Below are 144,179 nucleotides of genomic sequence, written 5' to 3'. Positions count from 1 at the left end.
ATGGACATAACAAGAGAAAATTCATAGTAGATGGATGCATCCCAAGAAGCCCAAGGGGCCATCTGTTTACTGAAGAAATTGACAAGGCTAAGAAGAAAAGGTTATATTTTACATGTTTAGGGAGAGGAAATGACAAAAAGGATTGTCCCAAGGGGAAATTTACTACCCAAGGTAAGTAGAAAGCGATGCACATGGTGCGACTGCTAACTCTTGAGTCCTCCTCTTGTTTCTCCAATGTGGAAGTAACACACACCAAAGCAGTGCGCACATGCTATATAACTGCCTCAATTTGGCAACCGATCTTTGGTCTACATGAGTTGGTGTGCATGCATGGGTTTACCCACGGTCACAAGGTGAGAATCTTGGTAAACAATGGTGCTTTGGAAAATTTCATTAATTATAAGTTAGTGAAATGGTCTAATTTGCCCTAGACTCCAAGTTTCCACCGTTATAAGGTAGCGATGATTAATAGCTGTGACACCAAGGTGTGGGATACTCAAAGCAAAAGATGTACCACTAGAGATTCAAGGGTATCACACGTCCTTGATTTTTGAAGTCATGAATATGGATGGGACATATGTGGTCCTTAGTCAGGCATGGTTATGTAGTTTAGGATCATCACTAAAACGCAACTATGGCACAATAGTTTGATGTTCAGATTCAATGGTGTGCATGTGCTGCTATTGGGTAAGAAGGATGTTCCTTCCTTGCCACTTAATGTATAGCCGGTATTATCAAGCTCTCTTCTCAAGATGAAATAGAGGAAATCTTATTGTGTTACCCAATGTGTCATTTTCTATCAAATGTTGATAATGTTTTGGATGATAATTCCTTAACGTCGCATGCTTCTCTCTCTTCTCTTCCAATTATGCTACTTGTCTCTTTTCAAAACAAGAAAATGTTGTTGATAAGTTAAAATATTTATTAATGGAATACAACGATAAATTCCTAGATGACTTTTCATCATGATTATTGCCGACACGTGCTGTGCAACATGGCATAGACATGGTTGTTGCAGGTAGTAAACCTGTAAGTAAACCACCCTACAAAATGAGTCATTCTAAGATTGTTGAGGTAGATCGTTAGCTCACTGACTATTTTAGTAAAGGGTTTATACAAACCAGGTCTTCACCATGGGCCTCTCCCATCTTATTGGTAAAGGAACAAAAAATGTAGTATGTGCAAGTGTGTAGATTATCATGGATTGAATGCAATTATTGTTAAGAAAATGTATCCGTTGTCTAGAGTGGATGATTTATTTGTTGTGATATGCTCACCCATGCTCGTATGTTTACAAAGATAAACTTATGATCAATATATCATCAATTAGGTACACCCAAAACTGCTTTTGAAACAAGGTTTGGACACTACGGGTTTTTGGTTATGGCCTCTGGGTTGACCAATGCGCCCGTAACTTTCATGAAACTTATGGATAGTGCCTTGAACCCATATTTAGGCAACTTTGTTATCATCTTTCTTGATGACATTGTAGTGTATAGTGCTTTTAAAGAAGAGCACTTACAACATCTAAAAAATGTGTTTGAATTGTTAAGGAAAAATAAATTATATGCCAAGAAATCAAAGTGTGATTTTCTCAAGGAGAAAATTCACTATTTAGGGCATGTAATTTCAGTTGACGGGCTACATATGGATAAATCCCAATTGGCTGCAATTAAGAGGTTGCCTTCTTCTAGAAATATGGAGGAGTTATAGATTTTCTTGGTATTTACAGGTTTTTATTGAAGGTTCATTAAAAACTATGCTCATTTTTCTATTCCAATGATAGACCAATTGAAAGCCAAGGGGAAAACCTTTCGGTAAGGTTCAAGCTCAACAACAAATTTTTGATGATCTCAAGGATGCATTAGCTACAACTCCTGTTTTAGCTATTGTGCATCCTTTGAAATTGTTCATCTTAGAAATGAATGCTAGTACCCATGCTATTGGAGGAGTCCTTCTACATGAGGAAAGACCAATTGCAATTGAAAGCAAGAAACATGCGTAAGAGAACTTTATGAAATAGTGTTTATTTTAAAAATGTGGCAACATTATTTGTATGGAGCTCAATTTGAGATTGTGTTTGACCATGAAAGCATAAAATGGTTTATGCAACAAACAAATTTGAAGGGTAAAAAGGACAAGTGGGCTGACATTCTTCTGAAGTATGATGCAACGCTCCAATATCATAAAGCATGATACAATGTGGTAGTTGATGCTCTTAGTCGTATGCCAGAGAGCAACTCTCTTCTTCTCATGGCCGAATTCAAAAGCGGACTTGTCTTCTCAAAGGCGGCCACACATGGGCAGATTGGAGGGTCCGATTTGGACTTATCTACACAAGGGCGGCTACACATGGTTGCCTCTCATGAGAGAGGGTAGCCCTTTTGGCCTATAAAAGGAGGCCATTTCTACACACATTTCATAGTGTGAAGTTGGTGCAACAAGGCAGGTGTGAGGTGGTGAGAGTGAAGCAAGGCGGGAGCTCTATTAAGGGTATAATCCCTTTGTAAACTACTTCTTGTTTTGAAGTACTAAAGCCATTGAGTGGTTGCTTTCCCGTGGACGTAGCCCACATTGGGTGAACCACGTATATCGTGTGTACTCTCTCTCTCTCTCTACTATATAATCTCTTGTGTGTGAAATTTATCTCTCTCCATTAAGTAATCTACTCAATTATCTACTTAGCTACGTCCTATTTCCTAACGAGAGAGAGAGAGAGAGAGAGAGAGAGAGAGAGAGAGAGAGAGAGAGAGAGAGAGAGAGAGAGAGAGAGAGAGAGAAGGGGGGGAGGAGGTAGCAACACAAACATTACACCTAGTTAGCCTGGCATGAACAATACTTGTAAAAGAGAGAGAAATTGAGAAATTGACAACAGTTGAGGACTGAATTTATTTGGAGCAGTCCCCCCTCCAAAAGGCTTTTGTATTATATGTTCTTACATAAAGAAAAACTTGGTACCATAGAATCTTTGTGTTCCTTAAGACCTTTTCGATGCCATGAAGATAGAAAGCTTCATGCACCAATCTTATGCCCAAAACAACAATTAACTTACTTGCAATAGACAAGAGCTTGTCCTAGCCTCAATCCCAAGACCTCGAACACCTTCAAAGGTGGAGAGAGCTAGGAAGAAGTGAGGGAAGTGAAGAGGAAGAAGATGTAGCATACAAGAAATAAGTATTCTCCTCACATATCATCACTCTTAGAGCATAACTTGGAATAGTAATGAAGATGGAGAAGATGATAAGCATGCTTGAAGCTTGGCTCTTGCTTGGATTGCATTCCATAGCCAAGAGTTGCTGGTGTAGGCTCTCCACTTCTCAAGCTTGGAGAAGGAGATTACTTGCAAAGCATTCATGTGTGTAAGAATGGGGGCTCGTGAGCTACAAGTGTGTGAGAGAGAAATCGACCTAGCTTGAATACACTAGCTTGAAGCTTATCGGTCCAAGCATGGGCCTAGCCAATGAAAGGCTTAGTTCATCTCAAGCAAGGGGTGTAGCATTGTGACAAGTGTCCTTCTTTCCCCATTTGAGAGATAGAATAATTCATTAGTTAAATGAAGCTAAATTCTTATTGGCTCTCATGGTCAGGCGGCCAATAGGTATTAAGCTTGCACATGGTCTGTTCAATTCTCATTGGACCCCTTGGTACACTGTCCAATAGGAATAAAAGAGGTCCTAAATTTTATTGGTTCATTTAATGGACCATCCAATAAGGTTTAAGCTTGTTTTTATAAAGCTTAATTCTCATTGGTTCTCACTTTGGCCATCCAATAGGATTTAGGCTTCATTGGGGGCAACGTGTCTAGGGGCTTGACATGTGTCCTATATGCCTTATGTGCAAGGGGTGATTCTAGAGAGAGATTTTGTGTGTGTGTGTGTGTGTGTGTGTGTGTATGTTCTCTTTCATCCCCCTAGAAGGAGGTCTTGGCCCTTGCAAGTTGCAACCCACTTGTGTACTTGCAAACCACTTGCAACCTTAGACTTTGTATTTGAAGGGTCCAAAATACCTAATGTTGGTAAAAGTCTTACCCATTGGTCCTAGGCCTAAGGACTTTATCACTATTCTTTGGAAACTTTAATGAAGCTTACCCTAAAGTCATTTCAAGATTAGGTGTACGTTGCTCTTCTCTCTCCATTTGGACCCCTATTGAGATAAGCTTATCTCTCCTCTTGGTCCCCTATTGAGAATATAGATCTAACATCACATATCAATATTATAACTCTTGTTCCCTTTTATTTTCTCGTATTAAATGATCAGTTTAGTTTGAGAAAATCATTTGGGATAGGTAATTATTAGATTTTATGAGACAATATACAAGGAGCTTTGGCCTCAAAGACACACACACTTAAGCAAACCAATAAGTAAAAAATTGAAAGCATTGACAATCACAAAATACGAGGATTTAATCAAGATATTACTGCATGGTGATTGGGCTGAATTTAGTGCAATCAAAAGGTTGTGAAAACCTCTATTCACACACATACACATTCCAATTTTCCATTAATGCTTTCAAGTAAAGTAAAGGGGCTTGAAAAAACATGAAGACACAAAACCTAGAGCTCGATCCCAATTACCTCTAATCACTTGGCTAGATCCAAAGAGAGAGATAATTAGGCAAGAGCTTACTTAGCCTACTCCTAGAGAGTTATGAATCAATTTAGTGCACACACACACACACACACACACACACACACACACACACACACACACACACACACACACACACACACACACACACACAGAGAGAGAGAGAGAGAGAGAGAGAGAGAGAGAGAGAGAGAGAGAGAGACCTGAATCTAGCATAGAGATGTAATCAGTGCAATTAGGAAATGCTAATTGCACGTTAGCTCTGATACTACATGTACTACCTATGGGGGATAGACCAACAAGACATTCATCATAATAATAGATTCATAACAATCAAGAATGAGTAGATTAGAGAGAATGCACTCAATGTAAAAAGAAATGAACTTGCTTGATTGATTAGAATTGGAGAGTATTACAAGCTTTGGATAGTGGCCATTTATAGGCTCAATGTGGAGAAGTGTAATCAATGATTGAATGGATATGTGCCACAAATGGAAATGGAAAGGGTCATGTGAGGTACTGTAAGTAGCATGTGGCTATCGAGTGTGTAGCATGTGTTTAGGGAATGAGTAGCATATGTGAAGCTTATAGGTTCCATAGGAAAAATGTGACTATGCACATAAATGGTGTATGCTTGGCTTAAAGATTTGTTCACACCATGAGTGTAAGCTACATGCTTACGTCAATAGATTCATGGTACTATTACATTGTACAACACTAGCTGCTTTTGCTTCAGTAGCCCATCTTGTACACACTTCTAGTGTTAATTTGTGGTTAATAGTCTAGTTCGTTTTCATATTGCTACATTTTGTGTATTGTGCCATTAATCATCATGTAATTAGCATTACAAATGCTACACTTATCAACCCACTCTAATCCTTACAATTAGTATCAGAGCCATGAGAAGTAGTTAAATTCTTATGCTTGTAGCATTCTAATTGTACTGGAATTGGCCTAATAACTTGAGAGTAGCGGAAATTAATGTACTTTTGAGAAATTACTTTGTGAGCATAGCGGGTGAACATAATTGAAGATAGCAACATAATCATAGCAATTAGTTAACTTGGCATGAACAATACTTTTGCAAGAGAGAGAATTTAGAGAATATGAAAATAGTTGAGGACCAAATTTATGTGGAGCCGGTCCTCCCTCCAATAAGCATTTGTATTATGATTTCTCCCATTAAGAGAGACTTGTTACAATATAATCTTTGTGTTTCTTGTGACCTAGGTGATGCAATGAAGATGGAAAGATTCATGCATCACAAGCATAACATAAACTTTGTGGAAAGCTTTAACTATCCCAAGCCTCAGTCCCAAGACCTCAAACACCTTTGAAGGTGGAGAGAGCTAGCAGGGAATGAGGGTAGGGAAGAGGAAGAAGAAACATTGCATAGGAGAAAGAATTAGTTTCTCACTTATTGTCACTCTTCTTGCTAGCATACATAATAGCATACTAATGAAGATGGAGAAGATGGCAAGGTTAAGCATTGAAGCATGGCTCTTGGTTGGATTTGCACTCCATAGCCAAGAATGTTGGTGTAGGCTCTCAACCTCTACTTGCTTGGAGAAGGAGAGGGAGCTCTTGCACTTTGCACAATGCACAATGAGAGTGTGTGTGAGTGTGTGTGGGAGAGTACACCCCCCAAGCAACCCCCTAGCTTGCTTTGGTTGACCCCCCCCTTGTAGCGCATGCTTGAAGCTCATTGGACCCCTCCAGGCCTAGCCAAATCACAAGTAGGAGGCATTACAAGCAACAAGGGTAGCCTTGGTACAAGTGTCCCCCTTTCTCCTTTGAGAGAGAGGAATTTATAAATGCAAACATGATTAATTAAATCTCCTAAATTATCATTGGACCCCTTGGGTGGCCAACCAATAGGCTTCAGGCACACCATGAGGGCAACATGAGGAGGAACTTGACAAGTGTCCCTTCTGCTTTCTTTGTACCATGCATGCCTTGTGTGTGTGTGTGTGTGTGTGTGTGTGTGTGTGTGTGTGTGTGTGTGTGTGTGTGTGTGTGTTTTCTCTCACCCCCCCTCATGTAGGGCTCGCCCCACTCCTTGTAGGGATTGAATCTTTCCTTTTTGACACCTCAAGCCCCTTAAGCTTAGGCCCAGTTCCCACCACAATCTTGGACTGAGTTCTCACCTCAAGTACAACCCTAGCATCTCAAGTATGACAAGCATCTCAATCTCAAGCATCTACAGCACCTTAGTCATCAAGCACCTCAAGCTCAACCCTAGCTTACCTAAGGTCAAAGGAATTTTACACTAACTATTGGAGGTCTTCAATGAAGCTAGCCCTAAGGTCTTATGCTCCATTGGTTAGCCTTGCTCTTTGATAGACCATCTCTCATTTGGGCCCTTTACCATTGGCCCCGTGTTGAGATAGATCTATAATCACATGTCTATATCTTAACCCCTGTTCCCGTTTATTCTCCCACATTAAATGATCAGTTTAATATGAGATAATCATTTGGGTTGTTTAGATATTAGATTTTATATATTTTTACCTCTCTCTTGAAATTATAGTCGTCCTCGACTATGAGGTATAAGAGATAAAGCCTTAGTCATTAGTTAATCTTAATTAATGGGTAGAGGATCCCTTTTACCCTACGACATCTTTCCAAGATGGATGACTAATCCAGTTGGTGCTTGGGAGACACAGCTGCCGCAAGCATGGTTGCTCTTTAGTCCATTTTATTCTTCCAAAGTAGAGTGACAAATTCTACTTGGTGTTTGAGAGACATTGTCATCACAAACATGAATCTAAGCATGCATATGATTTAAATTTGGGCACAAGTTTTTAAAAAAAAGAACTAGTCTGATAAGACAAAAACATGGGTCATTTAAAAGAAATTTGTACATTTGCTTACTCTAATGTAGCATTGTAAGCATTGACATGGTTCATATTATCCTTAAGCTGTATTCCTTGCATCCATCTAGCATCTTCAAAAGGATAATTTTTGAATGTGATAAGATACCATCGGATAATCTTAACATGTTGTAATACCTTGTCTTCATACGGAAGGATAGCTTCGGGTTGTAGCACCTCTTCTTGGTCTTCAACTTCGGGAGGGTCTTCAATAATTGGTTCACTTGGTGGCTCTGCTTTGTAGAGCTTGAGTAGGCTCACATGGAAAGAATTATGTATGAGGCAATGGTTGGGCAACTTGAGTTGGTAGGCCGTCTCATTGATAGGCTTCAAGATTTGGAAAGGACCATAGTATCTTTTTGCTAGCTTAGCATAATACTTTTGATGGCCCGTAGGATTTTATCCCGTTGTTTTTCTTAATTGAGCCTTAGGAAACTTAAGCAAGACCCAATCATTTTCTTTGAATGTCAAGGCCCTTCTGTGCTTGTCAGCAACAACTTTTTTCCTTTGTTGAGATATGGATATAGCCTCCTTAATCTTTTGAAAAAATTCTTGTAGGTCACGGCTATACTCATCGGCAACGAAGATCTTTCCATGTACTTTGAGTAGCAAGAGACTTTTAGGTCTTCCCTCAATGATCTCAAAAGGTGCTATTCCCATAGAAGTATGTACAATATTATTGTAGGCATACTCTACAAGAGGTAAGTACTTTTCCCATTGTGAGCGTTGATCTACTTCTGTAACATAATTCTATAGTAGATTGAGTATCATAAGATTGGCTATCTCCTTTTTGCCATCCATTTGTGGGTGATAGGCCGAAGAGAAATTCAATCTTGTTCCAAGATTTTCAAAGAGACCTTTCCAAAAATTACTGGTCATTCTAGGATCTTTATCTGACACAATGGATGTGGGTAATCCATGGTGTTTGAAAATCTGAGATATGAAGAGAGTTGCCATTTGGTGTGCCTTAATAGTCTTTTTGACAGGAATAAAGTGTACTTGCTTGCTAAACTTGTCGACTATTGTCCATATTCCCATATTTCCATATATAGACTTGGGCAATCCAAAGATGAAATCCATGGATATACTCTCCCATGGTGAATTTGGGATAGGCAATGGCTGGAGTAATCCAAGTTGCTTCCCTCTATCCTACTTGGTCTTTTGGTATACTACGCATTTTGAAACATACTCTTGTATGTCCACTTTCGTGGTAGGCCAATAGAATTATGTCTCTACTTCTCAAAGAGTAGGTTGAATACCTCTATGCCCCGCATAGGGAGGAGCATGGGATTCATACATAACATTCTCACGAAGGCAATGGGTAACACATAGCCTATTTTTGTGGAGAAGATAACCATCCTGCAAGGTGAATGGTTCCTCTTTCTTTCCCAAAGCAAGGGCTAACATTATGTCTCTAAAGTCAGGGTTAGTAGTATACTCATCTATCATAGAGGATAGATAATTGTGAGTAGCTATAGACACCGCATTAACTTTTGGTCGTCGTGAAAGTGCATCGGCCACTTGATTGTGCTTACTAGCAAAGTGAGCAATATGGAAATTAAATTGCAAAAGAAAATTTGCCACCTCATTTGTTTGTCAGAAAGCTTGGTTTGCGTCATGACATACTTGAGACTTTGGTGGTCGGTTTGTAGGATAAATGGAGTCCCCAATAAATAGTGCTTCCATGTGTCTAGGGCATGTAGAACAGCTAAAAGCTCTTTCTCATAAATGCCCATGACTCGTTCATCAGTATTGAGCCTTCGGATCTCATATGCTATAACATGCTCTTCTTGAAGCAAACCTGCTCCAAGGCAATCACCACAAGCATCACATTGGACCTCAAATGGCTTTGAGAGATTTGAAAGCATGAGGACTGGTTGGGAGGTAAGCTTCTCCTTGAGCTTATCAAAAGAATTTTTCTCCTTAGCAGTCCATACATACTTAACGTTCTTCTTAGTCAAGTCATGTAGTGGTCATGCTATTTGAGAGAATTTTGCTATGAAGCGTCTATAGTATGCGCACATACTAATAAATCTTCTTAGCTCATGTAGATTCCTTGGATTAGGCCATGCTTTTATTACCTCTAACTTTGATGGATCCATACGGATACCATCTTGAGAGATAATATGACCTAGGTATTGAATCTCTTGTAGGAAAAATTCACTTTTCTTTTGGTTGAGAAAAAGCTTGTTCTCCCTCAATGCTTGAAAAATCACTTGGAGATGTTGCTTGTGTTCCTCCATGGACTTGGAGTAGATGATGATATCATCAAAGAACACTCCAGTGAGCTTGCGGTAGGGTCTAAATATTTGAATGTGGCTGGTGCATTGGTTAATCCAAAGGCCATGACTAGATATTCATAAAAACCAAACGTTGTACAAAATGCAGTCTTTAGGATATCTTCATCCACTATCCTTATTTGATGATAGCAGCTTTTAAGGTCAATCGTACTGAAGCAGGTAGAGCCTTTTAGCTTATCAAATAGATCTTCTACTCGAGGCACGGGAAATTTGTTTTTGATAGTGATATGGTTTAGTGCTTGATAGTCCACACACATACGGTATGTACCATCTTTCTTTTGCACTAAAAGGACTGGAGAACAAAAGGGAGAGGAACTAGGCCTCACCATCCCTTTGTCTACAAATTCATGTACTTGCCTCATGATGTCCTCTTGTTGATCTTGAGAGACTCGATAAGGAGGATTGTTAGGCGGTGAGCTCCCTGGAAGGAGCTCAATGTGATGGTCAACATTCCCTCGTTTTGGAGGTAAGTCCATAGGGATATCATCAATGAAGACATTTGGAATCCTTTTAGAAAATTAGACAAGTCTAACTCTTCTTGATTCCCACCATTTACATTTGATAAAATATTAGGATCTTTTAGAGATTCTTTGACAAAAATCATGTACGTAGAAACAGAGCTCTTCGTTGATTTATGAAAAGTAGGAGGATTTACAAGTGGAATAGTGCGACCATGCTCACTAGAATCTACATACATGTTCTTTCCTGTAGGTGAAGTAGATTCTCCTTTCAGGGAACTTCATATTGGCAGCCATGCAATCAAACCATGGTGCCCCTTTAAGATAGTGTCCTTATGTTGGAGAGGAGAGATGGAAAAGTCCTCTTTGTCGACATAGCTTTGGACATGAAGCCTCAACTTCCCAATCAAGGGAGTAACGGAGGCTTGCTATCCCTTGAAAGCTGTGTCAGCCATTACCATATCTCGCATCTCAAAAGCTTGAATGCCCAAGTTGGTGGCCAATTCTGTTGATATGAAGTTGTGAGTAGAGCCAGGGTCAAACAAGATGAAGGCATCATGCTCTCTTACCTTTTCCCAAGCATAGGAAAGTGATGATCCTTTGCAATGAACATCCTCTTTTGGAGCTTCGATGGTGGAAGCCCTAGGAGTCTCATTGCGAGCATTCTTCTTGGGGCAAGAATGATAGCCATGTCCTTGCTTCCCACACTTGAAACACTTATGGTCCTTCCAAAAAGCTTTAAGCTCTTCAGGAGAGAGTTTGTTTTTGCCTTTGTAAACTCCCTTCTCCTTGGACTGATTGTTGTTGTTGTTGTTGGAAGTGCCTTGAAAAGAATTTTGAGCATTGATTTTCTCCTTTGCATCATTTTTGTCTTTGTTTTCCATTGGCTTGACATTCCATCTAGCCCCTTGATGGAATTGATGTGTGAAGCAACCATGGTGTGATGGAGTACTTCGGTGATAGAACCAACCTATTGAGAGTTGATGTATTCGGCCATCTCTTCAGGTAATCTCGCACAGAGTTGTTGCTTTTGCTCGACAAAGTCTATCTTTTGAAAGACAGTAGCCTTGAGATGTAAATCCCCAAACTTGTCTACATACTTGTGGATAGACTCATGTGAGAGAAGCTCCAAGCTGCGCCATTCGGTAAGAACTTTGTCCTTTGCATTGCTTGCAAGGAATTGCTTCATGATGGAAACTCGTAGATTTTTTTATTTCTTTAGGGCTTCACCGTTGCCCCACAAAGGCTAGCCACCATTGACGAGCTGGTTTTTTGAATTGCATAGCTACATGTGTAGCTTGGAGGACTCTGTGAAGCCCTCATCTCCAAAGACCGCATCAAATTGTTGGATGAAGGCCAACACTTTGTCGGTAGCACCAAAGGTGCCATCATAGGTGAGAAAAGAGATGCTCTTTCCTCCCTCTTTGAACTTCTTTAGCTTTCGTGATCTTTGCCATGCAGGGTATGATTTGCAATGTCCTCCCCTCTTGTATTCTCTAGGAGAATAGCCATAGCTTTCGTTGGAAGAGGAGGAAGGTGAAGAAGAAGGAGAAGAGGGTGACCTCTTTCTAGCCCTTTTCTTCCCTTGTTTCATCTCTTCCTTTTCGGAATGATGAGGAGAAGGACTACATGTTGATCTTTTCCTCTTGGGAGGAGTGGGCGATCGTCTAGACCGCCATCTTCGTGGAGCCACATCTTCGGGGGAACTCAAAGTTTCATTGCTTTCTTGATCTTTGGATTCCTCCTCTCATATAGGAGAGAGTCTTCTTTTGGGGGTCTCTTCAAGAGGCCTCCTAAGCTCTCTCTCCTCTTCGAGAGGAAGGAAAATCCCATAAATGCAAAGTTGTTGTGTAACTTCGGCTTGCAAGGTAGGGTTGCCCATAGCTTGCTACAACCTAGTAACAAGATAATTGACAAAGACGGGGTCATCATCATTAGCACCTTCATGTCAAAATCAAAGCTATCAATGTTCATTCTACTCTCTTGGTTATTGTCAGCCATGTTAACAAAATTTGTGTGTGTACTTAATGTATGCTTTGGCAATTCAAAACCTTAGTTGCCACTCCTCATAGCCTTTGAAAATTGGTTCTTAAGTATCTACACCCACGACTCGAAGTGGTTAATTGTAGAGCGTAGTGGAGTAGGTCTAACATAGCAGAGTTGCCGAGGGCTAGCTCCTTTCGGACTTGTTATGGCTCAATAATGGTAAAGCCATAGGCAAGTCTAAAAAGACTCCATTATTAATTCCAAAGCTCCTCAGGTGTGCACCATATCCCACATAGTGGGCTCAACAAAACCGATAATAGATCCCAGTTCCACTTACCCAAATATAATCAACAACATCAATAATTTATAGACTACTTAAGGACCTCTCTTCTTAAGCAAGAAAAGATAACCAAATGCTTTGATACAACGTAATGGAATTGGCCTAATAACTTGAGAGTAGAAAAAATTAATGAGAGTACTTTTGAGAAATTACTTTGTGAGCATAGCGGGTGAACATAATTGAAGATAGCAACATAATCATAGCAATTAGTTAGCTTGGCATGAACAATAATTTTGCAAGAGAGAGAATTTAGAAAACATGACAACAGTTGAGGACCGAATTTATGTGGAGCCAATCATGTGTGGGTATGCCCTCAAAAGAACTAAATGATCCACTACCCTCCTTAGCTCTCTCTTTCTCTATTCCTCTCCCACAGTCTCCCCTTGGGCGAGGGGCAGCCCTGAGGGGGGCCCGTTAAGGTTAATCTTTTCTTTGCTCTACTTGAGCTCTCATCCCAGTATTCTGTGGCTCTAGCGACTGCTACTATCTTGTGCTCTTCTTGCGTGCTCATGCCAGCTCCATTGAGCCGTGGCGACTCCTAGCTATGCCCTGCTCCAGTCTTGGGCAAAATTGCAGATTCAGCTACAGCCGACTAGTCTCAACCAGGTTCAACAGCCAACAAACTGTGTCCGCCACCTCAGTTGACCTCGAGCCCGCTGCCTTGGACTCCAACCGCTCGACTTCTTTGTTTTTGGGCTAGGTCATTTAACCTGCAGGCGCCAATTCTCATGCACTCTTGCGACGATGACTAATCCTAGCACATCGACTTCAGGTGTGCGCAAAAGTTTTCTTGTTGTGGTAGCTACCCCCAAGAAGGACTCCTTCACCCGCCAAGAAGCTAGAATCTTGGCTCTTGAGACCCAAATCCAAGAGCTCATTAGGAAAAATGTAGCCCTCAAGAAACGCTTACACAAGCTCGAGGTCACAAAGGAAGAAGAGAGCCAGACTCTCCTTACAAAAGCACAAGAGGTTGAAGCCCCCATTGCGAAGTGTATCACGAAGATCCAAAAGGAAGTCCGAGAAGTCACAGATGGCATCACACAGAAGATCGGCACCGAGTTAAAGGCCTCCCTCCAAGAACACTACCTACGAGAATCCCTCGGTCTTAAAGTGAGGATGGGAGGGCTCCCATACCGTGGTGTACCACGAAGGACACTCTCAAAGAAGCAATCATCAAGCTTAATGACATCCTGCAACCAATCACTATTGAGCCCAACACAGTCTCTTGGCTCAACGACACAAACATATGCTTGCCACCTGGGCAATGCACACTTACCTTCAAGGACAAAGAGGAGCGGTTGAGGCTTTTACGCCAATCCCGCTTCCTCAAGGGAACAAATTTTTGGATCACCGAGGAGTTAACTATGAACCAGCCCAAACCCAAATCAAGAGAGCTCAAGAAAATGCATGGCGCTCGTAAACAAGGAAAGTGGATAGTCTATCAAGATGGGCGAGCTCTCATTCAGGATTTCTGAACTCCTAAGAAGACCCCGTTGCTACCGGCAATAATAACCACTTAGGTATTTTCCCCTTGTTTTGTCATTTTGTCCCCCTCCTTCCCATTTTAGGATACACGGCTCATCTGCCCGTTTGTATCGCCCCCTTAAAAGCTAGCACTCCCACATCGAGTCTTTACACCAACCAATTGAGTTGTACTATTCATATGAAGGAGCTACCTTTGTAATGTGTGTATTTGGTCCCATAGGTCATATTTGACCTTCGAGGATGATAATCAGTCTATCTATCTATCTATCTATCTATCTCTCTCTCTCTCTCTCTCTCTCTCTCTCTCTCTCTCTCTCTCTCTCTCTCTCTCTCTCTCTCTCTCTTTCTATTTGTCTACCACTCAAAGTTCAAATTTCTTGCGTCCAAGCACACACACTTAGAAATGTATGTACTCATTTTCAATTATGGGGATGACATAGTGCTTGTGCTATTGTAAAGAGGTAGACATTGGCTTTGAAACACCTCCAAGCATTATGACCTCTCTAATCACACAATGGGTTAAAAGGGTGTTGACAAGTTCAATGGGGATGGGTTCCACACGTGGCAAACACAATTGCAAGGTATCTTATGAAGAAAAAACTATGGTCCATTGTCAAGCCTAGGCCATCTAATGAATCATCCACGAGGACACTCAAACTAGATCAATAAGTGCACAAGCTCAAGCCAAGGACATTCAAGCTTTGGAAATAATTATCACTAGATTTTATGATAATAATGTGCATTTCATTAATACTTGCAATGTAATGGGAATGGCCTATGAACTTTGAGAATAGCGGAATTTAAGAAAATTAAAGTGAGCATTTTTGTGAGATCACTTTGAGAACATAGAGGGTGACCTTAATTGATGGTAGCAACATGAACATAGTACTTAATTAACTTGGCATGAAAAATACTTTTGCAAGAGAGAGAGTATTAGAGAACATGATAATATTTGAGGCCGGATTTACTACTTGGAGCCGGTCCCCCCTCCAGAAGGAGTTCGTATTATAGATTCTCCCATCAAGAGAACCTTGGTACAATACAGTCTTTGTATTCCTTGTGACCTTCGTGATGCTATGAAGATGGAAAGCTTCATACATCACGAGAATAACATAAACTTTGCAAAAAGCATTAACTATCCCAAGCCTCAATCCCAAGGCCTCAAACACCTTCGAAGGTGGAGAGAGCTAGCGGGGAATGAGGGTAGGGAAGAGGAAGAAGAATCATTCATAGGAGAAAGCAATAGTTCCTTGCTTATCATCACTCTTCTTGCTTATCATACCATAATAGCATAGTAATGAAGATGAAGAAAGTGGCAAGCTTAAGCATTCAAGCACGACTCTTGGTTGGATTTGCATTCCATAGCCAAGATTGTTGGTGTAGGCTCTCAACTTCTCAACAAGCTTGGAGAAGGAGATGGAGCTCTTGCACTTTGCACTCCACACAATGAGAGAATATGTGTGTGTGTGTGTGGGAGAGTAGTTCACCTACCTCTCTCTCTCTCTCTCTCTCTCTCTCTCTCTTATATTATTTAATTTTATCATTTGGACATGCGTCCTCTTTTCCCTCTTTGAGAGAAAGAACTTAATTATTTATTTTTATGCATCTAAACTCTTATTGGACCTCTTTAAAACCTATCCAATAGGATTCAAGTACATCATGAGGGCCATATGTGGAGGATTTTGATGTGTGTCTCTTATGCTTCTTAAGTCATTTGGTTTGAATTGAACACTTCATGCACTTAGTCAATTAAGCATGGAAACCGTTTATGCCTCTTGAGAGTTTATCTTTGAATTGAACACTTCAAGAACCTTAGTCATTTAGGCATAAGAATCACCTCAAGCTTTGGAAAGGTTCCCATAACCACTTTAAGCACTTTAATTAGCAAGTTGACAACACCTCATGCTTGGGTAGGATTCCCACCTCAAGGTCAGCCCTAGCTTGCCTAAGGTCAAAGGACTTTTTAATACTAACTTTTGGAGGTCTTTAATGAAGCTAACCCTAAGGTCTTTTAAGCTCCATTAGATACACATTTCTCTTTGATAGACTAACTCCTTTTGGACCCCTATTGATATGTAACCATCTCTCCTCTTGGTCCCTTGTTGAGGTAAATCTAGAAGCACTTATTTCACATTGCTCTTTGGTTCCTTTTGGACCCCTATTGAGATGCAACCATTTCTCCTTTTGGTCCCCTATTGAGATAGGTCTAGAAGCACATACTATATCTAATTCTTGTTCCCTTTTATCTTCCCATATTAAATGATTAGTTTAATATGAGAAAATCATTTGGTAAAGTTAGATATTATATTTTATGACATTACCTCTCTCTTGAAACCATAGACGTTCTCGACTATGAGGTAGAGAAGATAAAGCCTAGTCATTAGTTCATGTTTCTTAGCGGGTAGAGGATCCCTTTTTACCCTATGACTTCATTTCAGAATGGATGACTAATCCATTTGGTCCTCGAGAGACTTAGCTGCCGCAAGCATGTCTGCTCTTTAGTCCATATCATACTTCCAAAGTAGAATGACAAGTTATACTTGGTATTTGGGAGACGTCGTCACCACAAACATGATCCTAAGCATGCATACTTCTTAAATTTTGTCCACAATAAAAGAAAGAGAATGAGTCTGATAAGACAAAAACATTGTTCATTTGCATTTTCATTTGCTTACTCTAGTGTAGCATTGTAAGCATTGACAAGGTTCATATTATCCTTAAGGTAGGTTCCGTGCATCCATCAAGCATCTTCAAATGGATAATTCTTAAACTTAACAAGATATCATTGGATAATGTTACTGTTTCTTAGTACCTTGTCTTTGTGTCAAAGAATTGATTCGGGTTGCAACACCTCTTCTTGATCTTCGATCTTTGGCAGGTCCTCCATTATTTTCTTTTGGTGGCTCTCCTTTGTAAGGCTTGAGTAGGCTCACATGGTTCTTTGCATCCATCAAGCATCTTTAAAAGGATAATTCTTAAACTTAACAAGATATCATTGGATAATGTTACCGTTTCTTACTACCTTGTCTTCGTGTCGAAGAATCAATTCGGGTTGCAACACCTCTTCTTGATCTTCGATCTTTGGCAGGTCCTCCATTATTGGTTCTTTTGGTGGCTCTCATTTGTAAGGCTTGAGTAGGCTCACATGGTTAGCATTGTGAATGAGCCAATGGTTGGGTAACTTTAACTAATAATCCATCTCATTGATTGGCTTAAGAATTTCAAAAGGAAGGACCAGAGTATCTTTTTGCTAGTTTAGCATAATGCTCTTGGTGGCTCATAGGATTCTTGCCCGTAGTATGCCTTAGACGAGCCTTGAGAAACTTAAGCAAGAACCAATCATTTTCCTTAAAGGCTAAGGCTCTTTTGTGCTTATTCGCAACAGCCCTTTTTGCCTTTGCTTTGAGATGGATATAGCCTCTTTAATCTTTGGAAAAGATTCTTGTGAGTCTCGGCTATATTCACCAGTAGTAGCGAAGATCTTCCCATGTACTTTAAGTAGTAAGGGACTTTTGGATCTTTCCTTGTTTAACCCTGAAAGGTGCTCTCCACATAGAAGTATGTACAATGTCATTGTGCGCATACTCTATAAGAGGTAGGTACTTCTCTCATTGAGAACGTTGATCTAATTCCATGACATAGGCTTTTAGTAGATTCAAGAATGGTTAGATTAGTTATTTCACTTTGGTCATCCGTTTGTGGATGATAGGCCAAAAAAGAAATTTAATCTACTTCCTAGATTCTCAAAGATACCCTTATAGAAATTACTCGTCATTCTAGGATTTTTGTCCGACACTATGAATGTTGGCAAGCCATGATAGTTGAAAATTTGAGATCTAAAGAGGGTTGCCTTTTGATGTGCCTTAATAGTATTTTTTACAGGCATAGAGTGTGTTTTCTTACTAAGCCTGTCAACTGAAACAATCCAAGTTGCTTCCCTCGATCAAATTTCAATTTTTGGTACACCACGCATTTTGAAACATACTCTTGTACGTTTACTTTTCATGGTAGAACAACATAAATACATTTCTACTCCTCAAAGAGTAGATTATGGAATCCCTCTTTGCCCCGCACAAGGAGAAGCATGGGATTCATACATGACTTTCTGATTGTATGGATGAGTAACACATAGTCTATTGTCGTTTGAAAGATAACCATCCTTCAAGGTGAATGGTTCTTTTTTTCTTCTCTAATGCAAGGTTGTAATTACCTACTTAAAGTCTTGGTCAGTAGCATCCTCGTCTATCATAAAAGATAGATAATTTTGAGTTGCTATAGACTCCACATTTACCCTTGGCCGTTGTGAAAGTGCATCAACCACTTGATTGTGCTTAGCAGCAATGTGAGCAATATGAAATTTAAATTGCGAAAGAAAATTTTCCCACCACATTTATTTGTCGGAAATTGGTTTGCATCATGAAGTTCTTGAGGCTTTGTGATCCATTCGTAGGATGAATGGAGCCCCCAATAAATAGTCATTCTTTGTGTCTACGGCATGTAGAACAGCTAAAAGCTCTTTCTCATAAATGTCATTCATATGTATTGAGCCTTCGGCTCTCATATGCTATGGCATGCCCTTCTTGAAGCAAGACTGCTCCAAGGCAATCACCACAACATCACATTGGACCTCAAATGGCTTTGATAAATCCGGAAGCATGAGGATTGGTTGAGAGGTAAGCTTCTCTTTAAGCTTGTCAAAAGAATTTTGTTCTTTAGCAGTCCACGAGTACTTAGCGTTCTTCTTTGTTAAGTCATGCAATGATCCTGCTATTTGAGAGAATTTTGCTATGAAGCGTCTATAGTATGCACACATACCAATATTTCTTCTTAGCTCATGTAGATTCCTTGGATTGGGCCATGCTTTTATTACCTCCAACTTTAATGGATTCATACGGATACCATCTTGAGAGATAATGTGACCCGAATATTGAATCTCTTGTAGAAAAAAATCACTTTTCTTTTGATTAATGAAAAGCTTATTCACTCTCACAACTTGAAAGATTACTGCAGGTGTCACTTGTACTCCTCAAGAGAATTTGAGTGGCCTGAAAATTTTTCTCCATCGTCAGTTTGAATGCGGCTAGAGCATTTGTCATGCCAAAACTTGTAACTTATCAAATAGATCTTCTACCCGCGGCATAGGTTTTTTTTTTTATAGTGATCCTGTTTAGTGCTCTATAGTCGACACACATGTGATATGTGCCATCTTTCTTTTGTACTAAAAGTAATGGTGAATAGAATGGAGAGGAGCTAGTCCTCACCATCCCTTTTTCCACCAATTTATACACTTGCCTCATGATCTCCTCTTATTCAGCTTGTGAAAGTCAATAAGGAGGTTTATTAGGCGGTGAGCTTCCTAGTAGAAGCTCTATTGCATGGTCATCATCCCCTCGTTTTGGAGGTAGCTCACTAGGGATGTCATCAATGAAAACATCTTGGAATCCATTTAGGAAATTAGACAACTCTAATTCCTCTTGATTCCCTTTATTGCTACTTGTGAAAACATTAGAATCATTTACAGAAATCATATTCGCAAAAATAGAGCTTTTCATTGACTTATCAAAAGCAAGCGTATTTACCAGGGATATGGTGTTCCTCGACTCATTAGCATCTATGTACATGCCCTTTTCCCTGTAGGCGAAGTAGATTCTCCTTTCAGGGAACTTTATGTTGGCAACCATGCGGTTGAACCATGGTGCCCCTAGGATAGCATCCTCATGTTGGAGAGGAGAGATTAAAAAGTCTTCTTTGTCGATGTAGATTTGGACATGAAGCCTCAACTTCCCAATCAAGGGATTAATAGAGGCTTGTTGGCCCTTGAAAGCTTTATCGACAGTTACAGTATCTCCCATCTCGAAATATTGAATGCCCAACTTAGTGGCCAACTTCGTTGATATGAAGTTGTGAGTAGAGTCAGGGTCAAAGAGAATAAGGGCATCATGCTCCCTTACTTTCCCCCAAGCATAGGAGAGGTATGAGCCTTTGCAATGAGTATCCTCTTTTGGAGCTTCAACCATGGAAGCTCTAGGAGTTTCATTGCGTACATTTCTTTTGGGGCAAGAACGATAACCATGTCCTTACTCCCCACACTCAAAGCATTTATGGTCTTTACGGAATGTTAGGAAATAAGACGTAGCTAAATAGATATTTGAGTAGATTACTTAATGGAGAGAGATAGATTTCACACACAACAGATTATAGAGTAGAGAGAGAGAGATAGAGAGTACACACGATATACATGGTTCACCCAATGTGGGCTACGTCCACGAAAAAACAACCACTCAATGGCTTTAGTACTTCAAAAACAAAAAGTAGTTTACAAAGGGATTATACCCTTAATAGAGCTCCCGCCTTGCTTCACTCTCACCACCTCACACTCACCTTGTTGCATCAACTTCACACTATATAATGTGTGTAGAAATGGCCTCCTTTTATAGGCCAAAAGCGCTGCCCTCTCTCATGAGAGGCAGACATGTGTAGCCGCCCTTATGTAGATAAGTCCAAATCGGACCCTCCAATCCGCCCATGTGTGGCCGCCCTTCAGAATACAAGTCCGCTTTTGAATTTGGCCACCGGCCATTGACTATCGGCCACCGGCCAACCGACCGGTTGTTTTTCGACCACTTTTCGGCCGCCGTCCCACCATAATATTCCGACAAAAAGAAATATTCTGGTGAAGGAAAAAACGTTGCCCTTGAATTTTGGCTGTGAAAATTTTGGTTTTCGGCGAGTGATTTTCCTTCACGCACGATGGCTTCTCCTCATAATGGGGGCCTTACAAATGTGCATTTTTACCATAGAAAATTACAAGGGGTAAATTAGGCTCCATACTTAACAATCTCCCACTTGGAGACTGATCTCCAAACTAAACCTGTGACTGCTTTCCATCCTGGCTTCTTATCCTTGAATGCCGATTGAAGATGAGGAAAAGCTCAACTTCTCCTTGTTGAACACCTTTGGGAACATGTCTGCAGGATTTTCACTTGTATGCACCTTTCCTAGCTTTAGCTGTCTCTCTTCCAAAAGAGTGCGTATGAAGTGATATCTCGCCTCAATGTGCTTTGTCCTTGAATAAAAGGCTGAGTTCTTTGCAAGATGGATAGCGCTTTGGCTATCGTTGTACAAGACACAATTGTCTTGTTTGAATCCAAGCTCTTCTAAGAATCTGTGAAGCCACATAATTTCTTTGGTTGCCTCCTTCATTGCTACATGCTCTGCTTCCGTGGTAGAAAGTAAGACCACTTTCTACATCTTTGAAGCCTAGCTTACTGATGTGTCTCCAACCGTGAAGACATAGCCAGTAGTGCTTCTTCGAGTATCTTTGTCACCTGGCATATCTGCATCAACATACCCTTCTAGAAAAATATCAGTTCCTCCAAAATACAGAGCATTTGTTGTTGTCCCTTTTAGATACCTAAGTATCCACTTCACAGCTTGCCAGTGTTCTTTACCTAGGTTGTCCATGAACCTACTCACAACTCCCACTGCATGTGCAATGTCTGGCCTTGTCCAGACCATAGCATACATTAGAGAACCTACCGCTGCAGCATATGGAACTTTAGACATATAGACTATCTCCTTTTGTGTCGTTGGACACATATCCTTGGTTAGTTTGAAGTGACCAGCCAAAGGTGTAGAAACTAGTATTTCATTTTGCATTGTAAACCTTTCTAGTACCTTCTTGATGTAATCTTCTTGAGATAGCTTTATTGTCTTCTTCGTCCAGTCCCTTGATATTTTCATACCAAGTATCCTCTTTGCAGCACCTAAATCTTTCATTGAAAAAGATTTAGACAACTCCTCTTTTAGGTCTTTGATGTCCTGCATGCTAGCACTTGCAATCAACATGTCATCAACATACAACATTAGGATGATGAACTTCCCATCTCCCAAATTCTTCGTGTAGACGCAGTGATCCGAGTTGCATCTTGTGAATCCATGATCCAACATCCATCGATCAAACTTCAAGTACCATTTTCTTGATGCTTGCTTTAAACCATACAAGCTCTTCTTTAATCTGCAAACCATTTTCTCATTACCTTTTACTTCATACCCCTTTGGTTAAAGCATGTAGATTTCCTCCTCTAAGTCACCGTGAGGGAATGGCGTATTTACATCCATTTGCTCGAGAATTAAATCATGAGCGGCCACAAGGCTTAAGACAAGCTTAATTGAGTTCATTTTTACAACAGGAGAAAATATTTCATTGAAGTCAATACCTTTCTTTTGAGAAAACCCTTTTACCACAAGCTTAGACTTGTACCTTTTCTTCCCACCTTCTTCTTCCTTCAGCTTGTACACCCATTTGTTTTGAAGTACCCTTTAGGCAACTCAACCAACTCCCATGTTTGGTTGCGATGTAGTGAGTTCATCTCCACTTGCATGCTCTTCGTACATTATTCTTTGGATTCGTGTTGCATAGCTTCTTCGTATGATTGCGGCTCTCCAAAATCTGAGATCAAGAGATGGTTCCAGGAAGGAACAAACCTTTCTGGAGGTCTACTTACTCTTGTAGATCTTAGTGGAATAGGTTGAGGATCCTCATTTGGTTGACGTCGTTGCACATTGTCACCGTTTGCAATCCTTGAGTCTTCACCGTCCTCAAGCTCCATGTACTCATCACCTGTTTCTTTTGTTTGTTTTCTTTCCAAGTAATCTTTGTACATATTTTTTTCATTAAAAATTACATCCCTATTCCTTAAGATTTTACCATCTTCAGGATTCCATAGGCGATACCCAAAGTCACCTTCTCCATAGCCAATGAAGAAACACTTTTTGGACTTTGCATCTAGCTTTGATCTTAAGCTTCTATCTATGTGCATGAAAGCCTCACACCCAAACACTTTGAGAAATGCATAATTCACCGGTTTACCTGTCCATGCCTCTTCTGGAACTCCCCCATCCAATGTCGTTGAGGGTGACTGGTTGACTAAGTACACAGACGTACTTACAGCTTCCATCCAAAGCTCAAGCGGTAGGTCTGCATGTAGCTACATGCTTCGTGCTCGCTCCATGATTGTCATGTTCATCCTTTCCGAAATCCAATTTTGTTGAGGTGTCCTTGGGGTTGTCCTTTGCCGCCGAATGCCATTGCTAGCACAAAAACTTTCAAAAGCTTGGCTGCAATATTCACCTCCATTGTCGGATCTGAGGCATTTAACCTTGGTACCTGTTTCATTCTCCACAAAGGCTTTCCACCTTTGAAATATAGAAAATACATCGGACTTATTATTCATGACATAAACCCATGTTTTTCTATTCGCATCGTCTATGAATGTTACATAGTACAATGATCCACCAAGTGATGGTGTACTTGCAGGACCCCAAACATCAGAATGAACCAACTCAAGTTTTTTTTTTTTTCATTTCTTGATTTTTGAAATTTTACCCTCTTTTGTTTACCATTAACACAATCTTCACAGAACTCTAAGTCCACTTCTTTCAAACCTGGTAGAAGCTTCTTTGTTTGAAGGATTTGCATTCCTTTGGCACTCATATGTCCAAGCCGGTAGTGCCACACCGCACTGTCAACTTCTGTAGTTGCTGCACAAGCTAAAGGTTGCGTGCTAATAGTACACAAGTAAAGTGTACCGACCTTTTCTCCCTTGGCAACCACCAAAGATCCCTTTGAGGTATTCCACCGTTTGTTTCCGAATGCAATGTTGTGACCTTTATCGTCCAATTGTCCTGTAGAGATCAACTTTTTGCGAAGAGAAGGAACATGCCTAACATCTTTAAGCTTTCATTCATTTCCGTAAGCAGTTTTTACAGAAACTGTACCTTTGCCGACAATCTCACAAGCTTCATCATCTCCCAAGTATACATACCCAAAATTACCTTTGGTGTAATCTTGGAAATGTTGCTTATGTGGTGTCGTATGGAATGAAGCCCCAGAATATACTATCCAAGAATTAGACACATTGTCTGATGAGAGAATTAGAGCATCTTTCTCTACTGTACCTGCCACATTGGCCTCCGATGTTGGCTTGTTGTTTTGAGACTCAGTTTCCTTCTTCTTCTCTGACCAACAATCCTTCTTGACGTGGCCCTTCTTGCCGTAGTTCCAACATTCAAGAACTAACTTTGTGCGTGACTTGCTCCGTCTTGAGCGATCACGACCCTTTTGGTTTTTGAACCTCTCCTTAGGCCTTCCTCTTGTTTCCACTGATAGTGCAGCACTTGATGATTCTCCTCTGCTTCTCCTTTGCATTTCCTCACTTAGGAGAACACCCACAACATCATCAAACGTAAGAGTATTTGTGCCAGAGATAGAATTACTTACAGCCATCACAAAGCTGTCCCAACTATCCGGTAGAGATTATAGTATAAGGAGAGCTCGCACTTCATCATCAAAATTGATTTTCACCGATTGAAGTTGACTTATGTTTGTGTTAAAGTCATTTAGGTGTTCTGCAACTGGACCATTCTCTGCCATATTTAGATTGAACGAGTGCTTCATAAGAAATACCTTATTGGATGCCAATGGTTTCTCGTAGAAGTCGTCAAGTGACTTCATCAAGTCCTCCGTGGGCTTCATCTCCGAAACATTGAAGGCCACCGTTGATGCCAAGATTAACCGGATTGTTCCTAGTGCCTTTCAATCAAGGACAATCCATGCTTCATCTTCCATTGTTGCGGGCTTCTTCGCAAGACCACCTAGTGGCAAATAGAGGTCCTTCTGGTAGAGACAGTTTTCAATCTGCATCTTCCAATGTTGGTAGTTTTTGCCGTTGAACTTCTCAATCTTGAGCTTCCCTTCCTCCGCCATAACTCCCACTCAATTCAAGGAATCTTTTCCTTGAGATAACTTAGCTACGAGTAAACCTTGCTCTGATACCAGTTGTTAGGAAATAAGACGTAGCTAAATAGATATTTGAGTAGATTACTTAATGGAGAGAGATAGATATCACACACAAGAGATTATAGAGTAGAGAGAGAGAGAGAGAGAGAGAGAGAGAGAGAGAGAGAGAGAGAGAGAGAGAGAGATTACACACGATATACGTGGTTCACCCAATGTGGGCTGCGTCCACGGGAAAGCATCCACTCAATGGCTTTAGTACTTCAAAAACAAGAAGTATTTTACAAAGGGATTATACCCTTAATAGAGCTCCTGCCTTGCTTCACTCTCACCACCTCACACTCACTGTTATAGGCACAGACATTTAGAACAGACAAACACAGGAATCAGAATGGAACTGGAACTGGAATAGGAACAGAACACAGAAACTGAAAACAGACTAATTCTGCCATAATTTCGATCTTCACATTCCCAAAAATACACTGATCGACAGTTACATAATTCGAGAATACTAATGGGAAACGCCCTTTCCCAAGAACACCCCTTGGAATCCCAAAAGTACAAAAGTTGATATTCCAAATTCCACTAAGGTAAAACATCCAAAATTGTCTCAGCTTAACACCTGGCACAGCCCGGTGGCTAGAGCCATAGGCTGACCTGGACCTACAATCCCTTGATCAAGTATCCTGCTCCCAAGTAGCACCTTCTGCATCTGTCTCCAAAGCCTTTTCTACCGCAAAATCCGGATCCTCTTGCTTTTCCACCTCTGCTTCCGCCTGCTTTTCCACTTTCGATTCCACTCCTCCTGCTAAATTCCGATCTGGTTCCAAAACGCCACTGCTCAGCTCCACCATCCACTTACTCAGACCCCCTACACTTACTTCAATTCCCTTGCTTTTATTCTTCAACTCCTCCATCTCTGCAACCAGCCTCTCATTCTCCATCTTTAATGCCTCATTCTCCCTTCTAATGCTTTCCTTTCCAGCTAGCTGAAACCAATTCTTGAAGCGGTCCGTTGACACTTCCATATGCTCCCTCCAAAGCCTAATTGCTTTATTCCACATCTCCTGCGCATATTCCAGCACTTCCTGCTTCAAGACATCCTCATCCGAATCAGCTACCAAGATGCCTGTCATTCCCTGGTTCTGCAATGCCGCCTTCTCCATATCCAGCAATGGAGTTAGTCTATTAATCAGAAAAACATTTTTAGTGGTCAAATCAGCCACCTTGTCCCCCATCTTTAAATTGCTCATCCACTGCAGTCTTCAGTCCATCTGCCCACCGAGTAAAATCCTCAGCTACACTCAAAACTTCAATATTCCTTGCCATAGCCTCAGTTGTAATCCTCTTAACCTCCTCCTGTAATCTTTCCTTATCCGACCTCTCTTGAAATAACTGCATCCTGACTTTCTGCATTCCCCATTTTGGAATAGCACTACACTTATGTTCCATCTTCTCAGCTTCCATCACCCTAAGCGCTGCATCCTGATTCTGCAGGAACTCATTCAAATGAGTCAAACAGTTAGTTGCTTCCTCCACAGAGAAAATCCCCCTGTCCTCATAACTGTCACTGCTACCTGCCTTAACTTTCAATCTCTCTGGAACACTCTTCTCCACAGCTCCACCCATTCCTTTCATAAACAATGTAACCTTCTTACCTTTGGACTCCGACTTCTTAGACTCCGACTCCATGGTGAAACTGTTCAACTTTGATTCAGACTCCTCCAAACCCTTCCAAGAAACTTTAAAAGGTGATTTGCTTTTTTCAACTATTGGAGACCCCAACAACAACTTCCTCCGCTTCATTCCACATAATGTTCCCTCTTCCTTCACCACATCTGCAACCGGTGTCTCCAAGCCTGTTGCTACTGACAAAACCTTCAGAACATGCTCAAAAATTGCAGCCAAATAATGTGCCACTCGGCCCACTGTTGGTGTCCAACGCAGATCTCTCTTTCCAATAAGCTGCATCCGATCATATAACAATGATGCCCAATCAACCTTAATGCATCTCTCAGCCTGAAACAATGGTGCAAAAGCCTCCTTAGACATGTAAGCGGTCTTCTACAGAATTCACACCTTTTCCAAATACCAAAACAAATTTGAGGCTCTGATTCCACCCGCAGTCTTCACCATATAGTATGCCTTCGTCCCAACCGGATTTCCAAATTCCCCCTTCATCTGGGAGTCAGTCACCTTCCTCCCCTTAGCCAGCACAGGTAAATATGAAACTTTGAAAACCTTGGACACCAACCTTGGTGTCAAGCGCACATCCCCTGTAATCACTCCATCACTCTCCTTAATCATGTTCCACTGCTGCTCAGCGAACTCATTCTCTGCCCATGCGTCCCAAGGTAGACATGCAAACTCATAAAGACCTATGTGCTTGAGCCATACCTGGGTTTCCACCTCATTTGGGTCAAACACTGCCACCGCCGTCTCCACACTCCCTTGATCACTCAGAGACTCTGCTTCATCACTCTCCACCTCGATGTGCTCTTCCTGCTACCTCGCCTTGAACAGCTCCTCCATCGCCATCTTCATCGACCTGGTGTTCGGCATTGATTCTGACGCATCGTCCTGCATACCCGCCATCAGCTTTCCCTTAATATTTTCAGAAAACATTTCGCCCTTCTTCTCCAACTTAACAGTCAATGAATTGCGACGTTCACACACTTGGATGTGATCTCCAACTCTTCTCACCACCTTAATCTTATAATGATGAATTTTTTCCTCGATTCGGGCACGCCATGCAAGATTCGCCCAAAAAATATTCGTCCTTAAGTGAGTCACATCAGCACTAAGCGAGTTTTTAGCGTTAAAATGAGTACCCCCACTAATGAGTACCCCTTGAACCTTTTGCCCAATTCCATTCCTTCGACTTTCGTCTTTCTGGACTTCCAACTTCCAGTACGCAATCCGAATTCCGAATTCCAGATCCCTTTACATGTTTTGAATTGCAACAACAAGTTGCCAATGCTACCTCTGAAAATTCCACTTCAACCCGCAAAACACCAACTGTTAACAATTTACTGCCAATATCCTCAGCCTTATTGACCATCCACTTGGGAACCTCAGGAACCTTTTCATAAAATTTCTTCAGCCTAAACCCATTCACAGGTTTCAAAATCTTGGTTCCGAAGACATCTTTCAACAAAAATGTTCCTTGGCCCTGTTCTAATTCAATCTGATAAGGTCCCAAATATCTCAGCGTCAACTTACCCGGATGTGGTCCCAACTTAGAATTATATAACATTACCCAATCTCCCTCCTGAAAAATTTTGAATTTCACCTGTCTGGACATCCATGCTTGTCTCCTCTTCTGCCCAACTTCCACCAAGTAGGCACTCTGAATTCTATCCTCTTCCAATTTGAGCAGTTCCTTCTGTCTATGGGAAATTGATTCCTCCATACTTAACTTATGTTGAACTGACAACCTCAAGCTTGGAATTACATATTCCATTTGCACCACAGCTTCAATTCCAAACACCAATTTGAAAGGTGTCATCCCAATCGCCACCTTAAAAGCCGTCCGAAAAGCCCATGGTGCTGAATCCAGCTTGTCATCCCAATCTGATTTGTTTTTCAACACAATCTTCTTCAAAATTCTCACCAGCACTTTATTGGAGCTTTCCGCCTGCCCATTTTCTTGCGGATGATATGGAGTAGATTTCTTATGCAAAATCATATGTCTGGATGTCAACTCCTGAATCACGGAGTTCAAAAAATGTGTTCCTTGATGTGACACCAACTCGACATCCAAATCTTGTCATAATGTTTTTATATAGAAACCGTGCCACACTTGCTGCTTTATTATCTCTCAAAGCCACCGCTTCCACCCATTTGGTAGCATAATCTGTTGCAACAAGAATATATCTGGAACCTGTCCTCTTTGCCCGTGGTTTTATTGGGCCTACAAAATCCATTCCCCACTTCTGAAATGGTTCCAATGGCAAGATAGGATGATCCTGCATCCTATCCCCTTGTGTAGGGTGCCCCATCTTCTGACATTGAACACATTCCTTGGCAAAACTATGTGCATCTTTCAATAACATAGGCCACCAAAGTCCAACTTGTAAAATTTTCCGATTTGTAATTTCCTCTGAGAAATTTCCTCCAGCTGATCCCCAATGTGCCTCCTGCAACACTGTTTTTTGCTCTTCATTCGGAACACATATGCGTATAATCTGATCTGCTCCTCTTTTATATAATGCTCCAGCTATAATCAGAAATGGTCTGCTCCTCAATGCAAACTTCTTCCTCTAATCCAGAGACATTGTCGAAGGTAAAACTCCATCCACCAGAAACTGAACCATCTGATCATACCAATTATCAAAAACCTGTCCTTCCACACGGAACAAATCCGCATCAGGTAATTTATCCGATACTCCTTGTAATTCCTCCTTATGTTCCAATCTGCTGAGGTAATCCGCCACTACATGCTGAGTTCTTGGAGTATGGACAACTATATAATCAAATTCTTGCAACATGAGCATCCACCTTACTAATCTGCCTTCCAATTTTGGTTTCTTTACTAGAAACAATAAATCCTGATGATCCACATGGAAAACCACTTTATTCCCCAATAGATAATGTTGGAATTTTTCCAAAGCAAAAATCATTCCAAGAGCTTCCCTTTCCGTAACTATGTAATTCTTCTCCGGTGCTCTCAACATTCTACTAGCATAATAAACTGGTCTAAACCATCCCTTAAACTTCTCCTGCATTAAAACAACTCCTATTGCCATGTCGGAAACATCTACATACACATGAAATGGCAATTCCCAATTTGGTGGTTGAAGTATTGGTGAAACCACCAACATCTTTTTGATAATCTGAAACGCCTTTTCTTGCGCTTCTCCCAAACAAATTCCACATACTTCTTGGTCAAATGACTAAGTGGTGCGCTTACATCTGCCAAATACCGTAAATATCTACCATGCTACTTGATTTGTCCAACAAACCGCATCACTGCCTTCAAATTGTCTGGAGCTACAACTTTCTGAATTGCACTTATCTTGTCCCCATCAATCGACATTCCTTCCTGAGAGATGATATGTCCCAACAACTTTCCCTTTTGCACTGCTATTGCACACTTCTGAGGATTAAGTGACATCCGAAACATCCTACATCTTTCAAAACACTTCCGCAAATATTCTAGATGTCTGACTTTTTTCCCAAAAACCAAAAAATCATCCATAAATATCCTCATAAATCTGTTAAATGTGGCTCAAAGGTTTTAAATGCTGCCTTTGAGAACGATGGTGGTCCATTCTTCAAACCAAAGCTCATCAATGTATATGCAAAAGCTCCCCATTCTGTGATAAAAGAAGTTTTTTCAATATCCTCCTCAACCATTAGTATTTGATTGTACCCTGAAAATCCATCAAGGAAAGTGTACATCTCATGTCCCGCTACATCATCCAAAACTAAATCAATAAAAGGTAATGGAAATGGATCTGAAACTGTTGCTGCATTCAGTTTTCTGTAATCCACACAAACCCACAACTTCTCAGACTTCTTAGGTACCACCACAATTGGTGACAACCATTCCGCCTGATCCACTGGCACAATGAATCCTGCATTCAACAATTTGTCCAATTCCTCTTTCACTTGCTTGGTGTAATTTGGATTCATCCTATATCTTTGCTGAATCACTGGAACAGCATCCATTCTCAAATTTATATGATGCTTGTAAACTTGAGGATCCATGCCTTTCAAATCAGAATAATCCCATGCAAAGACATCAATATACTCCAGTAGTAATTCCTTCAAGTCCTTCTTGAAACCATCCTCCAGATGAACACTACCCTTTACCATCTTCGGATGATCCTCTGTCCCCAGATTCAGATCCTGTAAATCATCCTCCTTAACTCGAGAAACTTTCTTTATCATCTTATCATACAGAGCCTCCGCTCTCTGAATTGCCTCCTTTGGCTCCAGCTCCGAATCCTCCATCACAGTTTCTTCTTGGATTTTCCTCTCTTCTGAATTTTCCTGTTCCACACCATCTGTATTTCTCTCCAACTGATCAATTCCCAAATTGTTCTCTTTCACTACATATTTGTCAATGATCCGCTCCACATCAACCTCAAATACCGGAACAATTGTTGGATTTGCTGCTAGGAAATATGCCTCTTCATCATCCTCCAATCCTTCAGACATGTTAATTGCTTGTGCCAACATCGGCTTCGTTGATTCTGACAATTCCTTCTTCGGCCCCATTGGTAATGTAACTTCTCTCCTTCCCTTCTTAACCGTCACTTCATTTTTTCCCCAGTCTTGTTTTAGCTTAACCGTGCAAAACCATGGCCTCCCCAACAACATAGAATAAGTATTTTTTGAATCCTTCATCCTGATGACTACAAAGTTTACCATAAACTGCAATCCATGAATGATAATACCTTGCCTCCTTAACATCCCCACTGGTTGAACTTTGCTCTGATCAGCCATACGCACTTGAAATGGATATGGTTCCAACCTGACATCTTGCATCATTAGAAATTTCGATTTCGAAAGTATGTTGACACCTGATCCACCATCCAATAGAACATCAAAAAATTTGCGGTTATTATATTCCAACGACAATGTCGGTACTGAAAAGTCCACATCCTCCAGGCTAATCTGGCAACTCTGAACTGTCTGATGCACCTCATTCATACTCGAAGCAGTCTTTGACCTCCGCATCACTGTATATAATTTATCCCTGAAAATTGGAACTAATGACAACAACTGATCCAAGGTAAAATGTATAGAGGAATTAGTTAACTCTTCAAACAGGGCATCTGTCCTTTCTCTTTCCTTCTTCTCCTTTTTTACCCCTTTCTCCTTCGATTTCAGCTTGATCTGTTGTTGCTCCTTTTCCATCAAATCTTCAGCTACCTCATCCCGAATCTCCTTCTGCTCCTTCCAGTCCAGTGGAGGTTTCAACCTTGCTTTTGACCTTATTGTGACTAATACATCTACTTCCTCTTGCAAGCATTTAGAACAATCACATTTCGGCTGACAATCCATAGCCACTTCATTCACCCCCTGATCCTGAAACGATTCTACTACTATCAAACTACTTCCCGGTTCTTTGTTTGCTTCGGTTGATTGTGTTGGTGATGCTGGCAACTGCGGAACTTGCCCCCTTGGCTGTTGCTGATTCCCCCTTGATAACTCTAAACCGGCTGATTCCATCCTTGTGGTTGTGGCTGCCAATTCTGCCAACGCTGTTGCTGATCCCAATTTCCCCCCCATGGGGGTCTTGAATTCTGTCATCCTCCATATCTCGGTCCTCCTCCAGAATTGAAATTTCATGTGGAATGATGGTCCCCCTTGATTAAATTGTGGTCTCCATCCAGAATACGGTTGTTACCTTTGCCAACCTTGATTGTTGAACATCCTCTGCCTTTCTAATGTCTTTGGAAACACCCCATGAGTTTGAGGTCCTTGTTGCTGAATCTTCTGCTGAATCCTTTTTGGTACAACACCCATGAAATTCGGATTAAACCAACATTTCTTTGTCCAATGCCCATCCTTAACACAAATTTCACAATGAGGGGATTTGGGTTCCACAACTTCCTACACTCCCAACTTCTTCAATTTATTCTCCACTAATTTATTCACTCTATCATCTTTCCCTTTATCCTTAGACTTTTTCTTCAACTTCTTCTTGCTTTTCTTCTTCTTATCCCCATCTTCTTCTGAATCCGAATCATCACTGGAATCCTCTTCACTATCAAAATCTGTTTTCGTATCTGAATCAACATCAGTTTCCGAATCCGAATCAGTGTCCGAATCCGAATCATCTGACCTCTTCTTTTTCTTCGGCCTGCTTTTCTTCTTTTCTTTAGATGACCTCTTGGCCGCTTTCCCATGAGAGACCCCAAACCTTTTCTCTACTCTTTGAGCTGTTTCCACTAATGCTTGTAATCCACCCGCAACATCAACTCCAGCAACAGCATTCTTCAATTCCTTCCTTAATCAGTTCAAAAAATACCCAGCAAGCATTTCATCAGTTGGCCTTTCTTGAGCAGTTAGTCTTCTCACTTATTGGTTAAACTTTTGTGCATAATCCTCAACAAAAATTTTCCTTTGTTTCACTTCCCTAAGCTTGGTCAACACATCATGTGGAGTCTTTTCCCTTCTGAACCTATTCAAAAATGCTTCTTTCAAACCATCATAATTAGCAAAATGATCTGCTATAAAATTACTAAACCACTGCATAGCCTTCCCATCCAATGTAGCCTCAAACTGGCGCATCTTAGCCTGGGCATCGTACACTCCGGCAAATCCTCTGGCCTGCCATCTTGTCTCGTATTGAGATATGTGGCAATCGGGGTCTTCCTTTGACTTTCCCGAAAAGGTCCGGAATTTGATGCGCATATCCTGCCTAGCCGCCGCCATATTTGTAAGTCCACCTGGTTGTACAAGATTTCCTGCATTGGTACTTTCCAACGGATCAAAAATCAATCTCCTTCTTGCCACTAATGCATGCTGAAAAACTGCAACCGCCAATAGCCGTGGAAATATATCCTGTTCTTCATTCTCTACTTCTTCTTCCCACATATCACTCAAATAATCCTTTGCGCCATCCAAATCTTCCATAGTATCATCTGAATTTTCCCCTATAGAAACTCGGTGCACCCCACTATAATCCAAACTTCCCTGCAATTCTGAACTCTGACCATCTCGCCCATAAAACTGCCGGAACCGCATAGCAGCTGACCTTGTCCAATACGGGAATGTATCCTCTTCTGCTTCCTCCAGAGTGCAGCCAACCACCCATACCAACTTGCACTATTCTGAACATCTTTCCTCCATTCAACTAAACCTTTTAACACTTCAGCACTCGCTCCTACAAGAGAAACTTGAATTCGTCCATGCTACATCACACCTACACCGTGATCGCCAAGTGTTATAGGCACAGACATTCAGAACAGACAAACACAGGAATCAGAATGAAACTGGAACTGGAACAGAACACAGAAACTAAAAACATACTAATTCCACCATAACTTCCGCCTTCACATTCCCAAAAAGACACTGATCTATAATTACATAATTCGAGAATACTAATGGGCAATGCCCTTTCCCAAGAACACCCCTTGGAATCCCAAAAGTACAAAAGTTGATATTCCAAATTCCACTAAGGTAAAACATCCAAAATTCTTTCAGCTTAACACTCACCTTGCTGCATCAACTTCACACTATATAGTATGTGTAGAAATGGCCTCCTTTTATAGGCCAAAAGGAGTCCAAATCGGGCCCTCCAATCCACCCATGTGTGGCCGCCCTTGAGAAGACAAGTCCGCTTTTGAATTCGGCCACCGACCAACGGACCGGTCGTTTTCCGACCACTTTCCGGCCGCCGTCCCACCATAGTATTCCTGCGAAAAGGAATATTCCGGTGAAGGAAAAAAAAGTCTCAGGGGCTTTCACCTCCGAGGCCCCTAAAGTTGCCCCTGAATTTTGGCCGTGAAAATTTTTATTTTCGGCGAGTGATTTTTCTTCACGCACGATGGCTTCTCCTCATAATGGGGGCCTTACAAATGTGCGTTTTTACCATAGAAAATTACAAGGGGTAAATCAGGCTCCATACTTAACACGAAAGGCCTCTAATTCTCCGGGAGAGAGCTTATTTTTACCTTTGTAAGATCCTTTCTCCTTGGCCTTGTTGTTGTTGGTGTTGCCTTGGGAAGAGTTTTGAGCATCACTCTTCCCTTTAGCTTCATTTCGATCCTTGTTTTCTGTGGGCTTGAAATTTCCTCTCGCCCCTTGTTGAAAATTGATCCTTGAAGAACCCATACTGTGGTGGATGACTTCGGTGATAGTACTAGGCCATTGTGAGTTGACATACTCGGCCATTTCTTCAGGTAATCTTGCACAAAATTGTTGCTTTTGTTTGGAGAAGTCTATCCTTTGAAAGACTGTAGCGTTGATGTAAATCCCAAAACTTGTTTACATAGTTGTGGATAGACTCGTTGAAGAACAGCTTCAAGCTCTGCCATTTGGTAAGCACTTTGTCCTTTGCATCGCTTGCAAGGAATTGCTTCATGATGGAAACTTGTAGAGTTTTCCATGTCTTTGGGGCCTCAACATTTCCACGAAGGTTAGCCCACCATTGACGAGCAGATTTCTAGAAGTGCATAGCTACATGGTGTAGCTTGGAGGACTCTGTGAAGCCCTCGTCTCCAAAGGCCGCATCAAATTGTTGGATGAAGGCCAATACTTTGTTGGTGGCACCAAAGGTGCCATCATAGGTGAGAAAAGAGATACTCTTTCCTCCCTCATTGAACTTCTTGAGATTTTGTGATCTTCGCCATGCAAGGTATAATTTGGATGTCCTTGCCTCTTGTATTCTCTAGGAGAATAGCCATAGCTTTTGTCAAAAGAGGAGGAAGGTGAAGAAGAAGGAGAGGAGGGTGACCTCTTTCTTGCCTTTTTCTTCCTTTGTTTACTCTCTTCCCTTTTGGAATAACGAGGAGAAGGACTATGGGTGTGGGCTTCTGCCGCATGTATTGAAGCAAGGGACTTGCCTAACACTGTGTGCTAGCCATAGATGGCTCCAAGCACGCAACTAGCCTAAACTAGTAAGCTCAAAGATGACAATGCTGTGTCACTCACCGCTCTACGCTTGCTGTCGTGGAGGATTCCTCATCGCAAAGAAGAGGGAGCCGATGCTGCGTTGCACTCAACCGCCTCGCCACTGTCGTGCCGCCGCAATGCTCTCTCTCTCTCTCTCTCTCTCTCTCTCTCTCTCTCTCTCTCTCTCTCTCTCTCTCTCTCTCTCTCTCTCTCTCTCAAGCATACACACACTAGTACACAAAAGAGACGGAGAAGGAGATGGAGCAAGAGCACTCTTCTTGCATTGCACAAATGAGAGAATCCGTGATTTTTAGGTTTAAGTGATTTTTATATGAGCTCGCCCATTCACACTTGGGCGTCCATGCTTAGCCAACTAACCCTTGAATGTTCCAGTTGGAGTGCGCCTCTCATCAATGATCACTCTTACCCTTTTCCTATTGGATCAACAAGCCCGATCCCTGACTCAAAACAATGTAGTGCCTGTGGATGTTTACTGGGTTGTTGCCTATTTGCCAAGTTCAGTACCAAGCAATAGATGGCGTTGGGCAGTCCCCAAGCCTCATATTTGCCTGGTGTTGACTTCATTGTTGCCTATCATGTCTTTGTTACCAAGGTCAACACCAAGCGATAGGAAGGTAAGTATTAAGCGATAGGTGGTGTTGGGCAGTCCCCAAGCCTCATATTTGCCCGGTGTTGACTTCACTGTCGCCTGTCATGTGTTCATCACCAAGGTCAACACCAAGAGATAGGTGGCATTGGGTAGTCCCCAAGCTTCCTATTCGCCCAGTATTGACTCCTCTGCATGAATTATAATCACCTCACCAAAAAGGTCTCCATCATCTGTCACACCAAGGTCAACACCAAGTGATAGGGAGCATTGGGCAGTCGCCAAGCCTCCTATTCGCATAGTATTGACTCTACTGTCTCTTGTAATGTCTTTAATCCCAAGGTCAATACCAAGCAATAGGGAGCGTTGGGCAGTCTCCAAGCCTCCTATTCGCCTAGTCCTGACTCACTGTCTGACTTGTTGGTTAATATGCCCCCCTTCCTGATGTAGATTTTGTCCTTGGAATCTATTGTGTTGAAGCTCGATTGTCAAGGTGGAAGAGCATTTGAGATGAATGTCCTTAGCCGTCTTCAGTCACTGCAAAATCAAACAAAAGTGGCACAATAAGTGCATCCTTATATACAATTAAAAAGCATATGCAGTTGTAGGTAGATAAATTGATGGGTAACAGAATTTTCAACCATTTGTCAGCAATCAACACTAAATTGTCATATAATCAAACGCATAAACAATTGTAAGGGTCAAAAACTAAACAAGTCTATGGTCGCTATTTTAACGGTCGAAAGGCACTAGAGGTCAACTATTAATACCATGGGCAAGCTTCTAAATTTTCTCTGGTCAATTAAGCTGTTTAATTGCGATAGCCAAGTATTTCATGTCCAAGGGAGGTTGACTAGAGGCTATAGCTAGAAGACACATGAAGAGCAAGAAGCTTCATTTGACTTCCCTGTTCCTGAGCTAGGTGGAACAAATCGTTCTTTCTTTGGTACCCAAACTAGCTCTGGAGCGGGTATGTAGCATTCCGTGATTTTTTCCTTTCCATGATCGCCAATCTGTTTTGGAGCTACGGGATTGGGCTCACGTGGGCCATGTGCCAGGTAAGAGCAAAATTCATGTTTTGGCACCCAGATTTGATCATTTCCTTCATAGTAGCCTTGGGCTTCCAAAAGTTTTTTAGGAATCCAACACAACGTTTCTTTGCATTTCTTGGGGCGAGTGCAACGTCTCTTACCAGGATCCTATCTTTGAGCACTAGCTATGGTCGCTAAAGAAGCTTTAGGGACCCACTTTTATGTTTTCTTTGTTATATTAGGATGGGTCTTGTGTGTCTCAAGCTTTATTTCAACTACAGCAGTTGAATCTCTAGAGAGTTGGGCTGTGGGGACATATGGTTCAACCTCCTGGAAATGCAATGTTTTGGGTTTTATTTCCTTAAGAGGCAATATCTCAAGGACTATGGCTTGAGTGGAAAGGCTAAGAGTTTCTGCATCCTGATACTCCCAGTCTCCCAATCGGTATTACATTTGACTGCAGACATCCATTTGCACCCTCGGTTTACATTACCCTCCATAGTACCAATAGGCATGACCAAAAATCTTTGAACCACGGTTTCATTGTCATAAATAACAGGAGTGTATAGAATACCAAAAACAATGGTCTTCTTCTTATTGACACCCTTGACATGGATGGTGCTTGTGGATAGGGGTGGTTTTCCTAGTTGACACCAAACTCCATAGGATAACAAATTATGTTGAGCTCATGTATCCAATAATGTGTTACATAGTACTCTCCCATAGAGGCTATTTAGTTCAATTGGATATCATAACGGTGTGTCAGAGTCTAATGAATCATCATCAATGTCTTCAAAAAATGCTTCTGTGATTCCCAGATTAGCCTCTCGTTGGTGTTTAAGATGTTGTTGTCTTTCTCGAGCCTCAACTCTTGCTTGGGTCTTTTACGCTCTACCTGTTCTTTGGCTACTTTCTTTTCATTTATTCTAGCATGCACATTTGCTTGATATCGTTGCCTCTTATATCTCTTACTCTTCTTGTCTAATTTTTGATTACGGCCGATCTCTAGTGAAGAGTTACTAGATGAATCGCTACTTGTGTCTTCTGCTCCCTTGGATAGATTGTCATCTAGGGTACCACTAGGCCCTGAATGGTTTGTACCCACATTTTCACTAAGATTTAACTCAGATTCTTTGTCCTCGGAGTCAATTTCAATTGATGATCTTGGCCCCAAATCGTGTGGGCTATAGTCTTGTGAGACGCTACTGGTTCCAATGCCAGTCAGACCTTCATCTTGTAGGTCATCAGAAGCTATATGTATTACTTCTAGCATATTTAAGGGTACGAGTGGTGGCATTTCATCCCCCTCAGGTGTTACCCAAGTCGTCCCCCTGTTTCCCCAAGTGTCTATGGTTGCTGCTAGGTGGACCCAATCCACATTGTCTGACTCAGTCATCCCAGGTAGTACATCCATATAAGGAGAATCTTTCCCAACGTCAGTGTCCGCTTTACACATGTAACAATACTGCAATGGGGCCGAGTGAACTGTGCTGTCAGATCTATGATCAATTATAAACCTGTTTCCTAGAAGATGTGCTCGACTAGTTACCTGATCCACTCGAATGACAAAATATTGGAACTGCAAGTAGACGTGGTTTTTGGACCAGTCATGCACCATTTTTGCTTCCCTCATGAAAGGACGTCCTAAGATCATCTCAGATGCCATAGTGTGCTTGGAGAAATCCATAACAATAAAGGTAATTCTTATTTTATGTCCAAAGACCTTGACCTTGAGATCTTCTAGCATCCCAATAGGTTTCACAATAAACCCATTGGCCATCTTTACTACTATGGTTGTGGTCCCAAGGTGAGGTTTTTCCATAGTTTCCCATCAATTTTTAGTCACAATGCTAACCCCAGTGCCACCATCAAGGATTCCCTTCACAGTTAATCCCTTAGTAGTGATTGGTATAGTCGCATTAGATTCATCACCCTCAAAGTATTGTCCCAACTTGTTAACAGGTATTTCTATAACAAGGTTCTCATCTAGGTTGGGTTGTGGATCTAAGTGTTCCTCCTCTATTGGCATCTCCCTAGCTCAATCCATCTGTGCAAATTGTGGTAGCCCAACCTTCAGTTCTCCATTGAGGAAAGCTCGAAGATCTAAGACTATCTCAGGGTCTCCATATAGTTTGGACATGATGGTGGTTCTAACTTCTGAAGACATGAAATCCATCAATTTGGAAATGTTTAATAGCACCTTTTGGGCTTTAGTCCCTTGATGTGGGAAAGATGGGATCTCCATTTCTTTGATAGGGTCAGGTAGTCCCTCTGTGAACATTCTTTCCATCGGGAAGTGAGTACGCCCACTTTCCCATGACTTTAAGTCACTTTCTTCTTGGATGACACTAGGTATGGCTAAGGGTCTATGGATTTGGTGAGGTTGTTGTTGTGTAGGGAACACTGCGTCTATAATCTGGACCTGCCTAGGTGCTAGTCATCCCTTTGGGTATCTTCTACCAAACTCCTTAATTGCTTGACTTGCTCGATCTCCTTTGTAGGTTTTGGATAAGTTCCTATCTTATTCTTGGATCCTGTCCATTGTGGCTCATGGCAATCTTCCTTGTTGGTTTGTTTCCTAGTGGTCGTTTTGGGCTCCATGGTTTCACCTGAATCATAATCCTCTTCAGCGTTGTTCATATATACGGGGTTGTCACCAGTCCCTGTGTTGGTATTTGAACTAGGGTCTGACTTCACTGCTTTTTGCGGTCTCTTCCTTCGTATTTTCTTCTTCTTTTAAGATTGGGCAATTGATGCCGTGTCTCTTTCTTCAAGAATATAATTTTATTTTTGGAGCATTGATCGTATAAGTACATTTACTGGTACCACATGTGTACTTTGTGATGGCTCCTTCGTGACCTCAATCAAGTTTAATGGCGTGATCTTTGGTGCATTTGGATTATTCGGACATTGGACAATCAAATAATCTATGCCACATCAATTACACATGAGTATCGGCATTGTAGCCGTGCTCGCTTGATTGGTTTGCATTAGTGTGGCGTTCTCTTGTAGCCTAATAGGACACTTGGCCACACGATGTGGGCCTCCACAGTCATAGCATTGAAGAGGTGGTCTCTTAGCAGTGTAATTGATATTTTAGCCTCTTGCAGCAAGAGCAGCTACTTGAGAAACATGTTTGACTTGTCCCCAATAGTCCTCCATGTAGTATTGTGGACTTTCTTCAAGCGCATCCATCCCATAGGCAATATTAGGGTCTATATCTTCCTCATCGCCTTCCAAACGAGCCATAGATGACTCAAAACCCACTTGATTCATAGAATTGATTCTCGGATGTGGTGGTTGCAGTCCCAGCACTCGAGGTGGTAAGGGTGTTGTTTGAACAACATTTTAGGCCCTAAGGACCATGTGTTGTGATTTTTGTTCAAGAGGTGGAGCCAACAACAATGCAGGCACTCGAGGTGTGTCTATCCATGCTAATGTTGGTCTATTGGCCATCGCGTGCTTAAATACTATGCAATCCTTAGCTTGATGACCATACCTCCCACAGGCATTGAAAATCCCATTGAATTTCACTCTAAAAGTATGGCATTCACTGGTACTATACGGACTATAGCATACTGAGCACCATTGTTGCTCCCTCCTTGGATACATATGATTGTTTTGCAGAGCACGATTGTCTCTAAGACTCTCTTGAATGGCCTTGGTGAGACCTGATAAAGCCATCTCATATATCTTTGGCTCCTTAGCAATAGGCTTTAGGGTCATTGGTTGATGCCCCAATGCTTGCGAGCTAATAGATTTAGGCTCAACAAACACTCTTTCTCCTTGAATCATTAAATTATCCTCCAATTGGATCGCATTGGTGGTGACCGCTTCCGAAGTGGTGATACCTCTAATGACTAGGCCATTGTGGATATCCTTATGTCGTAATTCCCTAATGAATCTATCAAGAAATTGATTATTATTGAAGCGCTCATTTGGATTACAACAAGAATTCAAATTCTTCAAGTGACTAATAAAGTCTCTCACCAACTCTTCTTCCTCTCGTTGGGCTTTCTGGAGCTGAGAGGCTACACCCCAAATCATTCCCTCTCGTATGTATTCTTTTAAGAACAGTCTCCTAAAACTAGGGTAAATCATTTTTTCTTCCACCCTTAGGGTTCTATACCAATCCCCAGCCTTCCCACTTAAGGTTAGGCTTAAAGAATTACTCTTATGCAGGGCATTGTGTTCTCCTAGAGAATCGCATATTTGTTCAAACACTTCGATATGCTTTCTCACATCCCCGTATCCACTAAATTTTTGTGTGGGCTTGGCTATTTGTATTGCCTTACTTCAGGTTCTCTATCAGGCGTGTTACGCATATTCTCTACAATAGATCGACCGATAGCTTGAGCAAATGTTGCCAAGTCACCTAAGTGAGCAGGCACCATGGGTGAAGGCGCTTCAGAGACTACATGTGGAGTAGGTATTGGCATTGGGTGTGGCGCATAATAAGCCCTTGGGTTCCACGTTTGGTATGATGTTGTGCCATGTGGCGGGCCCAAAGTTCATATGTGTGGCCCTAGGCATAGCAGACGTTGGATGTGACATGCTAATGCTAGTCGGTATGGTCCCATGGAAATAAGAGCTTGGATGTTGTGGTTGTGGAGCATGAGTTGTTGAAACCATGGGAGAGGTAGAAACTACATGAGTACAAGGACCCATCGGTGCATAGAATTGATACACACTTGTAGGGGTTGTTGTCGGCTTTGAGCTACCATGTAGTGGTGCTTTACTAACAAATGAGGTCCATGGTGTGTTTCTTGGCTTGCCCATCATTGGGGTAGGCATGGTAGCCGTGGTGTCATCAAGGGAAAGATGAGCTAAAGTTGAAAAAGTAAAGTTATCACTTGTGAGCTCAAATTGCACTGAGACCCCTGACGAAACAACATATGGAGGATCCATCGGACTTACCGAGGGAGTCTCCATTTGGGATAAGGTTGGTTGTTTAGCATTCCCTGTATCCAAGAATCTCATGAGACCCATTGAAGGCATGAGGATCCCCTTGTTCTATCTCTCTAGCTCAATAAACCTATGGATGACATTACAAACTCTTTGTTGTTGATCCTCCACAGAAGTAGCACCCATTGTGGATTGTAGGACATCTAACCAACCCATGTGATAGGTGTGACCTATGTATAGGTCGATTAGAGTTTTCGTTTGTAGTTCATACTCCCAGTTCCCATTAAGGCACGATCCATCTAGGATTGAGGTGCTAGGGGTGTCCTTTGGACTAGATGCAATGTGACTCTCTATGGATTGAACCTTAATGGTTTCTAATTCAAGAGCACTTGATTGCTCTCCTAGCAATGATATTGACATAGGGGATTTTGCTTTTAACTCTCTTCGTTGCTCCACCTTGCGTAAGCTCTTGATTTCCTTTCCCTAGCCACAATGATATATCACTCAAACTCTTGCACCACCCTCTCTGTGCTCTTTCAATGGTGTTGCAAGGGCCTTATCGACCAAGACATCAATCATACATTGCTTCCATATCATGAAGTTTGTGCCATCAAACTTATTGATATAATATTCTTCTTTCTCAAAAGATCTAGCCATAATTGACGAAAGCAAATGTAAGAGCGTGAGACCAAGGATTTATGGTGAAATTTTTTCTCTGTCTCTCTCTCTCTCTCTCTCTCTCTCTCTCTCTCTCTCTCTCTCTCTCTACACAACTCGAATACACAATCTGTCCTAAGAAAATAGCCTCTGTGTTTTTTATTTTAGACATAACTACATTCCAAATTAGCTGACAAGCTCTTCTACAAAGTCGTGGAACTCAAAGAGAGTTTTGCTTTGATAAAAAAAGGTTTTGAATTTGAGTTTTTTAAGTGAATTCATGAGCAAAATAGTGATATGTTGTCAATCTGTCCTAAACTAAGTGACCTACTTCTCTCTCTCTTTGAGCTCATAGAAAGCTCAATCTTTCTCCCCTCATGGCTTGTGTAGTTTAGCTCCTTGCCACCTTGATAAGCGAGCTTTATGTACCGAGCTCACAATGCCTCCACAACCATGGAATCTTTGAGCTTTGACTGTTGCCGATGTGAAGCTCACCAGAAAGAGGGAAACATCGAGAAAGGAGTAGCACCAAAATCTTCGGCTCTGATACAACTTGAAGAGTGCATGTGCACAAACACGTGAGTGCAGTGCTATATGGATGTGAGCATGGAGTGGGTGATGCACATAGATCAAATTATCCTCTCTTGCTCCTTATCTATATTCTTTCTCACATGTAGAAGGCAAAAGGATGTTAGCATTAACAAATGGTTCTAAGAGACTTGTAAGGTGTAAGTCGTTTATCTTGAATTCCACCAACAGAGCTGAATCATACTCCTCACCCTTGCTCTCTGTGCAATTGGTTTGCATTCTTTTTGTATTTACTTTATGATCCCATTCTTTATTTGTCATCAGACTTGGTGATCTAAGGACTCAACCAAATTGCACCACCACTATTGACGTTAATAGAAAATAATTTTGGGTCTTTAGCTATTGAATTTCTTTTTTTGGCTTTTGGAATGTGTATAGAGAGAACTAAATTTTCCTTCTTGGATTCTTGGGTGTGTAGGTTCTTGTCTTACCACGCCTTGTGCTATTTTTTCTTTATAAGAATTCCATGCATGGCTTTAATTGTAGTTCATTAAGTTTCTCAAGCTCCTTTAGTTGGTTTGTTAGAGCATGCCAATTCCACTCATATGGAAAGAATTGCATGAAGGCTGTATAGTAATTAAAAAGGTGTTGTCCCTACGCTTGCACTGAGGATGTCCTTTAGGCCCATAATACTAGGTAGAATCTACTCCCAAGTATCTATTGTCATAATAACTAATATCTAATTCTCCTAAATGATTTTCTCATGTTAAACTAATCATTTAATATGGGAAAGTACCAAGGGAGAAAAAGCTAGAATATTGATTAGGCTAGCAGACTGGTCACAGTAGGGATCCAAAGAGGGGGCCATCTGAAAAAGAGAAATGTGCATCAATGGGCTTCAAAGACCCTAAGGTTTATCCCATTAAGACTTCCAAAATGCTAAGGTTCCAAAATTCAAAAGTTATGTCCAATGGTCAAGCTGAAGGTAAATTGGATGCTTGTGGGAAGACTCAAAAGTCTTCCCACATCCCTATCCTTGAGGGGGCGAGCCCTTTTAGTAGTGGATGAGAGATAACACACACACACACACACACACACACACACTCTTGCAATTTCCCTTTACACAAAGGGCATAGTGGACACATGCCAACTCCCTAGCCCAATTGCCTCCAAGGTGCATTCAAATTCTATTGGATGGCCATAGAGGTGGACCAATGAGAATTAGGCTAGAGAAAATTTAGTTTAATTCATTTGAAAACACTTGATAAAAGAACCATAAGAAATTAAGCTCTCTAGAAGACTATTGGACAGTCTCCCAAGGGGTCCAATGAGCATTCAGTAGCCCAATGGCTTGCTTGATTCCAATTGGCCAAAAGACTAAGGGGTCCAATAAGAGTTTAATTGCATTATTTAAATACCTAAATCTCTCACAAAAGGGAAAAGGGGGACACATGTCACAAGGCTATCACTTATGCTTCTTATTGTCATTGGCTAAGCTTTGCAAGGGCCAATAGAATGCCAGCATGTGCAAATAGCAAGAGGGATCGACCAAGAGAGAGAGAGAGGGGGCTGATTTTTGCTAGGCATTATCACACACACACTCACACAAAATCTCATGTGTGAAGTAAACAAGACTATATCCTTCTCAAGCTTTAATGGAAAGCTCTACACCTACTCCAAGCTTGTGAGAAGGGAGGCCTACATAAACAACTCTTGGCTTTGTGATGCAAATCCAACCAAGAGCCAAAAGCTCCAATGCATGCTCATCTCCTCTACCATGCTAATTACTAAGCCATGCTAAGCTACTATGAGTGATTATGTGAGGAGACATACTTCTTTCGCATAATAATACTCCCTCTTCCTCTTGATCTACTCTCGTACCCCGCTAGCTCTCACCATCTTTGAAGGTGTGTGCGGTCTTGGGTTTGAGACCGTGAGGTAATTGATGTTGTTTTTTACCACTGTGAGCTTGATGCTTAAAGATTCCATCTTCATTGCACCAACAAGATACTGAAGGAACACAAAGTATTGTATTGTAAAATCTCTCCCTTGATGGGGGAAACCTATATAATACAAAGCCTTTTGGAGGGGAGACCGGCTCTATGTAAATCCGGTCCTCAACTATTGTCAATAGCTTAATTTCTCTCTTTTTTGTTCATGCCTATCTAACTAGGTGTTATTTTTTTGTTTCTCTCTCCATATTAGCACTCTTGCTATGCTCATTAGGAATCTATTATAATGAAATGCTCACTATGTCTATGTTATTTTCCGCTACACACAAGTTACTAGACCATTAAATGTTACATTGGTATCGGAGCACAAGGTTTCTCTTTTCTTGCTCAAGAAGAGAGGTCCTCAAGCTAGCTATAAATGGTTGGTATTATTAATTACAATTGAGTAAGTAGAATAGGGATTTTCCAGCCTTGCAGTGTGTCTGCTTCGTGTAGATAACAAGGCATTACCGTCGAGAGCTATGGTCTTAATAGTGGAGTCCTACGGGGCTTTTAACCACTATTGAGCTATTAGAAGCTTGACAGGAGCCGGTACTATTTTAATGTTGAAAGACCCTCTCTTCTATTCCTTGAAATTAATGATATTCGAGTCACGGGTGGAGGAGCTTGAGTGCTTTTCTAAAGGGGTTAAGAGGAGTAGCAACTAGGGCTTGAAGTGCCAAAGTCCACCTAAAAATTTTCCGCCTAAAATTTGTTAGAATGGCTGACAATAGTAAAGAGAGTGAAATTAGTGTTGATAACTTTGATTTTGCTATTGAAAATGCTACTAATCATGTCCCTATGCTTGTTAATTACCTTGTTTCTAGGCTTCAACAAGCCATGGGCAATCCAACCCTCCAAAATGAAGTGCAACCGCAGCTACATGCTCATAGGATTCTCCAAACTTCCCACCAAGAAGAGAGAGTACCTAGGAAGCCTCCTTGTGAGACTTCCAAAAGAGGCCTCTCTCCGATAAGGGAAGAAGAAGAGGATAAGTAGGAAGGGCTCAAAAATCTACTACTTGACAACACATCCCCTTCCCAAAGGAGAACTCAAGTTTCAATGGTAGAGCCCCCACCAAAAGAGCGACAAAGAAGTGAGTCTCTTGCCACCTTGGCGGAGATGGCTCCACGAAGATGGCGGGCAAAACGCTCTCCAACACCCCCTAAACGGAGAAGACCATCACACACTTCTCCACACCATAATTCAAAGAGGGATGACAAAAAACAAGAGAAAAAAAAGGTGAGAAAGAGGTCACCCTCTTCTCCATCTTCTTCATCATCTTCCTCTTATGAAGAAAGTGATGGTGCAGACACGGAGGAACAAGGGAAGAAAAAGGCGAGGAAGAGGTCACCCTCTTCTCCATCCTCCTCAAATTACTCCTTTGAAGAAAGTGATGGTGCAACTTTCGAACCACCAAAACGAAGAGGCCATAGGAAATCCTATGCCGCATGGAAGAGGTCGTCCAAGCTCAAAAAAGTTCAAAGAGGGAGGAAAGAACATCTCTTCCCTTACCTACAATGGCACCTTTTGTGCTATGAACAAAGTCTTGGCCTTCATCCAACAATTCAATGCGTCGTTTGGAAATGACGGCTTTACGGAGTCCTCTAAGCTATGCCATGTAGCTATGCATTTTCAAAAGTCCGCCAGACAATGGTGGTCTAGCCTACGGGCAAACGGTGAAGCTCCCCAAACATGGAAAGCTTTAAGAGATTCCGTCATGAAGAAATTTTTGGCTACCGATGCCAAAGAAAAAGTATTCAAAGTACTCACCAAATGGCGAAGCTTGAACCTCTCTCCCTACGAATATATCCACAAGTATGTAGACAAGTTTTGGGACTTACATCTCAAACCCACTGTCTTCAAAAAGATGGATTTTGGAGAGCATAAACAACAATTTTGTGCGGGTCTAATTGAAGATATGGTGGAGTATGTCAACTCTCAAAGGCCACACATATCTGTGGTCATACACCATACCATGGTGGCTTCAAAAATCAATTTCCAACAAGGAGCTAAGAGAAATATTAAGCCCACGGAGAACAAGGACCGTAATAATGAGCCTAACGCGAAGGAGATTGTCCAAAAGTATCCTAAAGGCAATGCCAACAACAACAAAGTTAAGGAGAAGGGAGTTTATAAAGGCAAAAATAAACTCTCTCCTTAAGATCTTGAGCGTTATTGTAAAGATAACCGCTGTTTCAAGTGCGGGGGGCAAGGGCATGCCTATCGTGCTTGTCCCAATAAGAATACACAAAATGAGCCTCCTAGAGCTACCTTGGTCGAAATCCAAGAAGAGGATGCTCATCACAAAGGATCTCCTCTATGCCATGCTTGGGGAAAGGTAAGAGAACATGATGCTTTTATTCTCTTTGACCGTGGTTCTACTCACAATTTCATATCCACAGAGTTGGCCACCAAGCTAGGCATCCAAGCCTATGAGATGGGAGATGTCCTACCCGCCGATGGTGCTTTCAAGGGGCAAGAAGCTTCAGTCACTCCCTTAATTGGGAAATTGAGGCTCCATGTCCAAAGCTATGTGGACAAGGAGGACATCTTTATCTCTCCTCTCAAGCATGAGGATGTAATCCTGGGGGCACCATGGTTTGATCGCATGGGTGCCAATGTTAAATTCCTTGAAAGGCAAATCTCCTTTAGGTTCAAGAAAAAAGATATGCACATAAATGATAAGGATTTGAGTAACACCATACCCATTGTACATATGCAAGCTTTCAACAAGTCAATAAAGAGCTCTATTTATGTGTACATGATTCTTGTTAAAGATTCTCAAAATGAACCTAATGCCTTAGCAAAAGAAAATATAAACAATCAGAGGGAATTAGAGTTATCCAATTTTCTCAAGGGATTTCAAGATGTTTTTATTGACGACATCCCTTGTGAGCTACCTCCTAACGAGGCAATGATGACCATGCAATTGAATTTCTTCCAGGAAGTCCACCGCCTAATAAACCTCCTTATAGAGTTTCTCAAGCTCAACAAGAGGAGATTATGCGGCAAGTGCATGAGTTAGTTGAGAAGGGCATGGTTAGGCCTAGCTCATCTCCATTTTGTTCACCTGTGTTATTAGTGCAAAAGAAAGACGGCACATATCATATGTGTGTTGACTATAGAGAACTAAATAGGATCACTATCAAGAATAGGTTTCCCGTTCCATGGGTAGAAGACCTATTTGATAAGCTACAAGGGTTTAACTACTTCAATGGGATTGACCTAAAAAGTGGCTACCGTCAAATAAGGATAGTTGATCAAGACATTGTAAAGACCACATTTCACACTACGTTTGGTCTTTATGAATACATTGTCATGCCTTTTGGATTGACCAATGCACCAGCCACATTCAACCGCTTGATGAGAAGCTATTCAGGCCTCACCGAACCTTTATTGGAGTGTTCTTTGATGATATAATTATCTACTCTAATTCACTAGACGAACACCAACAACACCTCCATGTAATATTTCAAGTCTTACGAGAGAATAAACTCTATATAATCGAAAGAAAACTGAGTTTTTCTTACAAGAGATTCAGTATTTAGGTCACATTGTCTCTCAAGATGGCATCCAAATGGATCCATCAAAGCTAGAGGTAATAAAAGGATGGCCTAATCCAAGGAATCTACATGAACTAAGAAGCTTTATAGGTATGTGTGCATACTATAGACGCTTCATAGAAAAGTTCTCACAAATCGCATGACCATTACATGACCTAACAAAGAAAAACATTAGGTATACATGGTCTGCAAAGGAGAATAATGCTTTCAAAAATCTTAAAGAAAAGCTTATCTCTCAACCTGTGCTTACACTGATGGATCTTTCAAAGACATTTGAGATCCAAGGTGATGCTTGTGGTGATTGCGTTGGAGCTGTTTTGCTCCAAGAAGGGCACTCACAATGATCTATCTTCTATGATAGATGAGTACGCTATTGACCCGATTTTAGAGATGTGATTTCAACCCTTGCACTAGAGAAGAAAGAGGAACCATTTACCTTACAAGATGGTTATGTTCTCTATGGCAATAGACTAGGCATTACTAACTCACTACGTCAGAAAGTAATGTATGAATCTCATGCTCCTCCTTATGCGGGGCATAGAGGATTTAGCCTATCCTAAAATGGATAGAAATATATTTCTATTGGCATGCCATGAAAGCAAACATACAAGAGTATGTTTCTAAATGTGTGGTATGCCAAAAGACGAAGTTTGATAGAGGGAAGAAACCTGGATTGCTTCAACCTTTGCCAATCCCTAATTCATCGTAGGAGAGCATATCCATGGATTTTATCTTTGGATTGCCTAAGTCTTTCCATGGCATTACGGGAATATGGACGATAGTAGACAGGTTCAGCAAACAAGCTCATTTTCTACCTGTCAAAAAGACTATCAAAGCCCATCAAATGGCAACCCTCTTCATATCACAAATCTTCAAGTACCATGGCTTGCCAATGTCCATAGTGTCAGATAGAGATCCTAGAATCACCAATAATTTTTGGAAGGGTCTCTTTGAGAATTTAGGGACAAGGCTAAACTTCACTTCAGCCTATCACCCGCAAACGCATGGCCAAAGTGAAATAGCTAACCTAACAATTATTGATCTACTAAAAGCCTACGTAACGGAAGTAGATCAAATGTCCCAATGGAAGAAGTACTTACCTTTAGTGGAGTATGCCTACAATAATATTGTACATACCTCCACGGGAAAAGCACCTTTCGAGGTAATTGAGGAAAGATCCTAAAGTCCCCTGCTACTTAAGGTACACAGGAAGATCTTCGCTACAGATGAGTATAGCCGAGACCCACAAGAACCTTTCCAAAGGATTAAGGATGATGTCTCTATCTCACAGCAAAGGCAAAAGGCTGTTGATAAGCACAGAAGAGCCCAAGCCTTTAAAGAAAATGATTGGGTCTTGCTTAAATTTCCCAAGGCTCGATTAAGGCATACGACGGGCATGAATCCTACGGGACACCAAAAGTACTATGCTAAGTTAGAAAAAAGACACTATGGTCCCTTCCAGATTCTTAGACCAATTAATGAGCTGGACTACCAACTCAAGTTGCCCAGTCATTGGCTCATACACAATGATTTCCATGTGAGCCTACTAAAGCCTTACAAAGAAGAGCCACCTCAAGAACCAACTATTGAAGATCCACCAGAGATTGAGGACCAAGAAGAGGTGTTGTAGACCAAGTCCATTCTCCGACATGGAGACAAGGTATTGAGAGGCGGTAAGATTATCTGACAGTATCTTATTAAGTTTAAGAACTATCCTTTTGAAGATGCTAGATGGATGCAAGGCATACAATTAAAGGATAACCGAAACCTTGTCAATGCTTACAACACTTCCCTAGAGTAAGCAAATGTAAAAATGTTTAAAATGAACAAACTTTTTGTCTTATAAGACTCTCCTTTTCTTTATTGTGCACAAATGTTGAGAAGTATGCATGCTTAGGATCAAGTTTGCGAAGACGACATCTTCCAAACACCAAGTAGAGCTTGTCACTCTACTATGGAAGATTGATAGGACTAATGCGCAGACGTGCTGGCGGAAGCTTAGGCTCTCAAGTGCCAAATGGATTAGTCATCCATTCTGGAATGATGTCGTAGGGTAAAATAGGGATTCTCTACCCGCTAGAAAAAGGACTAATGACTAGGCTTTATCTTCTATACCCCATAGTCAAGGACCACTATGATTTCAAGAGAGAGGTAATGTCATAATAACTAATATCTAATTCTCCTAAATGATTTTCTCATGTTAAACTGATCATTTAATATGGGAAAGTCCTAGGGGAGAAAAAGCTAGAATATTGGTTAGACTGGCAGACCGGTCAGTAGGGATCCAAAGGAGAAAAAATAGGGATCCAAAGGGGGGGGGGCATCTACAAAAGATCAATGTGCATCAATGGGCTTCAAAGACCCTAAGGTTTAGCCCATTAAGACTTCCAAAATTCTAAGGTTCCAAAATTCTAAGGTTATGTCCAATGGTCAAGCTTAGGGTAAATTGGATGCTTGTGGGAAGACTCAAAAGTCTTCCCACATCCCTATCCTTGAGGGGGCAATCCCTTTTAGTAGGGGATGAGAGAGGAACACACACACTCTCTTGCAAGATCCCTTTACACAAAGGGCATAGTGGACACATGTCAGCTCCCTAGCCCAGTTGCCCCCAGGTGCATTCAAATCCTATTGGATGGCCATAGAGGTGGACCAATGAGAATTAGACTAGAGTAAATTTAGTTTAATTCATTTAAAAACACTTGATAAAATAACCAATAGAAACTAAGCTCTCTAGAAGATTATTGGACAATGCAAACCAAATGATATCCCCATGAGCGGGGATCTTGCATACGTTGGCGTATTAGGCATACACAGCTAATTAAATGCATAAAGGAGGGATAAACAATTTGAGGCTTGGGAAGGGCGTGTTCAGGCCAAAAATTCCAACATTCAACTCTAAGTGAAAGATTGATTTTTGATAGATTTCATATAGTTTGGTGGTGTCACTTGGATGTTCTTTCAATTGATACACCCTCTCAAGGAAAAAAAGAACCTAAAATGGGTAGATTTATGTTAAAGTCCCTCATCTAATTGAGATTCTCTTAAGAGAATAGGCTCAAGCTTTGCTTGTTGTGGCTCAATCAAAAAAAATTAAGACATTAATTGCTGCAATTGACATATGGGATGCACCTTGGTTTAGGAAAAATTTTCTCTCTTGAAGATATGTTGATTTGATGAGATTGGGTAGTGTATACCCTAGAGTGTAAGGTTACCACTTTTGTATGTGAGGAGAGAATCTAGCAAATAAATATGGCAACAAGATTACGAGCTAATGAGGCATGAAAATTTATTGGGAAATTAACGGGGCCAAGAATAACTAAGGGAGAGGGTAAGGGTTGATTTTGGAGAATGTCCAAGAGCACAAAAACAATAGAACATGGATATATTACCATTCATTAGAGCTATGGAGGATATGGGAAGGTGCTATTTGTAGTGTAGGGTATGCACCAAATAGAATCAATGAACCAAAATAAATAGCTCACTTCACACATGAGATGCCATGCCCAATAGATTGTGGCTATGTATGGTAATTCCTCCAAAGGTAAAAATGGAGTTGACTACTTTGAATGGTAGGTTGACCCGTCTTTGTAAAATTGGAGTTGACTAAAGGTAATTTGGAGTTTACTTTGAATTGCAGGTTGATCCCTCTTTGTAGGAGTCTGATAAGTTTTGGGTTGTTTTACCATCGGCCATGTGGAGAAACCATTCCAATATACATTGATAGGAGTATTACCATAGGTCTCTCAAAAGTCACTTCTAATTGAATTTTTTGACTAATAGACCTAATTATTAGAGATCCATCCACATCTATATAAGTAGCTTATCATTATAGGCTCTCTATCTCTATTTTGAATATATTGAGCCTAGGATAGCTAGTCATAGCTAGCTTTATCTCTATCATCATTAATCATTTGTGTCACTTTTCATCATGGCGTAATCGTCTATTTTCATCTTGTGTTGTCTCTTGTTTACCTAATATCATCACTCACTCCTCCTACAACCACCCAAAGCTCTCATCCCCCTCAAGATCTTCTCTCGTGCCCTTTCACCAAACACCAATTCCGTCCTCTATGGATTTTATGCTTTTGGAACTATTTTCTTTGGATTTTGTGCCTAGCGCTCACACAACATAGGCTTGGAGTGCCCCACGAGCTACCATCACCATTTTTAGCTCTTTGTACAAAGTTGATTATATATAACAATGCATTTAAAGCACTTTTTTAAGCTGAAAAAAGGTTACTAAGTGCTTAGGCACACCATGGCCTCATCAATAACAGGTGAAAGCTTGACAACTAGGTCATCAACCAAATGAGGGAAAGAGATTGAAACCCCAACAAGGTCAAGGCTCAAGCAAAATGAAACTTTGCATGAAGGAGCAAGAACACTAGTCAATGTCATCAATACCTTGTGTTGACGGCCCACTACCAAGCCTCACCATATTGATGCTGGCAAAGCAAGAACCACAAATATAACATGTCAATCTGTGGGACGTAGCTGACCCAACTACTGCATGGAGGCTACAAGAGATAGCTAATCTCTCGAAAAACCCCAAGTCCAATGTGCCCTTGCCTAAATCGGTCTCAGATACGTGTCAAACATCAAAAGCTACTTTTCTTACTGCAAGCTTCACCCGATGATATTGTATAGCTACGATGCTCAGTATGCAATGAAACTTAATACCTAGAATGTGTAGAGTATCCTCAGCTTCCCCATATGCTCAAAAGTCATTTCTGGCACCTATACAAAATTATCCCTAAGATAAACAGCCTATTTTGGGTAGATCAGTTTCGGCCTTTGAAGCACTCTATAGCTTCCTTAGGAAGTGCTCCATCTATTCCTATGATCAAAAATCAGTTTAGATAAGTGTATTGTGTGTAGGGAGTGAAAATAGCTTGTAGACAAGCACACCTAAAAACACAATTTCATCATGAGAAACTTACGTAGAAAGAGAGAGCTTTCACCATTTGCTCGGATTCACAATGGAACACCGCACCAGGGAGACACGAGGAATCAAAAGAAATAAAGAACTCACAGTACTCACCTGTAGCGTATGCTCACTTTCATTATCCAAAAATTTAGATAAAAGTTGCAAAAATTGGCTTTTATACCTTAGCCAAGGTTTGAAAATGGATTCCTAGCTAATTGGGCTCAATGATAAGGCTCAAAAATTGCACATAATTATAAATTTGGAAGCCCTCGGCCTCTTTACACTCTTTGATAGTCAATTATTAATACCATGGGCAAGCTTCTCAATTTTCTCTAGTCAATTAAGCTGTTTAATCGCAAGAGCCAAGTATTTCATGTTCGAGGCCTGACTAGAGGCTATACCTAGAAGACCTTGTAGTTAATCTATGATAAAAGAAATTGCTTATGAAATCATCGCGTGACTTATTTTCTTTTCTTTGTTCCCCCAAAGTCTTTTCACATTGATTCCATTTTGATGTATGCGCTTATTTTGTATGCCTTGGGTTTTTTGCTTTTCAAGGAAAAGCGCCCATACTGGGAACCTCTAGGGCTCTAGTATCATAGGCGATACATGTGAGTGAAGTACCAAATCAAACTTCCAGCTTAAGATTTTACATTGTGGCACTTTTGATTTTTTTGTTTGTTCGTTTCAACATTTTAATTTTGTAACTTTAGGGGGTCATATAACAATGTTACCCTCCCCAGTCTCATCACACTAGTAAACTCTCTTTATAATACTTAAGCTAAAGGTCAATAGGGATTAAGCCCACTAGAAACCCCTAGTACATCGCACACAATGCTGCCTGAATCAAATTAAGAACTTAAAGTAACCATTGATTATTAGGAAGGCATTCCCCATGGTATTAAGAGAAGATCTCTAACTCCTAACTTGGTCAAACTAGCTTAGTCAGACTGCTCGATTCTGAAACCTAGACAAGGGATTATGACAGAAAAATATATAGAATCTAATGTTTCATCTAAGCAAATGTGTGGAATATTGTGCTACCAATCACATTTAAGGCAAACAAACATGGATGCAAAAACAAACACAAGGGGCAATGATAATGGTCAAGAAACACTTGTTTGTGTTGATGATCGTGCTTGATTTGAAGAGTGAACGAGAGAAAGATTCCATGAAGGTCCAAATCCTAACAACAATAACACGTTCTTGTACATCCTAGAAAACATAAAGAATAGCTCTAGGAGGCACATTAGTGGGAAGAGGCACCAACCCTTATTGAACACAATCAAACAAAATAAGGAACCCTAACCTAATTATTTGCACCTCCCCGCAATTTATCATCGATTCTAGTAGGGGCTTCACCATTGGGTGTGCGAGACAAATGATCTGCCATGACATGTCTTTTACCACGTCTCACCACAATAGTAAAATCAAACTCAAGAAGAATCAACAACCATCATGTAATTCTTCCAGTGGAACAAGGTTTATTTACTAGATACAACAAGGCTTGATAATCCACATAGAAAAGAAACTTGTTGGCAAGAATGTAGTAGCAAAATTTCTTCACTGCGTAAATCATAGCTTAACCTTTCCGCTCTGTAGTGGTGTAGTTTCTCTCAGCATCATTCAATTGATGACTCGCAAAGCTAATGGGGTAGTCTAATTTATGTTCTCCTGGTTGAGCTAGAACACACCCAATAGCAAAGATCGATGCATCAACATGCACATGGAAAATAAAATTCCAATCGGGTACTCATAGAATGGGAGCACTTTTCAAGGTCTTTTTCAATGACTCATAAGCATGGTCACACTCCGCGGTCCAGTGGAACTCAATAAGAAGCTTGTACAAAGGACGATCTATCTCGACAAAGTTTAAAATAAATCGCCGGTAATAACCAACATGGCCTATGAACCTTTGAACTCCTTTATAGTTTGTAGGTGGTGGCAATTAAGCAATGGCTTTAATTTTTCTCTCATACGTGGAAATCGCATTTCTGGACACTATATGCCCTAAAATGACTCCATGTTTAACCCAAAATAGGCATTTGAAAGGGTTTAAGGAGATACGATACAATTTGTACTTCTCAAACACTTTTCATAAACATGATAGATGTTCTTTCTAAGAAGAATAAACACAAAGTTCATCTAAGAAAGCTTCGCAAAACTCTCTCAAATATTCTCTAAAAGCGGTGTAAGTTATAAGCTTCCTTCCCTGCAACTCTTTCAAGCACTTGTTCTGAATATAGCAAGGGGTAATGGTCCCTCCTAGTGGCAGCATTGACCTCCCATTCTTTTTCGGCACAATCACTATTGGAGACACCCATTCTGAGTGCTCAATAGGATATATGAATCCGCATTTGACAAGCTTTTCAATCTCTTCTTGAACAATCTTTGCATACTTAGGATTCATTGGGTAGGGTTGTTGCTGGACTGGTTTAGCCAGCTATTCATGAGGATTGTGTGTTGCACCATGGAAGGTGAAACACCTTTCATATCATGATATGTCCAAGCAAATATATCCTTGAATTCCTTGAGAAGTTCTTTTAAGTACATACTCCTCAGTCTCTGCTAGATCTTGGGCAATGGAAAACAGGTTTGGACTCTTCTCCTAGGTCTGTTGACTCTATTTACTTAACTATCACTGGACTGTCATAGACTCCATTGCTTCCATCAATAGTTTTTCTTTGAACCTTTGTATACACAACCTTACGCTCCTCCATGGTATAGGATTTGAAATGATCGGGTGTAGGGTGTAAGTCTATGGGGTCTTATTGTTCTGTGGACTGTGATTTCACTTCCGCTTCTTTTTGTTGTTGAGCTAACTCTCGATTTGTCGTCTCCTTATGGTATGGCTCAACTTTGGCTTCTCTGTAGCCTCTAGTTGTGAGATGTCAATGGGTTGTGGACTACACCACATAATGCTTTGAAGGTATTCACCCCAGTTATCTACCAACTTTTGATGAGCATCATGCCCCTATACAATTAAGCCATTCTGCAGTAGATTTCTTTTCATTTATTCTAGCATGTACATTTACTCTTATATCTCTTACTCCTCTTGTCTAATTTTTTATTACCGCTGATCTCTAGTGAAGAGTCACTAGATGAATTGCTACTTGTGTCTTCTGCTCTCCTGGATAGATTGTCATCTAGGGTACCACTGGGCCCTGAATGGTTTGTCCCCACATTTGCATTAAGATTTAACTCAGATTCTTCGTCCTTAGAGTCAATTTCAATTGATGATTCTGACTCTGAATCATGTGGACTATAGTCTTGTGAGACGCTACTGGTTCCAATGCCAGTCAAGCCTTCATCTTGTAGGTCATCATAAGCTATATACATTTCTTCTAAAATATTTAAGGGTAGAAGTTGTGGCATTTCATCCCCCTCAGGTGTTACCCAGGTCGTCCCCCTATTTCCCCAAGTGTCTATGGTTGCTGCTAGGTGGACCCAATCCACATTATCAAGCTCAGTCATCCCAGGTAGAACATCCATATAAAGAGAATCTTCCCCAACATCAGTGTCCACTTTACGCGTGTAAAAAAATTGCAATGGGACTGAGTGAACTGTGGTGTCAGATCTATGATCAATTATAAATTTGTTTCCCTAGAGGATGTGCTCGACCAGTTACAAGATCCACTCGAATGAAAGAATCTTGGAACTGCAAGTAGACATGGTTTTTAGACCAGTCATGCACCATTTTTGCTTCCCTCATGAAAGGACATCCTAAGATCATCTCAAATGACATAGTGTGCTTGGAGAAATTCATAAGAATGAAGGTATTTCAAATTTTGTGTCCAAAGACCTTGATCTTGAGATCTTCTAGCATCCCAATAGGTTTAACAATAGACCCATTGGCCATCTTTACTACTATGGTTGTGGTCCCAAGGTGAGGTCTTCCCATAGTTTCCCAGCAAATTTTAGTCACAATGCTAACCCCAGCGCCACCATCAAGGATTCCCTTCACAATTAATCCCTTGGTAGTGATTGGTATGGTCTCATTGGATTCATCGCCCTCAAATTATTGTCCCAACTTGTTAACATGTATTTCTACAACAGAGTTCTCATCTAAGTTGGGTTGTGGATCTAAGTGTTCCTCCTCTATTGGCATCTCCCTAGCTCCATCTATCTATGCAAATTGGGGTAGCCCGACATTCAGTTCTCCATTGAGGAAAGCTCGAAGAGCTAAGAATAGCTCGGGGTCTCCATAAAGTTTGGACATGATGGTGGTTCTAACTTCTGAAGCCATGAAATCCATCAATTTGGAAATATTTAATGGCACCTTTTGGGCTTCAGTCCCTTGACATGGGAAAGATGGGATCTCCATTTCTTCGATAGGGTCAGGTAGTCCCTTTGTAAACATTCTTTCCAACAAAAAGTGAGTACGTCCACTTTCACATGACTTTAAGTCCCTTTCTTCTTGGATGACACTCGGTATGGCTAGGGGTCTATGGACTTTGTGAGGTTGTTGTTGCATAGGGAACACCATATCTATAATCTAGATCTTCCTAGGTGCTAATTCTAGATCCTTTTGGGTATTTTCTATCGAACTCCTTAATTGCTTGACTTGCTCGATCTCCTCTGTAGGGTTTGGGTAAGTTCCTATCTTCTTCTTGGGTCCTGGCCATTGTGGCTCATGATGATCTTCCTTGTTGGCTTCTTTCCTAGTGGTCGTTTTGGTCTCCATGGTCTCACCTGAATTAGAATCCTCTTGAGCATTGTTCATATATACAGGCTCGTCACTAGTCCCTATGTTGGTCTTTGAATCGGGGTCTGACTTCGTTGCTTTTTTCAATCTCTTCCTTCATGTTTTCTTTCTGAGATTGGACAATTGATGCCGTGTCTCTTTCTTCAAGAATATAATTCTGTTTTATGAGCATCGATCGTGTGAGTACATTTATTGGTACCACAGGTGTACTTTGTAATGGCTCCTCAAAAACCTCAATCAAGTTTGATGGCGTGATCTTTGGTGCATTATGAGTATTCGAACATTGGGAAATCAGATGATCTATGCCACATCGATAAAACATGAGTATCAGCATTATAGACGTGCTCGCTTGATTAGTTTGCATTAGTGTAGCATTTGTTTGTAGCCTAATAGGACACTCGGCTACACGATGTGAACCTCCATACCCATAGCATTGAAGAGGTGGTCTCTTCGCAGTGTAATTGATATTTTGGCCTCTTGCAGCAAGAGCAGCTACTTGATAGACAGGTTTGACTTGTCCCTAATAGTCCTCCATGTAGTATTGTGGACTTTCTTCAAGTGCATCAATCCCATATGCAATATTAGGGTCTATATCTTCCTCACAACCTTCCAAACCAACAATAGATGACACACGACCCACTTGATTCACATAAGTGATTCTCGAATGTGGTGGTTGCAGTCCTAGAATTGGAGGTGGTAAGGGTGTTGTTTGAACAAAATTTTGGGCCCTAGGGACCATGTGTTGTGCTGTTTGTTCAAGAAGTGGGGCCGACATTAATGCAGGCACTCGAGGTGTGTGTGTCCATGCTAAGGTTGGTCTATTGCCCATCATGAGCTTAAATACTATGCAATTCTTAGCTTGATGACCATACCTCCCACATGCATTGCAATTCCCATTAAATTTTACTGTAAAAGTAGGGCATTTACTGGTATTATGCGGACCATAGCAAACTGAGTACCATTGTTGCTCCCTCCTTGGATACATATGGTTGTTTTGTGGAGCACGATTGTCTCTAAGACTCTCTTGAATGGCCTTAAAGTCATCTTAGATATCTATGGCTCCTTAACAATAGGCTTTGTTGGAATTAGGGTTGCAGAGAAACACACACAGCTTGGAGAAGACGAAGGAATCTCAAGGCACACAATAGAGAGTGTGTTACTTAGTGTGAAATGGAAAGATAGATAGCCCTAGAGTGATGGGCGTATATACAATGCACGGGGGAAAAAAACCTCCTAAAGAGGGAAAAAATGCCCCGGCGGTCCTAGTGTGTTTACACACATCACTACCACATGTATATGGTAACAAATCCCCCTTGGAGTGATGCGGTGAACGAGAGCTGGCACATGAGTAAAGGGAAGTGCCATGCCCTGAGGACAGGATCAGTCCACAAAGGGGAGTAAGCCCAAAGCTTTGCGGAAAGCTTCAAGCTTCTCACGAGACAATGCCTTTGTGAAAAGATCTGCAAGGTTGTCCTCTGTTGGCACATAAGCCAAGCTGATCTCTCCTGTTGAGAGCCTCTCCCTGACATAGTGGTAATGCACCTCAATGTGCTTTGTGCGAGCATGAAAAACTGGGTTCCTCGCAACTGCCAATGCGCTCTGACTGTCAGTGTAGATAGTGTTGGCAGTGTCCTGTCCAACACCCAAATCAGCCATAAGGCGTCTGAGCCATACACACTCAACCATAGCTGTGAAGACTGCCCTATACTCAGCCTCACAACTCGAAGTGGCCACAGTAGGTTGCTTCTTGCTCAACCATGATATACATGAACTGCCAAGCATGAAACAAAAACCACTTGTGGACACTCTCGTGTCAAAACAACCAGCCCAATCTGAGTCCGAAAAAGCATGTAAGTCTGGCGGCAATGATCCCCCCTTGGGATAAAACAAGCCAAGATGTAAAGTGCCACTAAGGTAGCGGAAAATCCTCTTGACAGCCTGCCAATGCTTAGACCCTGGGCTATACATAAATCTGCTGACCTGTGAGACTGCAAACTGAATATCCGGCCTCATGTTGCATACATAAATGAGGCAGCCAACAGCAGTTTGGTAAAGAGTGACATCAGTAGGATCGCTAGCATCATGTAGACTCAACTTCAAACCTGTTTCCATGGGAGTGGCAATAGGTTTGCAATCCTCAAGTCCAAACTTACATAGCAATGTCTCTATGTAACTTTTCTGACACAAGGCAATACCACCATCACACTTCTTAAACTGTATACCCAAGTAATGATGCAACAACCCCAAATCTTTCATCTTGAAAGTAGCATTCAAATCAGCCTTAAGTTCAGCAATATGTCTCTCATTTGGTCCAGTGATCAGCAAATCATCAACATAAAGAACCACGATGAGAAATACATCACCCTCACGCTTTACATACAATGTGCTTTCTGTTGGACTGTTATGAAAGCCTTGTTTGACCAAATCAGTGTCAGCTTTCTCATACCAAACACGAGGAGATTGCTTCAACCCATACAAAGCCTTGTTACATTTGCACACTTTGTCCTCTTGTCCTTTTATGACAAAATCGCGAGGCTGCATTACATAAACTTCCTCAAATATGTCACCATTCAAGAAAGCAACAACAATGTCTGATTGATGTACATCCCAACCAAAATGAGCTGCCAATGCACATAGGAAACGCACAGTAGTCATACGACAAGTGGGAGCAAAAGTCTCTTCATAATCTATGCCTTTTTGCTGTGCATAACCCTTTGCAGCAAGTCGAGCCTTATGGCGATCGATCTCACCATCCGGCTTGCGTTTCAACTTGTAAACCCACTTCGTACCAATGGCCTTTTTGCCAGGAGGCAAATCACATAAAGTCCATGTGTCATTTTCTATAAGTGCATCATATTCTGATTGCATGGCAGCCATCCAATTTTCTGAATTCTGTGCTTCATCAAAAGACAGAGGCTCCTCAACATCATGTAAACTAGACACAGCCAAAGCATAACAATCTGATGCATAAGATGCATGGCGAGAGCCTGAACGAGTACGACTAGACAAAGGTGCATCCAATTTACTGTCACGCAAAGTGTGCACCAGCCATTTTGGCATACCTCTAGCCTGCTCATTTTCAGCCCTTTCCTCATCAAGTACATCATGTACATCTGCATCAGTAATAGGCTGATCTAAAACATTTTCAGAAACCCCCATAGGCTGTACATTTGCCTCATTGGAACTTACATTCGTATTTCCACCACTGAAAAGAGGCAACAAAGTGTCATAAATGTCCTGTGAGTTTACATTACTGTCTCTAGTACATGACAGCAAGGGCTGAACAGAATCTTCCACAAACACTACATCCCGAGAAACCAGAATACGTTTTGTTTGCGGATGATACAACATGTAACCTTTGCTTTCAGCACTATAACCAACAAAAATACATTTGACAACCTTATCATCCAATTTTCTGCGCTGCACTTGTGGCACCAAAGCATATGCCAAACAGCCAAAAACACGCATGTGCTCAATAGAAGGCTTTCTATCATGCCATGCTTCATATGGAGTAATAGACTGCAAAGCTTTCGTAGGACACCTGTTAAGTACATAAGTGGCACACATGATGGCCTCAAGCCAAAAAGAATGCGGCAAAGCTTGACTTTTGACCATACATCGTGCCATTTCCGTCAGTGACCTGTTTTTCCTCCCAGCAACACCATCTTGCTGAGGTGTATAAAGCACTGTACATTGGTGTTTTATCCCACGACTAGCCAGAAATGCATTAAATTCAGAGACATATACTCCCCCCCTCGATCAGAACGGAGGGTGCCCATAGTACATTTCGAGACATTTTCAGCCATAGCCAGAAATTGTTTGAAGCACATAAAAACTTCGGACTTCGCTTTAAGCGGAAATACCCATGCATGCCACGAGTAATCATCAATGAAATTCACGAAGTACAGGTAATTGCCCAAGGACGGAGTTTGCATGGGCCCACAAACATCACTATGCACAAGCTGCAACCTGCATGTGGCCTGAACTGAACCATCCTTTGGAAACTTAGAACGCTGCATCTTACCCAAAATACAGCCTTCACAAACATGTTTGCCAGGTGCTTCAAGAGGCGGCAAAGAAGCAACCATATTAGATTTCTGCAAACGCAGCAAACTGGTAAAATTCAGATGACCAAAACGTGCATGCCAAAGTTTTGCATCTGAAATAACCCTTGAATCTGCAACAGCATTTGCAAAAAATTTTCCACACTTGTCATACAAAGTGAGCTTATACAGCCCACGGCACAAAAGCCCAGATGCAACAATTTCATCACCAAAACTGAGATCATGAACTGTACATCTGTCATCCACAAATTTGACTACAAGTCCAAGTCTAGTAAGTGCGGATACAGACAAGAGATTCTTCTTGATCCCAGGTACATAAAGTGCATCAACAAGTGTGAAAGAACAGCCATTAGCAGCAGTAAGCACAATCTTTCCAACTCCCTGAACTGGATAAGAGGCATTGTTGGCACAAGTGAGTGAATTCCCATGAGGGACAGACTCGAGAGAGGTAAACAATTCACGATGTGAGGTAATGTGCTTTGTAGCACCACTGTCGAAATACCACACATGTGAATCTGCAGCAACTGACAAGCATGCATCATGGACAGCAGGATTGTAAGTGAACTCTGCGCTAAAAGCCCATTCTGCATCAACATCAGCAACACAGTCTCCTTTCACAGAAGACTCAACAATGGCTGCATTTGTAGTGGAACCAGCATTTGCAGTGGAACCACCCTCTTTCTTCTTAGCCTCTTTGGCCTTCAACTTAGGACACGACTTGATCAAGTGATAATTGGCTTTACAATAATGGCAACGCATCTTCTTTTTGCCCTTATCACCAGAATTGCCAGACGAAGTACTGCCAGCAGAAGCATTAGGAACATAATTTTTGCCACTCGCAGTAGAACCATAAGAAGTGGCTGCATTACTGTTACCACCCTTTCTTTGAGAAGCAATAAAGGCCTGTTCAACTGCACGCTGCCTAGTCCTATTTTTTCTAGAAAGTGACTCTTGCAACAGCAATGTGCATAATGCATCAAACTTGACAACTTCAGGATTTCCTTGGGTCATCAGTCTCCAAGTACTAGCAAATGTCTGGTAGGAATCTGGTAAGGCATCAAGAACCGTCTGCACAAGGGAACTGTCTGAAATGACTTCACCTGCAGAAATAAGCTGCTCATTGATATCCTTGACACTAGCAAGGAAAGTGTCCATATCATCTTCCTCATGCATAATCTTCGACTCCAGCTCTTTACGCAGCAAAGCAATTTTAGCCTCATTGCGGCTTGCATAAAGACCTGCTAGAATATCCCAAGCCTGCTTTGCAGATTTTGCAGAACGGATGTGAGGAACAATGGTGCGCTCCACAGAAAATGCAATCAATGCATGAGCCTGCGCATCCTTAACATCCCAACGAGCTTGTTCTGTCGTAGGCAAAACAACTCTAACAGCTGCAATCCTTGTAGCAAGACCTGCAACATCCTCAACATCGCCTACATCCTCAGAACCAGGACATACATCAGTGCCCTGCACAATGTTCCAGACACCCTTTGACACAAGAACATGTTGCATCATATAAGCCCACATAGGGTAGTGTCCCCATCCAACCTGTCCTCAGCAGCAAACATCTTGAACACATCTGTGTTGTTGTTGTCAGCCATGATAAATGCTGCACCTGATGTGAAAACTGCCCGAAAATAGGAGAAACGGAGCGGGAATAACTTGTGCTATATAGCACAAACCGTAGAAGACTGTAAGGCACCTATTTTGCACAAAACGGCACTGACAAATTCTACACAAAATGACAAAATAGCCTGTGCAGTACTGCCTGTAGTGGAAACGGAGGCCAAAATGAGCCCAAATCAAAATTCTGAGCTCTCCCAAAAATTTTGTCGACCTGCGAACGCTCGCCAAAGCTTACTGAAATCGGAGTAAGTGAGCAGGCGTGTGCTGGAGCAGCTGGCGACTAAGCCCGGGAGGACGTGACCTGCTCTGATGCCAATTGTTGGAATTAGGGTTGCAGAGAAACACACACAGCTTGGAGAAGACGAAGGAAGCTCAAGGCACACAATAGAGAGTGTGTTACTTAGTGTGCAATGGAAAGATAGATAGCCCTAGAGTGATGGGCGTATATACAATGCATGGGGGAAAAAAACCTCCTAAAGAGGGAAAAAATACCCCGGCGGTCCTAGTGTGTTCACACACATCACTACCACATGTATATGGTAACAGGCTTTAGGGTCATTATCTGATGCCCCGATGCTTGTGAGCTAGTAGATTTAGGCTCAACAGACACTCTTTCTCCTTCAATCCTTAAATTATCCTCCAATTGGATCGCATTGGTGGTGACTGCTTCACAAGTGGTGATACCTCTAATGACTAGGCCATTGTAGATATCCTCATGTCTTAATCCCCTAATGAATCTATCAAGCAATTGGTTATTATTGAAGCGCTCATTTGGATTACAACGAGAATTCAAATGCTTCAAGCGACTAATAAAGTCTCTCACCGACTCTCCTTTCTCTCGTTGGGCTTTCTAGAGCTTAGATGCTACACCCCAAAGCACTCCTTCTCGTATGTATTCTTTCAAGAACAGTCTCCTAAGAGTAGGGTAAGTCATTTTTTCTTCCACCCTTAGGGTTCTATACCAATCCCCAGTCTTCCCACTTAAAGTTAGGCTTAAAGAATTACTCTTATGCAGAGCATTGTGTTCTCCTAGAGAATCGCATATTTGTTCAAACACTTCGATATGCTTTCTCACATCCCTGTGTCCACTAAATTTTTATGCGAGCTTGGCTATTTGTACTGCCTTACTTCTAGGCTCTCTATCAGGCGTGTTACCCATATATTCAGCAATAGATCGACCGATAGCTTGAGCAAATGTTGCCAAGTCACCTAAGTGAGCAGGCACCGTGGGTGAAGCCGCTCTAAAGACTACATGTGGTGTAGGTATTGGCATTGGGCTTGGCGCATATGAAGCCCTTGGGTTCCAAGTTTGGTACGATGTTGTGCTGCCATGTGGTGGTCCAAAGTTCATATGTGTGGCCCTAGGCATAGCAGACGTCAGATGTGACATGCTAATGCTAAATGATATGGTCCCATTGAAATAAGATCTTGGGTGTTGTGGTTGTGGAGCATAGGTTGTTGAAACAATGGGAGGGGTAGGAGCAAATACCAGCCATCTCACGGGCCATCGATGAAGAAGTGGAAGAGGTAGATCATATTTTTATTCAAGTTGTTTAAATTAACATTGCATACGCTAGTTAGGAATGCTCATATCCCCAAACATGTTGGAGAAATCCGACGGAAACCTCGGCATTGAAATCATTGTACATTAAGTTCTAAAGTAGGAAGGTAATGTCTGATGGGTATGCTGTTTGCAAGAGGAAAGAATGTTTGCTAGGAAAAATTTAGCTCGACATGTTCATTTTATTTCCAATGTTGAATCAGTCCTGACCCCCCTACTGATCACAGGGGGCAGAGTTCCTCGTTAGGACTCTTGAATCCACGACATGCTTTCTATGCGGTGGATACCCACGACTTGCTTTCTATGCGGTGGGAACCCACGTCTTGCTTTCTATGCGGTGGGAGTGTCCATGACGTGCTTTCTATGCGGTGGACATACCTAGTTGTATGGGCAGCTAGGCGACAACGGGAGGAGTGAACTCTCGCTGGAGGGGGGATGTTGTACCTCCAGAACATTGGAATTTTTATGAATAAGTTTGAGTAGAATTTTTACTAGAATTCTGTCTTGGTGTTGTTTGCAATACTGGTTGAAGGGTTGTTTTAACGAACCATGTGATTCGGAATTAAACAAGGAATATTTATGTTGAACAACCTTTGTGGTAGTAATTAGGTCACACGAGTAAGTGTGAGTGTGGGGGTGGAAAGTGGGGGCTTGGCTCAGGTTGCCAATGCCTACGAGATGGGTGGTCCCGATTGGTCGGGAACTCTCTGTCCCCATAGTGCTTACTCGATATTAGTAACGCTCATTGCCCCTAGAGCGGGGAATTCTCGAGAGTACGTGCCTCTGAAACATGGGGAAAAAGGCACTCGAGGCTTCTCTCCTCTTGGAAGGTGGGTCATAGGATCGCTAGATAGTTTAAGTACGCTTCCCCTGCGAGGTGGAGCTAGATCTCCTTGCTAGTAGGCTCGAACTCGACTCACTTTGTGATGAGAGATCGTTCGCTAGTCGAACCCTGAACCATTTTGTTTGCTTCCGCTATAGATCTAGTGGCCACCAGGTTTACCATCAGATTCGTTGTTTGATACGACGGGGTGGGGACCTCACACCCATCATTGGGGTAGGCATGGTAGCCGTGGTGTCATCAAGGGAAAGATGAGCTAGACTTGGAAAGGTAAAGCTATCACTTGTGGGCTCAGATTGCACTAAGACCCCTGGCGAAACAACATATGGAGGATCCATCGGACTTACTGAGAGAGTCTCCATTTGCGATAAGGTTGGTTGTTTAGCCTTCCCTATATCCAAGAATCTCATGAGACCCGTTGAAGGCATGTGGATTCCCTTGTTCTGTCTCTCTAGCTCAATAACCCTATGGATGACCTCACAAACACTTTGTTGTTGATCCTCTACACTCATAGAACCCGTTGTGGATTGTAGGACATCTAACCAACCCACGTGATAGGTGTGACATATGCATAAGTCGGTTAGAGTTTTCGTTATATTCCCCAATTCAGTTACGTACAACCCTTGGAATCCTAAAACTAGTCTTTTCCTAGGTGGGGAGAGGGCTAGAATTAGTAAGTCTAAAGGGTGAGTGTGAAGGGGATGGTGGAGGACTTGAGAAACATGTCCCATATGCACTCCCTTCGCTTGAGGTCCTAGTCTTTATATATAAAGTGGTGTGTATCCTTCCTTTTAGGATAAGATTTTTTTAAAATTTAATTTCCAAATTTGTTTTTGATCTCAATATTCTCGAGCGTTTTTTTATTTTTTTCCAAAAAAACTTTTTGTGAGGATAATATGGCCGCGTGGACGTCGTGCTCCCACGCACACACATCAGCTCCTGGGAGCTCTGTCTAGCCTCTTTTCAACTAACACAACTAATTACACCTAATTAACGCTAACTACCTCTACTAGCACACTGTCAAACACAATACTCTACACACTCACAGACAGTCAACTCTACTGCTCATTGTTTACTCTATTTCTCCCTGTCTACATTCACTAACAAATCTACTAATACTTGCTCATTACAGATCTTGTAAAACTAGTAAAAACAGAACAGTGCAGCTTTAATAGTGCTTACAGCCACTTAACAGAAATTGACAAAAACCTGCTAATCTGCCGTTTACAATCACTTAACAGTAGCTAACAAAACACTACAAAAAACAGAAAATAGATGGAAGAAAGGCTTCCAAAGGTCGCACCGAGTGCTCCTTAAGCTTAATGCAAGGCTTTCCCCGACAACGACGCCAAAAATGTATGCTTTGTCGTACATGTCAAAGCTGGGAACTTACCTGTGCATTGTGTGCGAGCTTCAAAAGGCTGCAAACACACAACTAGAAGAGCCTAGCAAGTTCAAAGGGGCAAGGGTGTGCCACTCACCGCTCAATGTTTCCGTCGTGAAGGATCCTGCGCTGCAAAGAAGAAGGAACCGCTGTCGATGCCGCGCTCAACCGCCTCGCCGCCGCAATGCTCTCTCTCTCTCTCTCTCTCTCTCTCTCTCTCTCTCTCTCTCTCTCTCTCTCTCTCTCTCTCTCTCTCTCTCTCTCTCTCTCTCTCTCTCTCTCTCTCTTAAGCGCGTGCGTGCGCGCGCGCACACACACACACACACACACACACACACCTATAAGCACACGAAGGAGAGGAGACAGAGATGGAGCAAGAGCACTTCTTAGCTTACACCTCAGAGAATGAGGATTTTTAGGTCAAATGGACCTTTTATAAGAGTTTGGCCCATTCACACATCGGTGCCCACAGTGGCCGGTCGTTGCAAAACTACTGTAAAAATAAGATAAGTGGTGCGCCTCTCATTGGCGATTACCTACACACTTATTGGACCGACAAGCCCGGTATCAAATAAATAATATGCGCCAGTCGAAGGTGATAGGGTGTCCGTGAGGGTTAACAAACTCCATTTTGATTAGGTGTGTAAGATGTAGTAAGTTGCCTCTTAATACCTCTCTTGTTACAAAATTCTCAAAATCCTTAGAGATGTATTCTCCACCATTATCAGTCCGCAAGTTTTTTATCTTCCTGCCAAATTGATTCTCTACCAATGCTAAGAACTTTTGGGAAGTAGAGAAGACTTGATCCTTATGTCCCAAAGGATAAACCCATACCTTCTTAGTGGAATAATCTATAAAAGTCACAAAATAGCTAGCTCCTCTTAGAAATTTGGTCGGCATAGAACCACAAACGTTGCTATGGACAAGCTCTAATGGTTGCAAACTCTTCATATTCAATGGCGATGAGGTGTTTCTAGTTTGTTTGCCATAGATGCAATGCTCACACATAGAAAAATTGCAATGACTAAACCGTACAAACAAGTAATCAAAACGAGCTAGTGTTTTCATTTCCTTTCAGCTCATATGGCCTAGTTGGCTATGCCACAACTCAATAGATGACATCACGAATATGGATATGCATTCCTCTTTTACATGCGAGACAAATACAGAGTAAAGTGTTCCATGCTTCTAGCCTCTGAGAATCACAAGATTTCACTTTGTGATTGACCGTGAACCATTCACAAAGGTGGTCGTATAACCCAAGTCGTCAAGCTGACCATTATATATCAAACTCTTTGCTTACTTGGAAACTTTATGTTATTCTTGACTATGAATTCCATGTCATTATGCATAACTAGCTTGATGTCTCCAACATTATGTATCTCAAGCTCATAGGCATCACCGAGTTTCACTTTACCCCATGAGTATGTGTATACGTAGAGAAAGATTTTCTATGAGGTATCACATGGAAAATCTATGACCCAGTTCTGATTATAGCTAGAATCTTGTGCAATGTGAGCATTTGGACTAAGATCACCTAGAACATTTGAGAAAGTTTGGACCGTATGGTTTGATAACTTGGTGAAATTTTCCCACTTAAAAAATTACTCACTGTGAGTATCGTGGATCTGTAGGTGTGTGTCGATGATAGACTCACAATGCCGAGACTGCTGCCGAGTTCATGTGATACCGAAAATGATATGAGTCAATGCCGTCTTCTACTATTGGACAAAGGTGCAGAGCCTTGATGCCAATGTCAGGCTCATCGGTGCTCAAAATCATCGAGATGCAGAGTCAAGCTTACCAATGCTCAATGAAGCAAAGCCGCAATCCAAAGCCAAAAATCGTAGAATCTGCTCTCAAACTCTCAGGTCCGACTCTCCGAGGGAGAGTATGATGGTGGTCGCCGATGTCCGAGCTCCTGTGAATTTGTGTGTGTGTGTATGTTACACACTCTTTGCGGGGTGTACATGCGTGCATGTGTGCACGCGTGCGCGTGTGTTTTATACACTCCCTTCCCAAAAATCACCAATCCAAAAGCTCCGATGGGAGGTCATCAATGTCCAGGCTCACACACAAGCTCCTCGATTTAGTGTATGCGCGCGTGCACGTGCGTGTGTGCGCACGCGCACTCTCCCCAAAAGAAGCTTCAAAGCTATGATTTCTATTTTCGTACATATCCAAGAAGCTTCATCTTTTTGTTTTTGAATTTGTCAAAGTTGAAACCCTTTTCAACCTTTTCCAAGCCCAAAGCCTACAAGACTTTTTCTTAAGTTGATTTCTCCCAAACGCTTCAAGAAAAAGAACATTTTGATGTTCAGCACAACACAGAATAGAACAGAACAGAGAATCTGAAGTTCCAAGTTTCACATTTCTTTCCAAAGCTTCACTTTTGCTTATTCTCAAAGCAGCTTACCTTAGCTTTAAGCATTCCGCCTTTTCCAAAATGTTCAAGAAACATTTCTATTTCATGCACAAAGATTCTGTTTTTGTGAGCTTCTTCATTTCCTCCAAAGCTACGATCCTCGCATGCACAAGGGGAGGGGAAGGGAGGGCATCGGGAAGCCAAGGTCGTGTCGCTGCTGTGCTCTGATGCCATTGTGAGGGAGGCGGTGTGCCCATGCAAATGCGTATGGAAAGGCGAAGAAGAAGAGAAGAGTAATTGGGGGAGGTTTTGGGGTAGCCCATGTACACAAATAGTACTGGGATGGCTGACCTTTTGGGAAGAAACTCCCTCCATGACATATCATAGGAAAGTTCCAAGAAGCTCACAAAATGGTGCGAGTAATCCTTCAGGATGGGACACCAATGATGCAGGGTGGAGTGGTTGTGCAACCACAAGGTGCACGAGAACTTACATGGTCTTTACGACTATGCAAAGCAGAACGAATGCTACTTTTTTTTGCTAGACCTGTATTATCAATGGCATCTATGAAGTGAAATTTACTTCAATTATCCTCTATTTTGTGGTGAAGGTCCTCGATGGGGCGACCTTGAATGGGCGTGTTATGCAGCGAAAGAGCTTGTTGAAGAGGCAGCTGCCAGGTCGCGAGGGTGGGAGTGCAAGTAGCTTGAGTATGTAAAGATCCGCAGAAAATTCAGCTTGACACGCTCCTTGTGCTTGCCTCGGGTTTAGCAGATTTGCATGCAGCTTCGTTGAAGTCGCCAATGCATGGAGTGGGCTTGCCATTCTGAAGGAATGAGCGCTTGCACAGAACTAGCAAAAATCACCACCTTATCATTTTTTATTTTGGGAGTTCAAAATGGCTTCTTCAATTGATGAAGATCATGGGGCTCTAGTCGGGATTCCACCAACCTAGTCAAGAAGTGGCTATGACCCAAAAACAAACAGTATTATTCTAGAAGAAACTAACTGCAATTTCATCAAGCTAAATGTGAACGCAAAGAGTGATGAGAGAAAAAGTCATTTGATCTAGCATAGGGAGTTAATGAGTGCCTAGGAAATTCAAGTAGCCATTGTTAGGCTTTGATACCACATGATGAGGTTAGGGTAAGGGTGGATATGTATTAGTAGCATTCATGGGTGTTAACCATAATTCAATGCTAAGCACAACTTAATCAATAAGGAGACAATATGTGCAAATGAAGTAGAAATGCATTAAAGAATGAACTTGATACAAGGTGCTTATATCGCAAAGCTCACACGATGAGGTAAGCAGTGAACGCTACAAGTGGGAGGAGACATCTTGCTTGGAGATGCATGTGTGAGTGGCTTGTTAGAGAAGGCTCCAAGTGGAGATACATCATAGGTTCATTAAATGGGGTTCATGTACCTTCTATGCCTCATGGATGGCATGTATGCCTCATGAGAGAAGAGGGGGGCAACCCCATGGCTAGTGCTTATCCTATCTTTATAGCACGTTGCTATGATCCAACGAGTATATTAGATGCATATGCTATGCATCTCTATTCAATAGATGTGTCAATAATTGTAGTCGGACAATAGAAGGAATGTTTAATTAAGAAGAACACGTTATCATATCACAAAGATTATTAACCCTAGTCATGTGGAAAATTCCAATCTCTTAAATATTTAAGGATCAGATGGCTTTGCCAAAGTTAATAATCTCTAATAGAGACCCTCTTATGATGACATGCCTCTTTTGGAGAAAGTTATTTTGAAATTTTATGTACTGAACTGAAGTTTTCTTTGCTTATTACTCCCATATAGATGGGCAAAGTGAAAATATGAACTCCATTTCGTTAAAAAATAATGTCCTTGAGCTTGGCAAGATAAATCAGAGAGAAAAATAGTGCCATTGAGCTTGACCAAATAGACCAGAGAGACAAGTATACACCATTGTAAGGCTACACATGCAATAGCATGGTGCATATGCCACTTTAGATTGGTGAAAGGATATTTTAGGTTCCTCTCGTATTGAGAACATAGGATAGTCTTCATTGCTAACGAGTATGTACATGATCTATAGATCGCCTCTCAAAATATAAAAAATGCCATAAGCTACTCTCAACACATACGAAAGCTAGCTATTGATAAGCGCCATTGTACTTTAACCTTTATGGATGATGATTGGGTTTTGCTCTATATCACAATGGGAATTAGCTAATAACTCACCCTGCCATCAAAAGTAGTTTCCACGGGGCACCAATCTTTTGGGCCATTCCAAATTCAAGCAAAAACTAAATAATACAACATACAAGGTAACATTACTATAGCTTCCATCTCATTGGAAAACATAATGCCTTCCATGTAAGCTTATTGAAACCATTCAAGGGCTCTCCTCCTATACTAACGCCTCCTGTATTTTATAAGGTAGATGAGATATTCCAACCAGACATCATTTTGGGATAAGAGGAAATAATATTTAGTAAATACAAAAACTACTCTTTGGAGGTTGCCAAGTGTATGATATAACCTCTCAATGAGTCCATTTCTTCACGTGTAGCCTGTTACTAAACATAGGTTTGGATACTAAGCATGAAATTGTGATCAACCCGTATCTTGGGTTGTTTTATTTGAAGGTAGGTTCATTGGTGCTGCTTCTTTGGACTTGGTCCACCCACTTGCTATGACTTATGAGTGTCCACAAGTAGCTTTTGTTCATGCGTTTCGGCATTTTCAAGCCCATCCCATTGAGCAAGGAGCAATCTAATGTAGTCTGACTAACTATGAAGCTAAGTGAAGTAGCTTATTACATTTACAATGAATTGCAATTGGCTAATTTGGACATTAGTTCCCACCCTAAACCCTAAACCCTTGACAATCCTAAATATACACGCTCAATACCATAATTTGGTAACAAATGTGTCCTAGGATTGATGTCATGAACAAGTGTTGACGCTCACATAGGGAAGTGCTAGCTCCTATGGGCTTACTCGAGGAAGGGAGTAAGCCCAAGAGCTTGCACTTGGAACTTATCATGATGCACAGCTCTTGTGAAACAAGCAACCAAGTTGTTTTGTGTCGGTATGTAGTCAAATTGATCACAAAGCTTCTCCTTGTCTCAGTTGCACATCTCTCCAACCCTTCCATTAGAAGGCTGTGGTAGGAAAATTCAGCGATTGTAGTGAGATCAAAATGCTGGGGCTTCAGAGGGTCATTGAGGGTAAACAATGTGGAGAATGTCTGCTGCACATTTTCCAAGACTAATGTTTTGTATATGGTTCATCACCGATCTCTTTTCCAGCCTACAGAAGAGAGGATACATGTTGAATTGCTTTTTCCTTCTCTTCGCACTAAATAGTCATTGCTTGCTTCTTTGCGGCATAAACAATGTGATAGGTTAACTACAAACAAGTGAAATCCTTTACAAATTGATAATGCTCACAAGATTACCAGTTCCATTGTCTTGTTCAATATTTGAACTTGGACACAGCATAGACCAAGCTTTGAGGCTGAAACTGTCGCGTTGAGGGGAAATCTAACATCTTGCATTTTGAGCTTGCTTGTTCATCAAAGAAAAATTCCTTTGTAAAAGGGCATTTTCTTCTGCCGTGATTTTGAAGTATGTCTTTGTGCTTCCCGCTATAGCTGACTCTTCGCATCCACTTTTAAGTCCATGACATGAAAATTGCAAGCATACTCCTCATTGATACAATAGAGCATTAAAAAGAATGCGCCCTATCAACAATCAAGGCATCTTGAAGACAGAAGTATGAAACTCTATGATACCGATACAGAATAATTTTCTGCAAATTAATCACGACTAGTATAGATCCACATTGTGATGTACATGACCCACAGTGTAACTCTCTTCAAACTTCCAATGTTGATATTATATTGCTAATGAAAAAGACCACAGAAACTGATCATGTGATGGGGACACTCACTTCTCTACATGGCATACCTCAGAATTATAAGCTATTCTTTTAAGCATCTCCAAGTACAGAACCATTTAATGTGAATGTCATGATCCTCACCAGCATTTCACTGTAAGGTCACAAAAATTAATCACATCTACAATACGCATGGAAGAGCTTCATACGGCCTGAGCCTCCTTCAAAAGAGGAATAAGTTTCCCTTCGCGCTGCTTTGCCATGGTGCCTGAGTACACAAAAAGTTTTGGCCACAATCATAAAACAGAATTTTAAAATTTCATGCCATTCACACGTAAAACGAGTGTCTTATCAACAACAGAGGGGGAAAAAAACTGACTGTCACAGCCACCAATGTGTTTGCCCCCAATGAATACATTTGGTACAGTCCTCTGCCCTGTCCACTCTGACAGAGCAGACTGAACTGCTTGACCGTCGCCTGCACAACAAAATGTACATAAGATGTAATGCTCAGTAAATGGTCATGTTGACGACCAATAAACCACCATGACTAAGAAACAACAACTTGAGACCAATACAAAGAGCCATGCTTAGGATTGTCCCTCTCTCTTTTTCAATCAAATTGACCAAAAACGAAAAACAGTCTTTGGTTGAACAAAAGAGAGAGAGTTTCAAACAGGGAAAAAGTTTCCAATAATGTAGTGAACCCGAGAAAGTTTCCAATAATGTAGTGAACCCAGACATTAGTTACAAAAAGTTACAAGCGATTTCGATCAGTTGGTTTCTGAAGGTACAAGCCAAGGGTGGATCAACAAGGTCAGAATTATTACAAAAGAGTAGTCGTTGTGACGGGTTTTAGGGTTAGGGTTTTTGCATGGAGGTCATAGACGCATCTGATCATTGCATTTGTGTGGCCAGTCATCGGTCCAAGTCTGTTACAGTGGTATTAGAGCATGGCCAATTTCTCTTCTAGGGGAAATCCGATCCCTTTTTTTTTTTCTGCGGCACTTATGGCTTCAGGCAAAGATCAGTCGACTCCCTCTGCATCCGGAGATGCGGGAAGGGATCACAACGAAGATTCAGGCAAGGAGTCCACCTCGGCCTACTCCGGCGGAGCGTCGAGAGATGGAGCATCAACGATTGATCAGCGCCGCAACAAAGATGGTGCTCAATTTTGCGAAGGATCCAAAATTTGCAAAATATATGAGCGAGACCTCTTTCGATGAGGTGCACACGCAGTGGCAGAAGACCACAAAACCACCCCCCAAACCCGCTCTCAAGAAACCTCCTACCCCCAGGAAGTATACAGAGAAAGAATTAGAAGAGGTGGTTGATGCACAAATTGCTCAGCTTTTTGACGCGCAGAAGAAAGGCACTGACTTTCCAGGTTATTTGGGTTGTCAGTCTACTTTTGAAAAGGCAAAGAAACAGAAGAAGCGTGTTCGATTTGAAGGAGTACCCACTTCTTCTTCTTCTTCTTCATCTTCTTCTCGCAGTTCCTCTAGCTCATCTGACTCGAGCGAAGAAGACAGAAAAAGCAAAAAGCAACGCTTTGGAAAGGGCAAGAAAAAGGCAAAGAAGTCTAAATCTCGCCCCGTGAGTGACAGCTCTACGAAGGACTCGTTTTCAGACAGATCGGACTCTGACAACAGCAACTTTTATGCAAAGAAAAAGAATTTTTATGAAGCCAACAGTAAGACAAAAGCAAGAAAGTCCGAGAGTTTAAGGAAGGTGGACAGTCAATTAAATTTGACACGTTTTCTGGTTATAGAGATGCTTCGAAGGCTTTGTCTTTTGTACAATAGTTTGACATCGCTTTCGCAAGAGGGCGTTACTCAAAGCACTCTAAGATTCGAAGAGCTGCCTCTTACTTTAAGGGGAATGCTTGAACTTGGTGATCCACGCTTCTATTAAATAAGACTGCGCCAGTTTTATGGCTGAAATTCAAGAGGCTTTTTATTTCTTCTTGGCTAACTCGAGAGTATGAACGCGATAAACAAATTGCTTGGAACCATCTTCGGATGACCAAGAAAGAGTGGACGCTTATTGCGAGAGATTCTGGAGCTCTTTTCTACCCGCCTCTTCATTTAAGAAGATCTCATTCAAGGAACACATTGAGCGGTTTACCTTGGGTCTACCTACAGAGATCCGAGATCACTGCTTGGAACAAAAGTCAGCTTCCATTCAAGAGTTGATGAGTCATGCGAAACGGCGTTTTGCCATTCACTCAGGCAGTTTGACCTACCCCACAAATGAGATCATGACGCAAAAGGTTGAACAGACTTCGAGAAATGAAAATAGAAAGAGGAAGAGCAACCCAGAAAAGAAAGATGCACGACCCAAACTCACTCCTCAGGAGAGAGCTCGCTACATCAGGGAAGGGAAGTGCTTTGTATGCGGGGGAACTGGACATATCTCCGTGAAGTGCCCTAAACAGACACAGAACGACAAGGACGACGAGAGGCCTGAGAGTTCGAGAGCAGCTGAGGAACGTGGAAGAAAAGGCAGAGGAACGTGGAAGAAAAGGCAAGATGAAAACAGGACTGGTTCCAGATTGCATGGGTACCGATCCCAGCACGTTGGACGAGAGTACAAAACTTTGCCGCGCTTGGGGCAAAGTGAAAGACCAAGAAGCCCTGATCTTCTTTGATGGAGGAGCCAAGGCCAACTTCATTTCATCGAAACTGGCGGCGCGGCTCGAGATCACTCCTGATCGGATGGGACCACTTGGGGAGGCAGTTCTAGCACCCGGCAGGGATGTAGCCATTACACCTGTCATTGGCAAACGGTTGCATCAGCCCCTTCTCTAAAAGTTCGTTGACCTGACTCATAATCTCTTTCCGTTAGGCTGCACTAACCCTGTATGGTGGTCTATTCTGTGGACTAGAACCTGGCACAAGATCTATGGTATGATCCTCAGGCCTCTTAGGAGGTAACTCCCCTGGCAAAGAGTCCGAAAAACAATCACTGAAACCACTCAGAAAATGACCTATCTTTATCTAAGGTAGACAAATTAGATACAACTGTAGGTATTTCTTTTTCAAAGATCAAGTGCGCAGAGAGATGATTCTTTATTACAGATGAAATAGCAGAAGAAAAAACAACTGGAACAGACTAGCTTTTAAGCTTTACATCAAGGACATGAGTCTTTCCTCTAGGGTAATTTTTTTGTTGTAAGTATCCACCGTAGCATGCAACCTGTAGCACCATGGGATACCCAATAAATTATAACACATCACAACCCTCAAGTGGCCCTCAAGTGGCATAATATGAAATTCTTCCGCATCAACATAACTCTGAATGTGCAGACAAAGTTCCCTCAAAATGGGAGTACCAAGCTTTGAATGACCTGGGCATGCCAAACCTGCTTCACCTGGCATATCCATCTCCTCTACATGAATGCCCTACTTTGATGCCAATTCTGGTGATATGAAATTTGCACGGGCTCCCGGATCAAAGAAAACCAGCACTGTTTGGTCTAAAACTTTACACAAAGCTCTACAGAATTCCATGGCATCTATGTTTGGCTGGTCACCAACCGAATATGGGACAAGTCCTGCACTGGGTTTGGCTTCTTCCCTTCATGCTTTGACTTGCCATCCTTATCTTGTGACTTCTTTTGTGGGCATTCATTCCCAAAATGTCCCTCCTCTTCACAAATGTAGCATTCCTTGGCCTCTCTCAAAGCTTTCCTTTATTCAAAAGTTTTGCCAGAAAAATGCCTTTTTAATCCTTGTCCTCGCCCAAAAGAAGATTTAGGCTGCTTCTTGGACGCGTCAGTTTCATCAATGGAGGGTTTCTTTGTGGGAGGCACATAAGTTGCAGCATTACCCTTGGCTAAAAATTGTTTGCCATGGGACACTCTCTTGTTGCTATTAAATCGCCACTCTCGCATTCTCAATCAACTGCGCCATATTCATGACAATAGTCTTTGTGCAATAGTCCTTGATTTTCTTGGGCAATGTAATCCACAACAGTACTTCTCAATCTGTTCTAACAATGGCACAAACCTATAAGAGGTTACTGGCAACAGTGCAGCCCAGACCTCTTATTGTACTCTTCAAGATTCGCACACTGTTTAACATTCAACTCATGCCATTCTATCATCAAATCCACTTCAAAAGTGTTTGTAAGCCATGCACGTGCAAAAAGCTCTTTGAATTGGACCCACATTGCAGGGGCTTGACCTTGATTCAACAATGTGGTCCACCATTGAAGCGCATTCCCTTTCAAGAAAGTGGCAGCCTTGCGTATCCTCGAAGACTCTGTGAAGTTTCCTCCAGCATAAGCTACATCAAACTCCTGTATGAAGGTTAAAGCCTTCAATTGATCCTCACTTCCCTTGAAAGTTTCAAACTTTGTTGCCTGCCCACCTTCCTTGTAATTTTTAGGTTGACTCACAAAAGTCAAATTGTCATAAACAGGTGCCCGCAAAAGTGGTGCTCCAAGATTATTCATTCCAGCACTCGCATCACCTGTCTTACCTATCATATTTGCATTTTGGGCATATGGCTGCGAAAAACCAGCCATACCAAATTGTGTTCCAGGCATTCAAAATTGACCATAGGCACCTTGAAAACCTGGTTGGACATCCATGTTCCCATACGTAGGGTTACCCATGCCTATTTGCATTGTCCAAAACACATTCCTTGGCATATTGTCACATGACACATCCAACCCTATGTGTCCGTGGACAAGCTACAGCACGACAAGGGTTCAGTCAGTCCAGTCAATCTAGATTTAGAAGTGATCTGCCACTTTTGTGAGTCTGTTCGTAGACCGTGCATGTCCAGACACTTAGTGTAGATGCATATCCTCTGGTTGCACACAGCATGATCATAAGCATTCTAATCAGAATCCATCAGAATTTTTCAGAGGAATTTTCTAGTGCATTTAGCCTATTTTTGACATTTTTCACTTATTATTTTCAAGTGACTTCTGTTGGAAAGTAGGTAGGGCAAATTGAGTAAGTTTGTATATAAGCAAACCTAAACTAGCACTAATTGGCAGAAGAGGCAGCAGGAGCACCATTGCTCAACAGGCAACTTCTCAGCAAGACCCTTGGTTGCGTTTTCTCCTCCAAGCAAAGACCCCTAGCGTTTTCATCATCAAGCATTAGCATCGACAGAAGACATCAGCCTTGGCGTTTCAGCAAGCAGTCCTCGCCATAGCCTCCCTTGTTGCTAGCGTTTTTCATCAAGGCTTCACCGCAAGAAGACCCTCAAGCCTAGCGTTTTTCATAGACCCAAATAGCAACAACAGATTTCAGCCTTGACCACCATACAGACCCGCAGATTTCAGCCCGCAAGAAGCAACCCACAACAGCGTTTTCTCTTACGTTTTCAGCCGCAACAGAATTCAGCCTATCAGCGTTTTTGGACAGCAAATAAAGAGTAGCAAATTTCAGCCATAACGTCGGTCTCGTCATCCCCGTCGTCGACATCCACCTAGCCTAGGCTTGCATCAGTCACATGCATTCAGTTTGTACCCGTTTGTGCAATCAATAGTAGACCACTCTAGATGACGATAGTGGGGCCTTCGGAGGAGGGTTTTACAACGTCTCTGGTGTCGTATTTCTCTTCTCTCTCAATCTCTCAGTCTCATACACTTTCTCGCACAGTGTCCATTCACTTTGTTTGTGTCCATTGCACTCTCTCATTAAGAACAGAAGGCTCTCCCTTCCATAAGAACAAAAGGAACCTTGAGCACAGTTCGAAGCACTCATTTTGAGCAAAGTTCAAACATTCATTCTGCTGCACCTTACACATATAACCTGTGGAAGGTCCATCCATAGCTTGAAACACTGAACCACCTCCCAGATATGTAGTAGGTAATGGAAGGGTCTAACGCATAGCCTGCTTATTACTCCCTTGACCATTCAAGAACGCTTCTGTCCAGGTAAAGCAAATTGCTTGGGATTAATGGACATCGTTAGTTGCTCAATCACATGGTCTTTCCCTCAAGCATCACGAGTACTCTGTGCATTGGAGCAACGGCTCATTCATGCCTTGTGTCAAAGCCTGCAAACCTTGTGTCGGAGCCTGAAATTCCTGTGTAGGAGCCTATAAGAACTCTTGCATCCTTGGGTTGTTAGCCAATTGTTGAAACATTTCCATGCAGCTACGCAATTGAGCTCTGGACAACCTATCCTCTTCTTGAAGAATTAAAGGAACTTTCTCTATGCCATTTGAGGAAGATCCCTCTTCAGGTACTTGGTCTCTCTTCTCTGCCATAACGACAAGCTCTGTGTTTGTCACCAAGAGGTGTATTTTTCCTGTTGCCTTCAATAAATAAGTACTAGATATTTTTATTTATTTTTATTTTTACTTGTTTCCCCGGGACCCTTGAAAAGGTGCAAATGGACATTGCATGGCCAGTGTGAAACGGCTGCGGCTGAATAGGTTTCTCACATCGGGAGTCTGGGTCGGTCGGTCTGGGACTGGTCGGGCCAGTTAGCACTGAATTCTGATGAGTATGGAAGCCTATGCCCGCCAAACGAAATCTGAGCCACTCATTGCAGCAGGCCATTGTGGGCAGAGGGATTATTGTGCCAGGCAAGGCTCAGTGGATTACTATGCAGGTTCAGGGTGGCCTTGTGGGCTTCCTGAACATCTATGCGCCCAATGTGGCGAGTGCTCGTGCAGAGTTTTGGTCACAGATTGTTGAGTCTTTGCCGCAAGCCGATCATTGGTGTATAGGAGGGGACTTCAACATGTTGGAGGACCCTTCCGACAGAATTGGTGGCAGCCATGCTACTGTGCATGGAGTCGAGTTGGCGGCTTGGGAGAGGTTGTGTATGACTTTTGAGGGTCTCGGATACATGGCAGCACTCTGGTTTTGTGAGGCCCCCAGACAGTCTTGCCTTCTCTAGATCGGACCGCAGAGTGGGAGGACTGAATCTATCGCGGATAGATCGCTTCTACTCTAGTGTCCACTTCAGTGACTTGGGGGGATCAGTGGGCATCCTGGCAGGGACATCCTTCTCGGACCATGCACCAGTGATCCTCACAGTGGCAGACAGGCAGAGGAGTGGGAGCACGGTGCTTCGCATCCCAGAGAGGGTCTTGTTGGACTCAGCACTCAGAGAGAGGGTAGAGGCTCTCTAGACAGAGGGCATGGATAGCCAGGTTTCACCTGCAGACAGAGTGGCCTCAAGCCTAGCTCAGCTTAGCCACTTTTTTCTTTAGGAGTCTCTGGCTCGCCAGGCTGTAGCGAGAGAGGCGGAGCAGCGTCTCAAACGAGGCATTGCTTCACTACAAAGGATGCAGGAGCAGCATCCAAACAGTCCATGGTTGGAGGAGCAGTTACAGCAGGCTCAACAGGAGCTTGCTAGCACAGAGGAGAGGATTCAGCCACTTTTAGAGAGCCTTATACATGAGACTCAGATAGGTTTTGTCAAGGAACACAATATCCTTGACAACATCTTTACTTTCTGGGAGGCTTTTGCCCTGGCACGGCTCCGTGGTGAGGACCTTGTGATTCTTCTTCTCTATTTTGAGAAGGCATACGACAAAGTTGACTAGGACTTTCTAGAGGGCACTCTACGTAGGATGGGCTTCTCAGATGCTTAGATCAAAGGGGTGTCAGCTTTGTACAGACAGGCTCACAGTCAGGTGCTTTTGGCAGGAGGGAGAGGTGAGCGCTTCATGCTCACACGCACGGTCAGACAGGGTTGTCCTCTTGTCCCCTTTCTCTTTCTGTTCTATGCGGAAGCGATGAGCAGATTTTTGGTGTCTCAGCAGGTTGGTTTACGGGGCTTAGCACTCCCTATTCGGGGAGATGAGCTACTGGACGCTGAGTTTGCCGATGACTCAGCCTGGTACTTAGATGGCCAGGAGGCCAATCTTCACAGATGTGAGCAGGCTTTGGAGACCTTCTGTTGTGCATCGGGCGCACTGATCAACAGGAGAAAGACAGTGGCTTTCTCGGTTGGTAGTGCTCCTGTGCTAGATTGGATGCCAGGAGAGGGTTTCAGGTGGATTCCCCCAGGGACTGCAGTTCGGTACTTGGGTTGTCAGGTTGGTTTGGACTTGTCTCCCGAGCAGCAGATTGCTCCTCTTCTCCTGTCCATCAGGAGAAAGCTCTTACATTGGAGCTCAACACGACTTTCGCTGGCTGGTAGAGTAGTAGTTGCCAACCAGGTGCTGTTGGCGACTATGTGGTACATCACTTCCTGCTAGATCTTCTCGAGTTCTTGTATCAGCCTGGTAGAGAGGCTGATCAAGAGCTTCCTTTGTTCAGGACGTGACACTCAGATAGCCCGAGCCAAGGTGGCTTGGTCGGTCATCACGCTTCCTTATTCTCAGGGAGGGCTTGGGATCACTGATCCAGCACAACAGAGCAGAGCCCTTCTTGGGAAGTTCATAGTCAGAGGACTTCTTCCAGGTGAGGAGCCCTGGAAGGAGTTCTTGCTGCAGAGGCTTCGTGCCAGGGTGCCTCAGTCAGGAGGCCCTTGGCAACCTTCGACCAGATGGATCTTTACAGAGATGCGCCGAGTTGGTTTGAGCAGGAGACTAGAGGACCGCTTCGCTGTGAGTTTGCTTCGATCTTGGGAGCTCTTAGGGCGTGGCCTGGAGCAGAGACAGCCGACATGCACGGAGGAGCGCCTACGGCAGCCCCTCGTCTGGAACCCCATGGTTAGCACTCAAAGAGGCCACTTGGTTGGTAGTCGGCCTCATGTTTCCTAGGGTCCCATGGCAGCAGGTCCAGCGCGCTCTCTAGGTGACTAGCTAGAGTTCACAGGTTTGTTAAAGGAGGTGCAAGGTTTCCAGCTACAGGGCATGAGAGGGGTGCAGAGCATGTGTCAGGACATCTCAGAGTCAGTTCCAGATGAGTGGCTCACGCCTCTCGAGCCAGTAGCACCCCGGTGGATGGGAGCCTTCACACGACTGGAGGTTCTCATTTCAGTCAGGGCCTGCTCAGAGACTGTCCCAGCCCTGTTCTTCGAGCTTCAGGGTGGGGGACAATTACAGCGAGTTGCAGTAGAGGCCCCGCAGGTAGCAGAGTGTTGTTTCCAGAGGATCCGAGTTGTGGGCATTTGTGGGAGGACTTGCGTCATAGACCCTGACCCAGCAGCTCTTGAGACTAGACACTGGAGGCTATGGGCTTGGGAGTGTTGTCCACTGGCACGAGTGCAGTGGGATCCTGGTGAGTGGCTATGGAGGGACCCCTTCTCTTCTGCAGACCACCCAAGAGTCCCCTTCTTTCAGTACACTGTTCGGCTTGGACGTCATATACTTGCAGCACAGAGAGAGGCCCGCCCAACTGCAGCACGTCATTGGCAAGAGGAGGGCCTCATAGTCGAGTTCTTGGCAGCCTTTTGGCAGAGGCCATGGGACTAGACAATCGAGGCGCGTCACTTTGTTTCAGTGGCTAGTTGCACACAGAGCTACAGCAGTAGGGAGTTGGCTTGTGCATAGTGGTCTCTCAGTCGCATGTGCAGCCTGTGACCAGTTGGTGGAGAGTCAGCGTCATTGTCTTTGGGACTGTCCCTCGGCCCAGCAGGTGTGGCTACGAATACTTCGGCTAATGCCTACTCTCTCCACGGCTAGACAGTACACTTGGGGGGCAACGGCTTGGTCCACTCTCACAGGCCCGGCACTTCAGTTTGAGCTATCTTCCACCAGCAGGATGATAGTGATACAGGGGGGGCGACCTACACTCCAACCTGCTACAGAGCTTACTCCACAGGAGTGGTGCAGTGAGAGAGAGGAGTGTTGGGAGCCTGACACTTTGGTTCATCTGGCGGGCCCGCTGTTTCCGCATTTTTGAGGCTCGCTCTATGCCACCAGCAGAGACTGTTCGTGACTTTTGGCTAGAGCTGATCCATACTCTCAGAGGACAGCTAGAGGGGCTACAGGGCAGCTCCCACCGCATGCGAGAGCGCCGCGAGGCTTTCCTTCGACTTTGGAGCCCTGGGCCTTTCTTCACCAGTGTCCAGGGTGTGCTCAGATGGCACTACCGACCACCTGTGTGGCTCTTCCCTCCTCCTATCTCTTGATTTAGCCTCATTGTATATATGTTGTTCTTTCATTGGGAGAGTCTCCCCATCATGTTTGTTGTAGCCCTCTCTTGCAGAGGTGGTTATAGCCCTACGGGCAGTTTTCATTAACTAATAGAAGGATCTTTTTCTCGGAAAAAAAAAAATCTGGGTCACTCGAAAAGTCACAACTTTATTAGTCAGTGGGAACTAGTGTCACAAAGTGATGACGTGGCGGACAGCAGAAACCCTAAAATTCCTGCAAACCCTAATTTTTGCCAAAAACCCTAATTTCCGGAAATCGCGGAGGCGGATTATTATTATAAAAAATTAAAAAAAAGGAAAATGATGAGCGACGCAAATTTCGCTTTTTCTCTACTTAAATGAGAAAGAGAGAGAGAGAGAATGCTTTTGCTTTCATGTTTTGACTCTCTGTGAGAGAGAAAGAGCAATTGCTTTTGATTTGAAGCTTTTGGGGCTCTGCTTTTGGGCATCCCTTGTAACCTTTAAATTAGTGGTGAGGGCCTCACTTCTCAGGGCATCTGGACGTAGAGTCTGAGAGTGAAACCCTAACCGCTCTCTTGAACTTTGATGATTGATTAATATAAAAAGAAATACCGAAAGGGGCGCCAATCTTTTGGGGCCAATATCTCTAGGCACAGAACTCCGCCGGGCCAGTGCAAATCTATTGTGATATGTGAATTGTTTGGAAGTGGTTATTTGGTGCTGTCGCGGTTGATTCTTGACTTGGAGTGTCCAAGTCTGTTACAGTGGTATCAGAGCACGGTCGATTTCTCTTCTATGGGAAATCCGATCCCCGAAAATTTTTTTCCGCGGCACCTATGGCTTCAGGCAATGATCAGTCGACTCCTTCTGCATCTGGAGATGCGGGCTAGGATCACAACGAAGATTCAGACAGAGAGTATGGCCCGCCTCGGCCTACTCAGGCGGAGCAAAGAGAGATGGAGCGTCGTCAATTGATTGGCGATGCAACAAAGATGATGCTCAATTTTGCCAAGGATCCGAAGATGGCAAAATATATGAACCAGACCTCTTTGGAAGAGATACAGATGGAGTGGCAGAGAACCACAACACCACTCCCGAAACCCGCTCTCAAGAAACCTTCTGCCTCCAAGAAAATATACGGAGCAGGAACTGGAGAACGTGGTTGATGCACGGATTGCTCAGCTTTTCGACGTGCAAAAGAAAGACAAAAAGCACGGCAAAAAGCAAAAGAAAGGCACTGACTTCCCGGGATATTTGGGTCGTCGGTTGACATTTGACAAGGCAAAGAAACGGAAGAAGCGTGTTCGATTTGAAGGAGTACCCAGTTCTTCTTCTTCTTCTTCTGACAGTTCTTCTAGCTCCTCGGATTAGAGCGAAGAAGACAAAAAAAGCAAAAAGCGAAGCAAGACACAAAGCTTCGGAAAGGGCAAGAAAAAGGCAAAGAAGGCTACATCTCGCCCAGAGACTGACAGCTCTACTGAGGACTCGTCTACAGACAGCTCAGATTCCGATGACAGAAAGTTTTATGCGAACAAGAAGAATTTTTACAAAGCCAACCAGTATGACTTTCTCGAAGATAAAAGCAAGAAAGTCCGAGAGTTTAAGGAAGGTGGCCACTCGATCAAGTTTGATACTTTTTCAGGATACTCGGATGCTTCGAAGGCTGTCTTTTTTCAGCACTTTGACATCGCTTTCGCGGGAGGACGCTATTCAGAGCACTCCAAGATTTAGAGAGCTGCCTCTTACTTTAAGAGGAATGCTCGTACTTGGTGGTCCACGCTTCTTTTAAACAAGACTGCGCCAGTTAAATGGCTGAAATTTAAGAAGCTTTTTATTTCTTCTTGGTTGACGCAAGAATATGAACGAGATGTACGAGCTGCTTGGAACCATCTTCGGATGACCAAGAAAGATACAATCAATGCTTATTGTGAAAGATTCTGGAACTCTTTTCTACCCGCCTCTTCATTCAAGAAGATCTCGTTCAGAGAACAGATTGAGCGGTTTACCTTGGGTCTACCTACAGAGATCCGAGATCACTGCTTGGAACAGAAGTCAGCTTCTATTCAGGAGTTGATGAGTCATGCGAAGCGGGGCTTTGCCATTCACTCTGGCAGTCTGACCTACCCCACAGATGAGGCCATGACACAATGAGCCGAACAGACTTCTGGGAATGAAAGAAGAATGAAAAAGAGCAACCCAGAGAAAAAAAAGGATGCACGACCGAAGCTTACTCCTGAGGAGAGAGCTCGCTTCATCAGAGAGGGGAAGTGCTTTGGATGCGGGGAACATGGACATATTTCCGCGAAGTGCCCTGATAAGGCACAGAAAGAACACAATGATAAAGACGACGACAGGTTTGAGAGTTCGAGAGCAGCTGAGGAATGTGGCAGAAAAGGCAGATAGAAAAGCAGAACTGGTACCACATGGCGTGGGACCTGCACCGAATCTAATGAATGAAAGTACAAACTTTGCCGCTTTCGGGGCAAAGTGAAGGATCAGGAAGCTCTTTTGAAGGAGCCAAGGCCAACTTCTTTTCACTTGGAATTGGCGGCTCGATTTGGAACTACGCCCGACAGACTGACGCCACAGGCGGAGGTAGTTCGACTCGCACCCGGATGGGATGTTGCCATTACACCGAGCATTGGCAAACTTTGTTTGCAATGACAGGGGTGTTCAGGGCACGCGAGTGACGTTTTACTCGGGATCCCTTGGTACCACAAGAACTACGCCGTGGTTGACTACCGGGCCGAGAAAGCGACTTTGATAAATGAAGGGCTTAGAGATTGTACTTGATGAACTTCAGTTTTCTTACTCATTCTTTTGGGAGAACTGAACGATGGATAAAGGTTGAATATGTTTTGACCTGAAGAAAAGAACGCCAAGATTTTTTTCTCCACGCTCATGCCGATTGCTTTTGAGAGGGCCTGAAGATCATACCATTGATCTGATATCTGGAAGCACGCCACCGAATCGGCCACCTTATCGTGTGAGCCGAGTACAGAATGAAAAGATTATGAACTCAGTGAAAGACCTCTTGGAAAAGGGTCTTGTCCAGCCTAGTACTTCACCGTATTGCTCTCCAGTGTTGTTGGTTTTGAAGAAAGACGGATCTTGGAGAATGTGCATCGATTATAGCACTCTCAACGAAATCACCATCAAGAACAGATTTCCGATTCCTAGGATCGATGATATACTCGACAGGTTACAGGGATCCTCGTGCTTTAGCAGGATTGACTTGAAGAGTGGATATCATCAGATCAGGATAGCGCCAGGAGATGTCTACAAGACAGCTTTTCGGACGACTTTTGGGTTATTTGAGTTTTTGGTGATGCCTTTTGGCTTAACCAATGCTCCTGCGACATTTAACCGGATGATGGACAGGATTTTTCGAGAGTACATGCTATTTGTTGGCACTTTCTTTGACGACATCATTGTTTTCTCCAAGAATGAGGCAGAACACAGAGATCATCTGCTTCAAGTCTTTCAGGCATTACGAGATCACACATTAGTGATTAATGCTAAGAAAAGTGAATTTTTCCTACCAGAGATACATTTTTTGGGACACATTGTGTCAACAGCAGGAGTGCAAATGAACCCGGCCAAGATAGAGACTATCCGTGATTGGCCCGATTTGAGGAATGTCCATGAAGTTAGAAGCTTCTTGGGACTGTGTTCGTACTACAAGCGGTTCATACGAAAGTTTGCAGAGGTTGCTTCCCCTTTGCATACCTTGACACAGAAAGGAGTACCTTTTTCGTGGGGACCCACAGAGGTGACTGCCTTTCGGACATTGAAAGAGAAATTCACTACAGGACCAGATTTGACTTTGCCGGACTTGCAGAAGTCATTTGAAGTATTTTTGTGATACTTGTGGTCGTAGTCTGAGTGCGGTCTTGATGCAAGAAGGCCATGTCATAGCTTACGAGAGCCATTTGTTCTCTAGGCCGGAGATGACAGCACAGATCTATGGGAAAGAGCTTTTGGCGGTTATCCACGCTCTTACTCAGTGGCGGCATTACCTACTCGGAGCGGATTTTACTGTCTTTACAGACCATCAGAGTTGGCGCTACTTCTTGTCACAGAAGCAGCTTTCGGAAAAGCAGATGCGGTGGGTGAACATCTTGTCACAGTTCCACTTCCAGATTGTCCATGTGCAGGGACAGAAGAATGTGGTGGCAGATGCTTTGTATCGAAAACCGTTGGTTCTGGCTATTTCCGCGATACATCATAGGAGCTTCGAGGATATGGTCGATCAGTATGCCACAGATACAGATTTTGCAGATATTTTCACACGGATACGAGATGGAGAGACAGTAGCGGGATACTCCCTTCGGGAAGGCTACTTGATGAAAAAGACTATGTTGTGCGTTACACAGCCATTGAGGGAAAAGGTTATGACTGATTGCCACTGTCCACCTTTTACGGGTCACCGCGGCATTGCTACCACCATGAAAGGGGTAGAGAGATATTTCTTTTGGCAGAAACTCAGGAGGATGTGGAAGAGTTTGTGCACAGTTGCTTGGTATGCCAGAGGTCAAGTTTGACAGGCATAAGGCAAAGGGATTGTTACAGCCTTTACCCATACCCACCCACCCCTGGGAAAGTATTGCAATGGATTTCATTTTTGATCTCCCAAGAACACAGAATGATCACGATGATTTTCCGATTACATGGCACGTCTGAGATGATTCTCTCCGACAGAGACCCCAGATTTATGAGTTGGTTTTGGAAGGCAATTTGGGAGAACATTGGCACGCAGTTGCAGTTCTCGTCATCGTTCCACTTGCAGACTGACGGGCAATTTGAGATTGCCAATTAAGTGATTTTAGATTTATTGAAGTCTTGTATCTCGGATCAGAAGACTCAATGGGAAAAGAACTTACCTTTGGTGGAATTTGCCTATAGTAACACGATACACTCTTCGACAAGGAAGACGCCATGTGAGATTGTTGAAAGTGCTGCGAAGGTTCCATCCTTCCTGAGCACGAAAGATTAGATATTTGAAGCGGATGGATATTCGCGAGGCTTGGATACGGCTTTTGCCAAGGTTCGCGAGACTTTGCAGAAGTCTCAAGAACGACAGAAAAAGGCAGCGGATCGCCATCGTCGTGACTGGAAACTGAAGGAGGATGATTGGGTGCTCTTACTTTTGAGAAGGCACGCCTAAGAAAGAAAAAGGGAAAGGAGAGGCTTTTTCCAAAGCTTAGTATGTGATACTACGGACCTTTCCAGATTACTGACAAGATAAATGATGTCTCCTTCCGATTGAAACTGCCAGATACTTGGAGGATTCACAATGCATTGCATGTGAGTCTCTTGAAACCTGTTAAGGGTGATGTGCCTGATGATGGGGAGCCTGATGAGCAACCCAAAGTGGAAGAAAACGAGGAGATCCTTGTTCCTGAACAGATTTTGGCACATAATGATACGAAGAAAGGTAAAGTCCGAAGGCGGTTCTTGGTTAAGTTCAAGAACTTTCCTGCATTTGATGCGAAGTGGATGGAGGAGGAGGACCTAGCAGATACTCCTCGGATTGTGAAACTTTACCTCAATGTTTTGGTTTAGCATAGTCTACTCCAAACGGAACCTAGAAACTCAGCTTGGCCGAAGATCTGGTGCAGTGGGATGCACAAGAGGGGAGTTACTCCGCTCCTTTGTCAACAGATGCCTCGATTTTGATACTTAAGTCACTGATGTCTCTTTGAGCTCAGGGATACTGAGAGCTAACAGTATTCTGCTGGATGACTTTATGAAATGGAATTCCTGATTATGATACTGATTTGTTCTTGACTTCTTGTGAGTGCAGGAACTGATAGCCGAAATGACTGCAGCATTTTGGTCTGATTGATCTCGAATAGACATGATTGCAATAGGGGTTAGTCAATCGGACATCGATGAGGTCCGGATTGGACCTAGATGTGATTGCTAGCTACATTGCCGATAAATCATGGTCTAAGATCCGAATGAATGTTGAATGTCATGTGATGTCCTGTGATGTCTGGTGATGTCGTGTGATGAGACTGTCGATTTTGTACATGTGCTAGATTTGTGTTCCTAGTACGTAGGTACTAACAGTCAGTGTCTGCTAAGACGGTTTATGGCTTTTGTCGGTTTTGCAGGCGTAATCGCAGTCGATTACAATGCTTTCAAGAGGGGGGTATGTCACAAAGTGATGACGTGGCGGACAGCAGAAACCCTAATTTCCGGAAATCGCGGAGGCGGATTATTATTATATATAAAAAAAAAAGGAAAATGATGAGCGACGTAAATTTCGCTTTTTCTCTACTTAAATGAGAAAGAGAGAGAGAATGCTTTTGCTTTCATGTTTTGACTCTCTGTGAGAGAGTTAGAGAGAGAGCAATTGCTTTTGATTTGAAGCTTTTGGGGCTCTGCTTTTGGGCATCCCTTGTAACCTTTAAATTAGTAGTGAGGGCCTCACTTCTCAGGGCATCTAGACGCAGAGTCTGAGAGTGAAACCCTAACCGCTCTCTTGTACTTTGATGATTGATTAATATAAAAAGAAATACCGAAAGGGGCGCCAGTCTTTGGGGCCAATATCTCTAGGCACGGAACTCCGCCGGGCCAATGCAAATCTATTGTGATCTGTGAATTGTTTGGAAGTGGTTATTTGGTGCTGTCGCGGTTGATTCTTGACTTGGAGTGTCCAAGTCTGTTACAACTAGAGAATTAACTCAAAGGGGCAAACTGGACACTTGGCAGGAGGAGAGCTGCTTGCAGGACACCTCAGCTAGAGGAGGCGCCCAAGAGAGAGAGGGGGTTGATTTTTTACACACAAGTGACCTACAGTGTGTGTGTGAGTAGTGGGTGCAAGTCTACAGCTTTAATGGAAAGCTTGCCTTCTCCCCTGTCTCATGTAGCGCGATGATTTGCTCCTGTGCATCTCTCTCTCCCCTTTGGCACATACGGTAATGCCTCACTAGTTGGGCTACTCAGATGAACATGTACAATTCTGGGGTTTTATGCGCGTTTGCCAAGGCAAGAGCCTTCTGAACAGGAACCGGATTAGCTAATTGCTAATCCCCCACAGGTACGCACAGTTCCATCGCGAAAGATTGCGCGTTTGGAGAGTTTTCTCGCGTGAAAACTCATCCAATTCACAGGGGAACTGCCCCATTGTGTGCGGGAGCCCTTGGGACACGCGTAGGCATGTTCGCTCCGCTAAAAACTATCCGAAACAACGAATTACAGCCTGCTGTGTTTTTCTGCAGGTTTAGGGTTTCGCACCTAAACTGCAAGGGAACGTCGGGGGAGCCTCATGAGAGCCTTGGGATGTGTGTACAGGCTTTCGGGCACCCGACAGTGAAAAACAGAGAATTACAGACCGCTGAATTTCTGTGACAGCTCACCAAATAGCGAGGGAATCCGTCCTAGACTCGTGCTTTTGACCTACAGGGGTTTTTGCGCTGTTATGCTGCCGAAATCCGGTCGAAAACCTGCGTTTTCAGCCCTCACCAGGTTTGGACAGCTTTGTGAAAGCTTGTGCTAAGTGGTCAGATCGTCTACCTTAATTTAAATAAAGAAATACCGAAAGGGGCGCCAGTCTTTGGGGCCTACAGGGTGTCGATCTCGTGTGCGCAGTGACATTCTAGTCGCTGGACGCAACTGTGTTCTCTTCCCTTCTCAGTGCTCTGTGTAAAGTTAACAGGTAATTCAAATAGTATCGCCCTCTACGTTGTACAGGCCGGTTATATGGTTCCATTGCCGAGATTCTCACTTTTTCTTCAAAAAGTGCAGCGTGGATTGTTGTGGGTGAAAGCAACACAGAGCTTGTCGTTATGGCAGAGAAGAGAGACCAAGTACCTGAAGAGGGATCTTCCTCACATGGCACAGAGAAAGTTTCTTCAACTCTTCAAGAAGAGGATAGGTTGTTTAGAACTCAACTGCGTTGCTGCATGGACATGTTTCAGCAGTTGGCTAACAACCCAAGGATGAGAGGAGTTCTTATAGGCTCCGACACAGGGTTTTCATAGGGCATGACATAGCCGTTGCAGAAAAAGGAGATTTCCAATGCGCAGAGGACTCAGGATGCTCGAGGGAAAGCCCATGTGGTTGAGCAACTAGCGGTGTCCAATGATCCAAAGCAACTTGCTTTAGCTGGACAGGAACCGTTTGCGTCAGACCCTTCCATTACCTATTACTTATCCTGGTTATTTTGGAGGCGGTTCAGTGTTTCAAGCTATGGCTGGACCTTCCACAAGTTATATGCCAGGGAATGTGTTCGGGACAATGCAAACAGGCATGGGTAACCCTATGTACGCGAACTTGGGTGTCCAACCAGGTTTTCAAGGTACTTATGGTCAGTTTCGAGTGCCTGGAACACAATTTGGTATGGCTGGTTTTTCGTAGCCTTACGTACAAAATGCAGATACGACGGGGAAAATAGTTGATGCGAGTGCTAGAATGAACAATCATGGAGCACCATTGTTACAGGCTCCTGTTTATGATAATGTGGCTCCTTTGAGTCAGCCTAAGGATTACAAGGAAGGTGGGCAGGAAGTGAAGTTTGAAACTTTCAGAGGAACTGAGGACCAATTGAAGGTTTTGACCTTCATACAACAGTTCGATGCAGCTTATGCTGGAGGAAACTTCACGGAATCTTCAAAGATACGCAAGGTTGCCACTTTCTTGAAAGGGAATGCGCTTCAATGGTGGACCGCATTGTTGAACCAAGGTCAAGCCCTAACAACGTGGGTCCAATTCAAACAGCTTTTTGCGCCTGCATGGTTGACAAACACTTTTGAAGTGGATGTGATGACAGAATGGCACGAGTTGAATGCTAAACAATGTGCGAATCTAGAAGAGTACAATAACAGTTTTGGGCGGCACTGTTGCCGGTCACCTCTTACAGGTTTGTGCCATTGTCAGAACAGATTGAGAAGTATTGTTGCGGATTGCCCAAGAAAATCAGGGACTACCGCACAAAGACTACTGTCATGAATATGTTTCAGTTGATTGAGAATGCAAGAGTGGCCAACAATCTGTCGAAGGGAGATTCCGATGGATTCAATAGCCACAAGAAAGGGTCCCAGGGCAAACAGTTTTCAGCCAAGGGCAATGTTGCAGCAAAGCCTTCTGAGCCTCCCACAAAGAAGCCCTCCACTGAAGAAGGTGATACGTCCAAGAAGCAGTCTAAGTCTTCTTCGGGACGAGAACAAGGACAAAAAAGGCATTTTTCTGGCAAAAATTTTGAAGAAAGGAAAGCTCTTAGGGAGACCAAGAAATGCTACATTTGTGAATAGGAAGGACATTTTGCAAATGAATGCCCACAGAAGAAGTCACAGGATAAGGATGACAAGTCAGACCATAAAGGGAAGAAGCCAAAGCCGAGTGCAAGACTTGTTCCAAATTTGGTTGGAGACCAGCCAAACACAGATGCCACGGAGCTGTGCAGAGCTTGGGGCAAAGTTAGAGACCAGACAGTGCTGGTTTTCTTTGATCCAGGAGCCCGTGCAAATTTCATATCACCAGAATTGGCATCAAAGTTGGGCATTCGTGCAGAGGAGATGGGTATGACAGGGGAAGCAGGTTTGGCATGCCCAGGTCATTCAGAGACTGTTACTCCCATTCTGGGGAAGCTTCGTCTGCACATTCAGAGCTATGTGGATGCGGAAGAATTTCATATTATGCCACTTGAGGACTGTGATGTGTTACTGGGTATCCCATGGTGTTACAGGTTGCATGCTATGGTGGATACTTACAACAAAAAGATTACCCTTGTACATAGAGAAAAGACTCATGTCCTTGATGTAAAGCTGATGAGTATGGAAGCCTGTGCCCGCCAAACGAAATCTGGGCCACTCGGAAAGTCACTTACAACTTTATAAGTTAGTGGGAACTAGAGAATTAACTCAAAGGGGCAAACTGGACACTTGGCAGGAGGAGAGCTGCTTGCAGGACAACTCAGCTAGAGGAGGCGCCCAAGAGAGAGAGGGGGCTGATTTTTTACACACAAGTGACCTACAATGTGTGTGTGAGTAGTGGGTGCAGGTCTACATCTTTAATGGAAAGCTTGCCTTCTCCTCTGTCTCATGTAGCGCAATGATTTGCTCTCGTGCATCTCTCTCTCCCCTTTGGCACATAAGATAATGCCCCACTAGTTGGGCTACTCAGATGAACGTGTACAGTTCTGGGGGTTTATGCGCGTTTGCCAAGGCAAGAGCCTTCTGAACAGGAACCGGATTAGCTAATTGCTAATCCCCCACAGGTACGCACAGTTCCATCGCAAAAGATTACACGTTTGGAGAGTTTTCTCGCGTGAAAACTCGTCCAATTCACAAGGGAACTGTCCCATTGTGTGCGGGAGCCCTTGGGACACGCGTAGGCATGTTCGCTCCGCTAAAAACGATCCGAAACAGCGAATTACAGCCTGCTGTATTTTTCTACAGGTTTAGGGTTTCGCACCTCGTGAGAGCCTTGGGATGCGTGTACAGGCTTTCGGGCACCCGGCAGTGAAAAACAGAGAATTACAGCCCGCTGAATTTCTGTGACAGCTCACCAGAAAGCTTCCAGATAGCGAGGGAATCCATCCTAGACAGGTGCTTTTGACCTACACGGGTTTTTTGCGCCGTTATGCTGGCGAAATCCGATCGAAAACCTGCGTTTTCAGCCCTCGCCAAGTTTGGACAGCTTTGTGAAAGCTTGTGCTAAGTGGTCGGATCGTCTACCTTAATTTGAATAAAGAAATACCGAAAGGGGCGCCAATCTTTGGGGCCTACAGGGTGTCGGTCTCGTGTGCGCAGTGACATTGTAGTCGCTGGACGCAACTGTGTTCTCTTCCCTTCTCAATGCTCTGTGTAAAGTTAACAGGTAATTCATATAGTACCGCCCTCTACGTTGTACAGGCCGGTTATAGTGTTGCTTCCACCCACAACAATCCACACTGCACTTTTTGGAGAAAAAGTGACTATTTCGTCGATGGAACCGTGTAACCGGCATGTACACCGTAGAGGGCGGTACTAATTCAATTACCTGTTAACTTTACACAGAGCACTGAGAAGAAAAGAGAACACAAATGCGTCCAACGACTAGAATGTCATTGCGCACACGAAGACCAACACCCTGTAGGCCCCAAAGACTAGCGCCCCTTTTGGTATTTCTCTATTCAATTAGGAAAAGACGATCCGAACACATAGATCAAAGTCTCACAAAGCTGTCCAAACCTGGCGAGGGCTGAAATTGCAGGTTTTTGACCCAATTTTGGCAACCTAACGACTCCAAAATCCATGTAGGTCAAAAGCACATGTCTAGGATGGATTTCCTCGCAATTTAGAAGCTTTCTGGTGAGCTGTAACAATATTTCAGCGTGCTGTAATTCCCTGTTTTGCCACTGCCAAGTGCCCAAAGCCCTGTCTAAGCATGCCAAGGCCTTCCCGAGGCTCCCCTCGTGTTCTCTTGCCGTTTAGGTGCGAAACCCTAAACCTGCAGAAAAACACAGCAGGTTGTAGTTCTCTGTTCTGGATCTTTTTTAGCGGAGCGAACACATCTACGCGTGTCCGAAGGGCTCCCGCACGCAATGGGACAGTCCCCCTCTCTGATTCGGACGAGTTTTCACACGTACTGTCACAAATTGATGATGTGGCATGCCTATTAAGTTGTCCCAACTTATGGGCACCTGCCAATAGGGCCCTAGGGACACTAGATCAATTAGAGAGGTTGGCAAGCTAATTGTACGGATTTTCGCAAATCGCATTGGAGATACTGACGTGGCTGACCGTACGGATTCCTGCAAAACTCGCTGGCTGTGCTGACATGGCAGGCCGTACGGAATTCCGCATAATGCACTGACTGCTTTTGGGGAGCCAATTGCTTTTGAGTTTGGAAGCTTTTCATGTATTGCTTTTCCATGGCCAAGGGCCTACCCGCCGGCAGTTGTATTTTGCTCAAGCATTAATACAAAAAGAAATACCGAAAGGGGCGTCAATGTTTGGAGTCAATCTCTCTAGGCACGGAACTACACCGGGCCGTGTCGACTCAATTGAACTGTGAATTATTCTCTCTTATGTGTTGTGCCAGATTCTAGACTTGGGGTGTCTAAATCTGTTTAAGTGGTATCAGAGCTCAATCGATTTCTCTTCTACTGGGAAATCCGATCCCTTGGATCAACAGATCAAGAATACAGGCCATGTCGGCCTACGTAGTATCAACTAATGGAGATGCAACATCAACATCAGGTTGATGACTGCACAAAGCAGATGCTCCAGGTTGCGAAGGATCCACAATATGCAAATTTTTTTGACCCAGCACCCGATTGACGAAGAGCATACGCATTGGCAGAAAGCCAGTGATACACCAATAAAATCAGCCCTCAAGAAACCTCCTACCCGAAGGATGTTTACTAAAGAAGAAGAACTTGATGACGTTGTCGAAAGACGAGTCAATCAACTTTTGGGGACGAAGAAACAATCAAAGAAACGCAACAAGGGGACCGACTACCCCGGTTATTTGGGTCGTGAAAACAAAAGAAGCATGTACGCTTCGAAGGACTGTCCACTTCGTCCTCATCTTCTTCTGACAGATCAGATAGCTCTTCCTCTTCCGATTCGAGTGATGAGAACAGAAAGGGCAAGAAACAAAGAAAGAGCCAGAGATTTGGCAAGAACAAGAAGATGACAAAGAAGAGCATATACCTAGATGAATCCAGGATAAGCCCAGATTCACCCTTAAAGGAAAGTGCAAGGTATAGACTCATGGTAGTCACCCACAAGACGATATAACCATCAGCTCCATCATGTATAGTATTGACTAAATACCACGACATCCCCACTAACGTCGTGACTGCTGTCACAAATGGGTGACGTGGCATGGCCCCGGACACACTCACAAAGTGGGGCAACAGACCCGGATATACACCCAAACTGGCAACAGTGACACGTGGCAACTGTACTGCAGTCCTGGAATTTTCGGCACAAAACCCCCTGATAGCTGACGTGGCATCCGAAACAGAAATCCCGCTTTTTGTGCTAACTTGCTAACATGGCAGAGCGTACGGAAATTTCTATTTTTGTGCTGGGCTGAATTGGCAGCTTTTGGCTCAGTTGCTTTATTTTAAGAAGCTTTTAAAAGTGAATGCTTTAGGGGCTCTGCTTTTGGGCATCCCTTGTAACCAATAAATAAGTGGACAGAGCCTCACTTCCTAGAGCATCTGGATGCAGAGCCTGAGAGTGAGCACCTACCCACTCTCTTGTACTTTGAACACAGATTAATACAAAAAGAAATACCAAAAGGTGCCCCAGTCTTTGGGGCCAATATCTCTAGGCACGGAACTATGCCGGGCCGTGTCGACTCAAGTGTGAATTGTGAACTGTTTTGAAGGGAATCTCTGCTGTGTCGCGGTAGAATCTTGACTTGGGGTGCCAAAACATTGTACTTGATGTGAAATTGAAGGGCGAGTCTGTCCCTATTGTATCGGCTTCGGCCGTTTCTAAATTAATGAAATCCAGTCTGTTTGTTTACTCCATCTTTTTGAAAGAGTTGAGTAATCAACATAGGACAAATATGTCTGAACTTGATAAAGAACGCCAAGATTTTCTCCACACTCATGCCGATTGCTTTTCTGAGGGCCTGCCAGGCGAGTTTCCACCAGCTCATCCTGAGGATCATACTATTGATCTGATACTTGGAAGTACTCCACCGAACCGGCCACTTTACCGTGTGAGCCGAGCCCAGAATGTAGAGATTATGAACCAAGTGAAAGACCTCTTGGAAAAGGGTCTTACCCAGCCGAGTACTTCACCCTATTGCTCTCCGGTATTGTTGGTTTTGAAGAAAGACGGATCTTGGAGAATATGCATTGATTATAGAGCTCTCAATAAAATCACCATCAAGAACAGATTTCCGATTCCAAGGATCGATGATATTCTGGACAGATTATAGGGATCCTCTTGATTCAGCAGGATCGATTTGACAAGCCGATATCATCAGATCCGAATTGAGCCAGGAGATGTCTACAAAACAGCTTTTCGCACGAGCTTCGGTTTATATGGATTTTTGCTGATGCCTTTTGGCCTTACCAATGCTCCAGCGACTTTTCAACGAATGATGGACAGGATTTTCAGAGAGTACAGATTCTTTGATGACATTATAGTCTTCTCCAAGGATGAGGCAGAACATAGACAACATCTGCTACAGGTCTTTCAGACATTGCGAGATCACAAGTTGGTTATTTATTGCCAAGAAGAGTGAATTTTTCTTACCGCAGATACACTTTTTGGGACACATCGTCTCAGCAGCAAAGTACAGATGGACCCGGCCAAGATTGAGACTATAAGTGAATGGCCCGATTTGAAGAATGTCCATGAAGTTAGAAGCCTCTTGGGCTTATGTTCTTACTACCGGCGGTTCTTTAGAAAGTTTGCATAGGTTGCTTCCCCTTTGCATATCTTGACACAGAAAGGAGTCCCTTTCTCGTGGGGACCCACAGAGGTGATTGCTTTTCAGACTTTGAAAGAGAAATTGACTACGAGACCAATTTTGACTTTGCCAGATTTGCAAAAGTCATTCGAAGTATATTGTGATGCTTGTGGTCATAGTCTGGGCGCAGTCTTAATACAAGAAGGCCATGCCATTGCCTATGAGAGCCGATTGTTTTCAAGGCCCGGAATTGACAACACAGATTTATGAGAAAGAGCTTTTGGCAGTTATCCATGCTCTTACTCAGTGGCAACATTACCTACTCGGAGCCGATTTTACGGTCTTCATTGATCATCAGAGTTTACGCTACTTCTTGTCACAGAAGCAGCTATCAGAAAAGCAGATACGGTGGGCTAACATCTTGTCACAATTTCACTTCCAGATTGTCCATGTGCAGGGACAGAAGAATTTGGTGGCAAATGCTTTGTCCCGAAAGATATTAGTCTTGGCTATTTCCCCAATTCATTACAAGCTTCGAGGACACAGTCGATCACTACGCCACAGATCCAGATTCTTCAGATGTATTCGGTCGAATACAGAATGAGGAGGTAGTAGCGGGATATTCCATACAGGATGGCTACTTGATGAAGACAACGATGTTGTGCGTGATGAGGGAAAAGGTTTTGACTGAGTGCCATTGTCCACCTTTTACGGGTCACCGCAGCATCGACAACGCCTTGAAAGGTGTGGAGCGTTACTTCTTTTGGCCGAGACTCAGGAAAGATGTGGACAACTTTGTACGCAGATGTTTAGTATGCCAGAATGTCAAGTTTGATAGGCATAAAGCACTGGGATTGTTACAGCCTTTACCCATTCCTACCCACCCCTAGGAAAGTATTGCTATGGATTTCATTTTTGATCTCTCGTAGACACAGAGTGGGCATGATGGCATTTGGACTGTCATCGACGGATTTAGCAAGCAAGCTCACTTCATTCCAGTGAAGAAAAAGGTCAAGCCGGATCATTTAGCGAGATTGTTCATTGCACAGATTTTCAGATTACATGGCATGCCTGAGACAATAGTCTCTGACAAAGATCCCTGATTTACGAGTTTGTTTTGGAAGGCTATTTGGGAGAACATTGGCACATGGTTGCAGTTCTCATCATCATTTCATCCGTCGACAGATGGGCAATCTGAGATTGCAAATTCAGTGGTACTGGATTTATTGAAGTCTTACATTTCTGATCAGAAGACTCAATGGGAAAAAAATTTGCTCTTGGTGGAATTTGCCTACAATAACACGATCCACTCTTCGACGGGGAAGGCGCCATTTGAGATCATTGAACGTGCTTTGAAGGTTCCACCCTTCCTTAGCACGAAAGATAAGATTTTTGAAGCCCACCAGTACACAAGGGACTTGGACACTGCATTTGCCAAGGTCCGAGAGGCTTTAGCGAAACCTTAAGAACGACACCAGAAGGCAGCAGATCGACACCGTCACAATTTGAAATTAAAGGAAGACGATTGGGTGCTCTTAAGTTTTGAGAAGCCACGCCTGAGAAAGAAAAAGGGAAAGGTGTCACGCGACACATCCAACCCTATGTGTCCGTGACAAGCTACAGCATGATCAGGGTTCAGTCAGTCCAGTCAAGTCTAGATTAGAAGTGATATAGCACTTTTGTGAGTCTATTCGTAGACCGTGCATACCCAGTCACTTAGTGTAGATGCATATCCTCTGGTTGCACACAGCATGATCATCAGTATTCCCTTCAGAATCCATCAGATTCAGTCAGGGGAATTTTCCAGTGCATTTAGCCTATTTTCCCTATTTTTGGTATTTTTCACTTATTTTTTTGTCTTTTCGACTTTCCAACAAAAGTAGGTAAGGCAATTTTGCTAAGTTAATATATAAGCAAACCCAAGTTAGCACTTTCTGGCAGAAGAGGAAGCAGGAGCACATGCTCAACAGGCATCTTCTCAGGAAGAACCCGCAGTACCCTCGGCACCCGCGAGCCTTGGCGACCTCCCTCCCCAAGCCTAGCGTTTTCAGTTTTGCCATCGCCAACCCCCACTATTGCTTAGCGTTCCAGCATTACTTGACCGCAGCAAATACCTAGCCCTAGCGTTTTGGGTTGCCCTCTCAGCCTTGGCATTTTTGCATATCCTCAACACCCCCACAGCCCTGGCATTTTCAGCCATCCCTTGAGCGCCAGCATACCCAAAAAGACCAGCGTTTTCCACTAACGCTAGGAAGGCAGATCAGCGTTTTTTATTTTCAGCCCATTTGCAGCAGTTGGTTCAGCGTTTTCAGCAAGCATTAGAAGCAACAGATTCAGCCCTAGTTGGTTGCAGAAGATAGCCATTTTCAGCCCTCGAAAACGCAGCCAAAACAATCGTTTTCAGCCACCCAAAACAGCCCAAAGATTTGTAGATTTTCAGCGATTAGAAGACCACAGCTTTCAGCCCTAAAGTCGTCGTCGTCGTCACAGTCGTCGTCATCGGCATAGTCCCCGGTTGCATCAGTCCATTGCATACGCATTGTACCACTTTGTGCAATCATAAGTAGACCACTCTCACCGACGAGAGTGGGGCCTTCGGAGGAGGGTTTTACAACGTCTCTGGTGTCGTATTTCTCTTCTCTCTCTTTCTCTCAGTCTCATACACTTGCACGCACAGTGTCCATTCACTTTGTTTGTGATCATAGCATTCTCTCATTAAGGACAGAAGGCTCTCCCTTCCATAACAACAAAAGGAACCTTGAGCACAGTTCGGAGCACTCATCTTGAGCAAAGCGCAAACAATCATTCCGCTGCACCTAACATTGGTATCAGAGCTTTGGCAGTGTTCTGTATCACTCAAGGAAAGAACCACAAGAACCACAAGGATATTTTTGCTTGTTGAGGTCGCACGAACCCAAGTTCGCTTGGGCGTGTCCATTCCTATTCGTGTTTTGTTGAAGAGTGACAGGAATCCCAAGAAAGAAGGGCTTGTCCAGCCTCCCCTTGTGTCTCTTTTCACTCATTGAGAGCGGACCGTGCACTTAGCGGCCGGCCAATCGACGTGAGGTGGGAAAAAGCAACCTTGTTATGAGCGCAAGGCCGTCAAGGGGTGCGCCCGCAGAAAGAAGTAGAACTCGGGTGAAGAGAAGATCCTTCTCAAACGCGAATTGCAAGCGAAAGAAAACCTCAAGATCCTCAAGAACCTCAAGAACCTCAAGACCCTCAAGAACCCAAGAACCTCAAGAACCCAAGTTCCTCGTGAACTTAAGAATCCACAATAACCCACGACTTCAGAATGGTCATCACTCGAAGCGGAATGGATACTTTGCTAGGAGGTGATGAGCATGAGAGGCGAAGAAGAATTTTCCCCACCAGGAGGTTTTTTTGACCCTTCCTCGTCTACGTCAAGGATTGCACTAACTCCTATGGAGGCTTTGGAGCAATTGTTTCTGAAACAGAATTTAGAACACGAAGCAAGAGATGCAAAAAGAATGGCAGAAATGAAACGCAGACACGCAGAAGATAAAGCAGAAAGAGAAGCCGAAAGAAAGGCAAAACAAGAACGGCGCGACCGACACATGCAAGAGTTCTTGCGACTCTTGTCTCACGTGCCGGCACAAATGCAAGAGATTCAAGAGGAGGAGACTCTCTCAGTCTCTTCTTCTCCCATGCATGACACACAGGATTTGAATGACAATGATTTGCATGATGATAAGCATGATGTTTTGGATGATTATGAGAAGCATGATGATGATTTGATTGACAATGACTTGCATGATGATTTGATTGACAATGACTTGCATGATGATTTGGATGATAAGGATAAGCATGATGATTTGGATGCCAATGACAAGCATGATGATTTGCATGATCAAGATGTGATTTCTCACGAGCATGATGATTTGCATGATCAAGATGTGGTTTCTCACAAGCATGATGAGTTGCATGAAGATGATGTGATTGTTCAGAAGGATGATGTGTTAGTGGATGCTTTTTCTAGCAAAGCTAACTTCGTTGTAGATTCGATCAATCACGAAGAACCGATCTTTGCTTTCGAGTCAGGGTCCAAAGAACCCCCACAAGACGATTCGATCATTCAGGAAGAACCGATCTTGGCTCTTGAGCCTTGGTCCAAAGAACCCTCGCAAGAAGTATTATGTGTTCGCATGATTAGTACGCACGCATGGTTCGAGTGTTTCATTCGTGATCGTTTCTTGTATTTTAGTCAGTGTATTTATGTGATTCCTTTTACTAGGCATGACATATTGTACGTGAGCACGTTTCACTCATGAATGAGCACGAATGTATGCAGATTTTTCATGAAAAGCTAAAAAGTATGCATTCAAGGAAGTCACATTCCATGTTTTTCCCTTGGCATGACACATTTGTAGAAAGAGCACATGAAAGTATGAGCACCAAGCATGGGCATTTCCATTGTGTTTTGCCACAGTTGATTGCTCTAGATCAAAAGAGAAAGATTCGATCTCATTGTTTGCATATGTTTGGTGAACGGGTTGTCACTCCGTCTCTATGTTCATCTACATTGCATTCAGAGTCTTTAGCGAAGACAAGATTTTTTCCCTTCACTTTACATGGAATGGGTATGTTCATGGTTTTGTGTTGGAAATGGTTTCAGGAATTTTCAGCCATGGAGATTCTTGAAGACGAAAGAAGCAGATCTCTAGACGAAGTTGAAGCAAGGAAGGAGCCACAGAAGACTTTGTGTTGCTTTCGGCGCGGTTGTTAGGTGCAGCAGAATGATTGTTTGCGCTTTGCTCAAGATGAGTGCTCCGAACTGTGCTCAAGGTTCCTTTTAGTTCTTATGGAAGGGAGAGCCTTCTGTTCTTAATGGAAAGTGCTATGATCACAACAAAGTGAATGGACACTGTGCATGCAAGTAAATGAGACTGAGAGATAGAGAGAGAAGAGAGATACGACACCAAAGACGTAAAACCCTCCTCCGAAGGCCCAACTCTCGTCAGCGAGAGTGGTCTACTTATGTTTGCACAAAGTTGTACAATGACGATGCAATGGACTGATGCAACTTGGGACTATGCCGATGACGGCGACGGTGATGACGACGACGACTTTAGGGCTAAAATATGTGTTTTTCTATCTGCTGAATTTCGGGACTGTTTCAGTGGCTGAAAATGACTATTTTGGCTGCGTTTTCGAGGGCTGAAAATGGGGTGTCCTCTGCAAGGCTTCAAGGGCTAAATCTGCTACTGTGTCTAATGCTGAAAACGTTGTTGTTCTAATGCTGATTGGCTGAAAATACAAAACGCTGGGCTGCCTCTGCTGCGGATTGGCTGAAAACCAAAAACGCTACTGCCCTTGTTGGCGTTAGTGAATTTTTTAAGGGTTCTGGAGTGTTGCCGATGATGCACAGATGAAAACGCTAGGGCTCTGTGTTGATGGCGACACATGCAATGCTGAGACGCCGGATCTTGGGGAAGTACTGCTGGGAAACCAAAAACGCTAGCCACAAGGGGAGGTAGCGCCAAGGTTGGGAGTGTTCTGCAGGTTCTGCTAAGAAGTTGCCTGGTGAGTGGGGCGCTCCTGCTGCCTCTTCTTCCATTTAGTGCTAACTTGGGTTTGCTTGTATATTAACTTAGCAAAATTGCCCTACCTACTTTTGTTGGGAAGTCACTTAAAAATAAGAAGTGAAAAATACCAAAAATAGGAAAATAGGCTAAATGCATTGGAAAATTCCCCTAACTGAATCTGATGGATTCTGAAGGGAATATTGATGATCATGCTGTGTGCAGCCAGAGGATATGCATCTATGCTAAGTGACTGGGCATGCATGGTCTACGAATAGACTCACAAAATTGCCATATCACTTCTAAATCTAGACTGACTGGACTGACTGAACCCTGATCATGTTGTAGCTTGTCCACAGACACATAGGGTTGGATATGTCACGTGACAGCGGCCCAAAGAAGCAAGCGTTGTAGACCTTTATGAAGTTCAAGTACCGCACGACCCACACATCAGAGTGGGCCGGGGAAGAGTCCCTTCCAGGATTCCGGATGCTATTGGCGATCTCCCTCGACGCCATACAGTTCGGTACCAGTAGCTCACTTTGAAAAGGAGGGGATGTCACGTGACACATCCAACCATATGTGTCCGTGGACAAGCTACAGCATGATCAGGGTTCAGTCGGTCCAGTCAAGTCTAGATTAGAAGTGATCTGGTACTTTTGTGAGTCTATTCGTAGATCGTGCATGCCCAATCACCTCTGGTTGCACACAGCATGATCATCAGTATTCCCTTCAGAATCCATCAGATTCAGTCAGGGGAATTTTCCAGTGCATTTAGCCTATTTTCCCTATTTTTGGTATTTTTCACTTATTTTTTTGTCTTTTCGACTTTCCAACAAAAGTAGGTAAGGCAATTTTGCTAAGTTAATATATAAGCAAACCCAAGTTAGCACTTTCTGGCAGCAGAGGAAGCAGGAGCACATGCTCAACAGGCATCTTCTCAGCAAGAACCCGCAGTACCCTCGGCACCCGCGAGCCTTGGCGACCTCCCTCCCCAAGCCTAGCGTTTTCAGTTTTGCCATCGCCAACCCCCACCATTGCTTAGCGTTTTCCAGCATTACTTGACCGCAGCAAATACCTAGCCCTAGCGTTTTGGGTTGCCCTCTCAGCCCTAGCGTTTTTGCATATCCTCACCACCCCCACAGCCCTGGCGTTTTCAGCCATCTCTTGAGCGCCAGCAGACCCAGAAAGACCAGCGTTTTCCACTAACGCTAGGAAGGCAGATCAGCGTTTTTTATTTTCAACCCATTTGTAGCAGTTGGTTCAGCGTTTTCAGCAAGCATTAGAAGCAGCAGATTCAGCCCTAGTTGGTTGCAGAAGATAGCCATTTTCAGCCCTCGAAAACGCAGCCAAAACAGTCATTTTCAGCCACCCAAACAGCCCAAAGATTTGTAGATTTTCAGCGATTAGAAGACCACAGCTTTCAGCCCTAAAGTCGTCGTCGTCATCGGCATAGTCCCAGGTTGCATCAGTCCATTGCATACCCATTGTACCACTTTGTGCAATCATAAGTAGACCACTCTCGCCGACGAGAGTGGGGCCTTCGGAGGAGGGTTTTACAACGTCTCTGGTGTCGTATTTCTCTTCTCTCTCTTTCTCTCAGTCTCATACACTTGCACGCACAGTGTACGTTCACTTTGTTTGTGATCATAGCATTCTCTCATTAAGAACGGAAGGCTCTCCCTTCCATAACAACAAAAGGAACCTTGAGCACAGTTCGGAGCACTCATCTTGAGCAAAGCGCAAACAATCATTCCGCTGCACCTAACAAAAGGAGCGGCTTTTTCCAACGCTTAGCATGAGATACTATGGACCTTTCCAGATAAAAGAAAAGATAAATGATGTCTCCTATAGATTGAAGCTGCCCGATACTTGGAGAATTCACAATGCTTTTCATGTGAGTCTCTTGAAGCCTTTAAAAGGCCATGTGCCCAATGAGGGGAAGCCAGATGAGCAACCCGAAGTGGAGGAAAGCGAGGAGATACTCGTTCCAGAACAAATACTGGCACATAAAGATAGAAAGATAAAAGGTAAAGTGATTAGGCGGTTCTTGGTTAAATTCAAGAACTATCCTGCATTGGATGCGAAGTGGATGGAGGAGGAGGACCTAGAAGGTGCAGAGTCTGGAGTACTAGCTTGTACTGTGTTGATGCAATATAAGAAATACCGAAAGGGGCGCCAAGGTTTGGGGCCAATACTCTCTGGGGTGAAATTCCGCCACTCCGTGTCGCGTCTTGTCTCTCCATTAGGAAGAGAATGGGGTCTAGGAGGGCCTCTTTATTTGACAGTTTAAGGAAGTCAAATCTCTAGTATTAAGAAAGCAATCAAAGGAGAGCTTTTGAATTCAAACAGGAAAAATGGCTAGTTTGTTTGAATTCAAATTCTCCCCCCCAAAATGAAATGTATAATCTAGCGAGCAAAACTATATCAAGTAACCTGTCTATAGAAAGATCTCGGTGTGTAGATTATAGATCTATAATCTCCACTCAAATCGGAGATTGTATGTAGGAGTTATGGAAGACCAAGAATCATAAAGTTGTCCCTCCCCTTTTTTGGGGAGAAAAGTGCATCCTTTGACCACTCTTACACACCCACCATTCTTGCCCACATGGCATGCACCGATTCATCGAAATGTTAATCACCTCCATAATCTCATGGCAAATAAAGAGGCCCTCCTAGACCTCATCCTCTTCCTAATGCTCTCTCAGTTCAGTTGTTATTGAAGTGCTAAAAGTCTGTTCAGTCTGTTCTTTTCTATTGGCACGTCGTGCCCGTCTTGTGAGAGTGGTATCAGAGCATCAGGCGTGTGCTTTTCTGAAAGCATACCGGTCCTACAAAAGAGCAGCCAGAGCTATTGGAATTTTATTTGAGGTATCTTCGCTCTCCAACCCGGATTTATTAGCCACTCCCACCCTTACTTCATCGCGCATCGGGTGCGCTCCCGTCTTCACCGCAATGTCTTACAAGGCATAAGCCAATTAAGAACCCAATACTTGGAATTCATGGATTCAATAGAATATTTGCAGTTCCTGCTCAACGAACTCCACGACATTCTTTCACGGCATCCTCAGCAGAATCTGCCGATGCTACAAAGTTTTCAACAATTTTTGAACTACATGTTACCCCCTCTGATGCCCCTCCGGCACGAGAAAGTACAAGAGCTTCCAACCGGCAACCTTCTCAACCGTCTGTCCAATCGGGGGAGTCTTCAGGAATATGGCGCAGCCATCTGACCCTGATCCAATGCAACTGCCTTTGCCACCGCCATTGCCCCCACCTCCACCACCACCGCCACCGGGCTACAATGGTTGGAGCCCATATGGATACCCTTATTATCCATACCCAGGATATGCGCCTAACCAACCCAAAGATTTCAAAGATGGTGGCACGACAGTCAAATTTTTCACTTTTTCCGGGGTGAAAGATCGCAAGAAAGCATTGCAGTTCCTACAGCAATTCGACAACAACTATGCTTTGGGGAACTATACAGAAGAATCCAAGATTTCTCGCGCAGCGGGATTTCTTAAAGATAATGTTATGCAATGGTGGAGTTCAATCGCGACACAACATGCTCCAAGGACCTGGCAAGCTTTCAAGACAGTTTTTGTATGTAGTTACATGACTTCGATGTTTGAAGTCCGGATTTTGGCAGAGTGGGGCAACTTGAAAATGCTTGCCACCGAAACCATGGACGAATATAACCAAAGGTTTCTCGACGTGTACCTTCCGGTGTCTTTTTTTAGATCTGTTCCCTTGGAGGCCCAGTGCGAGCGATACACCATTGGACTACCATCACCATTGCAGGAATATTGTCTATCCAAGCAAGTCTCTACCATGCAAGAACTTATGGACCATGCCGCGGTCGGCTACAAACTGATGAAGGGAAAGCTAGAGTTTACCACAGAAGAATCTCCGGCCACTAACCACAACTCTCGACAACAACGAACAAATTCTCGAAAGTCTCGTGAAAGTCAACCACAAAGGCCTCGTTTGACACCTCAACAACGAGACACCTTACTACAAGAAGGCCGATGTTTTGGATGCTTTCAAACAGGACATAACTATTTTGGTTGTCTCCAACGCACTGACAGACCTGCGGAGCCGACTCCCGCGTCGACCGTCGACAGAAACCTAGGACCATCTCCAGCCAAACGAGCTAAACCGGCCATTGGATTAGTACCTGACATCTATGGCATACGCCTTGAAAGTACAAATGAATTGTGTCGAGCATATGGCAAAGTCAACGGTTTGAAAGCCCTAATTTTCTTTGACCCAGGAGCTACAGAGAACTTCATTCATCCACAATTCTTGAAGCAGATGGACTTTGATTATGATGCAGAGGGTGGAGAAATTGAAGTTGAGCTAGCCACAGGGCAAACTCAGAGAGTGGTATCACTCATTGGTGCTCTTCAAGTGACTATCCAAGATTATCATGGAAAAGCCGATTTCCACATTATGAAGTTGGGCAATTGTGACGTTCTATTAGGCATGACAAGAATAATGCGACTCTCCAAGTTCGGAACCGAACTATCACCGTGATGCAGAAGGGCAAGCCAGTCGTCCTCAAAGTTCGGTTGTTCGAACAAAACCCAAATGAACAACTAGAAGTTGTTCTATAGTTAGATACTTTTGAACTTTGTTTGAGAAAGTATTGTTTGAAGCTTTGTTTGAAATGGATGGTATCTATTTTGAACCTGTCTTGGTGCCGATTTGAATTGTTTAACTCTGGTCTTAATACTGGCTTCAGTAATTGGTGATTTTACTCCCGGGTGGAGTAGTGAAAAAAGATGTTTGAGAATGCTTGTTTATACTCATGGCTCGGACCCTTGTGGTTATTTGCGGGGGAGTATTGAATGATTGAAAAGTGTTGTTTTTACTCATGGCCCGGACCCTTGTGGTTATTTACAAGGGGAGTATTGTTGTTGTTACTCATGGCCCGGACCCTTGTGGTTATTTACGGGGGAAGTATTGTTGTTGTTACTCATGGCCCGGACCTGCATGGTTATTTACGGGGGGAGTATTAAGAAGTCTGAGCAGTGATTACTCTCAGCACCTCCAAACGACGCAGGCTGCGTGTCACGTAACACATCCAACCCTATGTGTCCGTGGACAAGCTACAGCATGATCAAGGTTCAGTCAATCCAGTCAGTCTAGATTTAGAAGTGATCTGACACTTTTGTGAGTCTATTCGTAGACCGTGCATGCCCAGTCACTGAGTATAGATGTATATCCTCTGGTTGCACACAACATGATCATCAGAATTCCCATCAGAACCCATTAGAATCAGTTAGGGGAATTTTCCAGTGATTTTAGCCTATTTTCCCTATTTTTGGTATTTTTTCACTTATTATTTTTAAGTGACTTTCCAACAAAAGTAGGTAGGGCAATTTTGCTAAGTTAATATATAAGCAAACCCAAGTTAGCACTCAATGGCAGAAGAGGCAGCAGGAGCACATGCTCAACAGGCACCTTCTCACCAGAACCCCCCAAGTGACCTAGCGTTTTTGCTCCCAAGCAACAACCTAGCGTTTTTGGATCAGACCACCACAGATCAGCCAGCGTTTTGCATTTGCAGAGCCACGGCGACAACACCACAGCAGATCAGCCTAGCGTTTTTGCATCTCCAGAATCCCGACGACAGAAACACCAGAATTCAGCCCTAGCGTTTTTGGTTGCAGACCAGCCCCGGCGTTTTGCACCATCATCGCGACGAAAACTCCATAGCCATCAGCGTTTTCAGTTTTCAGCAGTTAGACTTCGCAGATCAAGTCCCGAACCTCGCAGATCTCACCTTCCCGCAGCAGTTCCTCGCCGCATGGTCAGTTTCCGCAAGGTTTACAGTTTCAGCCCGGAAAACACAGATTTCAGCATCTGCGTTTTCAGCGCGTGGTCGTCGCATCGTCATTATCGACATCGTCATCGACATAGAGTCAGAATTCAGCAAATAGAACATTCACAGATTTCAGCCCATAGCGTTTTTGGACAACAGTAGAAAGATTGCAGATTTCAGCCCTAAAGTCGTCGTCGTCATCACCGTCGTTGTCACCGGCATAGTCCCGATTGCATCAGTCAATTGCATCATAATTGTACCACTTTGTGCAATCATAAGTAGACCACTCTCGCCGACGAGAGTGGGGCCTTCGGAGGAGGGTTTTACAACATCTTTGGTGTCGTATCTCTCTTCTCTCTCTGTCTCTCAATCTCATACACTTGCACGTACATTGTCCATTCACTTTGTTCGTGATCATAGCACTTTCTCATTAAGAACGGAAGGCTCTACCTTCCATAAGAACGAAAAGGAACCTTGAGCACAGTTCGGAGCACTCATCTTGAGCAAAGCGCAAACAATCATTCCGTTGCACCTAACATTGGTATCAGAGCTTTGGCAGTGTTCTGTATCACTCAAGGAAAGAACCACAAGAACCACAGATTTTTTTTTTTGCTTGTTGAGGTCGCACGAACCCAAGTTCGCTTGGGCGTGTCGATTCCTTATCGTGTTTTGTTGAAGAGTGACAGGAATCCCAAGAAAGAAGGGCTTGTCCAGCCTCCCCTTGTGTCTCTTTTCACTCATTGAGAGCGGACCGTGCACTTAGCGGCCGGCCAATCGACGTGAGGTGGGAAAAAGCGACCTTGGTGTGAGCGCAAGGCCACCAAGGGGTGCGCCCGTGGAAAAGAGTAGAACTAGGGTGAAGAGAAGATCCTTCTCGAACGCGATTTGCAAGCGAAAGGAAACCTCAAGAACCTCATGAACCCAAGACCCGCAAGAACCCAAGTTCATCGTCAACTTAAGAACCCAAGACCACAAGAACCCACGACTTCAGAATGGTCATCACTAGTAGCAGAATGGATACTTTGCTTGGAGGTGATGAGCATGAGAGAGGCGAAGAAGAATTTTCCCCACCAAGAGGTTTTTCTGACCCTTCCCCGTCTACGTCAAGGATTGCACTAACTCCTATGGAGACTTTGGAGCAATTGTTTCTGAAACAGAATTTAGAACGCGAAGCAAGAGATGCAGAAAGAATGGCAGAAATGAAACGCAGACCCCGCAGAAGACAAAGCAGAAAGAGAAGCCGAAAGAAAGGCAAGACAAGAACGGCGCGACCAACACATGCAAGAGTTCTTGCGACTCTTGTATCCTGTGCCGACACAGATGCAAGAGATTCAGGAGACGCAGACTCTCTCAGTCCCTTCTTCTCCAAAGCATGACATACAGGATTTGCATGATTGTGTGAAGCATGATGATGATTTGATTGACAATGACTTGCATGATGTTTCGATTGACAATGATAAGCACAATGATTTGCATGATGATAAGCATGATGATTTGAATGCCAAGCATGATGATTTGGCTGACAAAGATAAGCATGATGATTTGAATGATATTGCTAAGCATGATGATTTGGATGCCAATGACAAGCATGATGATTTGCATGATCAAGATGTGATTTCTCACAAGCATGATGAGTTGCATGAAGATGATGTGATTGTTTACAAGGATGATGTATTAGTGGATCCTTTTTCTAGCGAAGCTAACCTCGTTGTAGATTCGATCAATCACGAAGAACCGATCTTGGCTCTCAAGTCGAGGTCCACAGAACCCCCACAGGACGATTCGATCATTCAAGAAGAACCGATCTTGGCTCTCGAGCCTAGGTCCAAAGAACCCTCACAAGAAGTTTTATGTGTTCGCATGATTGATACGCACGCATTGTCAGGTGTTTCATTCGTGAGCCCTAAAGTCGTCGTCGTCATCACGGTCGTCGTCGTCGGTATAGTCCCCGGTTGCATCAGTCCATTGCATACGCATTGTACCACTTTGTGCAATCATAAGTAGACCACTCTCACCGACGAGAGTGGGGCCTTCGGAGGAGGGTTTTACAACGTCTCTGGTATCATATTTCTCTTCTCTCTCTTTCTCTCAGTCTCATACACTTGCGCGCACAGTGTCCATTCACTTTGTTTGTGATCATAGCATTCTCTCATTAAGGACAGAAGGCTCTCCCTTCCATAACAACAAAAGGAACCTTGAGCACAGTTCGGAGCACTCATCTTGAGCAAAGCGCAAACAATCATTCCGCTGCACCTAACATTGGTATCAGAGCTTTGGCAGTGTTCTGTATCACTCAAGGAAAGAACCACAAGAACCACAAGGATATTTTTGCTTGTTGAGGTCGCACGAACCCAAGTTCGCTTGGGCGTGTCCATTCCTATTCGTGTTTTGTTGAAGAGTGACAGGAATCCCAAGAAAGAAGGGCTTGTCCAGCCTCCCCTTGTGTCTCTTTTCACTCATTGAGAGCGGACCGTGCACTTAGCGGCCGGCCAATCGACGTGAGGTGGGAAAAAGCAACCTTGTTGTGAGCGCAAGGCCGTCAAGGGGTGCGCCCGCAAAAAGAAGTAGAACTCGGGTGAAGAGAAGATCCTTCTCAAACGCGAATTGCAAGCGAAAGAAAACCTCAAGATCCTCAAGAACTCGAGAACCCAAGAACCTCAAGAACCCAAGTTCCTCGTGAACTTAAGAATCCACAATAACCCACGACTTCAGAATGGTCATCACTCGAAGCGGAATGGATACTTCGCTAGGAGGTGATGAGCATGAGAGAGGCGAAGAAGAATTTCCCCCACCAGGAGGCTTTTCTGACCCTTCCTCGTCTACGTCAAGGATTGCACTAACTCCTATGGAGGCTTTGGAGCAATTGTTTCTGAAACAGAATTTAGAACACGAAGCAAGAGATGCAAAAAGAATGGCAGAAATGAAACGCAGACACGCAGAAGATAAAGCAGAAAGAGAAGCCGAAAGAAAGGCAAAACAAGAACGGCGCGACCGACACATGCAAGAGTTCTTGCGACTCTTGTCTCACGTGCCGGCACAAATGCAAGAGATTCAAGAGGAGGAGACTCTCAGTCTCTTCTTCTCCCATGCATGACACACAGGATTTGAATGACAATGATTTGCATGATGATAAGCATGATGTTTTGGATGATTATGAGAAGCATGATGATTATTTGATTGACAATGACTTGCATGATGATTTAGATGATAAGGATAAGCATGATGATTTGGATGCCAATGACAAGCATGATGATTTGCATGATCAAGATGTGATTTCTCACGAGCATGATGATTTGCATGATCAAGATGTCGTTTCTCACAAGCATGATGAGTTGCATGAAGATGATGTGATTGTTCAGAAGGATGATGTGTTAGTGGATGCTTTTTCTAGCAAAGCTAACCTCGTTGTAGATTCGATCAATCACGAAGAACCGATCTTTGCTTTTGAGTCAAGGTCCAAAGAACCCCCACAGGACGATTCGATCATTCAGGAAGAACCGATCTTGGCTCTTGAGCCTTGGTCCAAAGAACCCTCCCAGGAAGTATTATGTGTTCGCATGATTAGTACGCACGCATGGTTCGAGTGTTTCATTCGTGATCGTTTCTTGTATTTTAGTCAATGTCTTTATGTGATCCCTTTTCAAAGGCATGACCTATTGTATGTTGAGTACGTTTCTCTCATGAATGAGCACGGATGTATGCGGATTTTTCATGAAAAGCTGAAAAGTATGTATGTCAGGAAGTCACATTCCATGTCTCTTCCTTGGCATGACACAGTTGAAGAAAAAGCACATGAAAGTATGAGCACCAAGCATGGGCATTTCCATTGTGTTTTGCCACAGTTGATTGCTTTAGATCAAAAGAATGATAAGATTCGATCTCATTGTTTGCGTGTATGTGGTGAACGGTTTAGCACTCCGTCTCTATGTTCATCTCCATTGCATACACAGTCTTTAGCAAAGACAAGATTTTTTCCCTTCACTTTACATGGAATGGGTATGTTCATGGTTTTGTGTTGAAAATGGTTTCAAGAATTTTCAGCCATGGAGATTCTTGAAGACGAAAGAAGCAGGTCTCTAGACGAAGTTGAAGCATTAAAGGAGCCACAGAAGACTTTGTGTCGCTTTCGACGCGGCCCAAAGAAGCAAGGGGTGCAGACCTTTATGAAGTTCAAGTATCGCACGACCCACACATCAGAGTGGGCCGGCGAAGAGTCCCTTCCAGGATTCCGGATGCTATTGGCGATCTCCCTCGACGCTATACAGTCCGGTACCAGTACCTCACTTTGAAAAGGAGGGGATGTCACGTGACACATCCAACCCTATGTGTCCGTGGACAAGCTACAACATGATCAGGGTTCAATCAGTCCAGTTAGTCTAGATTTAGAAGTGATCTGACACTTTTGTGAGTCTATTCGTAGACCGTGCATGCCCAGTCACTGAGTATAGATGTATATCCTCTGGTTGCACACAGCATGATCATCAGAATTCCCATCAGAACCCATTAGAATCAGTTAGGGGAATTTTCTAGTGATTTTAGCCTATTTTCCCTATTTTTGGTATTTTTTCACTTATTATTTTTAAGTGACTTTCCAACAAAAGTAGGTAGGGCAATTTTGCTAAGTTAATATATAAGCAAACCCAAGTTAGCACTCAATGGCAGAAGAGGCAGCAGGAGCACATGCTCAACAGGCACCTTCTCAACAGAACCCCCCAAGTGACCTAGCGTTTTTGCTCCCAAGCAACAACCTAGCGTTTTTGGATCAGACCACCACAGATCAGCCAGCGTTTTGCATTTGCAGAGCCACGGCGACAACACCACAGCAGATCAGCCTAGCGTTTTTGCATCTGCAGAATCCCGGCGACAGAAACACCAGAATTCAGCCCTAGCGTTTTTGGTTGCAGACCAGCCCCGGCGTTTTGCACCATCATCGCGACGAAAACTCCATGGCCATCAGCGTTTTCAGTTTTCAGCAGTTAGACTTCGCAGATCAAGTCCCGAACCTCGCAGATCTCACCTTCCCGCAGCAGTTCCTCGCCGCACGGTCAGTTTCCGCAAGGTTTACAGTTTCAGCCCGGAAAACGCAGATTTCAGCATCTGCGTTTTCAGCGCGTGGTCGTCGCATCGTCATTATCGACATCGTCATCGACATAGAGTCAGAATTGAGCAGATAGAACATTCACAGATTTCAGCCCATAGCGTTTTTGGACAGCAATAGAAAGATTGCAGATTTCAGCCCTAAAGTCGTCGTCGTCATCACCGTCGTCGTCACCGGCATAGTCCCGATTGCATCAGTCCATTGCATCATCATTGTACCACTTTGTGCAATCATAAGTAGATTTCAGCCCTAAAGTCGTCGTCGTCATCACCATCGTCGTCACCGGCATAGTCCCGATTGCATCAGTCCATTGCATCATCATTGTACCACTTTGTGCAATCATAAGTAGACCACTCTCGCCGACGAGAGTGGGGCCATCGGAGGAGGGTTTTACAACGTCTCTTGTGTCGTATCTCTCTTCTCTCTCTGTCTCTCAATCTCATACACTTGCACGTACATTGTCCATTTACTTTGTTCGTGATCATAGCACTTTCCATAAGAACGAAAAGAAACCTTGAGCACAGTTTGGAGCACTCATCTTGAGCAAAGCGCAAACAATCATTCCGCTGGGTGTGATGGCTTAGTTTACTACGCCGGAATATCAAGAGTTCTGATCTGGACGAAAGGAGAAGCTAACTCCTTGATCAAAACAGTCGAAAGGAGAAGCTAACTCCTTGATCAAAAGAGCAGACAGGAGAAGCTAACTCCTTAATAAAAAGAGCACACTGATTGTCCCTCGGAATGTCACTCGGAAATTTTTTAGCTAACTTGAGTTGTTTTGCAGATATGCTGTAATCGCGGACGATTACTCTCTTTCAAGAAGGGGAGATGTAACAAACTGCTGACGTGTCAAAGCCTAAAGAATGGAGCCAACTTACAGATGCCGGCTGAGGGGCCTAAACCCTAAGAGAAACAAGTAACAGAAGAAGAAGTCCTACCAACTTATGGGGACCTGTCCGATGGGGCCCCAAGTGACATAAAGGATTAAAATAAAGCAAGACCCGCACACATGCAAAAACTGATGACGTGGCAGATTTCCGAAAATTGCGTTGGCATGATGACGTGGCAGGCTGTACAGATTTCCGCGTTTTGCGTTGGCTGATGACGTGGCAACTGTACGGATTTCCGTGATTTATACTAACAGCTTTTTGGCTTTGCTTTTGGACCAGATGCTTTTGAGTTTGAAGGCTTTTCACTGAAATTGCTTTTTAGGCCAAGGGCCTTTAAATATGAGGTTAGGGCTCATTCTTTGGCATGCTTCCTGGAGAAGGTGCAAAGTCTGGAGTACCGGCTTGTACTGTGTTGATGCAATATAAAGAAATACCGAAAGGCGCGCCAAGGTTTGGGGCCAATACTCTCTGGGGTGGAATTCAGCCACTCAGTGTAGCGTCTAGTCTCTCTCTCTCAGTGCAGTTGTTATTTAAGTGCTAAAAGTCTGTTCAGTTTGTTCTTTTCTATTGGCACGTGGTGTCCGTCTTGTGACAAGAACCTTCTTAGTACCCTCGATTACTTCCAATGGCACCTTCCCTGTGTTGTTGTAGGCAAACTCCACCAAGGGAAAATACTTTGCCCATTAAGTCTTCTAATCCGATATATAAGACTTCAACAAAACCAAAACCACTGAATTGGCTATCTAAAATTACTCATCTGTGTGCGGGTGGAACGAGGACGAGAACTGCAACCGCAAATTCCTTGGTCTTTTTGCCCTTGTCCTCGAGAAAGTCATATCGGTTGGCTATGTAAAAGTGCTTCTTCTTTGAATAGAACATGTGGCCATCGGAGTCCGAACTCTCAGAGGAGGATGAATCCTCGTCAAAACTGTCAGAAACATGTCGAGATTTGCGGTATGGTCCTGAACTTTGTGTTGATGTATGCTCATGTGTGTGTGCATGTGGTGTGTTGTGTTTTGGAGCATATGTTAGTACCTAGTTCTACACCCACTATTGGGCAGTTTAACAAACTTGGACACCCCAAGTCAAGATTCTATCGTGACACAGTAGAGATTCCCTTCAAAACAGTTCACAATTTACACTTGCTCCCCTCTTGTGCATACCCACTACACTAGATTCACCTTTATTGAAATCGGGGTTCTATCGGAGTAGACTATGCTAAACCGAACGCTTCAAGGTTTGGGGCTCTTCTTTTGAGCATCCCTTGTAAGTTTATAAGAGCCCCTGGGGCCTCACTCTATAGAGCATCTAGACGCAGAGTCTGTGATAGGTTTAGTGTTAAGGGGGACAAGTGTTGGTGGCGTTCATTGGATGATTAACGTAGGTTTAGTGTTAAGGCGGACGAGTGTTAGTGGCGTCTATTGGATGATTAGCGTAATCTAGTTAATCACAAACTAATCAAAGGAGTAGACTCAACGTGTATGCAATGGTAGCCAACAATGTATTAGATTCATCTTGAAAATGCTAAATACATGGAGTTTTTATAGCCCAAAGTTAGGCTGCTAAAAGATAGAGATCATTGACCTTCTTAAATGCAATCTTTCTGGACTTCATTTAATGGGGTCTTCATGGGTCATGGATGTGTGCGTGCATGTATGCCTCATATATTATGTGTCATAAGAAAAAGATGGTTCCCATGAGGAGGTTTACCCTAACAAGATCCCCCTTAAACCTAATCATGGTACTCTTTAGTGATTCATCTAGGATCTGCAATGGTCGACTGATACATCACAGAAAGTTCAACATGATACATCTCTCTATGGTTCACAATGTGGCCATTTAATCATGCCTAGGTTCTATTATAGAGTACATCATAATCATAAGGGGTAAAGATCATGTGTCATTGTCATGTATTCGTGATTCTTCTTCTTATTCATGCCTTCATGTCCTTCGTGCTCATGTCCTTTGAGTGCGGATAATGTTGTCTCCACGTTCAAGTGTGATTATTTTCAAGTTTATTTGATGCAATTTGTGCAAACCTGAGTGAATGCTTGATGCAAAAGTGGGGTCTTACCAAATAGAGAGACTCTCTGTCACGTGACACATCCAACTCTATGTGTCCGTGGACAAGCTACAGCATGATCAAGGTTCAGTCAATCCAGTCAGTCTAGATTTAGAAGTGACCTGGCACTTTTGTGAGTCTATTCGTAGACCGTGCATGCCCAGTCACTTAGTGTAGATGCATATCCTCTGGTTGCACACAGCATGATCATAAGCATTCCCATCAGAATCCATCAGAATCAGTCAAGGGAATTTTCCAGTGCATTTAGCCTATTTTCCCTATTTTTGACATTTTTCACTTATTATTTTTTAATGACTTTCCAACAAAAGTAGGTAGGGCAATTTTGCTAAGTTTGTATATAAGCAAACTAGAGCTAGCACTATTTGGCAGAAGAGGCAGCAGGAGCTCTACACTCAACAGGCACCTTCTCAGCAGAAACCCCCCAGGAGACCTAGTGTTTTTGGAGCAGAGCCATCACCTAGCGTTTTCATCCTAGATCAGCCAGCGATTTGCTTTTGCAGATTCCGGCGACAGCAAAACCTCAGAGCCGCCTAGCGTTTTGCATTTTGCAGAGCAACTGGCGACAGCAGCAGCAGAAATTCAGCCCTAGCGTTTTTGGTTTGCAGATCAGCCCCAGCATTTTGCAGCTTTACCGCGACGGAACAACAAGGAACATTAGCGTTTTCAGTTTTCAACAATTAGCACCCGCAGATAAAGTCCCGAACCTCGCAGATCTCACCTTCCTGCAGTAGTTCCTCGCCGCACGGTCAGTTTCCACAAGGTTTACAGTTTCAGCCCGAAAAACGCAGATTTCAGCATCTGCGTTTTCAGCGCATCATCGTCGCATCGTCGTCACCGTCATAGAGTCAGAATTCAGTAGATAGAAGATTAGCAGATTTCAGCCTATAGCGTTTTTGGACAGCAGTAGAAAGATTGCAGATTTCAGCCATTAGGTCGACTTCGTCATCACCGTCGCCATCGTCGACATAGCCTAGACTTGCATCAGTCTCATGCATACCGTTTATACCAGATTGTGCAATCATAAGTAGACCACTCTCGCCGACGAGAGTGGGGCCTTCGAAGGAGGGTTTTACGTCGTCTCTGGTGTCGTATCTCTCTTCTCTCTCTATGTCTCAATCTCATAACTTGCACGCACAGTGTCCATTCACTTTGTTTGTGATCATAGCATTCTCTCATTAAGAACGGAAGGCTCTACCTTCCATAAGAACAAAAGGAACCTTGAACACAATTCGGAGCACTCATCTTAAGCAAAGCGCAAACAATCATTCCGTTGCACCTAACATTGGTATCAGAGCTTTGGCAGTGTTCTGTATCACTCAAGGAAAGAACCGCAAGAATCACAAGAATTTTTTTGCTTGTTGCAGTCGCACGAATCCAAGTTCGCTTGGGTGTGTCGATTCCTAATCGTGTTTTTGAAGATTGACGGGAATCCCAAGAAAGAAGGGCTTGTCCAGCCTCCCCTTGTGTCTCTTTTCACTCATTGAGAGCGGATCGTGCACTTAGCGGCCGGTCAATCGACGTGAGGTGGGAAAAAGCAACCTTGGTGTGAGCGCAAGGCCGCCAAGGGGTGCGCCCGCGGAAAGGAGTAGAACTTGAGTGAAGAGAAGATCCTTCTCAAACACGGTTTGCAAGCGAAAGAAAACCTCAAGAACCTCAAGACCCCCAAGAACCCAAGTTCCTCGTGAACTTATGAACCCAAGACCACAAGAACCCACGACTTCAGAATGGTCATCACTCGAAGCGGAATGGATACTTCGCTTGAAGGTGATGAGCATGAAAGAGGCGAAGAAGAATTTTCCCCACCAGGAGGTTTTTCTGACCCTCCCCCTTTCCCATCTACGCCAAGGATTGCACTAACTCCTATGGAGGAGTTGAAGCAGTTGTTTCTGGAAAGGAAGTTAGAACGAGAAGCAAGAAATGCAAAAAGAAAAGCAGAAATGGATCGTAGAAATGCAAAAAGAATGGCAAAAATGGAACGCAGACAAGCAGAAAGAAGAGCCGAAAGAGAAGCAGAAATAGAAGCAGCAAGGAAGCAAGCCAAAGCGATACAAGAACAGAGCGACCGACAAAACAAAGAGTTTTGGCGACTCTATTCTCAAGTTCAGGCACAGAGGCAAGAGATTTGGGGAAAGGAGACTCTCTCAGTCTCTTCTTCTCCCAAACATGACACAAAGGATCTGCATGATTATGAGAAGCATGATGATTTGCATGATCAAGATGTGATTTCTCACGAGCATGATGATTTGCATGATCAAGATGTGATTTCTCACAAGCATGCTGAGTTGCATGAAGATGATGTGATTGTTCACAAGGATGGTGTTAGTGGATGCTTTTTCTAGCGAAGCTAACCTTGTTGTAGATTCGATCAATCACGAAGGACCAATCTTGGCTTTCGAGTCGAGGTCCAAAGAACCCCCACAAGACGGTTTGATCATTCAAGAATAACCGATCTTGGCTCTCGAGCCTTGGTCCAAGAAACCCTCACAGGAAGTATTATGTGTTCGCATTATTGATACGCACGCATTGTACAAGTGTTTCATTCGTGATCATTTCCTGTATTTTAGTCAGCGTCTTTATGTGATCCCTTTTTCTAGGCATGACATATTGTACGTTGAGCACGTTTCACTCATGAATGAGCACAAATGTATGCAGATTTTTCATGAAAAGCTGAAAAGTATGCATCCACGAAAGTCACATTCCATGTCTCTTCCTTTGCATGACACAATTGTAGAAAGAGCACATGAAAGAATGAGCACCAAGCATAGGCATTTCCATTGTGAATTGCCATAGTTGATTGCTTTAGATCAAAAGAGAAAGATTCGATCTCATTGTTTGCATATGTTTAATGAACGGTTTGTCACTCCGTTTCTATGTTCATCTACATTGCATACACAGTCTTTAGGGAAGACAAGATTTTTTCCATTGGACAAGCTACAGCATGATCAGGGTTCAGTCAGTCCAGTCATTCTAGATTTAGAAGTGACCTGGCAGTGAGTCTATTCGTAGACCGTGCATGCCCAGTCGCTTAGTGTAGACGCATATCCTCTGGTTGCACACAGCATGATCATAAGCATTCCCATCAGAATCCATCGGAATCAGTCAAGGGAATTTCCAGTGCATTTAGCCTATTTTCCCTATTTTTGACATTTTTCACTTATTATTTTTTAATGACTTTCCAACAAAAGTAGGTAGGGCAATTTTGCTAAGTTTGTATATAAGCAAACTAGAGCTAGCACTATTTGGCAAAAGAAGCAGCAGGAGCTCCACGCTCAACAGGCACCTTGTCAGCAGAATCCCCCCAGGAGACCGAGCGTTTTTGGAGCAGAGCCATCACCTAGCGTTTTCATCCTAGATCAGCCAACAATTTGCTTTTGCAGATTCCAGCGACAGCAGAACCTCAGAGCAGCCTAGCATTTTTCATTTTGCAGAGCAACTTGCGACAGCAGCAGAAATTCAGCCCTAGCGTTTTTGGTTTGTAGATCAGCCCCGGTGTTTTGCAGCTTTATCGCGACGGAACAGCAAGGAACATTAGCGTTTCAGTTTTCAGCAGTTAGCACCCGCAGATAAAGTCCCGAACCTCGCAGATCTCACCTTCCTACAGTAGTTCCTCGCCGCACGGTCAGTTTCCGCAAGGTTTATAGTTTCAGCCCGAAAAACGCAGATTTCAGCATCTGCGTTTTCAGCGCGTCGTCGTCGCATCGTCGTCGTCGACATCGTCACCGGCATAGAGTCAGAATTCAGCAGATAGAAGATTAGCAGATTTCAGCCCATAGCGTTTTTGGACAGCAGTAGAAAGATTGCAGATTTCAGCCATTAGGTCGACTTCGTCATCACCGTCGTCATCGTCGACATAGCCTAGACTTGCATCAGTCTCATGCATACCGTTTATACCAGATTGTGCAATCATAAGTAGACCACTCTCGCCGACGAGAGTGGGGCCTTCGGAGGAGGGTTTTACAACGTCTCTGGTGTCGTATCTCTCTTCTCTCTCTATCTCTCAATCTCATACACTTGCACGCACAGTGTCCATTCACTTTGTTTGTGATCATAGCATTCTCTCATTAAGAACGGAAGGCTCTACCTTCCATAAGAACAAAAGGAACCTTGAGCACAGTTCGGAGCACTCATCTTGAGCAAAGCGCAAACAATCATTCCGCTGCACCTAACACTCTCTCTATGGCAGTGTCTAAGCCTGTGAAATTATGATCATTGTGAAGCCAAGAGTTGTCATGCCTTGATTGAATGCCAATGTGAATGCGAATTCTACACAAGTGCAAAAATACGTTGTGCCTCATGCATGGGTTGGTGCTAAAGGGCCTCATGCACGGGTTGGTGCTAAAGGGCCTCTGATAATCGTGAAAGCGCGTCGTGCACACACAGTATTGTGCCTGGAAGGATTCTTGACAATATTTTCTCTATGAACTGCCCCTTGAAATTGATCATTCAGTGCGACCTTGGAAATCAAGGCCTTCAGCTCCATGGCTGCCTTGGCAAGGCTTTTGAAAATCGAGGTGTGTCAAAAGCTAAACTGTGGGAACCCGGGCTTTAGTGGGGTGATTTCAAATAAACAAAAGATATTGATTAATTTCAATAAACAAAAGTTTGCAGGTCGATGCTTTGATGACGAAGCCTGAGATCACTGCAGTTGGTGAATGATGCATTGGTGATGATGGTGGAGCTTCATGGTGAGGGTCTACAAAGCGAGGGAAAGGGTTGGCAATGATGGCGAGGGTCGTATTGAGCCACGGGGTGGCTTCAAGAAGGTGATGCACTCGGATGATGATGTGGCAAATTTGCACGATGAGCAACCTTGCAGGCAAGGGCGAGAGAAGATGAGCTGATACGAGTGTAGCAACCTTCAAGGGCAGCGAGCCAACTGGTTGGTGCCAAAATGGGATAGACCAAAGCAATCAATGTTGGGGCCAAATTGGGCTAATGTGAGGTGCCAACGGATTGCGCAGCGGGAAACTGAGAATGAGCTTACAAAGTGGATGGAGAAAATTGAGAAAGACAGTGAGATGGCCACACTTCTTTGATCTTAAGAGTAAATTGGCAGGTGCAGATAGTATGCAGCAAAAATTATTTTGGCTTAGAAGCAAGCTTGCCGAGTGAAAGGGAGGCTTGAAAACGTGAGGTCGAGAAGGCGAAGCTCTGTAGCGTGTTGAAAAGGAAAGCCTTCAACTTGCCTTAGCCCACTGTCAACTTCCCTTATCTGATTGACTTCATGTTTGGCCTTTTGCCAAAAAGTGGTTCGAAACCATAAAAACAAAGCGATGAATTGGTGCCCCTTGGGATATTTGTAGAGCTAGGGTAGTAGAAAATTATCACCTAATTTAACATGCACATACATAACAAGGATTATTCTGACCGCGTGATCAAAGAGAGGAAACCATAATTCGGTCTAGTTAATAAAAAATTGCATGGGATTAATAAGGCTAAGAAGTGATGTTAGCCACCTTTAGGCTTTGATACCACACCATAAATTTAGTTTTAAGGCGGACGAGTGTTAGTCGCGTTCATTCGATGATTAGCGTAATCTAGTTAATCACAAACTAATCAAAGGGTAGACTCAACGTGTATGCAATGGTAGACAACAATGTATTAGATTTGTCTTGAAAATGCTAAATACATGGTGCTTTTATACCCCAAAGCTAGGCTGTCAAAAGATAGAGATCATTGACCTTCTTAAATGCAATCTTTGTGGACTTCATTTAATGGGGTCTTCATGTGTCACGTGCACATCTAACCCTATGTGCATGTGGACAAGCTACTTCAGGTCCAGGGTTCAGGTCAGCTTAGGAAGTGTTCTGGCACCTTTGTGAGCATGTGCGCAAGCCTTGCATGTACAAGCATTTAGAGTAGTTGCATATCCTCTGGTTGCACACAGCATGATCATCAGCATGACAGTCAGTACCCATCATAAGCATTTTACAGTGCACAGAACCCATTTTCCCTATTTATTCATTTTTCACTTATTATTTAATAAGTGACTTTGTTGGGAAACTCGGTAGGGCAATTTTGCTAAGTCAATATATAAGAAAACCTAGCGCTAGCACTTTCTGGCAGAAGAGGCAACAGAAGTTCCAGCAACGTGTAGTGCACCTTCTCAGCAAGACTGGTAGGAGGCCTAGCGTTTCCCGCCAACAGCAGAGTAGTTAGCGAAAGTCTAAGAGTAGAGGTCCCTCGTGAGTTGAACTTTGAAATGATTAATGATAAAGAAATACCGAAAGGGGCGCCAGATTTTGGGGACTACCTCTGGGCACAGAACTCCGTCGGGCCTCTATCTATCTATCTATCTATCTATCTATCTAGTGACTTTGAAGTTTCTATTCGTGTGTTGCTATTGATTATTTCTCGCTTGGAGTGTCCAAGCCTATTACATTATGGCTGGGAAGTGAGCCTTATTTCCACTCTCTATGCTCATTTATGCATGAGTATGGCTTGTGTCATGTCATGTGTGCAAGATAAATTCGGTAAGGGACTAACATTGGTATCAATATGCTTGTTTATGCATGAGTATGGCTTGTGTCATGTCATGTGTTCAAGATGGATCTGGTAAGGGGCTCTCTCTCTCTCTCTCTCTCTCTCTCTCTCTCTCTCTCTCTCTCTCTCTCTCTCTCTCTCTCTCTCTCTCTCTCTCAACTCCTCGTCGGCTAGATCTTTAAGGTCTCTTGGGATAGTTTCCTACGACGTTAAAACTCTCTTCTTCTTCTTCTTCTTCTTCTTCTCTCTCCAAATCATAGTTACACATATGTTTGTGACTCTATGTTTTGTTTCAGTTGAATTAACTTGTTTGTATTCATTTATTGAATGATTTTGTGAGTTTCCACCTTGTATGCCATGTCATGTCTAAGTAAGCTCGACAACAAAATGAAACAAATTGTGCAAAGCAAAATCAAAACGATGATAATTCGAGGTTTGTTACCTTGTTCTTAATCTCCATGCTTGTGCAGATGAATTGCACACTAGACTACGGGGCAAGGCACCACGTCCATTTCTTGCAACTTTGGAGAGGCACAGCCCGCACGAACTTCGAAGGCCAGGTTCAAAGGGCATGGTGGTAGAGGGGAAAGGCTACTTGTGCCCTGCAGCCTTACGAGTTTGTGGTAGATGGTAATGAAATGATGAAAGAGTTTGTGGTAGATGGTAATGAAATGATGAAAGGGGGAAGTCAGCTGATACTACGTATGCGCATGCATAGCTCGTTGCTCTGTTTTGCTTGTGCAAAGGAGTTCTTGCCTTGCTGGCCGCACACAATGTAAAGGCTAGCCCTTTTGTATTCTTCTATGTAGCGACCCGGGGCGGGGCGGCGGGGGGGGGGGGGGGGGGCCGCGGGGTAGCGGAAAGGAAATTTGTGGGTCCGAAAGTTGCTTTGCTTTAGTTCGTAGCTCCTCAAAGGCAAGAATTAACCATTTAAAAATGCACACACATTAAGCGAACAGCTGCTCATTAGGTCAGTGCTCTTTTGAACTTAGCTTTTGATACTAGTATAGACAACTACAAACAACCAACCAAGCCTGACTTGTTTGTCACAATGAACTCCACCAAATGCAGCTCCAAAGACTGCGGCTTCAAAGGAGTGAGATTATGCACAAAGGAATGCACCCCACAGGATTCTCCATGATGAAAACATCAAACAGCAATGGCTGCTGCAAAAATGCAGCAAACCAAAATAAGTTACCAAAACGACATCTCTCATGGAAGTCTCCCGCGACGTGTCCTATGGTAGCCATAAAAAATGGACAAATTAGGCTAGAATGCATATGCACAATCGAACTGGCAATACAACCATGAGATACCGCCTAAGTACCGACCGGCATCACCATCTAGTGATGACCAAATCTCCAATAGTCACTGGCTGAAGTTCAAGAATCAGAGACGTTTCTATCTCTTTTTGCTTGAATTTAGGCATCATTAAAATTACCTGCTGAGCAATGCCAATAGAGTGATATAGGCAAAGCGATACAGTTGGTTTCTTCACAGCCAAAAACACCATCACAGCTCCTATTGACCACATGCCACACTCAAGAGTAGTCACATTAGATAGAGAAATGACATTAGGGTGAGCAAGACATGCGTGTCCATCGAACCTACACAACCATCAGCAGATTAAAGCCATTGTCACCAACCCCCAGAGGCACCGCCCTACATTCCACGACCTCTAGATTTGAGTAGTAGAGAATATCATTTCCCATTCCACTTTTCATTTTGGTCGTACTCTATGATGAGAAGCCTACCACAGTCGTACTATGTTATGGATCCCAAATGACAATTTGATCATTTGCAGACGTCAATATATCTTTCTTTGTCTATCCAAGACTTGACGGTATGATGACTTTGAGGCGATGCACCCATCTATGGGCTAATTTCCATGCTAGTGGCAGAAACTTCATTTGTCAAAAAACAGTAAAGTGTCCGATACAAATTTCAGAAAGCCCATTGATTTGATGAATTTCCTAACACGTGAACATAGCGAGGCAGCTGCCACAACAAGAGGCTTACTTTCCCTATCAAGCTCGATCACTGCCATTTTGACTCCAAGATTGGACAGGAGTTGTTTCACCTCCATGCAGTAGGGACAATACGTCTTGCTGCCATACACAAAAAGCTCAAGCTCTCTCTCTCTCTCTCTCTCTCTCTCTCTCTCTCTCTCTCTCTCGCGCGCGCGCGCGCAGGCGCACCTGAAGACGACCACGGGATTGGACGCAACGAGACCCTTGGCCTTGGAGAGAGCCATTTCGGGAGAATGGGATTCCTTGCTCACCAAGCCTCCCATGGTACGCTATGGGATAAACAGAATGACCGTCACTTCTCAAAAAGTGTCCCTTAACTTTTTATAGTTCCGTTTAGAATTTTGAAAAGTCTACATCAGGGAAAGAAATAAAATGTTATTTATGAAAAATTTTAAAGATATAGATTTATTGAAAACATGCTTTAAATTTGATTTCCTATTTGAACAGAGCTATAAAAGAAAATGTCCTCATTTATGTGTATATCTTTCACTAAAGCAAAACAAACGAAAAATCAGAAAGTGAATGTAATCTTGGGAAATAGCTTTTCCCTCTTTTTGATACTTTGAAGCTTCACCTTAGGGAACACGAGCTCGCGCAACCCGCCTACGGTGCGTTTCGCTCGCTCTTACCACCAAATACATGGCAATGGATGAAAGTATCTATCAATGGCTAATATAGAATGGTTGGAATTATCTCTCGATGGCTAGCTAGCAAGCCCGCGGTTTGAAGCCTCAAATTCGTGGAGGCTATGTAAGAAGTTGTCTCTTATGATCAGAGAAGCCCAAGTTGGGCTCGTTGGGATGGCGACCTTCCAAGTGCGAGACACTTGGCCAAGCGCGTCCTCATATAGGTTAATGGGTTAGGCCAAATACTTACAGATCGGGTATGTCACAAGTGGAGGGAGAAGTCAGCATGATGATGCTATTGGAGTGGTTCAAAGCAAGTGGAAGCTCGATGTAGATTGATGGAAGCCTTTGCAGAGAAACTGCTCTATATGATCGCTTCATGTCTTCTGAGCGTGCAACAATCATATTGAATGTGTTGAAGCGGGGAGGGGGTTTCTATATGTTGTTCAAAATGTGCAGACGTAATGGTTATGACACTTCTCCCCTAAGAGGTGGGTGCTCACGGCCAGCAATGTAGCTCTTCAATCTATGAATTATGACCCAATCTCAGTCACCAAGAGGTCTTCTTTTTCTATTGTAGTCACCTCTTATGACTTGCTTAAAGTCGGCTCCATCACATGCATGAACAGAGGTACAACTGAAGGTTTCTTCTAACTCCTAAGCTTGGAGATTGGATTGGGACCCTGACATGCTCTATTTCTTTCAAATTCATTGCCTAATTTTATAAGCCCACATTTCTCTACTACATTGCTACGCTCCGCTCTATTTCCCAACATAAGTGACCCATTGCGAATAGTTGTATTCTCTCTCTCTCTCTCTCTCTCTCTCTCTCTCTCTCTCTCTCTCTCTCCAACCACCTGCTATCTTTATTGGACTGCAATCTAATTCTTCAACTTATTCCACATAGCTACTCTAGCACCCTTTTGCTTTCACCTAGAGAGGAGTCTCTTTACATTAGGAAAGCTTCTTCAAGGTACTAAGCCCACGAAATAGATCAAAGGGATCTCTAAGAGATTTGAGCACGAAAACAAAGAGATAAATAGCAAGTGAGATGGGATAGCAAGAAACGAATACTAATGCTAACCATTTGCACGACCAAGTGAGTGGGACTCATACTCCGCGTGACAGGACGCAATCCACATCAAATTGATTCGACGGGTCTCGCTCAACGGCACAGAATGAGAATACTAAATTCTAGCAATGTGGACTATTTTTAAAAACTTGGAAAAATTACCAAAATACCCCTATAATTTGTGGAAATTCCCAAATACCACTCAATTTTCTAAAATTCTATAAATACGCTTGTGTCTGTTTTGGATGGATCGCTCTAGATTTTTCAAAGTTTGTTCCTGTTGACAATAGAGATCCATTTTTAATTGCTCAACACATAATTTCTCATGAATTAGTTGAGAAAAAAGGGCAATTATATTTAAAAATAATGAAGCAATTCATCTCTAAAGCCTACATGACCGGCTGATCAAATTCTAGTTATAGCATCTTAGAATGATAGACAATCAATCTTCTTATGAAGAGCTCCAAAAAAAATTATCTTTGGAGATGTTTAATCATACAACCGGGGGTATTTTGGGAAATTTGGAGAAAATATGGGGACGTATTTTGGGAATTTTGGACAAGTCATGGGAGTATTGTGGGATTTTTTAACATTTGAGGGGTATTTTGGGAATTTCCACCAATTACAGGGGTATTTTGGTAATTTTCCTTTTTTAAAATTATTACACGATCAAGTTTTTTATTGTGCTCGCTGATGTGGCAGTGACCTTGGCCGCCAGGGTGTGGGCAAGAGTTAGAGGCAGAAGCGTGAGTGTATAGATGGTTCAGCAACAAGCGGGTGGCAAGGCAAGGCTGCTCGCGGATGGCGAGCCAGAAGGGAAGAACGGGCTATCACGGGGGTGCTACACGATAGATATGCAGGGGGATATTGAGCAGTGGGTAGCAAGACAGGCGACCTTGCTTGTGACTGCAGTCACAGGCAAGTACGTGGTGCTCAGATGGCGTAGGTGATCAATGGCAAAGGCGGTGCAGCTCCTCTGCCGATTTCGCAAATTGTGTGTGTGTGTGTGTGAGAGAGAGAGAGTGTTCCGCGTAGTTTAGGCTAAGCACTGAGCAGGCTGTCGAGCTGGGGCGCGGAAGCTATTGTAGCAGCTCCTCTGTATATTGTAGTGTGTGTGTGTGTGTGTGTGTGAGAGAGAGAGAGAGAGAGAGAGTTCCGCGTAGTGTAGGCTAAGCACTGAGCAGGCTGTCGAGCTGGGGCGCGGAGGCTATTGTAGCAGCTCCTCTGCCGATTTTGCCTATAGTGTGTGTGTGTGTGTGAGAGAGAGAGAGAGAGAGAGAGAGTTTCGCCTAGTGGGCTGTCAACATTCTGCCCGTTATCAAATTGATATCGACGCTTCACCTCCATGCCCATCACTCGTGATACACGCAGATGGTCGTTATCTCTTTTGGCCCGTTTAACATCCGGCTATCTATCACCTCGTAGGCTCGTCGGGTCCCTCTCGCCCTTCTCCGTATTTGCCTTCATGGAAACCAACCCCGACACTCTATCGACGTCCTCAAGTTGCACCAGCTTTGCTTCATTTTCCTGTGACCACGTAGCTGCCCTGAATCTTCTTTTCCATCTATACTATATAGGAAAAATTACCAAAATACCCCTCTAATTTGAGGAAATTCCCAAAATACCCTTCTATCTATTTTGGTTGGAATGTTCAAGATTTTCTAATCTTCATTCGTTTTTGACAATTGAGATCCGTTTTTGAGTGCTCAGCATGTAATTTGTCACCAGTTACCATCGCCAAAAAAGACAATTATGTCTAAAAATAATGAAGCAATTCATCTCCAAAGCCTACGTAACCAACTCAAATAGTAGTTTTAGCATCTTGTACGATAGACAATCACTCTTCTTGTGAAGACCTACAGAAAAATTTATTTTTCGAGAAATTTAGTCTCACAACCAGGGGTATTTTGGGAATTTTGGAAAATTTGAAGGACATTTTGGGAATTTAGGACAAAATATCAGGGGCATTTTGGGAATTTTTGAAATTTGAGGGGTATATATTTTGGGAATTTCCTCAAATTAGAGGGGTATTTTGGTAATTTCCCCTAATATATATTAAGGAGACTGGTTTTTCAGTGCCACGTGTCGCAATTTCCTTTATCCGGCTACAGTGAGGACAATGCGCACGTAGGGGGGGAGAGAGAAAGAGAGAGAGGCGGCCGAAGGCCGCCGGCCACACTAGTAATAGAGTTATATATATATATAGATAGGTATAGATAGGTCTCTCCCCATCAATATGAGCCTCTTCATCTTCTTTTCTTGCTCCATGCTAGTGTCAATCTCCAAAGGACACAACTACAAAATTCACAAATTCAAAATTTTAATCTCATCTTGCACTATTAATGTGCCAAGAATTAGCAACATCTAATGTAAAACCAAACAATGTTTTGCGCATGATATTCTTTGTAAAATTGATTTGGCCGAAGCTGCTGCTATGCAAGCTTAAATTTGGCGTCAGTTGCCAATCTCCTTTCTTTATGTATAGAAAGAGAGAGAGAGAGAGAGAGAGAGAGAGATGTGAATTGAGGTGATGGTGATGGCCGTACGAATGGCAATGATGAGCAAATATTATATGATCAGGAAGGTTGCTTGAGCAAGGAAGCAGAAAAGAAATAGCACTGACTGGAGCATGCCCATTAGTTTGTGAAGCACATATAGAGCTCATGAAAACTCACATGAAATTTGCATGTGGACGACTACCACTTTGAGCCAAACTCCTCTAGTGGCAGCTGATTGCACAAAAAAAGCAGACTCTAAGTTATAATTGTTGGTGTAGGTTCCATAGGCTACAACCTTAAGAGTCGTGTGTTGAACTGATACCTTGAAGCAAGAACCAAAACGTGTAGGTTTTCTCATCATTTTGATCCAAGGAGAAAATTGAATACTCATCTTGCGCTTTTCAATTCCTAAGAGCAGCCTATATGCTTCCAGCCCAGCCAATGTGCTTCAAGTGTAAGAGCATGTTGCAAAGTACCACAAATGGACCTCAATTGCAATGCACTCAACACACACACACACACACACACACACATACACACACACACACACAGAGAGTCACAGAGAGAGAGAGAGAGAGAGAGAGAGAGAGAGAGCAACCCGCATGGGTGTACTCTAGTTGCACCAAGCTTGCAATCTCAACAAAGCTCTCAAATCCTTCCTTCGTCCCCTTCAAATACAGTTGCCGACCTCTCTTGCTCCCATGCATGCATGCTCCTGGAGGTGGCCAACTCACCACCGTGGATTGACCTCGTGCTCACAAATATCCCGTACTGACCTCGCTCTTGTATCTCGGTGCTTTCATGCTTCGAGCCATGTGGAGAACTTGGGTGAGTAGATAGAACCGGAGAAGAGGATGCATGGTCGTACCCTAGCAGCATGCCCATATTGGTACCGATGTAATGCTAGTGTGCATTATGCACACACTCTAATGGCGAAATTAAGAGTAAAAGAGAATCTAGATGGAAGCACACACATCTACCTCTCTCTCTCTGGTCGTGTGCGGCTGTGATTGTTTTTTGCCTAGCTAGCTTCACCAGCTCCAAGGCTCGATAGTCATAATAGCTCCGAATGCCTTAGGAGTTGAAAACACTGAACAGAGTGTGCTCAGTGGCCGGTCACTTAGGGGATTGCAAGGTGTCTCCCTTCCCCTACCGGAATCCCTTTCTCCTTGTGACGACTAACATCCACGCTTAGGGCTTATACCTCTTGCAACCACGTGGAGTGCCTGAATATGGCCTCCCATAATAGAGTTATATAGATATATAGATTAGCCTCCTGCTTCATTTTGCAATTAGACGATGGATAAGACTAAAGTTCAATACGTACTAATTATATGGTGTGAGGTCCCCACCCCGTCGTCTCAAACGACGGATCTGATGGTAAACCTGGTGGCCACTAGATCTACATCGGAAGCAAACAAAGTGGTTTATGGTTCATCTAGCGGATGATCTCTCATCACAAAGTGAATCGAGTTCGAGCCTACTAGCATTGAGATCTAGTTCCACCCCGTCGGGGAAGCGTGATTAACTTATCTAGCGATCCTAAAACCCACCCTCCAAGAGGAGAGAAGTCCCGAGTGCCTTTTTCCCCATGTTTCAGAGGCACGTACACTTGAGGCTTCGCCGCTCTTGGGGCAATGAGTAATACTAGCGTTAACTTATAACACTATGGGGACGGAGAGTTCCCGACCAATCGGGACCACCCTTCTCATAGGCATTGGCAACCCGAGCCAAGCCCCCACTTTCCACCTGATACTCACACTTCCTTTGTTACCTAATTACTACCACAATGGTTGTTCAACATATAAGTTCTTTGTTTATTTTTCCGATTCACAAGTTCTTTAATACAACCCTTCAACCAGTATTGCAAAGCGGCACCAAGACAGTAATTCTAGTAAAAATTCACTCAAAAACTCATTCATTTAAAGTTCCAATGTTCTGGGGGTACAACATCCCTCCCCCAGCGAGAGTTTACTCCTCCCGTTGTCGCCTAGTTGCCCATACAACTAGGTTGTCCACCGCTTAACCAGCAGTCGTGGACTTCCACCACTTAATCAGCAGTCGTAGATATCCACCACTTAACCAACGGTCGTGGATTCAAGAGCCCTTAACCAAGAACTCTAGCTCCTGCGAATAACTTCGCGAGTTGCCCCCTGTGATCAAGAGGGGGTTCGGACTAGCTGATCAACATTGGAATTGAAAATGAACTAGCTGAGCTAAATTTTTCCTAGCAAACATTCTTTCCTAGCTCAAACAATATATCCAACAATCATTCTTTCCTACTTGAAAATTAATATACATTTCAATTCAAATGACGTGATCTCTGTTGGATTTCTCCTACATGTTTAGGGATATGTTCTTTCCTAACTTATCGGATACAATGTTAACTTAAACAAAACTTGAATTAAAAATGTACCCACCTCCACAATTTTCTCGTCATTGCTCCGTGAGTTGGCCGGTACTTGGTCAACCATGTAAGCCTTTCCCTTCCCATTCATGTTGCTTATCCCATCTCGTGGTCATGGGAACCATCGAAACGAGTTCTCTTTACCGGGGCCATTTTATACTCACAACTTAAATTGACAACTTGGAAAAAATAGAGCTAATACTCGAGAGCAACATACGACCAAAATGACAGATTAATTTCAATAAGCAATTCCCCTTTTACAAGAGGTTTGATTACTTCAAGACATAGAGATTTCTGATAGCACCTTACTTGTTCTATGGGAATTTTCCCTAAGGTTAATTATTTAGCCTAGATAGTTAAGAATTACAGGTTTCTTCTCAATCTATTTACTAGAGATGAATTCGGCATGCTTAATTACTTCCTAATGCAATCAGAGGTTTGCAGATTTACCGTATGCATAGGTGAGAGGGTTTCTCCCTTCCTAGTGATTAATGATGGGTTAATTTCACTAATTACATCCTAACCTATGAGCTAATTGATTCTAATTTAGTTGTTTAAACATTGTGTGGCAATAGAAAGCAGTTGACCATCTCTACCTCAATGCCGACTTGTTCTCAATTACAATGGTGACTAGCGGTTGATTCCTTAATCATGCATTAATCTATGATTAAGAGTGACTAATTAATTGCTTGCATGATTACTAATTAGAGTAAGATTTTAGCAATAGATCATGGATACGGAGAATTAGAGAGTATCTAATGATAAATCAATGAAAAGCTTAGTTTCTGCGTACATGATTGTTGTCAAAGAATCCCTAAAAGGTGCTAAATACATCTGATGGGAGTACTCACCTCATGCAAGGCAACTCAGTTACATGCTTACCAAGTGTCCAGTTAACTTAGTCTAACTAACTCTCACACTCTCTCTCAAGCATGGCAAGTCTCCCACAGCTCCCTAGAGGTGTGAGGGCGCCCCCTAGTTGCTAAAGCAAGCTCCTAGTGGCCTGGGACCTGTTCCCACACAGCCCCCAAGCCCCGGTGCTCCCCACACAGCCTTAGGAAATTTTGACTTTAGGCTAAAACGGGTGATACGAATCGGACTTTTGTGTCGTAAATTGCTATACTAAGCTCTAACTAAGGTGTACCTGTCCGAGTACCTGCCATATTTAGTAGCCCTCGGTGTCTGAAAATGCATTTTTTTCAAATTCGGGGTATGGGTGCAGTTTTTCGAGACGGTTAAAACTAGACGGGTCGGGTGACCAAAAACTTACTATTTTTGAAATTTTCCACAAAAATTATTTTAATTCACTTTTGGAAGATTTATGACATTCTAAACATCATGGCATCGACAGATTTTGGAAAACTGCTAAAAATAGTAACTTTTTCCATTATGATTGTTTCATGGTACAATGATGTTCTTTTAGCTCGAGGTCGGAGACCTTACATATGGTGTGTGCATGAATGAACCAAACTTAGCGTACCTCCCATACCAAGAACTGTCACACTAAGTGGTGGGACACCACCTGTCCAACTACACACCCCTTTAGAGAGACAAAGATGTCAATTTTGGGACAGAAGAAACTTGACACAAGGTGATCAACTCCAACGCCTCATCCAACGGGAGTGATCATACAACTACTTGAAGACTGGGGCTCCAGACTCATAATGTTCTGTAGTAGATGTTGAATACTCCATTGGCAAAAGGCACCTCTGTAGAGAGCCGACCACATCAATACCATTTGCAGACAAGAAAACTTTAATTAGTTCCAACACATTGCCAATTGATGAGAACATTCCTTCCAATTGTTAATTCCCCACTTCAGTCCACCATGTACAGAAAAAGGACAGCAATTGAAGGCTGATGAGCATGTACAATGAAAATAAGCTTGACAGCATAGTAACATGTAGACTTTACGAGGTCAGTACGATTGACAGATGACAGCCCTAACCAACAAGTCCTTCATGAGAATCCTTGAGTGACCCCAACGAGCAGTAGAAGAAAAGAATCTTGAATATCCTGAGCATGCCGCAATATGTGGACCCTAGCTAAAGCTTGTTGCGCTATTCAATATCTTTGCACTTCGTCAAACAAGAACTCGGGGTCAGACCTGACGCGTCGTCCTTGTGTCGCATGCAGTGTGACAACGACTTCAGTTTTAAGATAGTGGGCACTAGCATGATGTGTGTACTCAAGGATCCATGGCAATAAAATCTAAGGGATGTGTGATCATTAATCAGAGGAGTCACTGCTAGTGAATGACCGGCATGGAAGTACAATCATAGTAAGATTGTTGATCGCAATTGACTAGCTAAGAAAAGAAGCTAAGCCTAGCATGTGTTAAGTGCAAAGGCCATCGCAACATCGGCGTCTAGGGAGGAAGCAGAAAAAGAGATCAAGAAAAGAGTAAGAGAGTGCCCATCAACTCCACCAATGTGGTGTAGGGGGGGTAGAGGGGCGAAACACAGGTAGGTTGAGCCGTTAAGGAATGGGAAAGCGAGGGAAGAGAGAATATTTTGATGTAATCTATTTTCTTTGTAGAGTTACCAGTAGGGGGTACCGAGAAGTATGTAGTACACATTTTGGAAAATACCAATTAGCCAGAATATTTTGATGATGCATGATAGGAGATAAGAGCTATGCAAGGACAATTGCATCCTATCAAGAGCAAAAAGGCTACACGAGGCTGAGACACTCGTCAACGATAGCACCATCATCAGGCCAAGATGGCCATGTGTGACAACGATGGTGACGGCAAAGGGAAGGGGAGGGGCACATGGAGGCATTTTTTTAATGTAAACAAACGCACAATGCCATCACGAGAGTGGTTGGATTATAGATGATTGAACCATGCCTGATCCAACATGAATTTGACCCTGATCCTCAAAATATATTGAGTAGCGATAAGCTATATATGAGATAGTGAGAGATGAGAATAGGAATCTCATGAGATTCCAATGATTAAATCTGAAGTATGTATGTAATTGTATGTATTGTGGTGTGTGGTCATGGAGGAGGTGTCCGAGAAGCTAGTACGGGAGGACACATGGTAGTTCTTGGTATTATGTAAGGCTTCAAGGTAATATCAGTAGCGGCCAATCCATGAAGGAGGTACGGTAAGTTTGGTCCATTCTTGCCCCTGCCTTGTGCAAACGAAGACAAAATGTGACCACCTCTGCTTTGTTCCCTTCTCATCATGTCCTTGTGTCGCGCTCATCAAGACACAGGTGCCCTACGAGGCTGCATCACTAACCCTGAGGGGTTTAGGCCTAGCCTTGTGCAGACGGAGAGAGAGAGAGAGAGAGAGAGAGAGAGAGAGAGAGAGAGAGAGAGAGAGAGAGAGAGAGAGAGAGAGAGAGAGAGATAGAGAGAGAGAGAGAAGGAGAGAAGTCGTCTGCTTTGCCCTTGTGGCCTCGCCTCATGCACACACAAAACACACACACACACACACGCACGCACGCGCACACACACAGGGGGGGGGAGGGAGGTCGCCCTGTTTGCCAGGCTGAGAAGGAGAGAAAGAGAGAGAGATCGAAAGGGAAAGCGCATCCCCTGGTCTTCCAGTTTCCTTTTCCTCTTAAGTTTTAATTAACCTTTCCCTTCCACCTTCCACTAATGAGCCATTTTTTTATTTTTACAGCTGGTACCCCCTACTAGTTCAATTTGGGAAAAAATTAACCTCATGGTATGTATTGCCTAATGGGGGGTTTCAATTTATTTTTCTTTTACCTGAAGATCATGAAGTTAGTATATAAGGTAATAAATTTTAAAAATATTGCGTACATGGCATTTTAAAGAATCCCTTGCTATTATCTGCTTTTGAGCACTAAACAGGCGAAAGGCAGGGGGCAAAGGCCACAAGCCCGGTAAAGACAACTAGTATGTAACCCGCGCGTTGTTGCGATCAACAAAAGCATGGTTATTGGATCTCTCTCTCTCTCTCTCTCACACACACACACACACTCAAAGTCATATATAGGTAGGTGTGTGTGTATCTACATGTCCGCGTGTGAGGAGAATGAGATTGTCTTCCTTGGAATCACTCTAGGAAGATAACAATCCATATCTCTCTCTCTCTCTCTCTCTCTCTCTCTCTCTCACACACACACACACACACACACACACACACACACACACACACACACACCAACATCCATATTGGATTGTTCCTCTGATGTTTAAAATTATATTCTTTCTCTCTCTCTCTCTCTCTCTCTCTCTCTCTCACACACACACACACACACACACACACACACACACACTCACTCACTTACCCACACACACACATGCCTTGGGATAGATGTAAAACATCTATAGATTCTTCGAATATGTGAAGCTAAAGTAGTTGGAGGCAAGTCGGAGGCAAGCGCTCCTAGAAGACAAAACAACGTTGCTAACCACAAAAGAAGCCCAAGTGCATCCAACGTTAAGATTCTCTACATCCTCCCCCAACAAAGAATTGGTATCTCACTCTTATGAAATCACAACATTGGTTCTCCCCGCTCAATAAAGGCCAAAGTCAAGGTGGGAAACAACCGTGAAGAACATTTGGTGCCCTCAATGGCCGCATAGGATGAAGGTCTTGTTATGGAAGGTGCTATGGGGATCCATGCCAACTGGAGTGAAGGTCCTTGCTAGGGGAATTGGTCCAGATAGATTCTCGCAATGTAGAACAGCTTGTGAAGATCTTTTCCACTTGTTCAGGGAGTGTCCGACAATCTATGGACTTCTAGGCAAGATTTGAAAATGGGTCCAAAAAACCTGCAAAATAGGATTCTTCAAGAACGATATCTTCTTGGGAGGGAAGATATTCAAGAGTCATACACCGATCATTGCTACATAAATCGTGAGGTGTTGCTACTTTAAACACCATTGGAAGACAAGGAGCGATCAAATTTTTGAGAACATTATGGAGGTAGCTAAGTTTGCAGAGATAGTCCAAGAAAGCAGGGTAACGATCATCGTCATTGTAAAGAGAGCGAACTCATAAGAGTGGAGCAGGACCCTTGGGGCTATTGTAATGGGCGTGCAAAGGTGAATGTGTGGGATCATCCATAGTCAAGGGGTGGCTCCTCCATCGATTGATGTATCTAGAATCCATTGAAGTGGTCATCGCTTGTCACGAGCATGACAAGAATCTGTAATGTCATAAAATCTAATATCTAACCAACCCAAACTATTTTCTCATATTAAACTGATCATTTAATGTGGGAGAATAAACGAGAACAAGGGTTAAAATATAGACATGTGCTTATGGATCTGTCTCAACACGGGGCCAAGGTTAAAGGGGTCCAAATGAGAGATGGTATGTTAAAGCGAAATGCTACCTAATGGAGCTTGAAGACCTTAGGGTTAGCTTCATTAAAGACCTCCAAAAATTAGTGTTAAAAAATCCTTTGACCTTAGGCAACAAGCTAGAGCTGACCTTGAGGTGGGAATCCTACCCAAGCATGAGCTGCATGTTGGCTTGCTAACTAAGGTGCTTAAGGTGTTTGTGGGAATCTTGCCCAAGCTTGAGGTGCTTCTCATGCTTAAATGACTAAGGTTCTTGAAGTGTTCAATTCAAACATGATGTCTCAAGAGGCATAAACTATTTTCATGCTTAAATGGCTAAGGTGCTTGAAGTGTTCAATTCAAACATGATATCTTAAGAAGCCCCATGTGGCCCTCGTGATGTGGTTGAATCCTATTGGATAAGATTTAAAGGGGTCCAATGAGAATTTAGATGCATAAAAATAAATAATTAATTTATTTCTTTCAAAGAGGGAAAAGAGGCCACATTGTTAAATGATATAATTAAATAATATGAGAGAGAGAGAGAGAGAGAGAGGGGGGGGGAGGGGTGGACCAAGCATGAGAGCGGGTATACGCTCCCACATACACACACACACACACACACACACACACACACTCTCTCTCTCTCTCATTGTGTGAAGTGCAAAGGCAAGAGCTCCATCTCCTTCTGCAAGCTTGTTGAGAAGTTGAGAGCTTAGACCAACACTCTTTGGCTATGGAATGCAAATCCAACCAAGAGCCATGCTTCAATGCTTAAGCTTGCCACCTTCTTCATCTTCATTACTATGCTATCATGCTATGCTAAGCAAGAAGAATGATGATAAGTGAGGAACTATTTCTTTCTCCTATGAATGATTCTTCTTCCTTTTCCCTATCCTCATTCCCTGCTAGCTCTCTCCACCTTCGAAGGTGTTTGGGGTCTTGGGATTGAGGCTTGGAATAGTTAATGCTTTTTGCAAAGTTTATGTTATGCTCGTGATGCATGAAGCTTCCCATCTTCATTGCATCACCTAGGTCACAAGGAACACACAGATTGTATTGTACCAAGTCTCTCTTGATGGGAGAATCTATAATACAAACACCTTCTGGAGGGGGGACTGGCTTCAAGTAAATCCGGTCGTCAACTATTGGCATGTTCTCTAATACTCTCTCTTGAAAAATTATTGTTTATGTCAAGTTAATTAAGTGCTATATTTATGTTGCTACCATCAATTAAGTTCACCCTCTATATTCTCAAAGCAATTCACAAAAATGCTCACTCTAATTCTCTTGATTTCACTATTTTCAAAGTTCATAGGCCATTTCCATTACATGTAATTTTTGGATTTGTTAATATAATCCACTCATCATTGTGAGATTTGGAAAAAAAAATGATGCTCTACATCCTTGCATCCCCAATTAAGGTCTTTTTGTATTCACTATTGCGAGAAAAGGAATCATTTTAAACTTTTTCTTCAATTACGACATCACCATCATAACTTGTAGATAAATATCTCTCAACATGTCAGCCTTAACAGTGCTCTAATGTATAGGGAAGTGCCATCGCTATTGATGGGGGGGTGGGGGTGAGAGAGTGCATGGAGAAGAATGCTCCCCCTAGGTTTGGACAATCGAATGGGCTCCTCTCTCTCTCTCTCTCTCTCTCTCACACACACACACACACACACACACACACACACACACACACACACACACACACACACACACACACACACACACACACACACACACACACACACACACACACACACACACACACACACAAACAAACACACACCATCTGACAAAGTTGTGGCTACAATTCTCCCACCTAAGCCATTAGTTCTTTACTCTCTCGCTATCAAACCAAACTTTTAGTGGCTCAAGAAAACCCATGCACTCCTATTGCCTTGAGCACCCATCTTCTACTACCAAGCGCTCCCCACTAGCGGACAATGCTTGTTCTATGTTCACCTCCGCTTCACAATCGAGTTACTATTACTGACCTTCACGGTGCCATCGCTTGGCCTACTATACCTATACATGATTATTAGTAGCTATCCTGATCAAGGTCTTGGTCTTGGTCCCGATGACCCACCTCACTCTTTTTCTTTCTATGTCTACTTGCTTGCGGTAGAGCTCTCTCTCTCTCTCTCTCTCTCTCTCTCTCTCTCTCTCTCTCTCTCTCACACACACACACACACACACACACACACACAATTTTGACTCCTACAGTCTATATATTATTGAAAAAAGGTGGATTTGCACAGTCTACGTGGTCTTTCTCTCTCTCTCTCTCTCTCACACACACACACACATGCTGACAATAGGTTGTCAGGAGTACTATTTTGACTATTGCAGGTCATTGAAAAAGGATGGAATCGCATAGAATTTGAACATATTCACTCAATTTTCAAGGGCTCTTTAATGTGTATATGGTTAAGGAGGACAACCCAGCAGGGACTCAACAATTCAATTTCAGCGTTGTCAAATAGGCCATGTAAATCAAACAAAAAACAACACGTGGAGGCCCTCTCTTTCCTCTAATGTTTCAAACTGTATTATAAAAAGTATAGATAATGGACTATTGAATAATAGCAAAAATCTATTGTGTACCCAGTGCTTAAGAAAAACCTAGGTTTAGTATAATCCCACTTACAAATTTTCTCAACTATATCTAATGCACCTTGGAGGCCCTTGCCATGTGACATAAGGAAGATTTAATTTGAATGTTAGGACAACCACAACAATTGGAGGAAAAAACTTAGGTTTAGTATAATCATATCTAAATTTTTTGAGATTTATCTCTAATTGTGAATGGCTTTTATCAAGCAGGAGGAAGCCGCTTACCGAGAATAAGAAGATAGGTCCTTGATGAAAATATAGTGTACTTGCAAAAATGTTCGGTTATGTTTTGGGTCACAGTGTGCATATGTTGTATAGGTTGGAGACCCATGTGCAAAGGATATGGCAAGGTTTGCATGTATTCCTTTTGAGTTAATTCAAATTAAGCTCTTAAGAGTACTTCAAAAAAAGAAAAAAGAAACTACAAAGGTTAGAGAACATAAATTAATGTTTAGAGAATCTACAAAGTGCGTAGAATTTTAGTGCAAAACTTTTAAATATAGTAAATTTGCTTCTAAAATATTTGAAAAAAAGTATGGTATAGCCAAATGCTTTTAAAAATATCAATTTAGTGTAATCCCACCTACAAATTTTAAAATTTATTTTTAAATTCTAGATTTGAAGGTGAGGAAACCTACAAGTATAGAGAAATTGAGTGTAAAACCCTCCAAATATAATCAAGTTGTCCCTAAAATTTCTCATACACAAGTTTTCTAAGTTTTTAGGAGAAAACACTATGCCTCAACTTGATTTAGTGTAACCCCCATTAAAAATTTTGAGATTTGTCTTAAAAATTCTAATTTTCCTTAAATGCTCGCGAAAACATAGGTTTAGTGCAATTTCACCTATGAATTTTGAGATTCACCTAAGAATTCCAAGTCAACCCGAAGGCGAGATCACTCACAAAGCTCAAAAAATCTAGCGTAAACATCTTCAAAAATAGCGGAGAATTGTTGGAGTTGCCTCCCATCATCCACCTTTGCCGTTTGTTGAGGTGTGCTCCTACCTTGGGATTGCACATCTTCTACCATGGATTCTCGGATTGAAATTTCCAAACTACGTCAATTCTCAATTTTGTCGGTTCTCAATTTTTTATTTTTTATTTTTATTGCGGACTCCGTCGATTGTCGCTTTGTTGATTGATGATTGTAAAACCGTTGCTTATTCTCCTTCCTCTCTCTCTAGTGCCAATGTGAGAGCCCTCTCTCTCTCTCTCTCTCTCTCTCATAGACACACACTCACTCACTCACATAGGCTGTAGTGAATGGCTCTCTCTCTCTCTCTCTCTCTCTCTCACACACACACACACACACACACACACACACACACAGAGGCCCCGCTTGATGCTTAGAACAATGAAATGGAAACCTTTCTTCAAAAGGCTGTCTTGCCCACCAGAGAATCTAACTCTGACTCTAGACATGGCAAAAGAGGATGAGTGGACCAGGGAAGAGGTAGGCAGAGGAAGGGCATGAAACCCCGCTTTTTAACCCAACCACCTAATACCCCTCCCTGGACCCCAGTTTTTTCACCATCTGAGTCCTCTACTAGCTATTCTACTGTCAGCCGATCTGCAGCACAGACCCCCAGTCCATCCCCTATTACTACCCCTTGTTTTACCCCCACACCCACCTCTACTTCACGTGCTCGATCTGCTGTTACCCCTGGATGTGCTCCCAGTGCTAAGAGTCTGCTATATTTTTTTATCTAATTGCTGGATGTTTGCAAGGATGAAGTTGGAAGGTTTTGTCTGAATCCTCCGTCCCCTACCAAAAATCGCTTCTTCATACATATTACCTACAGGAATGCTCCCATGGATATCAGGTCTATCCACACCTTCTTTAGCCTTTTTTTGTATGGATTGGATATTCCAACTAATGAGCTATGGGATAATCTCTATTTTGCTTGGTCATTCATGGACCCTATCAAGCTACAATTATGCAATGCTAAGCAAGTCTTTTCCAAAACTGTAATTCCAAATTGTCAGTGCAATGAGTCTACCCCTGGGTATTGTAATAGTCTTAACGATGTGCTATTTTTATCTTAAGTACATTGACAATCAGAGTATGAGAAACATTCTCACAAAGGGACTTACCGTCCCAGCCTTTGTGCAAACACATTGCCATAAGCGAACTCTGGTTATGCCTTTCCAATGTGTTACAAAGTAGCATTTTAGTCTTACCTCCCCTACTTCAGGAGGATAGAATTAAACAACTCTTTTGGGCTTTTTGTGAAACCATGCTTCCATTTAAAAACTCAACCAAGTTAATTGCCCCTATGGATTAGCATATTGAGGCTCTAAAAAGCAAGTATTTTATTACCTGCTTAGACAAGGCTGCCAATAACCCTGTCTTTATATGCCCAACCTTTATGACTCAAGAAGCTAAAAAGAGGCTCTCTGAATCCGACTTTCTGTCCATTACTATTCCCCAGTCTGACATTTTGAAAACAATTGATGATTACCTCACCAAAATTCACCTCAAAAACCTCTACCCTCGACCTTACCTAACAGCCATTTATAAGGCTCACAAAAATGCCTTCAGATGGATCACTTGTGGGTCTAATTGCTGTTTCTCAGAGGTATCTTTACTCTTAGCTTGCATCCTCAAAACATGTATCCCCTGCTTAAAACATAGGGCACACTTACTCAACCAAAAAGCCTTATTATGTTGTAATGTCCGACTCCAATCTTGGTGGGTTGTGGACTCCCTGTACGAAGTTATTCTCAATCTACCAAACAAAGTAACCTCGGTATTCTCAGCTGATACCAAGAAATGTTATGAGAATATACCTCATCAGGGAAGTATTGGCATAATCTCCATCATCAACTCACTCATCAGCTATGTCTTTGATCAACAAGCCCCTTTTATCTCATTTAAGAACTTCCCCAAGTAGTGTACAAATGGAAACTGGTCACAACAGCCTTATAAAAACCAGCTATCCTTTGACAAGAGACAAGTCTTTGAGCTAAACTCCTGGCTTATTAGTAATATGTATGTACAGTGTAATGGAGAGGTCTACAGGCAGATTAATGGGATCCCCATGGGACTTGCTTGCTCTCCAATTTGGTGTAATCTCTACCTCCATGCATTGGAATATAACTACATACACTCAACCCTCAAAGATCCTCTTCATCGACACCACCTCCTTCAATTCAAAACTCCATTCAGATTCTTTGATGATATCTTTTGGGTCAATAATGATCATCCTAGGTATTTAACTATTACCAACCCAATTTACCCCCCTTGCCTCTCCATTGATGACAGCAGCACCATTTTTAAAGATGGTACAGGAGTTAGCACAACCTTCCTCAGCATG

General features: G+C 43.0%; 1 protein-coding gene across 1 annotated transcript; it reads right to left on the bottom strand.

Annotated features, from left to right (window-relative positions):
- Nucleotides 1–74,020: 74,020 nt before the first annotated feature.
- LOC147464246 (glutaredoxin-like) lies at nucleotides 74,021–126,679 on the bottom strand. The gene is made up of 4 exons (XM_086513758.1): nucleotides 126,531–126,679; nucleotides 126,352–126,440; nucleotides 74,430–74,528; nucleotides 74,021–74,318 (listed from the first exon to the last, which is right to left on the bottom strand). The coding sequence occupies exons 1-4, from the start codon at nucleotides 126,623–126,625 to the stop codon at nucleotides 74,254–74,256; spliced, it is 348 nt and encodes a 115-aa protein (XP_086369884.1). The 5' UTR covers nucleotides 126,626–126,679; the 3' UTR covers nucleotides 74,021–74,253.
- Between the last annotated feature and the right edge of the window lie 17,500 nt (nucleotides 126,680–144,179).

The sequence above is a fragment of the Adiantum capillus-veneris genome, chromosome 1, assembly GCF_014529385.1.
Source record: "Adiantum capillus-veneris isolate H3 chromosome 1, ASM1452938v2, whole genome shotgun sequence".
Classification (NCBI taxonomy): domain Eukaryota; kingdom Viridiplantae; phylum Streptophyta; class Polypodiopsida; order Polypodiales; family Pteridaceae; genus Adiantum; species Adiantum capillus-veneris.
The sequence above is the reverse complement of the archived record's forward strand: the minus strand, read 5'-3'. Positions and strand labels throughout refer to the sequence as shown.

What these genes read in the sequence shown, in the direction of transcription:
- LOC147464246 (XM_086513758.1), bottom strand. Translation starts at nt 126,625, where the DNA reads ATGGGAGGCTTGGTGAGCAAGGAATCCCATTCTCCCGAAATGGCTCTC. An exon ending in AATCCCGTGGTCGTCTTCAG is followed by an intron (nt 126,441 to 126,530) that starts GTGCGCCTGCGC and finishes TGTGTATGGCAG; the next exon opens with CAAGACGTATTGTCCCTACT. An exon ending in ACACATTGGTGGCTGTGACA is followed by an intron (nt 74,319 to 74,429) that starts GTCAGTTTTTTT and finishes TTGTGTACTCAG; the next exon opens with GCACCATGGCAAAGCAGCGC.